Here is a 144,179-nt window from a genome sequence, read left to right on the forward strand (position 1 = left end):
TACTAAAATTAATTGTTTCATGCTCATATCTCTCCCACTGTACTGAAAGCTCCTGTGAGGGCAAGAATGGTATCATATTCATCTCCCTGTGATAAGCAGTGTGGACTCACTCATTAGGCTCCGTAGGCAGACTGGTTAGGGCCCAAAATACTTTTAGAAGCCCATAAAAATGTTTTAATATCTTTTAAAACAAGGGAAAAAAAATGAAGACAACCTAGCCTGATGAGATTTGTCTTTATAGTAATGCAGTTGTAAAAATATCATTATTGGCCGGGTGCAGTGGCTCACGCCTGTAATCCCAGCACTTTGGGAGATGGAGGCGGGTGGATTATCTGAGGTTGGGAGTTCGAGATCAGCCTGGCTAACATGGAGATACCCCATCTCTACTAAATATACGAAATTAGCTGGGTGTGGTGGTGCTCGCCTGTAATCCCAGCTACTCTGGAGGCTGAGGCTGGAGAATCGCTTGAACCTGGGAGGCAGAGTTTGCAGTGAACCAGGATCGTGCCACTGCATTCCAACCTGGCTGACAGTGAGACTCCGTCTCAAAAAATAAAAATTAAATTAAATTAAAATTAAAATATCATTATTATTATTATTATTTTAATGGAGGATGTCAGGCCTCTGAGCCCAAGCCTGCATGTATACATCCAGATGGCCTGAAGTAACTGAAGAATCACAAAAGAAGTGAAATGGCCTGTTCCTGCCCTAACTGATGATACTACCTTGTGAAATTCCTTCTCCTGGCTCATCCTGGCTCAAAAGCTCCCCCACTGAGCACCTTGTGTCCCCCGCCCTGCCCACCAGAGAACAACACTCTTTGACTGTAATTTTCCACTACCTACCCAAATCCTATAAAACTGCCCCACCCCTATCTCCCTGTGCTGAGTCTCTTTTCGGACTCAGCTCACCTGCACCCAGGTGATTAAAAAGCTTTATTGTGGGGGCGCCGGCCTCCGCCCGGCAGGGAGGGGCTCTCTCCAGAGGCTCAGCCTCCTCTGCTCCCCATGGGCAACTGCCAGGCAGGGCACAACCTGCACCTGTGTCTGGCCCACCACCCACCGCTGGTCTGTGCCACTTTGATCCTGCTGTTCCTTGGCCTCTCCGGCCTGGGCCTTGGCAGCTTCCTCCTCACCCACAGGACTGGCCTGCGCAGCCCTGACATCCCCCAGGACTGGGTCTCTTTTTTGAGATCTTTTGGCCAGCTGATCCTGTGTCCCAGGAATGGGACAGTCACAGGGAAGTGGCGAGGGTCTCACGTCGTGAGCTTACTGACCACCTTGAACTTCGGAGACGGTCCAGACAGGAACAAGACCCGGACATTCCAGGCCACGGTCCTGGGTAGTCAGATGGGATTGAAAGGATCTTCTGCAGGACAACTGGTCCTTATCACAGTCAGGGTGACCACAGAAAGGACTACAGGAACCTGCCCGTATTTTAGTGCTGTTCCAGGAATCCTACCCTCCAGCCAGCCACCCATATCCTGCTCAGAGGAGGGGGCCGGAAATGCCACCTAAGCCCTAGAATGGGTGAGGAGTGCATTAGTGTCTGGCGCCACGAAGGCCTTGTGCTGACTGAGCTGCTCACCTCGGAGGAGAGGAGCTGGCTCTGTGTGGCCCCAGGCTGCTGGTCTTGGGCTCCTCCTGCTTCTTTTCTGTGGCCTTCTCTGCTGTGTCACTGCTACGTGCTTCCACCCGTGCCGGGAGTCCCACTGGTCTAGAACCCGGCTCTGAGGGCACCAGCATAGTTCCCGACTTGTTTCTCAGGTGTAAATCAACTTCTTGGGCCTTTGCTCTGAGTTGGAAAAGGTCTTAGAAAAAGCGAAGAGCTGGAATGTGAGGGAAAATAAAAAGCTTTTATGCCCCCGCCCCACAAAAAAAAAGCTTTATTGCTCACACAAAGCCTGCTTGGTGGTCTCTTCACACAGATGCCTGTGAAAGAGGAAGTAACCCACAAAGGCTGAGTGCCTAGGGCTCGTGCAAATCATGAGGCCTTGAGTACAAGGGCCTGGAATGACACAAATCAGGTTGGAATTACAGCTCCTCCACTGAGCTCAGAGTGTGACCGGGAGAATTCTCCTCTTTCTCTTTTCTTTTTTTTTTTTAAAAATGGAGACATGGTCTCGCTATGTTGCCCAGGCTGGTCTCAAACTCTTGGCCTCAAGCAAGCCACCTGCCTCGGCCTCCCGAAGTGCTAGAATTATAGGCGTGACTACCGCACCTGGCTGATTTTCCTATTTTTTCATCTGAAGACAGGGTCGTTGATAAATCTTGCTTTCCAGGCCACGGGGTGCTGCCCGCTTTTGTCTCCTTTGGTATGTATTTATGCATTCAATGGCTGTCTTTCCCCACTAAGCTGTAAGCTCTACGAGGGCAGGGAGCCTGTCTTCCTTATTTCCTACATGTGACATTTACAGCCCTCTTACTGCATGCTATGCATTGTTCTAACTGCTTCAAATGCATGACATCAGCCATGAAGTGTTTTATCCCATTTTACAAATGAAGAAACTAAAGCTACATGGTCCAATGACTTGCCCAAAATCGTACCGTAGGAAACGATAGGGAGATGAGGGTTTGAACCCTAGGACCCACACTCAACCACAGCCTCTGGCTAGGATGCTCAGCCCAGAGCCCGGCAGACCGAAGCGGGAAAGAAGCAGGTCCTGGAGGGGGCGAGTGGCTCAGAGGATGCAGAGTCTGAGACACTGAAATGAAGATTTGTTCCTGGTGGGTCGCTGTGCAACGGAGGAGGCAGCGAGTCAGGAGGAAGAGGTGCTCCTAGCAGACAGGTGTTTTCCATTCATGAAGGAGGAAACGTTCAGGTCAAGAGAATGATCTGACCACATCAAGCACCATAGGGATTCTCCCCTCAGTGAGTCACCCCAGGAAGCTGACCAGGTTTGTTCTTTCTGGGGTAGGGGGACTAACAAGCCCAAAGAGGACCCCTGGTGCTCCAGGGCTCTGCAGCCTCCACCAGAACAGGTCAGGTGCTCCTCCACTGGCTCCTCTCCATGTGCCCACTTCATGCTACTCACACGTCGAGATATTGGTTGGTTGTCTTTCCATTTGAACTTTACTTTTTGTAATGGTTATCTTTTCTGGCTACAAAATCACCCACATAGCTTCATCTTAGAAAAAGCGGGGCTGGGCGAGGTGGCTCAAGCTGTAATCCCAGCGCTTTGGGAGGCCGAGACGGGCGGATCACGAGGTCAGAAGATTGAGACCATCCTGGCTAATACGGTGAAACCCCGTCTCTACTAAAAAAAATACAAAAAACTAGCGGGGCGAGGTGGCGGGCGCCTGTAGCCCCAGCTACTCGGGAGGCTGAGGCAGGAGAATGGTGTGAACCCGGGAGGCAGAGCTTGCAGTGAGCTGAGATCTGGCCACTGCATTCCAGCCTGGGCGACAGAGCAAGACTCGGTCTCAAAAAGAAAAAGCAGAAAATACAAATAAACATGCACACAAAATAAACAAGTGAAAGTCCCTCATAATCTCACCCTACAGGAATAACCTGGTTTAATATTTTGGTATATTTATTTCCAGTCTTTTTGAGAATTCCTGAGAGTCAGGAATTCAGGAGTGACTTACCTGGATGGTTCTGGCTCAACAGTCTCTCAGGAAGCTGTAGTCAATCAACTGACAGGGGCTGTGGACTCTGAAGACTTGACTGAGGCTGGAGCATCTGCATTCAAGGTCACTTATGTGACTGTTGGCAAGGAGTTCCAGTTCTTCGCCACACAAGCTTCTCTGTAGGACGGCTCGAGACATGGCTCTCACAAACTGAGTGACCCAAGAAGAGAGTGACAGCACCCGAGACTGGAGCTGGCCTTTTTATAACTGAATCTTGAAAGTGATATGCCATCCCTTCTTCTGAATTCCATTTGTTCGAAGTGAGCCTCTAGGTATGTACATCTTTATACATGTGTATACATACATGCATGTATGTATATATATGAGTACATTTATAAATATGTTTATATATTATATAATATAAATATATAAATTATATATAAAATATAAATATATGTTACATATATACTGCATAATATACAAGCAAATTTACGTATTTCCACTTATGATCTTTTTTTTTGAGATGGAGTCTCGCTCTGTCACCCAGGCTGGAGTGCAGTGGTGTGATCTTGGCTGATTGCAACCTCCACCTCCTGGGTTCAAGCTGTTCTCCTGTAGTCCCGAGTAGCTGGGACTACAGGCATGCACCACCATGCCCAGCTAATTTTTGTATTTCTGGTAGAGACAGGGTTTCACCATACTGGCCAGGCTGGTCTTGAACTCCTGACCTCAAGTGATTCACCAGCCTCAACCACAGAGTGCTGGGATTACAGGTGTGAGCCACCACACCTGGCCTCACTTATGATTTTTTTATTTTACGAAGTTGCAAAAGTGATATGTATCCATTACACTCCTTGACTTATGGCAGGGTTATATCTATATAAACCCATCATAAATTGAAAATATAACTCAAAAGTTTGACTTAAGATATTTTCAATTTATGATGGGTTTATCATGACATAACCCCATTATAAGTCATGGAGTACTTCTACACACACAAACACACACACACAGACACACATACACACACATACACATTTCTCATTGGTTCCATTCCTCTGGAGAACCCTGACTCATACATCATCACGGAAATGGTTGAACACAGGATGGTTCATATAAACCATGGTTGCTGCAAGGGTTAATTCCAGCAGGCCTGGAATTGACATAGACTGATTTACCGAAATAAAAGCTATTCCTGTACAGCACTGAGCCCTGGTCAGGGCATTAAAGATACCGATTAATAGTGCTGTTTCGTAACCATGAGTCTGAGGGATTTCAATGTGGTTTGTACAGGCTTATCAGCAGCGTTTATTTTTATTTTTACTTTGTTCAGCATTGTGTAATGATAACAATGAGATTGATGGTTTGTTCCTGGTCTTGGTGAGACCCCTGGAGGACTGTGCTTTTGGGACTGGTGACACAGCAAGAAACATGCCTACATGAGCAGCAGGGTATATGACACCCTGGTGGAAACTCCAGCTTGGGCCTCCCAGTTCTGAGGTGTTCTGTGACACACGGGTGACTCTAGAGAGAAGGTATGTCTTGCGTGGCTCTTCCAGAGGTGGACCAATTGGAGCCTGCACCTGACCTCTCTGGATCCCTTGATGTCCACTTAACTGCTGTTGCTGCATTAAATGAATGCTTTTGCTGCAATAAGCAGTAGCTTCGTAAGCATTGTCAACTTGAAGCCTGTGAATCTTCTTTAGCAATCAAACCCTGCCTAATGACCACTGTTAGTGCACGTAGGATGTAAGCAGCCCTGGCTTTCTTTTTTTAAAAATTAGAGACAGGGTTTTACTATGTTGCCCCGGTTTTTAAAAAGGTTTAGATCTACACAAATAGCCTGGGAAAAGGTTTATAATGTAAGTGAAATAAGTAATTTGCAAACTAAGAGGTAAAACATGATTTCATCTTTATTTCTTTCAAATGTGTGATGCCGTGTGTGTGTGTGTGTGTGTGTGTGTGTGTGTCTAGATGTATTTGTAGAAAATTCGGGGAAAAAACAAAGAAGTGTAAAGAAGTGTGCACCCTAAATCATCAATGAGGGTTACCTTGTTGTGGGGTATGTGAAGTGAAGGAATAGAATGGGCTGGAAGGTCTACTGCTCCGGTTTGAATGTCTTTGTCCTCTCGGAAATTCATGTTGAAATTTAATCCCCTATGCAGCAGTATTAAGAAGTGTGGCCTTTAGGAGGTGATTGAGGCATGAGAGCTCTGGCCTCATGAATGGGATTAAATGCTCTCATAGAAGGGTGTGATGGAGGGAGTTTGCCCCCCTTCCACTCACTCTGTCCCTTCCACCATGTGAGGCCAGTGTTTCTCTCTTCTGGTGGACGGAGCAACAAGGCGCCATCTTGGAAGCAGAGACAGGGCCCTCACCAGACCCTGAACCTGCTGCCATCTTGGAAGCAGAGACAGGGCCTCACCAGACACTGAACCTGCCAGCACCTTGATCTTAGATTTTCCAGCCTCCAGAAATGTGCGAAATAAATTTCTGTTATTTATAAATTATGAAGTCTGTCATATTCTGTTACAGAGGTACAAACAGACTAAGAAATTGGTACCAGAGAAGTAGGCCTGTTGCTATAACCAATATCTTGAAATATGGAAGTGGCTTTGGAACTGGTTAAGGGGTAGAGGCTGGAATAGTTTTGAAGCACATGCTGGAAAAAGCCTGTATTGTCATGACCAGAATGTTAAGGGAGATTCCGACGAGAGCTCTGAAGAGGAAAATTGTAGAGACAGCCTCAGTGTTAGGGATTATCTAAATGGTTGTGAACAGAAAGCTGGTATTCTAGAAGAAGCCAATCTGATGAAGTCTTAGATGAAAACGAGGAATATCTTATCAGAAGTTGGAGGAAAGGCTATCCTTGTTCGAAAGCAGCAAAAACATGGCTGAATTGTATCTGTGTGCTACTGCTTGGTGGAAAGCAGAATTTAAGATCAATGAACTAGCATATTTAGCAGAAGAAATACCAAAGCAAAGTGTTCAGGGTGTGGATGGCTTCTCTTAACTACTCATGGTAACATGTGAGAAGAGAAATAATTTAAAGATGGATTTTTTTTTTTTTTTTAAATGGAATCTCCCTCTGTTGCCCAGGCTGGAGTGTAGTGGATCTTGGCTCACTGCAACCTCTGCCTCCTGGGTTCAAGTGATTATTCTGCCTCAGCCTCCTGAGTAGCTGGGACTACATGTGCGCACCACCATGCCCGGCTAAGTTTTGTATTTTTAGTAGAGACGGGGTTTCACCATATTGGCCAGGCTGATCTCAAGCTCCTGACCTTGTGATCTGCCCGCCTGGGCCTCTCAAAGTACTGGGATTATAGGCGTGTGCCCCCGCGCCCAGCTGAGAGACAGAATTTTTAATTAAAAGGGAAACAGAATGATTTGGAAAATTCTCAGCCTGGCCATGTAAAGAATAAAAAAGCATGTTAGGAGAGAAAGCCAATGGTGTGGCCAAATGACCACAGATTAGTAAATCTGTTAATCTGTTGATACACAGGTTAGCATAGATTGAAGGAAGCTGGATGATGCTGTTCACCAAGATGATGGAAGAATAACCCTGAAAGCATTTCTGAGATCTCAGAGACTGCCCCACCCAACACAGTCAGGGCACTGAGGGCAAAATAATATCAAGGGAGGGGCCCAGGCCCCTTGTGAAACTTGGGACCCTGGGAATCCCAGTCCAGGGCGTCCTCAAGTCTCTGCTATCTGTATTCTGGCACGGTGCTCCTTGGTAGCCCCAGCTGTGGCTCAGGTGGGCCCAGGTGTGGCTGAAGCCACCACTCCAGAGGACACAAGTGGCGAACCTTGGTTTACACGTGGTGCTAACTCCACAGGCGTGCTGTGATGAGCTGCAGAGGCAGGGCTACCTCCACCTGGATTTCAAGGGATGCCTCAGAGAGCCTCAGGGCCCAGGCAAAGAAATGACACAGGGAAGGAGCTGCTGTGGAGAGTCCCCACCGGGGCAATGCCTAGTGGAGTCCTGGGAGCAGGGCCACTCTTGAGACCTCAGAACAGTAGGGCCTCAGGAGTGCAGCCCCAGCCCGGAAGCATCAGTGGCAGGCTACTAACCCCCAAGAGGCATACCCACCTTGTTTCATGTGATTAAAAAGAAGAAATGGGATCATAGGCCTTTCCAAAATAATTAGTAGGCTTTATTTATTCATTTATTGAGGCGGAGTCTCACTCTGTCACCCAGGCTAAAGTGCGGTGGCATGATCTCGGCTCACTGCAACCTCCACCTCCCAGATTCAAGTGATTCTCGTGCTTCAGATACCCAAATAGCTGGGACCACAGGCTCCCACCACTGTGCCTAATTTTTGTATGTTTGATAGAGATGGGGTTTTGTCATGTTGACCAGGCTGCTCTCAAACTCCTGACCTCAAGTCATCCACTCTCCTTGGCCTCCCGAGGTGCTGGGATACAGGCTTGAGCCACTGTGTCTGGTCAATAGACTTTAATTTTTAGTTTCACAGAAAAGTTGAGTATAGTTACAGTTTCTATACACTCCCTCTTCTCCACACTGCCTCATCCTGTGTATCACCTCCCTGACAGTTTCCCTTATTATTAAGAACTTACATTAGTGTACTACACTTATTACAGTTGATAAACCAAAATGATACATTGTTATTAACAAAAATCTACAGTTTAAATTAAGGATCATTCTTTGGTTGTATAGTTCTATGGGTTTTGACAGATGCAAATGTCATGTACCTATCATTACAGTATCATATGGAAACGTTTCACCACCCTAATAATCCCCTGTGCTGCACCTGTAACTCCCTCTCTCCTCCCTGCAGCCCTGGCAACCATAGATCTTTTGATGATCTCCCTCCTTTGCCTTCTCCAGAATGTCATATGGTTGGAATCATGCAGTATGTCGCCTTTTCAGACTGGCTTCCTTCACTTAGCAAAATATATTTAAGGTTCCTCCGTGTCTTTTCATGGATTGACAGCTCATTTCCTTTTACTGCTAAATAATATTCCACCATTTGAATATATCATAATTTATCCATTCACCTATTGAAAGACATCTTGGTTTCTTCCAATTTGGGGTGATTATGAAAAAAGCTGCTATCAACTTTTGTGTGAACATAAGTTTTCAATTCATTTGGGTAAATAACGAGACATGTGCTTGATGGATTATGTGGTAAGAGTAGGTTTGGCTTCGTGAGAAATTGCTTAACTGTCTTCCAAAGTGGCTGCACCAGTTTTGCATTTGCACCAGCAGTGAAGGAGAGTTCCTGTTGCTCCACATCCTGCCCATCATTTGGTGTTCTCTGTGTTTTGGATTTCAGCCACTCTAATAGGTGTGTGCAGGTAGTTCATTGTTTTAATTTGTAATTGCCTAATGGCATATGATGTTGAGCATCTTTTCATGTGCTTATCTGTCATTTGCGTATCTTTGAGGTGTCAGTTCAGATCTTCTGCCCATGTTTTAATTGGGTTGTTTGCTTTCTTATTGTTGAGTTGTAAGAGTTCTTTGTATATTTTAGTTATAAGACCTTTATCAGATATGTGTTTTACAAATAGTTTCTTCCAGTCTGTGGCTTTTCTTTCCATTCTCTTGATTATAGGTCATTTTTAAAAACCCTTCTGTGCTTTTCAAGTAAATGTTTAGATTTAGGAAAAGAAGGTAAACAGGAATGACTTCTCTTAGTTTAGCCACCCCTGCCTGGCTAGATTTCTAGCATACATTTCCTAGTAAGGAGGAATTGGCTGCAAAATGAAATCCACACCTCTGTGTTATACTTGTGAACAGCTTTTCTATTTATGTAACTAATTTAGTCAATCTCATTGTTTATCTATCAGTTTATGATGAAAGAAAATCCCGCTTTTGACAAGTCCGAATGAAAGAACCACAGTCTTGTGCGTGGGAGGGGTAGAAACTCTAAGGCCCCACGTGGATCATCTGCTCCTTGTAGAGGAGCCCAGTCAGGGATGGGGGTGGGCTGCAGGGGCCGCCGACCCCTCCACCCACCCGATACAGAGCAGGGTCTGGCCCACTCGACCAGGCATCGACCCGAAAAGCCCTTCCCTAAGAAGCTGAATGTTTCATTCGTGCTTGTTTCATGAGCCCCAGGAACTGTGGCCTTGGACTTCCCTCACAGTTCCCTTCCTTTCTAATGAGGGAAGGGGTGTCTCTGGAGCCTGGGCTAGAGGCTGCTTTAGAAATGCAAAGGTTTCAGCTACTTGAAGGGAATGCATTTGAGGGAAGTCTCTTCTGGTTTCTTCTGTGCCTTCAAAGAGGAACAGAGCTTTTTCAGAAACTCTGCAGAAAGTCAGTGAGTTCAGACGCGCAAGCCCTTGGGCCCCGAGGAGATTCCTTCTCAGGTGGTGTTATGCAAATAGAAGGGTGGACTAAGTCTTTATTTCAAGAAAAGAAAGTCAGAGGAGAATAATTATACCTTTCACATTTGGGCTATAAATACTGCAGTGAATAGGGCTGGAAAGGAAGGATTTGGGGGCTGGGGGGAGCTGAATCTGTAAAGCCTGTGACTAGCTTTTCAGGATTTCTTCTTTCAGAAAGGGTAGTCAGGCTGGGATTGAGTGTAATGGCACCAACTAGAAAAGCCTCCCAGGGGCTGGGCACAGTGGCTCACGCCTGTAATACCAGTACTTTGGGAGCCCGAGGCAGGCAGACCACCTCAGTCAGGAGTTCGAGACAAGCCTGGCCAACATGGCAAAATTCCGTCTCTACTAAAAATACAAAAATTAGCTGGGTGTAGCGGTGAGCACCTGGTGTCCCAGCTACTGGGGAGGTTGAGGCTGAGGCAGGAGAATCGCTTGAAACCAGGAGGCGGAGGTTGCAGTGAGTGGAGATGGCACCACTGCACTCCAGCCTGGGCAATGGACTGAGACTCTGTCTCAAAATAAAAAATAAAAAATAAAAATAAAATTTAAAAAGAGCCTCCCTGAGGATGAGGCCACCACTGCAGTGACGGCCTCTTGGTCACCTGAAAGAGGCAACTGTGAGATGGCCAAGAAGGAAGCGGTTCACGCACTGTTGAGCTGACGACTAGGGTTGGGGTGGGGGAGGCCCGGACTGCCATCAAAAGACGAAAACGTTGACGTGCATGAGAGCGACCCTTGGGGGAACAGAATAAGATGGTCACCAAACCCCAACATACACCCAGCTGGGGTGGGGCTTTATTTCACCTCAGAAGGAAATTTACCCGAGCTTAGGTCGAAGTCTCTTCCTTGTCACCCCAGACCTGCCCCAGGCCAGCAGTGACCACAGGGACCCGTCCTCCTCCCCGAGAGACTGTGCCCTCCCTGAAGGCAGGGATTTTGTTGGGTCTATATTTGCCTTCCAGCCTGGAAGGGGCTCACTTTCAGTTGAGTTAAGTCCAGTGGCACCAGCTGTGTGATGCTGGACAAGTCTCTTATCTAAGCCTCAGTTTCTTCGACAACAAATATTAATATAAGACTCACCTCACGAGAACCCAGCATATGGTTCATACTCAATAAAAACTAGTACCTGTCCCTTAGTTCCCAGGAAAGCCATCCTCTTAGCTGCGATTATGCAGTTTCTTTTTCACACCCAGGTAATATGAGCCTGTAAACCTTTATAGTCATCATCTACCTTTTAGCCTGGAAAACCATGTATCAGGATATTAGAATTAAAGTGTGGCTTTTTTTGTTTGTTTGTTTTTTTGTTTTTTGAGACAGAGTCTCGCTCTGTGGCTCAGGCTGGAGTGCAGTGGCGCTATCTCAGCTCACTGCAACCTCCACCCCCCCCCCCAGGTTCAAGTGATTCTCCTGCCTCAGCCTCAGCCTCCCCAGTAGCTGGGACTATAAGTGCCTGCCACCATGTCCAGCTAGTTTTTGTATTTTTTGTAGAGGCAGGGTTTCACCATGTTGGCCAGGCTGGTTTCAAAATCCTGACCTCAAATGATCCACCCACCTCGGCCTCCCAAAGTGTTGGGATTACAGGTGTGAGTGACAGGGCCTGGCCAAGAATTAAAGTTTTGATGGAGACACCAAGGCTTAGATGTGAAGCCAGATCACCACTTGCAGACTGTACACATTTTAAACAACTTACTACAAAACGATTGGACCCTTCTGCAGTTTGAGGAGATAAGAAGGGCTCCAAGCACAAAGGTAGGGAGGGACATTTGTAGAGCAATTTTTTTGAGAGAGCCCTTGCGATGCTGAGTCCCTGCCTTCCTTCAGGCAGGAGGGAGGGGCTGCTGCCTCCTCTTCTCGAGACCTGTGAGAAGGAGACTTCCATGGAACCTTGTAAAGAAGTGGTTGTGCTGGGCTGTCTGTATATCCTGCATGTCTCTGGGCAAGGGACAGAAAATGGGATGCCAAGGGCTTCCCAAAGCCAGCGCTGGACTGTCTTGGGTTCTGTCTAGTAGTGCCATGTGGAGGATGCTGGGATGTACCAGCAAGATATTAGAAGTGAGAGCAGTCTCCTGGGACATATGGGGAAAAGGTCCCTGAAGATAGAAGCCTCAAAAGAACTCACAAAAGCATCTATGAAATAAAGGATCAGCTTTGAATATATGCCAAGCCCAGTGCACCCAAAGCCAGCTCAGAATCCTAACAGGTCAATGTCATGAGGCCATTCCTGCATCCTTGCCACTGCTCTCACCTCCTGCTCCATCCTTGGGAGGGATCAGAAACTGGCCAGCCAGCTTGGGAGGGAGGAAGGGAAGAAGGGGAAGAGGAGGAGATGGGCAAGGGGAGAAATAGAGAAGAGACAGTCGGTCCTCCCTGCCCCACTGCAGGCCACCAGCCTGCTACAGGCCTGAGCTGGGGATGGGGGGAAGATTTGAACATTAAATAAAACCTGTGATTTTGAGTCTATCTTAGACTGGAGCTTCTAATTAATAAATTATGCTTAGTATGGCAGAGGACTGTCTGCAGAAAAGCAGACAGAGTGAGCAGAAAAGTCGCTGGAACTTTCATCTGGGGGAAGGAAAGGTGATCCTTACTGGGTACATTTCAAAGTGGGAAATGACATATAAAGTTTATTTTAGTTTATCATGAGTTGTGCATTTGAAATAGCCAATCTTATGGACCTACCTCTAGCTCTACTGGGTTTGCTAGGCTACAAGGCATGAGTGGCAGAGCAGTTTGTATGGAAGTCTGGATCTGCAGAGCCCTTCCTTGCTCTAGGCCCCACTCAAAACTGGCAGGTTGGCCAGGCACAGTGGCTCATGCCTGTAACCCCAATACTTTGGGAAGCTGAGAGGGGAGGATCACTGGAGCCCGGGAGTTTAAGACCAGCCTGGGCAACATGGCAAGACCCTGTTCCTACAAAACGTATCAGCCAGGTGTGATGGTGTCCATCTGTGGTTGCAGCTGCTCAGAAGCCTGAGGCAGGAGGATTACTTGAACCCAGGAGGTCGAGGCTGCTGTGAGCCAGGTCCACACCACGGCACTCCAGCCTGGGCAACAGAGTGAGACCCTGTCTGAAAACAAAACAAAACAAAACACTGGCAGCTTTCCAAGGCACTGAAAAATGGGTTAGAGGACTCCTCCTTAGTGTGGTAAATATGCTGCTTCCAAAATCCAAAGAGGTCCGCTGGGCCTGTGCCTCTTTCTTAGTGATAGGGAGTAAAGTGCAATAACCTGCCCTTTATTTTGAATGAGATGCTTCAGAATGCCTCAGACGCTGCACCACTGTAAACATCCTCAGCGTGGCAGGCCCAGAACCCTCATGAGGCCTCCTTGCCCGCATCTCGTGCTCGTGTGCCACTAGGGCCTCTGGAGCGCTTGTAGCTGCTGCCCTGTGGGTCTGATTAGCACAATGCACCACGCAATGGGAGCAGGATTCTGTGGAATGTCAGGGAGATCAAAGCTCCCATGGATTACACAATGTGGGGCAGTAGGAGAGTTACAAATCCTCCACCTGGAGAATAAAAGGGAAAAACATTCATTCACTGTCTCTGCCTCCCGCCTCTCAATGAGTCAAGGGAGACTCTACAGACATTAACTCCCCAAATTTTCAGGTTTCCATATGGGCAAGTGCCAAGGAGGCGGCCATAGAGGACCCCCAGGACAGGAAGTGGGAGGTACAGGGTGTGCACCTGTAGGGAGGCTTTGTCAGATTACACCTGTGTAAAGTTGCTTACCTGCTCGGAGCTGGTCATGCAACAGAGTCAGAGGATTTTAAGTGGAGCAGAACAGGTGACCACCCAGGGGTGTACCCTCCTTCAGAGAGGCAGAGGCTGACACGAACATGTAATTACTTTGTGAATGTTCCAAAGCATTAGTAGTTGCTTCTTTAGGAATCACCCACAGAGTCAGTTTAGGAGCTAAACAAACAAACAAAAAAATCAGTCTCAGGCCAGGCACGGTGGCTCATGCCAGTAATCCCAGCACTTTAGGACGCCAAGGCGGGCAGTTCACCTGAGGTCAGGAGTTCGAGACCAGCCTGGCCAATATGGTGAAACCCCGTCTCTACTAAAAATACAAAAATTAGCCAGGTGTGGTGGCACACGGCTGTAGTCCCAGCTACTCGGGAGGCTAAGGCAGGAGAATCTCTTGAACCCAGGAGGCAGAGGTTGCAGTGAGCCAAGATCGTGCCACGGCACTCCAGCCTGGGCGACAGAGGGAGACTCCATCTAAAAAAAAAAAAAAAAAAATCGCTCACAATATTTAGTTTTTAAAGCCAAAACAGTATGTCCTCCTTACCTAACCTCCTTATTAACCATAAGCTAGCTATTTCCAAAGAACAAAGATATGCTGGTATGATGAACAAGCTCATTTCAGAATTTCAGAACTGTAATATAAAGGAATAGGACCTGCATCAATCTCATTACTTTGCATTTAATGTGTGTCTGCTTGTGTCTGTGAATACACTTATTTGTGTATCTACATGTGTATCTGGTGTGCATGTAACTATGCTTATGTCTGCATCGTATCACATATCTGTGAGTTTGTGTGTAAGTCTGTAGATTGTATTTCTGTGGATAGTGTGTGTTGACCTTCTGCTATGTGCCAACCACTGTGACGAGCACTAGGGATGCACCACACAGGGACTCCATCCTCATGGCACTTACATGGGAAATAGTCTATCTTGCCTAGTAGTGAGAAGGGTCATATTAGGTTGGTGCAAACGTAATTGTGGTTGCCATTAAAAGTAAACATCCTCAGCGTGGCAGGCCCAGAACCCTCATGAGGCCTCCTTGCCCACATCTCGTGCTTGTGTGCCACTAGGGCCTCTGGAGCGCTTGCAGCTGCTGCCCTGTGGGTCTGATTAGCACAAGGCACCATGTAATGGGAGCAGGATTCTGTGGAATGTCAAGGAGATCAAAGCTCCCATGGATTACACAATGTGGAGCAGTAGGAGAGTCACAAATCCTCCACCTGGAGAATTAGGTAAGGCGGACGTGCTGTTTTGGCTTTAAAAACTAATGGCAAAAGTAATTTTGTCATTACTTTTAATGGCAAAAACCGCAATTACGTTTGCACCAACCTAATAGTTAAGAACCTCCAATTCTGAATATCCCACTGTGGCGAGCAGAATAATCTCCTCTCGAAGATGTCCACCTTCTAATCCCTGGAACCTATGAATATGTCACGTGGCCGGGGGAATTAAGGTTGCAGGTGGAATTAGGGTTGCTAATGAGCACACATTAAAATAAGGAGATTATCTGGATTAGCGGGGTGGGCCCAATGTGGTCACAATGGCCCTTAAAAGATGGCATAGGGAAGGCTGGGCACAGTGGCTCATGCTTGTAATCCCAGCACTTTGGGAGGCTGAGGCGGGTGGATTACCTGAGGTCAGGAGTTCGAGATCAGCCTGACCAACATAGTGAAACCCCATCTCTACTAAAAATACAAAGAATTAGCTGTACGTGATGATGGGCGCCTGCAATCCCAGCTACTTGGGAGGCTGAGGCAAGAGAATCCCTTGAACCCCGGAGGTGGAGTTTGCAGTGAGCTGAGATCGTGCCATTGCAGTCCAGCCTGGGCAACAAGAGCAAAACTCTGTCTCAAAACACAAATAAACAAAGAAAGATGGAGGAGGGAGGGAGGAGGGAGGAGGGAGGCAGTGTCATAGCAGGGGGTGAGAAAGATGTGCGGCCATTGCTGGCTTTGAAGGTAGAATGCAGGCAGCCTCCAAAACCTGGAAAAAGCAAGAAAGTAGATTTTCTCCGAGAGCCTCCAAAAAGAATGCAGTCCTGTCGACACCTTGATTCTAGCCCAGTAAGAAGCACTTTGGGCTTTGGACATCCAGAAGTGCAAGACAAAATTTGTGTTGTTTTAAGGGATAAATCTGTGATAGTTTATTATGTCAGCAAGAGAAAATGAATATACCTGTCAAAACTGGGTTCTGTCTTCAAAGGCTTCCCCTTTGCTCACGGTCCAGTCCACAGCTCCACTTACAGGCGCAGTACAGTCGGCTTTCAAGTAGGGCTTGGATTGAAAAGTCAGCAGGTAAGGAAGAAGTCTAGAGTCCAGATAAACCTTGAACACGCCCTAATTGCCTCTCCCATAGAGAGCAGGGACCAGGATCCACTGAGTGCAGAGCAGAGCAACACTCCTTAAGGTGTCCTCACACCCGGGCACCCTCCCCCAGGGCTCAACCAGCTAACCTCTTTCCACCCTTTTAATTGTCTCTCTCTCTCTTCAGGCATATAATTAAATTTGCATAAATTCAAAGAGCATATGCTACAATTCCATTGTAATTTCAGATTTGTTTTTATTTTCTTGAGTTTGCTAAGGAAATAATAAAAACAAAACCTCCTATTTGTATTGTGGCTTGTTCTCTTTTATTGCAAAATATATCAAGCATACAGAGGAGTGTGGAGAAGACAGTCCACATCTGTGCACACATCACCCACCTCTGAAAAATCCTAACGTCATTCTACATTTGATGCGGATTTTTAAAAAACAAATGAAATGTTGTGTGTAGAGTTGAAGTTGAAATCCAGCGTCCTACTTACCCTTGCCACGACATGCCTAGTTCCCTCCTCGCCCCGACCCTCCCAAGATCACTCCCTATGACTGATTGTGATATTGACAGCATTCTTGTGCAGGCTTTTCTACCTCTATTACCCAGATCTGTGTGTAGCCATAAACAACAAAGTACCAACGTATACATTTAGTTAGAAATATGACATAAGTGGTATCCTTGTGCAGTTCACTCCCCTACCCTTCATCTCAACAGTAGGTTTCTGAGATTTATCCATGTTGATACATATAACTCTGGTTCATTCTTTTTACCTGTTGAGTAATATTCAATTTTAGGAAAATACCACAATTTATTTGTTCTTATGTCATTTGGTTGTTGTCAACTTTTTTTTTTTAAATACAAAGCATCAGTGAACAGTCTCGCACATTTCCTTTTGCCCCTGTGCTAGAGTTCCTTCCAAGATTAGGGAGGAAAACTGCTAGGTCAAAGGATGTGTTTAGCTTTAGCGTTACTGGTTATTTCCAAATTGCTTTGCACAGTTTCTCACTGGCAGGATATGTAAATTTCCTTTAATCCTTTTGTGTATATATATATATATATGTGTATATATATATTTTTAGAAGGAGTCTAGCTCTGTCGCCCAGGCTAGAGTGCAGCGGCGCGATCTCGGCTCACTGCAACCTCCACCTCCTGGGTTCAAGTGATTCTCCTGCCTCAGCCTTCCAAGTACCTGGGACTACAGGTGCGTGCCACCACACCCAGCTAATTTTTTGTATTATTAGTAGAGACAGGGTTTCACTGTGTTAGCCAGGGTGGTCTTGATCTCCTGACCCCATGATCCGCCCGCCTCAGCCTCCCAACCTTTACTCCATATTCTTACCAACACATACTTGTTTCTGCCCATCTGATGGCTAAAGTGTCTTGTCTTTCTCAGGCCATGGTTGCATTCATCAACTCAATTGATTCTCATAGGAACCCTGGGCAGAGGTGGCACAGGTCTTATTTATGACCACCTGGCAGGAGGGCACACTGAGTCCCGGGGGGGAATGATGCATCCAGCATGGCTAGTTGTGACCAGTCAGGAGCTGAACAGATCCAGGAGTCTGGGATCTCAGGCATTCATTACACCATAGGGACCACGTACAGGGTCAGAACACAAACTTGGCAGCCTATCTTTAGAGAATAAAACATATTTAAATAACCTGTACTATGTAAATACCAACAACTATCCATGCTAACAGAGGACAAAATAATTACCATTTTAGGGGAGTTTATTTCACAAAACACTTTGTATATCCATTCCTCTTTTGATCCTGATAACTCCATAGAAAGACTTGGATTATTACTGTTCCCACTTCACAGATAAGAAAAATGAAGCCCACAGCTAGTCAATAGAAGATTACATCATGAACCCGTTTGCCTTTAAGGTGTGTTTTCTGTACACACCCTTGGAGATGGTTTGCTTGAGAGCTGGGAATTCTTAGTATGTGCTGTGAGCTCAGGTGGGTCTGCACCGTCTCTCCCGGTTTCCTGCACAAGCTCCCTGGCAACTGAGGTCACACCACAAACACATTTTTCCTCTCATGGAGAGGCTCAGCCTCAGGTTTTATGCACCTGAAGTCAGACTGGCAATAACATCTTGGCTCTGCCATTTAACACCTGTGACCTTGGGCAAATTACCTCTTCTGTGTGCCTCAGTTTTCTCATCTGTAATGTTGGGACGCTAGTACCTACCTCCCAGCCAGGCTGCACAAAGCAGCTGAGGTCACACATGCACAGTGGCAGGTGCCCAGAAGAAACTCAAATGCTGGCTCTTGCAATGAAGCCTATAATTGTGACTTCTGGCCACAGGAGCAGCCAGTGGTCCTGGTGAGGAATGCTCCGCACAGCACAAGTCACTGGTGTGGTGACTTTGAAAGACAGGACCGGGCGCAATGGCTCAAGCCTGTAATCCCAGCACTTTGGGAGGCCGAGACAGGCGGATCACGAGGTCAGGAGATCGAGACCATCCTGGCTAACACGGTGAAACCTCGTCTCTACTAAAAAATACAAAAAACTAGGCGGGCGAGGTGGCGGGCGCCTATGGTCCCAGCTACTCGGGAGGCTGAGGCAGGAGAATGGCGTAAACCCGGCAGGCGGAGCTTGCAGTGAGCTGAGATCCGGCCACTGCACTCCAGCCTGGGCGACAGAGCGAGACTTCATCTCAAAAAAAAAAAAAAAAAAAGAAAGACAGCCCACCTGCTGTGAAATAGGCTAAGGAGGCTGTATTTTGGAGATGCCAGCTCCTGGTGGCCAAGCACAGGACCAGGGGAGCCACAGCCAGTGGCACGTGGCAGTCCTGCAAGAACATCCACTAGGTCACTGGAGGGACCCTGGTAAGTCCACTTCATTTTTCTCATGGCTTGAAAAATATCAAAGGATTACAGCACAAGGGGTTCCTGACGCAGAACTGCCTCACCTGCATCGTCCGGACCAACAGCGTCAAGACCCCCGAGGCAGAAGGCAACCCGCTGCCACAACCCTCTGCCACAGCTGACAGTGAGGGGACCAGGTCCTGTTTCTAGGGCGGGGTGCAGGGGAGTCCACGACAAGTGTGTTGGGTGGAGAGAAACTGAGAGGAGTGAGCGCGGGAGGGACCACAGGTGTGTTAATCACCATTCTCCACTTCTGCCCATCCCAGAAGGCCTCATCCATGATTTGGGAAGCAACCCAGGTTCACTGCTGTTCTTGACACGAGTCATCACCAGCAACTAGTTATCCTAAGTCCAGCGATGGAGGAGAAAGAGCACATGATTAGAATGCAGGAGTCAAGTTTAGTTGGGTAAACTGTAGCCTTTGCAAGCTTCAGTATACAAGGGAGCTAAAAACACCTCTCCCGCCTTCCTCATGCATGACATGCCTTGAGAACTGCTGAGTGCCAGGTACACAGCAGGCACTGAGTGAATGCCACTGAGCTGCTCCGGCTCTGGGTGGCAGGGATTCAGCTGTGGGGGTGAGGGGGGTGGAGAAGCTGTCCACACCCTTCCCCAGGTCAGGCACACATTGACCAGAGTAGCTGGCTCACTCTGTGATCATGGGACAACCTGAAACTCCATCCAGCCTTCCCAGAAACCACGAGGACAATCATAGTGGGTTGGTGACAGGAGGAAAGTCACAGGCCTCTGGAGGTAGAGTTCAAACACCAGCTCTGTCCCTTGCTAGCTGGGTGGCTCTGTCCCTTGCTAGCTGGGTGACCTTGGATAAGTCGCTTGCCTTCCCTGAGCCTCGGTTAAATCATCTGTAAAATGGCAAGAATCATGCCTATTTTGTGCTGTTGTGAGAAGGGAAGAGACTATGTCTGCTTGTCATAAAATAAGTCTTCAACAAATGGTGGCTGCGAGTTTAACATCCCTGGGCTTCTAATTCGCCATCTGTGAACTGGGGACAAGTGTTGCTCCCTGGCAAGGCTGCCATGAAGACGAAATGAGACAATGTATGGAGCAAGCACAGGATTCACTCCTTACCGAAGGCCCCAAGAGGGCAAGACTCAGGTCTGTTTCATCCTCCAGTGAATTCTCAGGGCCTGGCACACAAAACAGGCCCTCAGAAAACACCTGCAGAGTGAGTGAACACACGGACTGCTCTCAAAATAGTAACTGCCGGTGGCTTAATGTCTCTGAGCCTTAGCTTCCTCATCTGTGAAATAGGACAGCTGTCGTGAAAGCAAAAGGGCCTATAGCAGAGGTGCCAAACAGTCTCCGACTCTGAGAGGGCCTTGCACCCATTCCCCAGGCAGACACCACGCAAGGCGGCTGTGTAAGTAAGAGCAATGTTTACTGAGCGATACAGGACTGAGTACTATGAAGGGTTTACAAGGATGGAAATGCACCCCGCCCCCGCCCTGGCCACCCCCGACACCCAAAGACTACAGTACTTAGGAGTTACACACAACGGCCGTAACTGGTGGCTATCTGTTCATAACAAACAAACCATAGCATATTTATACTGTATCACATCGAGTGATTATAGAAATCCATATATATATTGCTTGTATAAAATCTTTTTTTTGTAAAAAATATTAAAAAAAAAAAAAGGAAAGTATAAAAAACATGTGCAGTTGAAAGCCCTGCCAGGACAGCCAGTCTGTAAACATTCGGTGAGTATGTGCTTTGGAAGGGCGCCCGCGCCTCAGTGCCCACAGCAAACTCCAGCAGGGCTGGCGAGGGTGCGCCCGGCTGCCGCCTCCTGGGCAGGGCCGCGCTGGACCGAGGTGGGTGGGGGCATCAGGGCCCTGCAGCACGCCCCTCTCCAGCTTCGCATCAGGGTGAGGGGCAGGGCTGGGGGCAGGTGGGTTGCAGTTTCATTCTGAGTTCTGTCCTCAGCCTCATTTTGGTTGCAACTCATGGCTTTTCCTGGCTGTTCGGAGGTTCCTCGGGTGGGTGCCCTGGTGAAGAGGCCGGAGGAGGGCCCAGGGCTGCCTCGTTGGGTGTCTCCCTGGCCTCACGCCTCTGTCCTGCCTCCTTCAAGTGGGGCCCCAGGCAGGACAGCCCTACCCGAGGGTCAACTTTGGTCTCAGCGCTTGGTCCCTCTGGGTTTCCTCAGCCCGCTCTTCCCCCTGGGTGGCTGATCTGAGTTTCACAAAAAAGCTCGGCTGATGCTGGCTGTGCTGAACCTCATTGTACAGTTTTTCATGCACCAAAGGAAGGGCCATCTGGGGCCCCCCTTCTCCTCCCTCTTCGTCACTTGTCCTCCTCCTCTTCCTCCTCCTCCACCTCCTCCCAGCCCATGGTCACTTCTTCTCGAGCTGCTCGAGCAGCGGGTTGCCTTCTGACTCAGGGGTCTTGACACTGTCGGTCCGGACGATGCAGGTGGGGCGGTGCCGGTTCAGCATCAGGATGAGCTGCTGCCGCTCCTGCTTCAGCTCCTCGATCTGGGTCTTCAGCTCTGCGTTCATGAGTTCCAGCCGCTCTGATTCCTGTGTGCAAACACAGGAGCATGCTGAGTTTCATGGGGACTGGCTCTGGGGAGAGGCTCTGCCTGTGGTTAGGCACAGGGCATGCTGGGCCGGCATTGGCCTGTTTTCTGCAGGAGGAAGCACAGACCCTGCTACTGAGCCCCTGGCTAACTGACTTTCTGCAGGCAGTGCCCGCCACAGCAGTGACACTGGCGTTACGTTCAGGTTATATTCTAGGGCCAGCCAGGCTCACGTCCCACCTCTCTTCCCTCCCTCAATCCACCCCAGCTTCAGTGACCGCCTTGCTGTTGCTCAAATATGCCAAATACTCTGTTGCCTCAGGGCCTTTGCACAAGAAAGAAAGGGTGGGCAAAGAAAGGAGGCCAGGTGGACTTAGAGCAGGTCTATGGAGCAAGCATGGGGGTCCCTGAAGGCGGACACAGATGGCGGTGTAATGGCAATGTGCTTTGATGTGTGACAGACACATGTGGGAGATATCTTGGCCGGTGGGATGAGTGAGTGCAGTGTGGTCATGTTATTCCTCCTAAAACATGTGCTTCCTAGCTATTAGTCTATAATTATTTCAATAGCCTCTTCCTTATCCCTATAATCTGGAAGCTTTCCCCACAGACAGGGAATCAGCAGTTATCCTGCTGGATCCCAAATGAGGTTTCCAATAGACCTCGAGTGAGATTTCCAGGGAACTTCCAGCTCAGCTGGATAGGTTCCAGGGGAAGAAAGGAATGTTGACGATTTGCTTTGGGAGGTGGCGAGGATTACATGTCCATAGTGTAGATGGGAGATGGGCATATCCATTCAGGGCTTGGGGAGTTGAACAGTAAAACAGCATCTGAATAATTGTTCTTGGATTATGTCTGAAAACTTTGAGAGTTGACATTTATTCGAGGACCAGCAAAGTTTCAGACTAGTGGTTCTCAACTAGGACTGATTTTTGCTTCCTGGGAGACATTTGGCAATGTCTGCAGACGTTTTTGATTATCACAACTCAGGGGGAGCTGTGCTACCAGCATCTAGCAGGTAGATGCCAGGGATGCTCTAAACACCCTTCAATGCACAGGCCAGACCCTGAAGTATTTAGTCCAAAATGGCGACAGTGCAGAGATTGAGCAACCTGTATCAAAGAGCAAGCAGTAGTTGCAACTGCGTATGTGACAACCAGAGGGCCTGTGAGCCCATAAGCCTGCCGGTCCTCCTGGCAGGGCACAGGTGGAGCGGCCTCCCCAGGGGGTCCCCAGAACCCTCAGTGGGCCCAACCCTCTCCTTCCAGGGGTGCCATCTTCCTCCCACAGCCGGTCTGACCGAACTGTTCCTTGTGCTCATCTCCGAGGCGGCAGCATGAGTGCCCGGGAACTCAGAACTGCTGAGACGGGCAGGCCTCGTGACCAGACGCTGAGAGAAAACAGACTCACTAAAGGAAAAAAAAATGCTCGGGGAAAATATTCAAAACCAGCTCTGGTGGTTTTTGGTTCCACAGGCTGGGACGTGACTGGGAAGCTGGCCTGGTCCTCTGTTCTGAGAATTCCCAGAGAGGCGCATCTCGGAGGGCCAGGAGAGACCCCGCGTGAATCCATGGAAGCCTGTGAGCCCTCAGGCTGGGGCAGTTAGGTGCCAATGTCAGCCCCCTGCTCACTGGTGACTCTCTGGTGACCTTGGGAACTTCTTACAAACCCTCTGACTATCATGGTCTCCCCAGCCCAAGGACATAGCTCCATCTTCAAACTCTCCTGAGCCCCCGATTCAAGGAGTGTCAGGGTAACCCACCCATCCGTGAGTGTTTGCTGAGGCCCTGCTATGTACAGTGAATGCCCCGGGGAATCCAAGGGCCATGAGCCCCCAACTGGCTCTTGTGGCCTTTCCACTCTAAGCGGAAGAAGCAACCTGTGCAACAAGGCAGAGCTTGCTGTGTGACCATCAGCCACCCAGGGTTCAGAAGACCTTAGAGAGGGCTAAAGAGCGGGTCTGACCTTGCGCATGAAAGATGAGTTGACTCAGGCTGGGTTGAGAAGGAAAAGGAGGGACTTGCGGGTGGAGAACCCTGAGTGAACAAAGACCCAGGCGTGGGAAAGCTTAGGATGGGTTTAGAAGGGAAAACTATTCCACTGTGAGCATAGCTCGCTTTAGGACATAGTAGGGTAGAAAGCTGAGAAGGTGGGTTGAGAGCCAGCCCGTAGCTCTGGAAAGCTTGTGGGTTGAGAATCTGAGTCTAGAAGCAAGTTTCTTAACTTCTCTGAGCCTCAGTTATTTCTTCTGTAGCCAGGTGAGGCTCTTGGGGATTAGATGAACTCACAGGGAAAAGCACTTTGTAAACCAAACAGAGAGGCTTACTGTAACTTATAAGCAAGAGAATAGCATAAAGAAGAAAGAGAGGAAAAGAAGGAAGACGTCTCAAATAGAAATCAGCAGATCTTGGTGACTGGCAGGATTTGGAGAAGGAAGGAGGTAGGGCAGAGAGCTGACTATGAACCCGATGGAGGGTCCGAGGAATGGAGCCTGAGAGGGGAGCTGTTCTGGAAAGGGGCGGGAAGGAAAAGGAGGAGTTTGTTTTGGGTACAGTGAGTTTGAAGTTAAAACTGGACATGCAAGGGGAAGCGTCTGACAGGCAGAATTCAATAGCACTGCACACATAGATCTGCCTCCTAGAAATTACCACATGTCAAACCAACTCTATGTGGGAGCGTCTGTATCACACAAAAAGATCAATGCAGTGTAGGGTAACCTGCTTCACTCATGCAGCTATCACACAAAGAACATTATATTCTGTGGGTTTTAAATGCTAGGGTACATCATGGAATATCTCAAGTTCTGACTGGCTGTCAGAATGTAACCAACTGCTTTTTTTTCTTTTGAGATGGAGTCTGGCTCTGTCACCCAGGCTGGAGTGCAGTGGCACAATCTTGGCTCACTGCAACCTCTGCCTCCAAGGTTCAAGCAATTCTCGTGCCTCAGCCACCCAAGTAGCTAGGATTACAGGCATGTGCCATCACGCCCGGCTAATTTTTATATATTTAGTAGAGACAGGGTTTCACTGTGTTAGCCAGGCTGGTCTCGAACTCCTGGCTTCAAGTGATCTGCCTGCCTCAGCCTCCCAAAGTGCTGGGATTACAGGCATGAGCCACTGCGCCCGGCCAGAATGTAACTAACTGCCTTTAGTTCTACTGCCTTCCATACTCAAAGAGTTATTAGTTGGCTCTACATATTTATTTATTGCGTAAGTATAAGTTGAGTTCAGAAGAATCTTTTTTTAAAAACCATGATTGTAGAAGTGGTTTGTGACTTTATAACAGCAATTACCTAATTTGTTTTCCTAATTAATGAAGGAACTGAGCAAAGATCTTTCTCGCATTAATTATGAAGCATGTACCTCTGGCTGCATTTTTGTTGATTGTTTTGCCTTCTGTTAGATATTTATTGCCCCAGAGAAAATGAAACCATTTGTTATTTTAGAATAGAATTAGTACATGTTAAGGTTCTGCCTCCTACACTGTGGTCAGCAAAGGCAGTAGAAAGAATACAAGGCGAAGGGCTGTGTGTCCTGGCTTTTAATCCTGGCTGTGTGACCTTGGCAACGTCACTTCCTCTCTCTGGGCCTCAGTTTCCTCCCAGAAAATAGGATGATTGGCCCAGGGGACTTTAAGCATTAAGATTGTTTAAATTGGCAGGGCATGGTGGCTCACGCCTGCAATCCCAGCACTTTGGGAGGCCGAGGTGGGAGGATCACTTGTGTCCAGGAGTTCAAGACCAGCCTAGGCAACACACGGAAACCTCATCTCTACAAAAAACAGAAAATTAGCCAGGCGTGGTGGTGTGCCTGTAGTACCAGCTACTCAGGAGGCTGAGGTGGGGGATCACTTGAGCCTGGGAGTACAAGGCTGCGGTGAGCTATGACTGTGCCACCGCACTCCAGCCTGGGTGACAAAGTGAGACTCTCTCAAAAACAGCAACAGCAACAACAAAAGATCGTCTGAATCTACATTTTTAAAAAGCTATTCTAAGGCACATAAAATACAATTCCACTAACTTGTTATAAGAGCTGAGAAGCAGCCTGATATGCCCTTTGAGCCTGAAAGACCTGTCTGGATTAAAATCCTGACTCTGCTACTTGCTAGCTATGCTTCCGCGAACGAGTTTCCTAATTTCTTTTGAGTCTGGGCAACCTGCATATTGTGTGGGGCACAGAGGAAGCCCCAGGTTCTCATCCTGACTCGGCCACTGTGTGATCTTGAACTTCATCAATGGATGAGACTCCATTTCCTCCTCCCAGGGCCACTGTGACCATCAAGGAGAGAGTGGCTGTGAAGACCAGAGGGCACCAGGGGAATGTGAGATAGCATTATTGCTACTAACATCTAAAGAACCTGGGTTAGGACAGCATTGTGAGAGAAGCTGCCAGCATTATATAAGGCAGAAACTCAGGGCTACTGCTCCTGACTGCAGACGGAGGAGGTACTGAGGTAGCCCCAGGGCCTGTGGGGTGTGGCCCTGACCCCTCCCAAGGCCTGCCCCTTCCCCCGGGTTCAGGGCTCGGCTAGTCTAGGCAGGCAAACTCTGAGATGCAGTAAGAATCTTGCAAGCGTAGATCTGGGTGTCCAGGGGTCAAGGGTGGGATGGTGGTTTTTTACCTATGATATATATACAGTTGTCTCTCAGTAGCCATGGGCAATTGGTCCCAGGACTCCCCAAGGATACCAAAATCCGAGGATGCTCAAGTTCCTTATATAAAATGGAGCGTTATTTGGATATTACCTATACATATCTCCCATATACTTTAAATCATCTCTAGGTTACTTATAATGACTAATACGATGTAAATGCTATGTAAATAGCTGCTATGCTGTGTTGTTTAGGTAATAATGACAAGGAAAAAAGTCTGCATGTGTTCACTACAGATGCTTTTTTTCTGAATATTTTTGATCTGCTGTTTGTCAAATCACAGATGCAGAATGCTTGGCTATGAAAGGCCGCCTGTAGATATATGTCCCAACTGTATATATACCCTTACTTAATAATTAATATTCATGAAAAATTAATACATGTATCTCTGAGCCTTGTATTTTATCTATTAAAAATAAACTACAAGAGAATCCCCCAGGTCTGCAGGCACTGACTGTCAAGACAGCCGCCTGCATTCACGCCTTAAACTTCACACCCAACCTCTGCTTCCAAGGCTGGGGAGGAGGAGGAGAACACAGGGGTGAGGGGAGGACTGGGCTTGGGCCCAGACAATGCTGCCCAAATCTCCTCCCAGACCCCAAGGCCACACGCTTCTCTCTCACTGGAACAACATGACACTTCCAAAACTGATCCTTCTACCCCAATCTGTGCCCCACGTTGCCGCCAGAGGGATCTTTTGAAGGTATGCGTCTCCCTTCCTGCAGCCCTTCAGTGGCTCTCCATGACCATATAATTCATCATCCTAGTTCAGCACTTGTACGAGTGAAAGAAGGGGCTACTAATTATTAGGCCAGGACAACAGACACAGACTGGGCATGCCTCAGGCAACCCAGCATCTAGCATCACCCTATTATGAGGGATCTGGGCCCTGCCTGCCTCTCCACCCCACCGCTTGGTACTCTAAACTCCAGCTGGTATCCTTTTCAATGCCTTAAACACATCCTTAAACAGCACCTTTTGCCTTTGCTTGAGCCCTTCCATTCCTCATAACCCCCTAGGGCCTCCATCTCACTGCTCCTACTCCTCTTTTATGTCTGAATGGAAGCAGCCTTTCCTTAGCCTAGACCAGGACAGGGCCCTTGCTGTGTGTTCTCACAGCTCACTGGGCTTGCCCGACATGACGCTCGGCACACGTCACTATTCCTTGTTTCCTGCCTCCCATCCCACTGCCGACACCGCCTGCCTGCCCTCTGTGTCCCAGGCACTCACTAAACACCTACTAAATGGATGAGTGGATCAGCAAAGGATGAATAAATCCAAGCCCACCACTCGCTAGCAGTGTGACCTTAGCCAAGTGACTTGACCTCTCTGAGCTGCAGGTCAGTCTCTAAAATTGGGATAAATAAATTATCTCACTGAAATGTTACAAGGATTAAATAAAACATGGGAAATGCCTGGCACACCATAGGTGCTCAGCTAGTGCTATTGGACTGTGAAGGGCAGTGAGTGCCGTTCCTTGGGCACCAACTCTATTGCACTGGTGTATCACTAACATGCTGTCCGCTCAGCCGTATCTCGCCTGGCAATTGGCTGACAAGCTCTTGAAGGCAGGGATCTCACGCGAAGCTTCTCTAGTCCCTGCTGTTTCTCATCCAGCTCTGCTCATGGCAGGCACTCGGTGCTGGAAATGAGGTATGTGACACTTCATCCATCTTGAAGGCTCGTGTCTTAGAAACTTCCTGAAGATTCTCAGCCCAATGTTGTAGCACCCTCTCTTCCAACGGGCTCCCAGATCCAGGAGTCTAACTCCTGTCTACAGTAACCATTCCCTGCCCTGGACACTCACAGCCTGGAGGTAGATACATGGCCCCATGCTGTCTACACCCATGATCACAGAATAGCTCTCTGCTTGTTGCAAGTATGAGAAGATGCCCACAGACCCTCCAGAGTCCAAGAACACCAGGCCAATCTAGCCTTGTCTCTCCAGCTCCCACAGGAGGGCTGTGTCTGCTCCTTCCTGTGTGCCCCCAATGTACCCAACACAGGAATGCACATTTAGTACATGCTTAAAAATACCTGTTGAATCAATTAATGAACAAAAGAGCAAATGAATGAATGAATGAATGAATGCCAATATAGCAGAGATGTGGACAAATTACTTAGCCCCCACACTTCCTTAGTTTCCTTATCTGTAGAAAGAAAATAATGAAGGTACCCACTTCATATGGTTATTATCCCAATAAAATGAGATGATGTACATACAGCATTTAGCACAGCACCCAACTTTACAAATAGTGGCAACTATTGTTAATTACTGTGTATTTACAGAATAGGACCTGCCCCACTCTGTTATTATTATACATTATCGTTATTATTATTTAGCAGTGAAACAATGATTAGGGGTGGAAAGACCAGAGACTCCTGGCCTGGACTGATTAGCTTTCTGGTCATGTTCCCTCACTGCCAGCCACCATTTCTGAGATGCAGGGAAGCTCTAAGAGGCAGGACTCGGGAGAAAAAGAACAAACATCCTGCTTGGCACATTCCAAATGAAAGGGCAGGTAGGCCAGGAGGAAAAGCAACCCCTGGCTGACCTCTGCATGTAGAGCTGACCTCTGATTCCCAGAGGCAGCATCAAAGAGCTTGGAGGTCACCTTCAGTGGAGCTGAGGGGCTGGCCAGATGGCATGCAGGGCTGGATAAGCCACCTGCAGCTAAGGGAAGGAGCTTTTCTCTGTGCATAGGTAGCCAGGCCAGAAGCTGTGTCCAGTGCCTACATGCAGGATGTTACTACCTAGCTTCACTGGCACCCACCCTAGACAACTTTGGTAGCCACTAGGGAACCAAAATAGAGAGTGGCAGTCCTGGACGATCTGAGTCAATCAGCACCAAGGGTCTATCCTCAGTGGAGGGGAACTTGGCTCCTCCTTCCTTCTTGGGCTTCCAGGGGTTGTGTGGGCAGGAACAGCTGAAGGCTGCCCTTGGTTGTCTTAGTTCAGAGATAGGAGAGGAAACAGGAGGTAGCAAAGAGCAGAGGGGTCAAGGCTGCTTTGGCAGCTGCCAGCAGATGCTCATTGACTACAGAGACATCTGATGGCCTGTACCGGTCCAGAGTACACAAGCTCACTCCAAGGAATGGCAGGCCTCCCCACCCACCCAGTCAGCTCACCCGCTGCAGAAACTCCGTGCGCTCCTTCTTCTTGTTCCGGCATCGGGCTGCTGCAACTTTGTTCTTCTCCCGGCGCCTTTTCCTTCGCTCCTCTTCCTCATCTAGCTGTGAGGGCACAGAGCCACTGATTAGACATTGAGGCAGGCTTGGAATACAGCTTCTCTCCTGACACACAGACAGAGGGACAACTTCGCCTTTCTAACTCATGTCTCGGCAGTGAACAAGTGATCACTTCTGCCAGCCCACTGCCTGGAGAGTTGGAAATATCTCCCAGCCAGTCCAAGGATCCTCTTAGAGCATCCCAGGGAGGAGTCAGAAGCCAAAAAGGGCAGGGATTCTGCTATGGTTTGAATGTGTCTCCCAAACTTCAAGTGTTAGAAACTTAATCCCCAATGCAACAGTGTTGAGAGGTGACACCTTTAAGAGGTGATTAGTAACAATATTAATGAATGGATTAATGTTGTTATTAGAAAAGGGGGTTTGTTATAAAAGGAAATTTGGTCCTTTCTTGCTCTCTTGTACTCTCTTGCTTTCCCACCTTCTGCCCTAGGATGATACAGCAAGAAGGCCCTCACAAGACACCAGCACCTTGCTGTTGGAATTCACAACCTCTAGAACTGTGAGAAATAAATTTCTTTTCTTTATAAATTACTCAGTTGGTGGTATTCTGTAATAGCAACACAAAATGGACTAAGACAGATATCTGGGTTCAGATGTCCTGAGGGAGAAGCAAGCCCAGAGACTTAGGAGGCCCCTTGCTTCTGTCCCCAGGGTCCCTCAGCTCTCCCACAGGTGGGCATCCTAGGGGAAGAATATGCAAAAGCCGAGAAAAGGATTAAAGCCAGATGAGGAGTTCAGGAGGCCAGGAGCCTGGCAAGTCTACTCACATAGAGGTGGCACCCAACGGGCGGTGACGGCCTTTTCTTTTGCCCAGCCCAAGCCCTCTGGGTACAATTTTCCAGGCCAGTCATTCCCAGGCACTTCCTTTAAAAATGCCTTGGGCGGGCCGGGCGCGGTGGCTCAAGCCTGTAATCCCAGCACTTTGGGAGGCTGAGACGGGCAGATCACGAGGTCAGGAGATCGAGACCATCCTGGCTAACATGGTGAAACCCCGTCTCTACTAAAAAATACAAAAAACTAGCCGGGCGAGGTGGCGGGTGCCTGTAGTCCCAGCTACTTGGGAGGCTGAGGCAGGAGAATGGCGTGAACCCGGGAGGCGGAGCTTGCAGTGAGCTGAGATCCAGCCACTGCACTCCAGCCCGGTGACAGAGTGAGACTCCGTCTCAAAAAAAAAAAAAAAAATGCCTTGGGCATGGACACAGGTTCTACATTCCACTGCCACCCCTTCCCACCTCCTTGACTATCTTTGTCCTCTCCACTTACCTTCTGTTGGGATTTAAGATCTTCCCTGCCCCTCCATACCCAATATTCCTTTCTTGGTCCTTCCAAATGCTGGGATCCATTTCCTCTTGTCACTAACAGTCTCCCCAGCCTAGGATGCCCACCTGTGGGAGAGCTGAAGGACCCTGGGGCACAAGCAAGGGGCCTCCTGAGTCTCCGGGCTTGCTTCTTCCTCAGGACATGTTAAGAAATTCACTATGCATGAAACGGGACCCCTTGAATGGGGAGAAGGAGACTCACTGCCCACTAGCACAGACTTCAAATAAAAGTTGCTGTTGTTATTGTTCCATTAGTAATAATAACAAAAGGTGCCATTTGTTGCCTACGTTGCTAAATGCTTTAAACACATATCATTTAATCCTCACTATCAAAGTCTTATGAGGAAGTTACTATTACTGTACCATTTTACAGATGGTGAGACTGAGGCTCAATAGTTCAATTTGCCCAAGGCCATACAACTAGAAAATAGCAGAGTCAGGATTCAAACTTAGATTTCTGTGGTTTCAACCATCCTGCTCCTGACCACTAGCCCTTACGGCCCTAGCCCATCAGGAGCACGTTGATGTGGCACTTCTTGCTGTCCATTACCTACCAGGAAAATCTGAAGGACACCCAGGACCAGCTGGGCTGGGGACAGCCCAGAGTCATAGGCCATTAGAGAAGCCGTTGGATTGCCCTGGGCTTGCCAACTCTCTCACTTCTCCAGCCAGGGAGAAGGGTGCGGGGGGTGACTCTGGCAGCCCAAGGCCTGGAACGAGGTCTCAGCCCAAAGGGCTATAGGCCAGGAAAATAAACAGCCTCTCTCTGCACACTCCCAGCATGCTCTGGGGGCTCAGGACAGAGTGTCTGGGCCCGAGACCAGCACCATGGCCATCAGCACAGGCCTTGGCAGGGCAGCCCCCTTTCTGCCTCCTCACCACCTCTGAGCTTCTCCCTGCCCGACTCCCACCCCACCTGGGAGTCAGCTGCAGAGGCACCTCGTCAATACCGCCACACCCAAGCACCTCCCAGTCCCTTGGCCTTCTTTGAAACTGAACCAGAAGTGACAGCTCCTCTGGCTGACCTGTATCTGGGAAAATAGAAACCTGGCTGAAATTGATTCCGCCCAACCTTAACCTCACCCCCAACAAGGCCAAGGTAACCGTGACGACAGGCAGAGGGAAGGAACTGGAGGAAGTGGCTGGCGGTGCAATCTCCCTTCGACCAGGAGGGTTTGCCCACAAACTGCCAAGGTGATGTGTGCAGACTGGGTACTGCAGGACCTTGTGTCCTCCCCTGAGCAACCAACCTCTGTCCTCCAAGGCTTCACTCCCTACCCCATCCTGCACATGGCCTTATTCCACAGAAAGTCAGAAGCAGACGGAAGCTGCTTTAGCAGCAATGCAAAAAGATTCAGAGCTGGAATAAAGTTTAAGAGATCAACTGGGCCAGGCTGAGGCCCAGGTCAGGGGTCGCTCCTCCTCCCCTCTCCAGTCACATTCATTCCCTCCTGCATCACCCTCTACTCCAAATGTCTCACCCTTCTCCAAGCCAGCCAGGCCCTCTCAGCCTTGAGTGAGATATCCTTCCTTTCCCACTTGGTTAAACTCTTACTCAACCTCGAGAGTAAACATCACCTCCTCCAGGAAGGGTCCTTTGACTCCCCAGATAGAATCAGCTGCTTTTAGCTAAAAACAGAACTATCATTCAACCCAGCAATCCCATTCCTGAGTATATACCCAAAGGAATAGAAGTCGTTCTACCATAAAGACATATGCATGTGTATGTTCATTGCAGCACTATTCACAATAGCAAAGACACGGAATCAACCTGAATGCTCAATGCCAGACTGGATAAAGAAAATGTGGTACATATATACCATGGAATATTATGCAGCCATAAAAAGGAACAGGATCATGTCTTTCGTGGGAATATGTATGGAGCTCAGGTTATTAGCAAACTACCACAGGAACAGAAAACCAAATACTGCATGTTCTCACTGATAAGTGGGAGCTAAATGATGACAACACATGGACACAAAGGGGGAACAACACACACTGGGGCCTATTTGAGGGTGGAAGTTGGGAGGAGGGAGAGGATCAGAAAAAATAACTATTGGCTACTAGGCTTAGAACCTGGGTGATGAAATAATCTGTACAACAAACCCTTGTGACACGAATGTACCTATATAACATATCTGCACATGTACCCCTGCACCTAAAATAAAAGTTAAAAAAGAAAAAGAATCCGCTGCTTCTTTGGCGCTGCTACAGCACTGTAGGAGTCTCCATCGCATCCTACCACAAGCCTTGGTTTGTGTGGGTGCCTGTTTTCCCTGCTAGCCTGGAGGACGGGACCTGAGCATTCCTGGCACCTGGTACAGCGCATGGCACTCAGGAGGGGCTCAACAAATGTCACTCAGATGAGTGACTGGAATTCAGGATTCCGGAGAGAGATGCTACAGGCTTGGGTTCTTTCATTACAAAGTGATTTATTACCCATGTTTGAATCTACATGGCCTTTTCCCCAGCACTCACGGGAGCTTTCTCTGCTGGGGTAGCCTCTTCTCTCTGTTTACAGTAGGCCAGCAAAGCTTGGAGACTGGAGCCTGCCTTCCCTAGAAGCAGAGTTTAGATTTGGGGGCACAGGCCCCTGATAGCTATGGCAAGTCTGCATGAGTCCTAAGCAGGCCAGGAAAAAATTCAGGGTATGTGCTGAGGCCTAGAGCCCCCAGTTCCACAGCCACCACCAGCTTCCAAGCCCAGCCCCAGGCCTTTCCTGCACCCATTCCCCCAACCTTGGCTGGTATCTCCCAATGAGGCAAGATGTTCCCAAACTCCCATCCTCACACCTTCCCCATTGAAACTGTGCTGCATCACCCCTAAATCCTCAAGCTGCTATTTAAGAGCTGCCCAGAGATGTAGAAAACAGCTGTTAAGGTCCTACCAGAAATGAGATAGGCATTTGGCAGAGCCCCTCTGCCTTCATGCCTCACAGCTAACTTGGAGACTCTCCCCAGCCCTCCCTGGGACTCCTTCGTCCCCAGAGTCAGGGCTGCTGCCTCCTTCTTCCTGGTGCTTCTTGAATTCTCTAAAGCATTTGCCCATGTGTGGGAGAAAGACGGTAGAGAGTATTTGTACCACACGCGGTTCTGACATCTGAAACCGGAACCCCAAACTGGCTGACAATGATTTGTTTCTGCAGATACAGCTGGAAGAACCAGGATGTTTGAGGAGGAGGCAGCTCAATACATTTAAAGAACCATGAGCCGGGCGCAGTGGCTCAAGCCTGTAATCCCAGCACTTTGGGAGGCCGAGACGGGCGGATCACGAGGTCAGGAGATGGAGACCATCCTGGCTAACAGGGTGAAACCCCGTCTCTACTAAAAAAATACAAAAAACTAGCCGGGCGAGGTAGCGGGCGCCTGTAGTCCCAGCTACTCGGGAGGCTGAGGCAGGAGAATGGCGTGAACCCGGGAGGCGGAGCTTGCAGTGAGCTGAGATCTGGCCACTGCACCCCAGCCTGGGCGACAGAGCGAGACTTCGTCTCAAAAAAAAAAAAAACAACAACAACAACAACAACAAAAAAAGAACCATGAGATGCGGGCTGCGGGTGGGAGGGGAGCATGCTTTTCCCTGTTCGCAAACTTAGCATTGGCTCTGTTTTACTGCAGTTTCCCAGGAAGGCCCAAGGGCAAGGTCATCTGGATCCTGGCAGTGAGGGGTGCTGCTGCGCCACACTTCACATTGGATGGAGAGACCTGGGGACTTAGGACCATGAGGGTCCTCTTGTGGAGCAGCCCCGCCTCACCCAGACCCGTCCTCAGACAGCCTGCTCTCAAGCCCCTGCCACAGCTGACCGGACGAGGCATGAGCAGCTGAGCTGAGCTGTACTCACCGTCCTGGAATTTTAAATTGGTCTGGGAGATCCTGAGTGCTGGACTGAGGGGTCATGCAGGGCCGGGCAACCAACTTCAGTCACAGGCCCGGAGAGGCAGGAACATCGGGCTGTGAAGTTTAGGGTGAGCAGAGACCACAGACCACGTGGCAAGAGAGAAACAGCCACGCAGCTCCAAGAGGGGGTCAGGGAGACAAAGAAACAGGCAAAGAGAGGGAAAGGGGGATGGAGCCTCTTAATGGCCAAGTTCAACCAGAAGCCAGAGTGGAAGGACTCCTGAGTAATGTCGTCCATTGATATGGGCCACCTGGGGCACAGAGCAGGGTAAAACGGGAATGGACCTGCTGGGCAAAGGGGACTATTCCGTGTATGAATCTATCTCTGTGATTGACATAAGTCCACCCACAGTCCTGGCCCCAGTCAGGGCCTGCAGGCAGGAGTCAATGACAACAGCAGTTGGGAGATTCCTACAGGGCCCGTGGTCATCCCCACAGCGAGCACTTCCTGGATGTTTGCCAGGAGTCAGGCACTGTGGAGTGCGGCTGACTGACAGCACAATCAGCCTCACCTGAGCACTTGTTAGAAATGCAGTCTTGAAGGCCACCCGGACCTACTGAATCAGGGTCTGCATGCAGTACGTGCACACGCAGATTTGTGTGCCTAGAGAAGTTTGCCCTGGAGCCAGTTAAGGACTCACACAGGCCATTTAGCAGGTTGTAATGATTCCACCTGCAAAATACATCTCTAAGGTGTCCACCACATTCTCCATCCCTGCTGCCTCCAGCCTGGTCCAAGCCCTTGTCGCCTCTGCCCTGTACGACTGCAATGGCTCCTAAGGGCTCTCCCTGGCTAAAACAGAAGTCAGCTCCTCTGCTTGCAACCCTCCAACAGCTTCTATCACACGTGACCCACAGAACCGAGAAAACTGGCCCCTCCTGCCTCTCTAACCTTCCACTACATCGCCCTCCTCTACCCCTCAACTCCAACAACGGGCCTCCTTCCTATCCCTCAAAATGACAAGTTCTTCCCTGTCCCCTGGGTTTGCACTTGCTGCTCCTTCTGCTGCCACTTCTTGACTTCTTTACTGACCACCCTAAACTAAAAGCCCTGTCCTGTTACCATCTCCCTGTGTATTTCCTTCAAGGTGCGTTCACTAATAGCACTTACCTTTTTCACATACATGTTTGCCTGCCCACTGTCAGTTTCCCATGAAAACCTTAGTTAATCTATATAAATACCTCAGTCTATCATCACCTTCACCACTATCACTCAGCCACCAGAGCTGAGCATGGCACAGAATGGGTGTTTATTAACTAAATTAACTACATTTAATTTGCCGTCCCAAGTAAGTTACCCAGCACGGCTCTATCAGCTTCCCTGCTTTTGCAGATGAGGAAACTACGAATATCAAGGCTGCATAGATGCTCAGTGACAGCTCAGGATTCGAATCCAGGTCTTTGGGCCCCAGGGCCCGAGCACATCCCGCTCTTCAAGGGGTGGGTGGTCTGAGCGTGGTCACTGCCCTTAGAGTTAGAAGTTTTTAACATGTTTTAAAAAACGTTATTGCACAGTTTACATGAAGGTGTAACATTCAAGCTCCACGGTTTAAAGGAGGGGATGTCACCAGCTCCTCTCCGGCCTAACCCTCACCCATTTCTGTGTTTCTCATGCCTGGTCTGCAGGTGGCGCGGCATTTCCACAGTGACAAACAGCAGCCCAGATGTGATTTTGAATTCTGACTTTTCATAAGCGTTTTCAAAAATATAGCTTGTAGGACCCACAAAGAGACAGAATGAGAAAGAGAAATGACATTCTCAACCCAGGGCACTGAAAATACAGAAACTCTCACATGGACAAAGAAAGGAAGTAATAAGTGAAAATAGATAAAAAAGAAAACCCAAAAAACCCTAGCACTAACCAGAGTAGCATAGGTCTGAAGGGCTCTGTCTCATACTAAGAATTGTTGCCTGGGCAGAGAGAACCAGGCTAATCTGAGACTTGAGGCATCAGAGTTGACAGTGTGAGCTTTGGTTGGTGGGACTGGGGGGTGGTCTTTAAGACCTGAGTTCCTCCAGAAGCTCTGCTGTAGACCAGCTGTGTGCTCCTGCGCAAGTTACTTGGCCTCTCTGAGCCTCCGTTCCTCACTGGTACAGGAAGGTACTGAGCCCTGCCGCACATGGTAGTAATGAGGACTGGGTTCCAGCCCAGAGCCAGGAGCACAGGAAGAGTTCCGTGATGCCAGCTTCCCTGCCTGCCTTCCCCGGCAAGGCGGAGGCGGTGCTATTGCAGCAGCGGCACACTGGCCTGCCTCCGGGCAGAACGCGGCACAGAAAGACCTGCGGAGAGGGAGGAGCAGGGTGGGGGGTTCTGGGCATGCTGAGCTGTCAGTGAGCAGGCCTGGAGTAACAGCCCCGCAGCCTCCAAATCTAGCCTCGAGCCTCACACAGCCAGCCGGGCCCACCAGGGCCCCCCTGCATGGAAGAGCCACATTTCAACACCAGGGACCCATGAGCACCCTGGGAAGTAAACACCCAAATACCAAACATACCAGACATTCCCCCACATAAACAGGGCTGCACTGAGCCAGGGGCTGCGGTCCTTCCCCACTTCCCCACCCCCCATCAACAAAGTAGGGCAGTTCAGGGACAAGACCTTGGCCTGCCCAGCCAGCTAGGCCCACAGCCTCCTCCCACCCCAGGAGGGAGGAATGAGGAAACCCCAGGGGCTCTCAGCCAACTCCCTTGCTGACCCCCTGCAGCCTGCAGAGGCCAGGCCCTCCCAGCATCCCCCATGGGGTTGAGCTGTTGGAAACTCTCTGCCCTCCTGTCTCTCCCATCATCTCTTGCCAGGCCTTCTTACTCAGTGGCCAAGGTCTGGACCTCAGCTGTGAAATACTGAGCTGTTTCAGTGAACAGCGGGCAGGGCTTTAGGAGAAAATTCAAGACAAATGGTCAGTCTAAGGCTGGGGTTGCAAACTCACATCACCTCAGGGGTCAAGCAAGTAACTCACCATTAGTGAAGGAGGAGGGCTGGATGGGGCGGTGTCCACCCCTCCTGCCATGGGAGGGGACACTAGCCCCAGTGGGATGCAGGCTCAGTGCTGCTAATTCTTCCAAGTTTTCAAAAAAATATAAATTTTTAAAATAAAATCTCCCAATTTTGAATGTCAGCAACAAATTCCGTTTTGAAAGGAACACCGCATGAGCCAAACAAAGCACATGTGTGGGCTGCACTGGCCCACGGCTGCTGGTTCATGACCTCCGGCAGGCAGCTGACCCTAGCGCGCTTGTCCTCAGGAGCCTGGGCTCTGGTCACCACAGTGCCCTACTCTGTGACCTCGAGTCAATCAGGTCAGCTCTCAGATCCTGGGGCTCATCTTTAATAAGCACAAGTAGCTCCCAGTTCTCACTAACCTTCAAACACACCTGCAAGGTGGGTCTCAGTGGCCTTATTTTACAAGTGAGAAAACTGAGGCTCAGCGAGGTGGAGTGTCTGCCCGAGGCTGCCGAGCTGGGAAAAGACAGGGATTGACTCCATTCCATCAGGCTACCTTCCACATGGTGGGCTGGACTAAAATCTCCGCAAAGTCCTTTCCAGCTCTGACTTCTCTGGGTTTTTATTCATCCAGCCTTCGAGGGCAGCGTAGGCCTGCTTGAGGGTAGAAGGGGTGGGATATAGGAAGGGTGCCCCTAACTTCTTATAAGAAGTTTCTTAGCTGGGCGCAGTGGTGTACACCGGTAGTCCCAGCCACTCAGGAGGCTGAGGCTGGAGGATTGCTGGAGCCCAGGATGTTGAGACCGCAGTGAGCCGTGATTGTGCCACTGCACTCCAGCCCGGGCAACAGAGCAAGACTCTGTCTCAAGAAAAAGAAAAAAGAAGTTTCTGCTTTTACAGACTCTCAGTGCCAGGGGCTCTTGGAAGCAGCAAGGCTAATCCCTAGATTTTACAGATGAGGAAACTGAGTCCCAGAGAAGCAGCAAGGCTAATCCCTAGATTTTACAGATGAGGAAACTGAGTCCCAGAGAAGCAGCAAGGCTAGTCCCTAGATTTTACAGATGAGGAAACTGAGTCCCAGAGAAGGAAATGGCTTGCTCTTGAAGACAGGGATTGGATCTTCACAGACCAGCCCAGAGGACACTGCTCAGTCCATCCTCCTGGGAGGCTCTGCCTGACTGTGCATCATCCCTTTTTCCTGAATTTTTCCATGCCCTGGACCCGCTCCCCCACACCTGCCCATCCTCTGACCTTGCCTTTCCAGTCTCCTGCTTCTTCCCATCCCTTCGGGGCTGTTTTCCAGGTCCCATCCTTGGCCTGCTACTCTCCTCACTCGATATGCATGGCCTGTGGGTCTCCGTTTTCATTTACCCAAAGGTTTCAGCCACCACCCATACACTAATGCCAACCAAATCTGAATGTGCAGACCCAAATATCCAAGTGCCCGCTGGGCCAGACGCTCAATGTGGATGTCCCTGAGGGCTCACTACCCGCCTCCCCATACCCCCATCCCTCTTGTTATCCCCAATTTTGATCACACCAGCCATCCAATTCTAGATTTTAAATCTTCCTCAGATTTGCTCCCCCCATCCACCCCCACTGTCACTTTCCAGGCCCACTCTCTCTCCTGGACTACTGCCCCAGGCCCCCAGGAGGCCTCCAGATCCTGCACAACCATCCTCCACCCTAGCCATCAGAAGGAATCTTTCTAAAATGCAAATTTGACCCAGTTACTGTCCACCTTACCCTCAGGATGAGGCCCAAGCTCCTATGTCAAATGAGGTTGCTGAGACTTGGCCCCACCTGCTGTGTTCTTACCACCTGTCGATCCCAGGGTTCCGTTCTATGCTCTTGAAACACTGAGGTGCTACATACCGTACGCTTCCCTGGCCTGCATGCCTTTGTCCTGCTGTCCCCTTAGCTTACTTCTCATGTCTCCTGTACATGCAGCTGGAGCATCACTTCCCACAGGAAGCCCTCCCTGATTTCATGCCCTGTAGGCTGAGGAGGTGTCCCTCTGCTCTGAGCGTATCCTGGCTCTACTGTATTATATTCTATTCTCTGTTTCTGACTCCTCCAATAAACTGGGAGTTCCACAAGGGCAAAGTCTGCATCTTACTGACTTTTTGTGTGCTTAGCACCTTGCATGGTTAGGGAGGAAGGGAGGCCTTATCCACAGAGCTGGTGACCTGGGCAAGAACCCAGAACTCCTGACTCCAAGTCCAGGGCTCTTTCTACTTCACTGCAGCTGCCCCCAACACCAGGATGTAATCAAGCACATTCACCTGTGAACAAACCCACACACTGGACCCTGGGCTCACTCAAATCAGCTCAGCCAACCACCAGGTGAAGGCTCTGAACAAGAGCTGGCAGAGGCAATGGCTCCACCTGCCAAGATGAGTCACTCGGCTCCCATGGCTGGGGGCGCGGGTGGATAAGTCATTGCTCCGTGTGCACAGCATCTACAGGAAACGGTGGGGAGCAGGGCTGCATACTAAGCTCCAGCCTTAGATTCTGCAACTGAGAAGACCCAGAGACCCTGGATCCTGGCTGCAACCTCAGGCCAGGAACTCAAGGTCAGAGAAGGGGAATGAGTGTGCCCAGGTCCTGGGTCAGACAGTGACAGGACCAACTGAAAGGCTACTGCTTTCTGGGAAGAGGCAGGGGACACCCTCTGTACGAACTGAAAGCCTGACACCCTACAATCTTTGTGGGGCATCAGAGCCCACAGGTGGATCCTTCCAAACTGACTCCTCGGTCTCCTCACATCTCAGCAATCTGCAGCATGTTTCTGATCATGGCCCTCCCAACTCCCCTTGTCCATAGTAAAAACCTTCTTCTGCATTAAGAGATCCCCAAAAACAATAGGCCGCTGAGGTGTGAGGCTGGTTTATATGAACAGAATAGGAAAAGGCCATTCTCTCAAAAACCAGTGGAGAACAGTCCCATTTCCACAGCTAAGAAAAGACAGCATTGTGTTTGGAACAAAGCCTGAGAAAGCCAGCTAGGCAGGGTGACACCCATTTACAGCCGGTTTTGCTAAGGAAAGAGCAAACACTGTTACTACAAAAGTGAGAACGAGTCCAGGAGACGCAGGAAAAATCACCTTGGCACAGACAGAAAACCTAACACTGAAGAGAAAAAGAGATGATGATTGCTAGGAAATCCTTTTGCTGGAGAAGAGCTATTTGGGGAAGGATGTCTTTTGCTGAAATATGTCTATTTCAGGCCCATTTCATATTTATGATTTAGTGGGGTCTCGTTTCCCACTAGGCAATCAATCTGTTTTCTTGTCCAATTGACAGTCACTTCAAAAGATGAGAAAAGGAGAGAAATGGTGGCCCCCACAAGACCCTCACCACCCCCAAAAAGACTGGTGAGAAGAAGCAGAATGCATCTGGTAGGGAAAAATCTGTCTTCTTCTCAAAGAGTTAATAATACAGCTGAAACTGACTCTTTAACAACAACAAATGGTGTAATATGCCTTGATTACACTGGGTCAAAAATGGAGACAAGAGCTCCTGCAAAATGACTCTATCTACAATTAAATGAAAATGCAGTCGTTGCACAGAATATTTATGAACGAGGCTGTTCTGAAAGTCCCGAGCTGGCCAAAGTAGGAGAACATTTCAAGTGCCATCTTATTAAAGCCTTTGAAAGTCATTTGTCTTTCATCATGAAGGTGAAAAACAAGGTCCTTGGCTTAATTATTCTCTACCAAGGCAGTTCCATTTAATCTGTATGCAGGGTGTGTGGCTAAAACGTGCATTTCAGCCAATTTTTTCAAGCACAAGGCACAGATAACAGACAAATCTCCCAGCAAAGGCAAACTCTCCATCAAGAATACTGAACACCAGCTAATATAAACCCCACCGAGGTGAGAGGGCCACACAGTTCACAACCACGAGTATCTGGCCCAGAGGATGGAAGAGGGGTTTTACCAAGAGTGATTTATTTAAGGAGATGGATGTAATTTAGGTGCAGAGAGGAGGTATGGAAGGGCTTTGCCATACTGAGGCAGATGGAGTGGGACACAGAGCTCCCCATTGCCAGGGCTATGGAGTGGATCCTCAGTTATCAGACCAGAACTGCTGAGAACTCTGGGTCAGCAGCAGCAAATGAGGGCTCCTTTGGCATGAGAACAGCTTCTCTGATTCTCTCTTCTAAAACAATGAAGGAACCAGCCTATTGACAAGCTTGGCAGCTTAATTAATTGGGAAGTCCCTTAGGGCACGGACACGGCAATGTTGAGCATCTCAAGACATGGAAATAACTGGTTTGGAAACGCTAAGGTGTTTGCTGACTCAGAAGGCAACCCCTGCCTTACACAGATTCAGGGGACCATAAGCATTAATGAGTATCCAATGGCAGGTGCATCCATCTAGGAAGCTTGAGATAGGTGTTGAGAAAAATGTGGTTTTAGATCCTTTATTCTCAGAATCTCTGCCAGTCAGAGCTGGAAGGGGCGACCATGTAGACATGCTCTGCATGTGCAGAGAGCATCAGAATGCCCTGGGGGGCTTATTGCATCATGGATTTCTGGGCCCCACCCTTTAGAGAGTGTGCTTCAGTATGTTTAGGTTAAGACCCAAGAATTTGCATTTCTAACAAGCTCCCAGATGCGGACCCCACTTTAAGTAGCATCCATTGGTTTCAGCAACAGAAACATCTTGTTCAAATGATACCACAAAATACTCAACAGGTTAAGGCGGTATATATTTTACTTATGGGCTTACTTAAGGGCTTACAATTGCATCATATCCTTATTATAGTCATTTAATGAGAACAAAAAGATATGTTTTGGCTGGTGCAAAACCTTTAACTCAGAGGTTATCTGGGATGTTTGCAGGTTTCTGATAATCTTGTATCCAAATTATTCCTGTCTTTTGTTTTTCTTGCACAGATTAGTAGTTAGTTACAGATGGTAGGTAGGTAATAGCTAGCTAGCTAGCTAGATAGATAGGCTGGGCGTGGTGGCTCACGCCTGTAATCCCAGCACTTTGGGAGGCCAAGGCAGGCGGATCACTCTGAGCTCAGGTGTTCGAGACCAGCCTGGGCAACATGGCAAAACCCCATCTCTACTAAAAATACAAAAATTAGTGAGGCATGGTGGTGCACACCTGTATTCCCAGCTATTCAGGAGGCTGAGGCAGGAGAATCACTTGAACCCCAGAGGCGGAGGTTGCAGTGAGCCGAGATCACACCACTGCACTCCAGCCTGGGTGACAGTGAGACTCTATCTCAAAAAACAAACAAAAAAAAGATAGATAGATAATGCCTCATCAGCTTGCTTTCCACTCTCAAAATGCTCATCAGTTAATGCGAAGTAGCAGGAAGAGCTTTGTTCGGAAGTCTATGTAAAATAGATTAACCTGGCACCAGCTGTCACCTTGGCAGTGCTCTCCAAGGTGTTAGATCTGATAACTAATAGGTATGAGCATGTGTGTGGATCTTGTCTTTTTAAAATAATAGATAAAATTATGCTTTAAAAATGAGACCCTGGCAAGTGATTTAATCTTCTGAGCCTCAGCTCCCTAACAACTCATGCTACGAATAACACTAACTCATAGGGTTGTTGGAACAGATCAGAGATGATGTCTACAAAAGAAGTTTGCAACTATAAAGTGCATTGCTTGTGTATGACTTCTGACCTGAACACAGATGTCCTTGCTTCTTCAAAGACCTGGGCTGGTTTCTCACCTGAATTACCAGGGTTTTCAGCTAATGGCTACAGGTTAGAACACCTGCCAGCCCCACTCAGACCAACTGAATCAGGATCAATATTTTTGAAAGACTTTCCGGGGAATTCTAATCAGTAGTCAGAGTTAGAAACTGCTGTTCTATACCATATATCCTCCCTAGTTCTATATTAAATCCTATCAGATTGTTCTCCTTGCTCCTGGATAGATACTAGCAATAAAAAGGAAAAGAGGCTTCTTCACTGCCGCTGGTCTAAAAGGGGATTTTAATAACCCTAGCAACTAATTCTGGAACATTGCTACACACTGGAGGATTTGCATACATTATTCCTTTTCAGCCTCCCCACAACCCTGTAAGGCAGATATTCTTCTTCTCCATTTTTAAAAGAGTTTATTGGGATCAAACTCACACATGCCATACAATTTGTCCATTAAAGTGTACAATTCACCGACTTGTATTATATCCAGAGTTGTGCAACCATCACGACAATCAATTTGAGAACATTTTCATCACCCCCAAAAGAAACCTCATATCCCTTGGCCATCACTCCCCACTCCTCTCATCTCCCCACCCCTAGGCAACTGGCTCTACTTCCTGTCTCTATGAATTTGCCTGTTCTGGACGTTTCGTCTAAATGGAACCACACAATATGTGGTCTCTTGTGGCTGGCTTCTTTTACACAGCATACTATTTTCAAGGTTCATCCATATTACAGCATGTATCAGTTCTTCATTCCTTTCTATGGCTAAATAATAATCCATTGTATAGATAGACCATGTTTTATTTATTCATGTACCAAATGATGGACATTTGAGCTGCTTCCACTTTGGAGCTATTGTGAATAATGCCGCTATAAACGCTCAGGTACGTTTTTGTGTGGACATGTTTTCCTTCCTGTTGGGTATATATGTAGGAGTGAAATTGCTGGATCGCATGGGAACTCTGTTTAGCCCTTTGAGGAACCGCCAGACTGTTTTCCAAAGTGGCTGCATCATTTTACATTCCCACAATCAATTCATGACGACAGCTTCTCCACATTCTCACCAATATCTGTTATTATCTCTCTTTTTCCATTATAGTCATCCCAGTGGGTGCAAAATAGTATCTCATCATGGTTTTGACTTGTATTTCCTTGATGGCTATGATGTTGAGCATTTTTTCATGTGCTTATTCACCATTTATATATTTTCTTTGGAGAAATGAGTATTGAGATCCTTTGCCCATTTTTCTACTGGGTTATTTGTCTTATTATTGAGATGTAATCATTATTTATATATTCTAGATACAAGTCCCTTATTAGAGCTATGATTTGCAAACATTTTCTATCATTCTGTGGATTGTCTTTTTACTTTGTGTCCTTTGAAGTACCAAAGTTTTTAATTTTGATGATGTCCAATTTATTTTTTATTTTGTTGCTTTTATTTTTGGCGTAAAATCTAAGAAACCACTACCTAATCCAAGGTCATAAAGATTTATGGCTGTTTTCTTCTAAGAGTATTCTAGTTTTCACTCTTAAATTTAGTTCGTTGATCCATTTTGAGATAATTTATGTATATGGTACTAGGTACTAGGTAGGGGTCTGTTCCCCTAATTTTACAAGGGATGAAGTTGAATTTCAAATATCTAGTGAAGTCTCCAGAGCCAAACCATTCCAGTGCAGCAGTCCTGCTTTGCTACATTGCCTCCAAAAAGGCAAGGGTTTTTATTTGCGGGGGTTGGGTAGTTGGTAGGGTGTAGGGAGGACTACAGAGGCAAACCACAGAGAAGTTTGTCAGAGCATACACATGCACTATGCTCAGTGAAAGGGGACCCTGCAGTCACAGAGCAGAGCACAATCAATGAGCCCCAGCATATGGCAGGTTGTACACAACCTCGAGGGGTGGCTAAACCCAGAGGAGGCCCAGGCCCTCACTCCCAGCACTTTCACATCCTGCCTGAATCCACCTGAATCCATCCGTAAGTGCTTCTAGACCTCCATGCTGCAACCTCAGGCCAGGTTGCCTTGTGCCTTTTGGGCACAGTAGAAGGAAGAAAGACTTAAATGGCTTCACAGTTGTTCAGTCAGATGAGCCTCCCCCAGGAGAGGACTCAGTTTCCCAACGCTGAGTCCATGTTGCCAGTGGACCTGGAAACATCAAAGTAAGATGGCAGGATTGACAGAAGGGTTGACAGCCCATCTTAAGGCTGCTAAAAAAAACTGATGGTTGATGGGAATCCAACGATGACATTAACACCACAGGAAACAAGATAAGGGGTCACAGAAGGCAGCTTAGGGGAAAACAGAGGCTTGAAGAGCCTTCTCATTTATAGTTTGTGATGATAACTAAAACTCCAGCTGCATCTAAACTGTATAAACAACCAGAAACTGGAAAGTCTGCTTGCTTCCCTGAAACCCAGGTCATAGGCTAACACTTTAGAAAGCTCAGTGCTGTCAGAATAGGTAGTTCACTACACATGGAATCAGTCTCTAACAAAGGTAATTTATGGACATACTGCACTACAGTCAAGGTCATCTTTCGCACAGCACCTCACTTAATCTTCATGGTGAAGCTCTATCATGAGGACGTGGATCCAGTCGCCATGTGGCGTATGTGCAGGAAGCTGCACTACTTTGGAAAGGGCAGTTTGGATTTCCTCCTGTTACAGATGAGGAAACGAGCTAACTTTTCCAAGGTTATGCTAGGAATGCATGAGAGCCAGACTTCGAACCCAGAACTTGCACCCAAGCCCAGGGCTCTTCCCAGGCCCCAGAAGCAGCCCCTCTGGTTAGGAAGCCTGGATGTGCCCTGCTCCCACAACACCTCAGACCACCCACCATTTCCGAGGGCAAAATACCCTCAGGTCAATACAAGCCCAAGAAACAGGCTTTTGATTCAATTATAAAAACTACCTTGCATGATCAACACATTTGAAAAGTGAGTCACAAGCCTACCTTACATCTGGGTCTTAGTAAGTGCCAGGCATCATGTGAAACCTTTAGCAGCATTAGTTCATTTCATTATCATAGCAACAGCAGGGCTTGGTGACTCACACCTGTAATCCCAGCACTTTGGGAGGCCGAGATGGGAGGATCGCTTGAGCCCAGGAGTCCACAAACAGCCTGGGCAACATGGCGAAACCCCCATCTCTACAAAAAATACAAAAATTAGCCAGGCCTGGTGACATGTGCCTGTAGTCCCAGCTACTCAGGGGGCTGAGGTGGGAGGATTGCTGGAGCTCAGGAGGTCAAGGCTGCAGTGAGTCAAGATCGTGCCACTGCACTCCAGCCTGGGCAACAGAGTGAGAATCTGTCTTAAAAAAAAAAAAAAAAAAAAATCATAACAACACTAAGTGGTAGGTATTATTATTATCCTCACTTTAAGATATTAATAGAAAACCTAAGAAGCTGTAAGGCTTCCTGAGCTTTTCAGAGGCGTCTGATTTCTGCTAAGGACATAGAGATCCAGCCACATCCTCACCACCACCTCTCCAAGGGACCCTGTGCTAGGATAACAGTGGGTGTGACCGACTTCTGATTTTAAATAAAAGCCTCAGAACCCTTGTGAATGCTCTGGATATGGTATCAAATAGGACTCAACACCATAGAGGCCAATGTTAAACATACTCATAGCTGCCTTTAACTATCACTCATTCTCCCTCAAATTTAAATTTTTTTTTAAGCTAACAGCTTTCGAAAATGTGCTAACAAAGTAACGGAACTAAAGTGGAAATTACAGATTTCAAAGATGAGTTGGGAGATTCTGTTCCAAGAGAGGACAGATTGGACCTCTCTGCCAAACAAGTATGGGACAAAAAAAGCATCTGAGTCAGGGGGAAGAAGGCCAATGCTATTCCAAAAGCCACAATTAAAAACCAATTATGCAAAGCTTGCTAAAAAATGTCAGTGGGCTGCCTTTACGTTTCAAATCACCAAAAACACAAGCGTGCTTAGGCCAACATTTACCCAGCACATCAGCTGGTTTGGGGCAACTTTTTCTGCTCAGGCTAAACATGGATGCACGTCTTGGTCTCTGTTATGAACAAAGTCTGGGAAGACCACCTGGGGCTGAGTGAACATGGCTTCCAAGGCCGCTCTATGGTCCATGGATTCCTATTCACACTTCATTCAAAGGGGAAAACACTCTCAATGTTCTCCAGGGGCCCTGGAGAAGATGGGAAGTCACCAATGTAAAATCCACAGACAGTTAAGTCTCCTCTTCATCTCTGAAAAGGATGACATCGGACACGGATCCAGTCACTGTGTGGAATACACACAGGAAACTGCCCTGTGCTGGAAAGGGCAGTCCATGATGATACATACACACCGATTCCTCAGGGTGACACCCTCAGAAAGCTCCCTAATAAGGATCAGAAGAGCCTGAGGACAGGAAGAAACCACTTAGAGTCACATTCCCAAAAGTAGCTGAGTCATCTCTGAGCCTACTAGCTATACAGCTTCCCAGGACTCTACCCTTTGAGATTCCGATTCCATGGGCCTGGGGTGGGGTCTGGAAATTTATATTTTTTAAGAAATTTCCCAAAGTGTTTTGATGACCAGTCACATTTTGGAATGATTGGTTTGATTTTTGTTGTATTTTATTTTTTTCTGCCTGAAGTCAACGAAATTCGGAAATAGCAAAATCTAATGAACAATGGCTGGAGATAAGAATTGGGAAGTAGAGCGATCAAGGAATAGAAACTTTAAGTGACTTGCCAAGTTGACACAGCTCATAATGTTCAAACCAACAAGCAAGGTCCGTGGGACATAAATATGGGACACAGACTCAAAATCAGGTTGGCAACACAGAGCGTGTGAAGTGGGCTGGGGGTAAGACATCAGTGAGTAGTGGGGACTGCGGTGAACTCAAGGCTGTACACAAATACAGCAGGCATCTGCTCCTCAGCTCCAACCTCTTGTTGCATCTAAGGGTGTGGCCTTAAGTGGCTAGATATTCTGGTTTTTTAAAAGAAGCCAGAAAGTCCACATTTCCTGGCTTTTAAATATGGCAATTCATTCAATTTTTTAAAAAAGAAAACCACACTGTGATTTTGTTAAAGAAAGAAAAAGCAAACCACCCTGTGAACAAGATTCATCTGCAGGCCGACGCCTGCCCCTGGAATGACAGTGTGCAGTCTGTTTCCTGAAAGGTCATCCAGTTTAGCCTTCCTTGAACTCTTGAGTCACCTCTAGAGCACTGAGAGGTGGCCAGAGGGTGAGGGGTCCTGTCTAGCAGGTTGATTAGAAAGTGTCTGCTGTGTGTATGTGTGTGTGCAAGGGTGGGGCTTCGAGCCTCCCTCCCCTCCCAACTGAAAATGCATTCCAGACCCAGAGGCAGGGTGTGACCACCACAGCCACAGCTCCCTGGGAGATGACCTGGGAAGGGCCAAGATCTTCGGGCCAATAGGGACTGGTTGGTGGAGGAGTCCAGCTGTGAGGGGCTACAGAGGAAAAGTCAAGGAAGGAAAGCTCTAGAGAAAGCCAGAGAGCAAAGCTGTCCTGAAAGGGAATACTAGAAAAGAAAGGAGAAAGAAGCAACAGCTTTAAAAATCCCACAACCCAGGAAATGACGTTCCCAGAGTCCCTGGCCAATCATCAAAATGAGCAGTCTTGCCACTGCCACGTCCTTGGTCTGCTTAATTTTTCTTCATGGTGCTGACCACGAACTCACCTTATATATTGTGTATTAATTTGCTTACTTTTGGATGCCCTCACTGCAATATACAGCACCGAGAGATGCAAGGCTTTGTCTGCTTTATCTGCAGCTCGGTTCCCATCGCCTGGTGCAGTGCTCAGCACATAGTAGATGCTTAACAAATATGGCTTGAACAAACGGACTGCAGGCAAGCAGTTGGCACCAAAACAGTTTAACATCATGTGTTGACCATGTAATAATAACGACATCAGCACAAAGCACTTTATAATTCACAAAACCTGTCATTGAACTTAATTCCTCCCATTTTCTTTTACTGAATTGCTCCGTTCGTTTGGATACAGCCCAGGAGACTGCTGGCCTCTGCAAGGCGAACAGCCCAAGAACCAGCTCTGACAGAGCTGCCTGCACGGCGGCTCAGCTGGCTCTTTCTCTCTCTCTCTCTCTCTCTCTCTCTCTCTCGGGACTAGGAGACAATGAGGCTGCAGAACTGCAGGGCTCAGCACTCACCGGGCAATGTCATCAAACTGATAGAACATTCTGGGGCCAGGTTCATCCAACCTCCCCAGCTCAACAGAGCTCTGGTTAGAAGCCTGAAAGGGGTATAGAGGCATGGGAGGCTGCACAGCATGTGGTTAAAGCTTGGGCTCAAGACAGACTGCCTGAGCTCATTTCCCAGCTACTGACCTTGGACTTGCCTCAGCCTTGTTGACTTCATCTGTAATGTGGGTATAACAACAACAATAACAACACTAATTACTTCAGAGGGTACTTGTGGAGAGTAAATGAGGTACTTTACAGAGAGACCTAGTACCATGCCTAGGACTTAGCCCAGCACAAGTGACACCTGGCTGTAATGGCGGCATTGACCACCACACCGGGCCCCAGTACTATCACTTCCCAGCAGTGTGACCCTGAATGACTGAACCCCCTCCCTAGACCTCAAACTCTTCTCTAATATGGGGGTAACCTGGACTCCAGGACTAAATAAGGAATGAATGAAGTCATGCATGTTAAGTACTTTGTGCAGGTCCTGGGGCATATTAAATGCTTAATGAGCTAGTATCTGATTATTATTCAAGAAACTTTTACTAGTCTAAAATGCTGATATGAAAATCCACTCAAGGCAGTTTGCCATATGCAAATAAATCTTTAGACCATAGATTCTTCAGTTGCAAGTTTCTTTCCCCACCCCACTTTAGGTTTTAGTTACTCCAAGAATTAGCTCTCCCAGCCCCTGGGGATCTGACCTAGGAGGCCTTTGGAGGTGGGTTCACAGTGCAGGGCTGGCATCCCTCTACATCGGTACAATCTCGCAGCTCCATCTGCCTCTTCGCCCCCACAACACTGCAGTCTGACAGCGAGGGAGAGGACATGCAAATATGCCCTAAAAACGGCTTGTTATTTTCACGGCCTGGATGGTGCACGTCTGTGGGTGCCTGTGAGGACAGCATGTCACTGTTGGGTACAGGGCAGATGCCACCAATTTGGGGGTGGCTGTAAAATGTAAAAATACCCAACCCAAATAAAAGTGGCTTTTCCAAAAAAGAAAAAAGGGAAGAGTTCCTCCAGTGCCTTTTGCAGAGGAGAGAGGTGGTAATTCAGCCCCCCAGGCGAACCTCAGCTTGGTCACCTCTGCCCAAGACACCTGGCTCCTCATCAACCCCATGCACAGCCTTAGTGCCTCCAAGAAACTGCTCAGCTACTGGCTCCAAATGGCAATTTTACTGTGGAATGACCCAGAAACAGATGCTCTTAAGTTACAGACCTGGGAAGGTGAGGAGCAGAGGGCCAAAAGACAAGGACCCTGCATCATGAAGACAGAACACTAAATAAGCTGGGAAGTGCTCAAACAACACATTGGCTTTCAAGATCAATTCAGAAGAATATAATCACAGTCAACTCACATCTTGCAATCCACAGTCTTTAGATGGCACCTATGATGGACCTCATCCACATGTCTTAAGCACAAATGGCTAACAGGGTCCAGGCAGTAGAGGTAAATGAAGACAGATGGTAGTAGCAAAAGCAAAACCAACAATATAAGCAGGATCAAGAATAACAGGGAGGTGCAGGGGCCTGTGGCCTACTGGAAAGAGGAAACAGTAAAGTACCTCTGTCCACCCCCACTTAGCCATTGCCATGCCAGAACAGGGCAGTGTATAACGAGATCTTCCAATTTTTTAATCAAAATTTTCAAGTGAAATGTGGGTTCGCGTTTCTTTTAAAACACTGAGCTGGCCAAACAAAATACATCTGAGAGCCAGGTCCAGCCTGCAAACGGCCAGTTTGCCACCACGGCCAAGCCCCCAACAGTCCTCTGCAGTTTTTAGGTACCTGTCAGGAGAAGGGGAGCTGAGAAATAGTTGCCTAATATCCCCAGCTCTCCCCTGCGGTTACCCAGACACCCTTCTCCATGCAGAAAGCCCTCTTTCTAGCACTTCCAGCACTTCAGCCCTCCGAGCTCGCCCCAGGCTCACCTTTGCCTGTGAACCCTCCCTCCAAGCAGAGCTGCTATTCCCAGCTGCTCAGCCGCTTCCTGTGCCCTCCCCATCACAGCCTCTTCTCCACCTCCCACCACAGGCTCCTCCTTTCCAGGGGGCAGCTACTCTGGCAGGCCTCTGAAGAAACAGCACTGCTGGGAACCTTGCTGGGGCAGGCCTTCAGACAAACGGCCAGCCCTGGGCAAGTGGCCGGGGGCATGCCCTGCATAGATCCTCGGCCATGCCGGGGACGGCTGCTGCTCACCAGTGCCCTGAGAAAAGGGCTCATGAGAGCTGCAGGTACAATGGACCTAAGGAGGGGTCCCTTGCAAATGCCACATGTGGGTGCTCCACGTGTGGGTCCTGTGCAAGTGCCATCTAAGGTGGACACTGCTGGCTGACTGAGGCCATGCCCAGCTCTGGCAGCTGCTTGGGAAGGGAGGCCACACTACTCTTCCTCCAAGTTCCCTGGTTCAGCTTCAGAAAGGGCCAAGAGGGGTGGGGGTCATGATGTGACTAATGATAATTTTCAAAGATAACCTAATATTGGCATTCTCTTGTCTACTTTTCAAAACATGTACACATTCACATTCCCATTATCTCCCCTGATCCACCCACCACCCCAGAGAGATGGCCGAGATATTGCTGTTCATTACTGTTATTATTATCATTCGTCCCCGGCCCCTCGGAGAACCAGAGACAGGTTAAATATCCTCCCCTGGCTCAGTGCTTCTCCAGTGTTAACATGTCCACAAATCCCTGGGGGATCTTGTTAAGATGCGGATTCTGATTCAGAAGGCCTGGAGCGAGGCCTGGGATTCTGCATTTCTCATAACCCCAGGGTGGTATGGATGCTACTGGTCCTCAGACTCCACTTTGAATAGCAAGGTTAAGGTCCCATGGTGGGTTTAGGGCCAGACCTGGAATCTGCCAGGGGTAAAAGACTCGCTTACCTCACTTTTCACGGGCTGGGGCCTCTTGCCCAGTTTCACCTCCAGGAAGTGCAAGGGTGCAATCATGGCCCCGAGGTTGCGGATGTCAGCGTATTTCAGCTCCTCCACAGTCAGGGCCGAGCTGGGGAGTCCGGTCAGGGGGCCAAGCCCTGGCAGGGAGCCTGCGGTCACCGAAGGGTCCGGGATCTGCCCAGGCATCATAGCAGGAGGAGCGGCAGGCCAGCCTGGAGTGGGCAGGAAAAGAGCAGGACAGTCAGCCAGATTAGGGGCTCCAGGAGGGCTCAAGTCCCTCGTCTTGCCAGGACTGTCACTTCTTTCACCACTGTTCCCCTGAATCCCTTTCCCACCCAGCTGCTCTTCCTGCCGTAAAGTCCTTCCTGTTACAGAGGAAAAGTTGCTCAATTAACTCACACCAAGGTCACCCTTGGCACTGCCAGGAGTGTCTGCCTTTTTTATTTTGAAGGCAATGCTTGACCCAGTCATAGGTAACATGTATTTAGCCTTTGCTATGTGCCAGGCCCCACAGTAATCCTGTAGTCAGTCCCATTAGGCTGGATCAGAGGTCATTACACAGAGGAAGTAGCCAAACTTAGAATGATAATTTGCTCAAGGTTGTACACAGTTAAAACTGGTGGAGCTGGGATTTCAATGGCAGCATACAGTCTCTGAAGAGAGTGAATTATAACGGCGGAACCTCAAGCACCTTCACACCTGTTTCAGAGGAAGCTATTTTTGGTCTGGCATAGTGCCTCCCCTCCAATCACACATCCTATTCTGCATACTTGTTAAGACACCGTGACACTGTGAATAGGAGATGAAGCAAATCTAAGTTAAAGGTGAGTGTGTGTGATATCTATGAGGAAGGGACTGAGGCAAGGCAGGTGAAATTAATTAGCATGTGCTTTCCGTGTGAAACCCAGTACCAGAAAACTCCTCCATGCCCTCATGCCCTCTCTCTCTCTCTTTTTTTTTCCCCCAGGCTGGAGTACAGTGGTGCGATCTCGGCTCACTGCAACCTCCACTTCCCGGGTTCAAGCAATTCTCCTGCCTCAGCCTCGCGAGTAGCTGGAATTACAGGCGCGTGCCACTACACCGAGCTAATTTTTGTATTTTTAGTAGAAACAGGATTTCATCATGTTAGCCAGCCTGGTCTTGAACTCCTGGCCTCAAGTGATCTGCCCACCTCAGCCTCCCAAAGTGCTGGGATCATAGGCATGAGCCACCACGCCCGGCTACCTCCATGGTCTCTTCATTCTCAGAGCAAACACATATTCCAGCTGTGCCAGACCAAAAAAGTGTACAAGGGAAGACAGATTCAGACATGGAAGAAGGATGTAAATTAGGTCAACACCAAGGGAATTCTTCCCTTTACTGGGGGAAGCTCATGGGGAAGAAATGGTCATTTCAAGGCACAGATGGCAGTGAAGAAAGCTGGTCTGCCAATAAAGCCAGTCCCTTAAAAGGCTCCTCCCACCCACCCATCCGTCCAGTTACTGACCACCTACTATGAGCCAGCAGGCCCTAGGAATATGGAGGTCAGATGTACAGTCTTAGCTTTGGAGCAGCCTTATAAGTAGCATGTTAGTACAAAACTGCTCTTAGATTCTAGTCCTGGAAAGGAAATCATTTCTCCCTCTTCTCACCTTTCTGCCCAGGGCCATAAAATCAAAATCCTCACTGGCTTAGCACTCCTGAGGGAAAACCTTTGGCCTATCCTTCCATCTTTACCTGTCTCTTCCCATGGAGAGAGATGTATTTGGCAGAAGAGGGAAGATCCGATGTCCATTGGACAATGCTTCTCTGTTGGGCAGTTAATGTACTCAGATGGCCACATGGTTCTTGGGCTCTCTGTCTCCTGCAGGAGTGGCCTTGGAGGGTGACCCTTGACAACCACCTGTCCCCATTCCACTTCCCATGTCTAGATCATTCCAGAGAGGGGCATTCATGAACCTGTTTTGGCCACAAGTGCAAGTCATATTCTCCATCTCCATTTCACTTTTGAAGGTGAAATTTGGTTCCCTGTCCAAGTCCAGAGTCTGTTTCCCAATAAGTTCTATTTCGCTAAGAGGAAAAGTATGTGAGTAATTTGTATCCTCAAGCACAAAGGTTTCCACTGGCCATCACTTTGTCTAAAGTAAGGTGTCTAAAGCAAGGTGCCTGGGAATGGGAAGTGGACCTGCCATTTCATCCTCAGTATGCCTGCTGCATCTGTCACAAAGCCTCTGCCCATAGCTCCCTGGCTTGCCCCAGAGTTTTTATTTGGTGTCCTCAGGCTCCTCCATCTGTGCTCTATCTACTGTACCTCCCACATCTGGTCCTCTTAGCACCCCTTCCCACTCACATCCATTCTCTACTTCCTTCACCCAGTGTCCCCGGGCCATCGGAAAAAGGTGTGAGACTCAATCACATTGAATTACAGTCTTAGAGCTGAAGGAGGCCCTGTGCTCATCTAAACCACATCCTCATTTTGACAGGAGGAAACTAAAGCTCAGAGAGGCTATATGGCCTCCCCAAGGTCACACAGCTGCAGAGGATTGGAGCCACGGCTCGACTCCTGGTCCCAGGGTTTTAGACCAAAGCTTTCTCACTCTGCCTTTTTTGTTTCCCTTCCTGGGGTCCAATAGGTAATGATGCCTTCAGCATAAGGAATGACTTTCTCATGATGGGCTTTCAGACACCAGCCCATAGTAGAGGGTCATTGTCTTGCACAGAGGACCCTCCACCCACCATGGAGATCCAGGTTTAGGAAGTTCCCTGAATAACTCCGTGGTAGCCTGTGTGGGAGCCCAGACATAGAAACAGCCCCTGAGACCTCTCGCATGTGGATGTTCAATGTCCTCTGATCCCCCAAACTCTGAACTGGACTGGACCCTAGTGGCAGTAAGAGAGCCCCCTCTCAGCCCTCTGGAATGGAACCTGCAATGCAGAGAGGGCCGCAGCCTGCCACGTAGGAGGCTGCTCCAGGGCACTGTAGATGAGCTGCATGTCTCCCCTGGCCTCCTCTAAGGAGAACGGAAGGAGCCAGCAGGAAGACCTATTCCTTGTAGCAAAACTGTGCCGGGAACAAATCATGTGGCCATGTGGCCAGCAGCGTGGTGATTCCAAGTGGTAAGCAGCAGTCATGGCTGATTGTTGCCCAGGTGACCCCAGTGCTTAGCATCATTTCTGGCACAGAAAAGGTCATCAATAATACTTGTTGAAGTAAGAACTAAGTAAATAAATGAATGAACAAATGACAGCAAATTCACAGCAGAGCAAAATTCAGCAAATGGGGTAAGAATCCGTCTCTGGAATCTTAGATGCTCATTATCAGGCTGTAATTTCACCTCCAAGTTATTCATTCCCACAGTAGACCCCAAGAAAAACACTCCAGAGGCTTCTGTGTATTTCCCTGCCTAAACCTTCCATCTCTGGGAGATGGAAGCCAGACCCCATTCTGTTCCGGGAATGATAGGCTGTTTGCAGCTTCTGTTTATTCTCACACAGATGGTAGAAATGAGACACTAACATGATCCCAAAATACAATGAATTTTCTGCTACTGTGGAACCCTCTGAAGGGGCGGCCACCCTCTGGGAGCAGGGGCCCCTAAATTTTGCCATTCCTGCTCCCCTGTGAATCCATCCCAGTGACAAGCCTCACCCAGGAGACGAGGTACTAGTCTTTCCTTTGTAGAAGCAAAAGCCCCCCTCTCTTTCCTCCCCCTACAAAAGAGCCCCCAACCGCTCAGATACAAACCACAAAGCCCTCAGCCATGCCATTCCCAGGAGATAACCACAGCAGCTGACATTCACCAGCCAGAAGTCATCCTAAACATCTCTGGTGGGGGAGCACAGAAGATGGAGGAGCTGAGCAGCTGCCTTTCATAATTGGATCCTCATTAACTGCAAAGAGCTGGCTGACGATCTAAGGCAGAAAGGCAACTTTAGTGATTTGAAAAATAAAACAATTTGATGTGATTTAAGGATCTATAAAAAGGGGGAGGGGGGCGGTGGAGGTGGCAGCGGCAAGGAACCAATAACATCCAGAAGGAACTTACCCACTGCAAGGAAGACTTAGGAAAGATGACAAGAGGTGAAATCATCTCCCACACTGGTTGTTCCATACGGAAACAATTTAGTAGGAAAAGAAGAACTACGCACTAAAAGCTTCAGGAGAAGAACCCAGAGTTTTTTCCCTTCAGGGCCCAGGAGGTCTGAAAGGCAGATAAACATCCTCAGTGTCTCCATGAGTAACTAGGGGGTATAAATAAGGAGCAAGCTCTATATATTGGCAGAACACCAACATTGGGAAATGGGGCTTGTGCCTCAAAATATAGGCCTGGAATCCAAGAAGACTTTGGCAATGCGGGACACTGACCAGGAATAAGTTGGAAGTCAGCCAATGAAGGAAAGCTGGGTGAAGCACACATCCAAGATGGCGACTAGCAAGGCATGAATCAGATAGATGAGGTTCAGAAGGTCAGAGTAGACCCTAAGCTGTTGTTGGTCCTAAGATTATGATGCAGCTCCCTGAAAGCCAGCTTGAAGAAAATGGGGACAAGATGGATCTAAGAGGAAAGAACTTGGAAAAAAAAAAGGTCTGATAGCTGTACTCTCTACTCTTCCTCAGTGGCCTGTGGGCACACAGTTAGGGCACTGCATTGTACAAGCAGAAGAAAAGCCACAAAACATTTCAAGTCTAGAAAATAGAGCCTCCTGGGAGATACTAACATGAAGTATCATTTCAGCCAAAAGAAAAGCTAAAGGTAACTTATTAAGCTTTTTCCTCTGGTTTTCTTCTCTCATTTTTTTGTATGTAAATCTGTAAGATACTAGGTTCGTGCAAAAGTAATCACGGTTTTTGCCATTGAGCGTAATGGCAAAAATCGCGATTACTTTTGCATGAACCTAACGCCTTAAATCTTTTTTTTTTTTTTTTTTGAGACGGAGTTTCATTCTTGTTGCCCAGGCTGGAGTGCAATGGCATGATCTCGGCTCATCACAACCTCCTCCTCTCGGGTTCAAGTGATTCTCCTGCCTCAGCCTCAAGTAGCTGGGATTACAGGCTTGCACCACCATGCCTGGCTAATTTTTTAGTAGAGACAGAGTTTCTCCATGTTGGTCAGGCTGGTCTTGAACTCCCAACCTCAGGTGATCTGCCCGCCTCAGCCTCCCAAAGTGCTGGGATTACAGGTGTGAGGCACCATGCCCGGTCCTTAAATCTTTTTTAATGGAAGTGTCTATAAATAAATAACAGTCTTATTGTATGAGTCAAATTTATAAGGGCCATTCTTGTTAGAAAGTGCCCAAAAATCAGCATTTTCATCCAGAATGGCAAAGACAGGTAAATAAAAAGAGGTTAAGAGAAACTTAGCATCTGCATCATGAACTTTCTGTCCATAGAAACAAAGGTCTCAAGGAGGCTATAAAACCCCTGGGCCTCTTTGAGAAGGTAAGCTCCCCTCCAGGCCACCAGCTGGCTTGGGCTGCCATGAGGAATAAAAATGGGTGTGCACGTGGGTGCAGATGGCCTAAGGCTCAAGGCTTGGTGCTAAGAGAACGTGGAGGTGAGAGTGACAAGTCAAGGAGGGAGGGAGTTTACAGTTGAGGGCAGGGCATGGGCAATGGCGATTGAGACTCAACAAGAGAAGTGGGAGATCTTGGGAGCCAAAACCTGGGAAGATTCCCAGAAGAGAACAGAATGCAGAGGGCAGGAGTCCACAGAGAAAGTCAGAAAGGTGGCCGGGCGCGGTGGCTCAGCCTGTAATCCCAGCACTTGGGAGGCCGAGACGGGCGGATCACGAGGTCAGGAGATCGAGACCATCCTGGCTACCGGTGAAACCCCGTCTCTACTAAAAAAAATACAAAAATGAGCCGGCAGTGGCGGGCGCCTGTAGTCCCAGCTACTCGGGGGTGAGGCAGGAGAATGGCGGGAACCCGGAGGCGGAGCTTGCAGTGAGCTGAGATCCGGCCACTGCACTCCAGCCTGGGCGACAGAGCGAGACTCCGTCTCAAAAAAAAAAAAAAAAAAAAAAAAAAAAAAAAAAAAAAAAAAAAAAGAAAGTCAGAAAGGTGCCAGGCCAGTGGTCATGGCGCATAGTACCTGCTACCATTAATCTTGGAGAAGCAACCACAAAGCCTCTTCTTGGAGCTAAGGAGTCACCCAGGATGACCTCTCTCTTGGAATCTGAATGACGTAGGTCACGCAGCTTCCAAAAGTCGAGGAGATCCAGAAGGCGAGAAGCAAGATGATGGGGGGAGGGCTCCAAGACTGAGAGTGCAGGTGAGCAGCAAAAGGCTCTCTTCAGATGGCTGTCCCCAGCTCTGCAGACCAAGAGGAAGGTGGGGTTAAGAGTGGTGGTTTTGGAGCCAGATCACCTGAGTGTGAATCCTAGATCTGTCCCTTACTGGCTGTGTGCCCTTGGGCAAGTTCTCTAACCTCTCTGTGCCTCTCTTTCCTCAGCTGTAAAGTAAGAATAACAATGTTATTTGCCCTGTATAACTGTCAAGAGGATTAAATTAGTTAATACTTGGAAAGTACCTGGAACAGTGCCTGCACATAGTAAGTGTGAAGTCAGTGTGGCCACCAGGGCCTTCCTTCCTGGAGGGGCACTAGTGCCAGATGACCCCTCAAGGTCCCTTCTGGACTAGTCTTTCTTTCCTGCAGCCATGAAGAGGATTCTCCCCAGAGGATTCTCTGCTCTCCCACTTTCCAGCTCTAAATCCCAAGGGGGCAGGACCATCTTGCATCCTGGCAGCTGACTGAAGAACAGAAACAAAGGGTGCCAGGTCAGGGCTGGGTAGAAGGTGCAGAAATGGGGCCCAGCACCTGCCCTTGGCCTCGGTTTCCTCTAAGGTCTCCTCCACCCTGCAGGCCAGAACACGGCTGCACAGACACTGGTAACAAGGTGCCATCAAGAACTAGGTTTCCATTCCTGCCCCAAGGCAGACAGCCAGCATCTCCTGTGCCGTTTTATCTACTCCATCCCTGCACTGCTTCCTAAGAAGACAATGAGGGGTAGCTGGGTTCAAGAGAAGCCACTGAACACTGGCAGCCGTGATCCCTGCACAGCCATCCCAGCCATAGGAGAACCTGGAACCAACCCCCAGGAAACTCCTGGTATTCCCTGGAGACCAGAGAAATGCTTCCAGGGCCTTGCCTATAACACAGCTTTGTGCTCTGCCTAATGTAGGTGCTCAGTAAATACATATGAAGTTATCTCGGCCAGGAATCTTTAACCCAGGCAGCAAGAGGAAGCTGGGAGCATACAGCTACTGGACGAGCTTTCTATTCCCCCTTCGGCTTCACGCCAGTTCTGGTCCTTGGTGGCTGGCAGGGGTTAACAGTACCACACCTAATACAGACACACACACAAGGTGTGATAACCGCCCTGGTGTTTTTTTAAAAAATGCCATGGGCCAGCTGAAGCTTTGCAAATGGAGCTCCGCAACAAAATCCCGTGGGCTGCAGCAAGAAAATAGACTAAAAAACAACAACAACTAAGAACGGTGGGCTCTGGCCAGGCCTCCCACAGCCAGCAATAAGTAAAGAAACACAGGCTGAAAATTCCAAGACTGGGTCACTAAGGCATTTGTCTCTGCTGAGTTCCGAGAGGCCAAACCACACACACACACACACACAAGAACGCGTGTGCACACACATGCACACGCACACACACATACACAGGCACATGGAGCTTGGCAGTCCCTAAGTTCCAGAGTTGGTAATACAAGCCACGGAACCGACTGCCAAGACAAGCAACAGAACGAGCCAGGCCCGGTTTCATTGGCCACCATACACTGCATATGGCCCGGGATGCAGCCAAAACAGTGTTCTCACCCTCCTCAAAGGCATAGGAGACCCTCTGTTTTCAAACACACCTCCACAGAGCCTTAATTAAAGGAAAATGGAAAAATAATGTGCCTGCTGCCCTCCCCTGCCTATATAGGTATGCACACACACATACCCATACACACTCACTCCATTTTTCTCTTCCTCCCATTTCGGTTTCGAACATAATTCATTCGCATGAAAAAAAAGCAAACTGCATCCTGCAGCAGAAAGGCAGAAAAGAATGTTGCTTGCCCTCAACCCTGGCTCCGATTGCTCAAGTTGAGCTGGGGCTGAATGAATACTGAGCAGGCCAGCCTAGAGTCGGCACTGGCCCCTTTCTTTCCAGAGGGGAGATGGAAGCAGACACTCGAGAGAGACAGCCCATTGCAACACCAGTAGCCCCACTACAAATGAGGCCCAGAGAGCCTATTCCTGCCAGGGATTCTGCAGGTTGGAAAAGATGCCCACACATCCTGCAAACAGGTAGGGAGATGACAACAAACCCAGGGAGTCAGTAGGAGCATTCCCTGGTAATAGCTGCAAAAGTTAGGCAGTGGGTGAGTGGGGAGACCCTTATCCAAACCGTTTCTATGGGGCATTGTCACCACTTTGCAACACATCTCCTTGAAGGTGACTGCAGCCAACCTAGGAGAAAAGCTAGAGGTCTACACACCCATGACTCCCTGCAGCCCTTCAAATCGCACAGCACCCAGCTCTTCAGGAAGATTCTGGAGCTGCCTGCAGCTCTGAACCAAAGCCACAGTAGAAGGGAACAGAAGAGTCTTTGAGAAATCCATCCTCCCTGCTCTAAACAAGGCAAAACCTTAACCACCCAGAGGTATGAGAATAGATTTTGCTTCTCTTCCTGGATCCTCAGGTTTATATAAAATCAGAGCCGTGCTCACACCTGATACCTGGTTAAACTCTCCCCCAGAAACCTGCAAAGGAAGATAAGCCATCCACCCAAGCTGCAGCCAGATTTGCTGGAAAGGTAAAAGCAATGGGAAGTGTTTTTTAAAAACCCTCAGGGAAGGAAGGTTGGGGGGAAGGGAGATATGTGAATGCAGCTCCTATCAAGGGCTTAAAGGACGTTTGGGTACAAATGTACCCAAACATGGTTCAAAGCTTCCCAATTCCTGATGCTCCTCAAATTAAGACCCTAGGGAGAGACCACCAAGATTTAAGCCTGGGTACACACGCCTAAGCAGGCTGCAAGCCCTTTCTGAGATACAGACCTGAGCACATTTGCCCTAAGCACACGTGGTCGGGCCATAGCCCCATGCCCTGGATTCCAATAGGGAGGGCAGCACCCTGGGCAAGGGCCAGGCCATCTTGCAACTGGAGATGACCCAAGGGGGTCGGTTGATTTCTCCTTCCACCAGCCTCTCCATCCCTGCAAAAGAGCCAGGACCTCCCCATCTTCCCCAGCCTCCTCATCTTCCCTGCTCCTCCCACTGACCCAGGCAAAGCCTGGCTCTGCCATCCCAAGGTCCAGGGGTCCAGGTGGAAGGCCCACTCCACCCCCACACTCTCCCACCCCCAACTGCACCCCTACCCCTCGACAACCTCCTTTGAGGGGAGGAGCAGAGGAGAGCCTTCTAAGCTGGGCTGGGCAAGGGAGAGGCTGGTTACCTACAGGAGCCTGCTTGCCTCCTTATATAACCTGGTGTGGGAGACAGGAGAGCCCAAAGGGGACCCCGGCCACCCCCAGATCCTCTCCCAGCCCAGAGCTCCAAAGCAATGACCATGAGAGAAGCTGCCTTCATTGGATGGAAATCCAGAGCCCTTCTCAATACTCTCCTCCGGGTCCGGGTCCTCCGGGAGTCACGCTTCCTCCCTGCCAGCAGGTCCTTGTCATCCCTCCACAGTCGAACCCCCACCCCAACCCCGCACCTCCCTGGCCCTTCACCCTCCATCTACACCCGCACAGCCCGTCTCCGCGGGCAGTTTTCTCCCCACTCACCCCGCCTTCCCCGCCGCCCGAGGAGAGCACCTCCCTGCAAACGGACAGGGGAGGAGAGCGCGGGAGGGAGAAAGAGGGAGCGCCCCAGCTGCCCAGGGAGCGGACGGAGCCTCCCGTCCCGGGGCAGGAACCAAAAGGAAGCCTGGGGCTGCCGGGCGCCTCGCGGGAGGGGCCCGGCTGCAGCGCCCGGCGTGGGGAAAGATCGGGGTCCCTGGGCTGCGGGAGCCTCCCCGCGGGGCTGGGCTGCGGCTCCTCGCGCCCCGCCCGCGCGGGGGCGGCCGTCCCAGGTGCCCGCGCAGCGCCCCGCCCCGCCCCTCCCGGCCCGGCCCTGCCCGGCCCGGCCAGGCGCCCCCCAGCGCGCGCCCTCGCACCCACCGTGCAGAAGCTGCGGGCGGAGGCGGCGCCCCCGGGGCCAGGGCCCGGCTGCAGGCGCCGTGCCCGCTCCGCGCCGCTGCCGCCCGGCCGCGGAGCTCCGCCCGGTGCCCAGGCCTGTCCCGGCCCGGGAGCCGCCGCGGCGCCAGCCCCGCCGCCGCTGCAGCGTCCGCCGCCGCCAGCGCCCCCCGTCGCGGCCGCCGAGCGTCCCTCCCGCAGGCTGTGGCGGGCGGCGGGACGGGTTGCATCAGCCCCGGCTATATAGCGGCCCCTGGGCGGCGGGGAGGGGTCGGGAATGCGGAACCGGCCGAGCTGCCAGCTCCAGACGTCAGAGGGGGACGGAGAGGAAGGGAAGGAGGGGACCCGGGAGGAGGGGGTGTGGAGCCGGCGCTTCACACCCACTGACCTTAACCTCCCCCGCCGCCTTGGGCGCCCTCCTCCCGCGGCCGCTTGCGCTCCTCTCCCCGCGGGGGCGGACCGGGTTCCATCCAGTCCCCCGGCTCCGCCACCCCATGGTGCAGGAGCGCGCGAGAAAGCAGGACGCGGCGAGCGGTTATGTAAGCGCACCCCCCGCGCACCGCCGCCCGGCTTGTGCCCGCCAGGCAGCCGCCGCAGCCCTGGGAGAAAGAAGCGAGAGGCCGGGGCCGTGGGACAAGTCAAAAGTCCCTTCACGCACAGCCTGTGTTAACCATGTACCTCAGTCCCGGCGCTTCCACCCCAAACTGAGAGAGACAGGGACAATTTCAGCACAATTTCATCCTTGGACACTTCAGGACTGAGCGGGTGAGGAGGCGATCTCGCCAGCCTGCTTTATTTTTCGGTGGAGAAGGATGGGCTGAGATGAAGGTATCTGGGGACTCCTACCCCTACCCACCGGCCCCCGCCGGCGCCCTTAGGCCCCGAGGCGGCTCGCTGCACCAGCCTGCCCTCCGCTAGGGCTGCAGCCTGAGACCGCGGCTTGCTCTGCTGCTGGCACAGTTTGACCCTTGGGCTTGTGCCCTGCTCCACGGGCTTCTCCTTTCCACTCCGGACACAGCAGTGAGCAGATCCAGCCCTGAGCAGACCCCAAGTGGCCTTCTTCCCCCTTACAGCTTCAATAGCCAACCCCACTCCCACCTTCCATCCTCCTAGAGAGGAAATGGTGAAGGGGACTCCAGAAGGAAGGTGACATCCATGGTGCCCTGCAGTCTACAAAGGCAGAGACACAGAGCCCTCAGGTAGAACGGGGTTCCCTAGGTGGCATCTCCTACCTCCAGAGCTCCTGGGTACCCATCGAGCCCCCTACCTTCTGCCTAAGCCAGATAAGAGTGATGAGTTTTATACTCAGCGACTTTCGGCCTCCTTCTGAGAGTGATGTCAGGTCATCACCCATAGAAGAAAGGAAGTGAAAGAAAAAAGTTCATGCCTTCTTGGAGTGCAGATGCTCAGAGTGAAAGAAACAACAAGACTTGAGACAGATGCGTGCAATTGATCAAACCCGAACATGCATGTCTCTCCCATGTGAGTGAGTGCATGAGTCTTTATTCTCCTTATTTCCCCAGTGCAGTGAAATCTTTCTGGATAAAAGAATTGGGCTAATAGAAGGAGAGACAGACCAAGTCCCAATGACATTGCCTGACCATTTTCACCTTCGCCATTAGCAATCTCCCTCACAGCATTGGTGTGGGCAGGTAAGCAGAAAGCAAGACCCTGAAAGACTGTACATTGGAAAATGAGCAGTAATTTGATACTCTTGTGGAAGAGCATGACTCTCCACCCTAGAAAGGCCAGTGACACCTTTACTACAGCGTAAAGATCAAAGCCAGGGACTGTGAAACTGCCTCATGATGTTTCTCCTGTGAGACCTGTGTCTGGATGTTTATATGGAACAAAACATAGAACAGAGGCAATACTACTTGATGTGTCTTCGTCTGGGGCTTTGGATAAAATAGACTGATCTATATGCAGGGACTAATAATTAGGGTGTGTGGTTAGAGCTCATCCTCTCTAGGGCCTGTTTTGGACTATGGCTGGGCCACCAGCAGTCCTACTGGGCCTTTGCTTCCCCCACAAATTAAATATGTTACAGGAGTGACACCAAGGGGTGACTTGGGAGGTCTTTAGTCCCCTCTACCTCCCTATAATCTCCATTAGGTCTTCTCTGTTATTTGATATGGAGTTTTTCAATTTCATATAGGATGCTATAAGAACACAGCTCCAAGGCCTCCCTTCTGGTCACATACTCCCTACTAGGCCCCTCTACATAGTCACTGCCTCTGGGAGTGGCTAGAGGGAGAGGCATAAACTGGGTCCTTTATGCAGACATTGGATGCTGGATGGAGCTGATCTACCGCTGGCTCTTAGGGACAGACAAGTGACTCAGCCTAAGGCAGTTTGAATTTAAATTTCCTATCAGAAGTAGAAAAGTCCTGATTAACACACCCAGCCCTAGCCAATGGGCTGATTGAGAGATCCTCACGCATCCCAAGTAAATCTCATGAGACTGGGAATTTTGTGGATCTGCTGGAAAGAGAAGCTGCTAGAAGCCACCACATGAAAGTGATCTACTGAGAGTGAAGCTAATGGGAGGAAGAGTAGAGCCAAGCCACGGAGGGAAGGACAGATCAAGTTCCAATGACATTGCCTGAGTTCCTGAATTCAGTCACGCCTGACATTATCCTGACCTCTGCAGGTTTTAGCTATAGGAATCAGTAAATTATGTCTTACCCAAGGCAGTTTGAATTTGGGTTTCCTATTACTTGCAATTAGAAAAGTCCTAATTAATACCGGGGGTTTTGCATCTGTGACTTATGTGGACTATTTCATTTTAAAGTTTAATGGACACTGATGAATCCCAAGCTCTTTGCAAAGAGGGGAAAACTGAAATGGTGAGGTAAAATAGTGAATTCTCCAGACCTGCTCCTCCAAAATCAAAGCAGAAAGTGATAGTTCTGAGTAATCAGCCAGTCAGCTAGTCTTTATCCTAGTATTTACTGAAAATCTGTGCACCCTCAAGGTACACAAACTTTAAGACATGATTTCTCACCTGTTCCTATGTCCCATCTAATTAGGAAAAATGATTTACAAGCTAATCAATAGCAAGACCAAGAGTAGCTAAGAGCTAATGATGCAACACAGGCTATAAGCACTGTAGGAGTCCACACAGGATTGCTGCTCCGGTCTCTACTCAAATTCTATAGACCAAAATTGCAAACCCGTAGCTGGCAGGGCTGAAAATCTGGCTTTTCTGGCTTCAACCTTAAATTCGTTTTTTTAAAAGACAGGCATGGTGGTGCTCACTTGTAGTACCAGCTACTCAGGAGACTGAAGCAGAAGGATCATTTGAGCCCAGGAGTTCAAGTCTAGCCTAGGCAACATAGCAAGACCCCCATCTCAAAAAAATAATTGTAGAAAAAAATGTTTTAATATAGCAAAGATTTCATATAAAAATCTAGATTTCAAACTTCTCTTTTAAAAATATCAAAGTCAGGCAACATTGGGCATATGTAATAGTCAGGATAAGCTAGGTTTTGCTGCAGTAACAAATATCCCCCCAAACTCATTGGCTTAACAAAAGAAAGACTACTTCCCACTCACACAAGACAACTGTGGATTGAAGTGATTCTCCAGGGCAGCTGTCTTATAGATGATGCCTCAGTATTGATACCTTCATATCAACAAGTGCATTCATGGCCACCAGGGCAGAGAAAAAGAAGTAGAGAGGGCCGAGCACTAGCAGTGAAATTTTTCCTCCTGGAGTGACATACATCATTTTAGCTTACATTTCATTGGCCAAAGCAAGTCACATGGCCATTCTTAATTTCAAAGATGCAAGGAAGCTCAGTCCTCCCATGGACCACAGAGGAGAAAGGAACCAGAAAATAGTAAACAATTAATATCTTCCATGGCATGCACTTCCTTATGGCAACAATAGGCTGGAGTCCACTAGAAGCTGCCCCTTGAAATGGGACTTAAACACCCAGTTTGACACAGTCTCCACCCAACCTGCCTAGCCCTTGGGGGCATTTGATTTTGCAAGTCCTGGTATAGATAAAGTAAATCTCAATATCAGTTTTTCAGATGTCCCTGGTGATCCATGGAGTTATCACACAGTTTTCAAAAGCAAATGTTTTGCTCTGCTTGAAACAAAAACTTATGCCGTGCAGAATTCTTACAATGAAAAGCAGGATGATATCATGAAATCAAACATGAAGTTGAAACTAGCTGTTATTGTAGCCTGCAAATTACATAAACCTGTTTATGGTGATTTCTTCCTGTTGCTCTTCCCTCGATCAATCAAACACCCACCAGGAGAAACAAGCCTCCCAAGCTCTTCCCTGGAGTGGTAGTGACTTGGGAAGGGGGGCGGGGGGTGTCTAATTTAACATTTTGAAACATTTATATATATATGAATATACATACATATAGATATGTCTATATAAATATTCAAGGCTAAAATATTTGAGAAGAAAACTTGTGAGCTAGGAATGGGAAGGCTTCTCTTCCAATGACCACCAATAAGAATGTTATAAAATATGTCTAAAGATTTAAGAATAAATCAGCATCCATACAAATGCAGCCATCTCTTGGAAAAGCCTAGTGTCTTCTCTTTAATCTTCTAACACAATACAGTTTTGGGAGGATGAAGAAATGGTAACTTCTCTGGTTAAAATGCTGGAGCAGGCTGAGTGTGGTGCTTCATACTTGTATCTAGCACTTTAGCTGGCCAAGGTAGGAAGCCACCTTAGGAAACATAGCAACACCCTGTCTCTCCAAAAAAAAAAAAAAAAAAAAAAAGTATTAAAAAACAACAACAACAACGGGGCATGGTGACATGTGCCCATAGTCCAATTATTTGGGAAGCTGAGGCAGGAGGATGGCTTGAGCCCAGGAGTCTGAAGGTCTGAAGTTACAGTGAGCTGTGACCACTCCACAGCACTCCAACCTAGGTGACAGTGAGACCACCCTGTCTCCAAAAAACAAACAAAAAAAGGCCAGGTATGGTGTCTTATACCTGTAACCCTAGCACTTTGGGAGGCTGGGGCAGGAGGATTGTTTGAGTTCAGGAGTTCAAAAGCAACCCAGGCAATACAGTGAGACCCCCATCTCTATCTAAAAAAAAAAAAAAAATGCTGGGGCAGGTGGATTTAGGGAGGGGAGGAGTATAGTGGATGTATGTTGTTCTCAGCATTCCTTTCTTTGGAGAACCACTTCTCTCCCTCTTCCCTGTGGCCCTGGAGGGGCCTCATTGCCCCCATCCAGATGTGAGGGGTGCAACCTGAATTGGCCAATTAGAGTAGTCCACATCCAAAACCATTGGTTCAGGGATGAGCACATGATTCAAACAGGGCCAATTAGAGTGTTCCTTGAGATTTGACATCTAAATACCAAAGAAGAGAGGGGTTCCTTTCCTTTAAAACACCAGTGTATGAAGGTAGTTTGTGGCTGTGGACGGCCATATTTTTCTGTCATGTGACAAAATCTGCCTGAGAAAGAAACCAACACAGAGAGTAAAAGAGAACCTGGCCGGGCGCGGTGGCTCACGCCTATATTACCAGCACTCTGGGAGGCCGAGGTGGGCGGATCAGGGGGTCAGGAGATGGAGACCATCCTGGCTAAGACAGTGAAACCCCATCTCTACTAAAAAATACAAAAAATTAGCCGGGCATAGTGGCGGGCACCTGTAGTCCCAGCTACTCGGGAGGCTGAGGCAGGAGAATGGCATGAACCTGGGAGGCGGAGCTTGCAGTGAGCCGAGATGGTGCCACTGCACTCCAGCACTCCAGCCTGGACGACAGAGCAAGAATCCATCTCAAAAAAAAAAAAAAAAAAAAAAGAGCCAAGACATGGAAAAAGAGAAATAGGCATGAGATTATCATTTGAGTTCCTGAATCTCTAATATGCCATGAAAATATGCTGAATTGGTCTTTGAACTTCACACTATTGGAGTTAATATAGCCCCTTTCTCTTTCTTGCTATGGTGGTTTGAGTCAGGTTTTCTGACAATGCTCAATAAAAGAATGCTGAAGAATACATGAATAAAATGACCCAAAGTCAAGCTTATAAAGGAGTGCTGAACCGACACCGTGGAATTTTATTGGTTCGCTATTCTTGCCTCATCTATCACATGCCACCCAACCTCTGCGAGACTAAATACAGAACTGTACTGAATGCCTTCTCACCGCTCAGAATTCAGTTAGTCATTTAAATGACTTAGTCAGACAATCTTGTTTGAAGTTTGCTATGAGCCATGCACCACGTGCCACCCTATTTGAGGAGGCCAAGCAGAAACGAAGAGATCATCCCTGCCCATAAAGGATGACAGACTAGAGGCCCAAGAAGATGAATAATATTCATTTAAAAATGGGGAAATGAGGACATGAGTGATTTAGGGAAAACCTGATGCATATGCATTCTGCTTCCAGAATATTATGTTTTAAAATATGTCCTGAAAACACATGGAGAGAGGATAAAAGACTCAGGTTGAGGATGTCATTGTGCAGGTCATCCATATATAGGGGGTTGCTGAAGTTGACACCAGGATAGTAAATCCTGATCAAACTTTTTCAGATGAAAGATGATGTTTTAGTCATATTGAATTTTAAATCATAGGTGATTAACATAGAAGTCTTGAGTTAATAAATGAATGAATGAGTGAGGCCAGTGGGTCATGCCTGTAACCCCAGCACTTTGAGAGGCCACAGTGGGAGAATCACTTGAGGCCAGGAAATTGAGGCATACCTGGGCAAGATAGGGAGATTCCATTTCTACAAAAATAAAAATAAAATAGCCCATCGTGGCTGGGAGCGCTGGTTCACGCCTGTAATTCCAGCACTTTGGGAGGCCTAGGCAAGTGGATCACCTGAAGTCAGGAGTGTGAGACTAGCTTGGCCAACATGGTGAAACCCTGGCTCTACCAAAAAATACAAAAATTAGCTGGGCATGGTGCCGCACACCTGTAGTCCCAGCTTCTGGGGAGGCTGAGGTGGGTGAATCACTTGAACCCAGGAGGCAGAGGTTGCAGTGAACCAAGATTGTATCACTGCACTACAGACTGGATGACAGAGTGAGACCCTGTCTCAAAAAAAAAAAAAAAAAAGCCAGGTGTGGTGGCACACACCTGTAGTTGCAGCGACTTGGGAAGCTGAGACAGGAGGATCGTCTGAGCCCAGAAGTTTGAGGCTGCAGTGAGCTATGATTGCACCACTGCACTCCAGCCTGGGCTACAAAGCAAGACTTTGTCCTTTAAATAAATAAACAAACAAACAAACAAACAGAAGCTAGTCTAGAACTCAGTCTTAGGAGATAAAGGAGTTAGGAGACAAAAGATGTCCCAGAAGATCAAAGAAAGACACAATCGCAAGATCCGCAAGTCTCAAATCCCCTCTCCTTTAACACAGGCTTCCTTCCCAACTATCATGAAAGTCAAACCAGGTTGTCAGAGATAAGATCTGAGATGAGTTTGTGGTATTTGCTCAGATCTGAAAGAGTACATTATAGCTATAAAAATGTACAGTCTAAAGAGGCCTCAAGTTCTTTTTAAGAGAGGGTTTAATCTGAAAATATAGGCATTAGATATTATACTACAAAGATATTTTCACTTAGCACTCACACAGTGCTGCTTCTAGGAAAACCAAAGACCCTTCTCCACTTTTTTCTTTCTTCTTCATCCCCGCCTCCCACTCCCGGAAGGTGTATAGGTTGGTTAGATTCTTCCATAAAATGTTTGGGGCTGGGTGTGGTGGCTCATACCTGTAATCCCAGAACTTTTGGAGGCCGGGGTGGGTGGATCACCTGAGGTCAGGAATTTGAGACCTGCCTGACCAACATGCTGAAACCCCATCTCTACTAAAAATACCAAAAAAATTAGCCAGACATGGTGGTGGGCACCTGTAATCCCAGGTACTTGGGAGGCTGAGGCGGGAGAATAGCTTGAATCCAGGAGGCGAAGGTTTCAGTGAGACAAGATCGCGCCATTGCACTCCAGCCTGGGCAATAAGAGCAAAACTCCATCTCAAAAAAAAAAAAAGTTTGGGCCTCAGTTTCCTCAACAGTTAAATGAAGACAATAATGGTGCCTACATTAGAGGGTCTATATGAAGATTAATTATGATCTTATGAAGCACCATATCAATATCTGCCACAAACCCAATACATTTGGCGGTGTTCATCACCACCACCACCATCACCATCATAACCATCAACATTATGGTTCAGTCAACTCAAGCCCCCTACTATGACACCTTCTCAGATGGGTCATACCCACAGTGATTTCTCCCTCTTCCGACCTTAACTAGCATTTCCCTTCTAACATCTAATCATATGCCATTAAAAATTTTTCTCCTTATTTCACATAGGCATTATCATTCCAACATGCTTGAAGTTATCAGTAGGGACAGTATCTTAAAAAATTTTAAACTCCTATAGCACCTACCACGTGCTGAGCTTATGTTTGGCACTCGATGTGCCAAATATGTGATTGCATTTATTTAAATAAAAATGTAAGGAAATAATTTCTTTTGTAGCCCTGATAATGTTGAAAGCGGTCTGGGCTCTTGGCACTTAAAGAATACTTGTTGAACAGATGCTTGTTGAGCAGAGATGTAATTATCAGTTACACCTTATGCAGCACAAACTTGTAGAATATTAAAGCGAGGAAGAGGCCATATTTTACAGGTGAGGAAACTGAGGTCCCCACTGATGACACAGATCTCACTGAACAAAAGTTATGGTGGAAATAATTCTGAGGACTCTTTTTCTGCTATGCATTTTAAAACAACCACCAATAAAAAGTTATTTCAGCAAATGTTTATTGAAGGGGAAAAAAAGTCCCCTTAGGTTTTCTGCGGGAGGTAGCGTTTCCTCTTACACTCAACAATTTGGTGGTGTGGTAGAGAGAGGTGTGGGGAGGAGCTAAGGGGGCCCCTATGACTGGGCTGTTGTGTAAGCCTAGGCGGGGGAAGGGTGGGATTTTCACTTCTTGGAAGGCTCTTCCAGCTGCAGGCAATCCGGGCCAGGTTTTGACACCTGCATGTCTCAGCACACTGCCCTAAGTCAGCCAAAGTGTACCTTCTAGAGAGCAGCCCTGCCCGCTCACTCCCTAGGCTCCTGGAAACTCAGCCCTAGAGACCAGAATAGGTCCCCATAGACCAGAAAAGGCCCCCACACTCGGAACTGGAGAAATCGGCTCTCCTTGAAAAACGACGATACGATTTTGCAATTAGAATGCACTCCTGTAAGAGGAGACACCTCTGCGCTGGCCTCAGGGGTGTTTGGGGGTGGGAGGTGGGCGCTGAGGGAGGTCAGAAGGCCTTTGGAGGGGGACCTTGGGACAAGGGCTTCTTTGGTAGCCCTGGCCAGGTTCACAGGCTTCCTTTCAGGTTTTGTGCCCACAATTCCCCCACCCGCCTCCTCCCGCCAGCATTTCTCTATCTCTTAAATACACCTCCCTAATCCTCTCCTTCCTCCTTTTTAAAGCCTGCCTTTCCTTTCAAATACTTCCTCAAATGCCAGCTTGTTGTGTTTGTGCCCTCCCCTGTACGATCCTTCCCCAAGAGCTCTTAGAGTATATTTCAGACCACAGAGTTGGATTTTTATTCATTCCTTCCTTCAATCATTCATTCATTCATTCAATAAATATTTGATTATTTCTATGTGCAAGGCTCACAGCATCATGAAATGATGAGGAAGACTAGCCCAGTCCTTAGGTGGATGAATAACTAGCGAATTAACTCAGTAATTATGAGCATAAAAGGGAGTTTTGAGGGTTGTTAAGAGACAGGTAGAAAAACCATTAGATTGCTGGAAACTTGAAAAGACAAATTAAAAAATAATAGTTAAAAATAAATAAATAAAAACCATTGGAACCAGCCTTCCTCCTTTTGTTAGAAAATTTTAATCAAATCAGCTTGGTGCCCTGGGACTATCCCACTCCACTGGCACAGGGACAGGTACCCTTTTAAAAGCTCTTCCTACATGGCCTGGCACAGTGGCTCACACCTGTAACTCCAGCACTTTGGGAAGTCCAGGTGGGAGGATCAGGAGTTGGAGGCTGACCTAGGCAACATAGCAAGATTCTGTCTCCACAAAAAATAAACTTTAAAAAGTTAGTAACTTGTTTTGGGGCAAAGAAATTTGTTCTACCTTTCTTTCTTCCCACAGGTCAGAGTTTCAGAGCTAGAGGGGATCTCTTCAGACTCCACTGCCCAACCCTAATTCTTCCAGACCCATTGGCCCTGTTGGTGTCTCAGGCCATTTACACGGTTTTCACATGTCTGGACTTTTAAGACTAATGTATCATACAAGGCAGTAGAATACAGTGGTAAGGAGTATAGACTCTGGGACTAGAATACCTCTGTATGCATCCTGTCTCCGAAGCTTACTAGCTGTGTGGCCTTGGGCAAGTTACTTAACCCCTCCATACTCAATTTCATCATCATTAAAATGGAGTGTGCATGATAATACCCAATCCATAGGAGTGTCATGAAGGTTTAATGAGTTCCTGCCCACTTGGAACAGTGCTTACCACATAGTAAGGGCTCAGGAAGGCAGCTCTTGGATGCTATGGTTTGGCCCTCCCCCAGCAAGATGTCCAACTATGGCTCCTAAAACCCAGCTTGGCTCAGAGTCTCAGGCTGCTGCTTGCCTAGGAGGAGAGGCTGAAACTTTTTTCAAGGGACAAGTGCTGGCAGTAAGACTGCCTGGATGCTAAATAAACAAAGACATTGAAGGATGTGTTGTCTCTAATACCAGGAGCCTCCCCAACTGTCCATTGCTCAATGAGAAGGGAGCCCAGAGACCTGGTTTTAACCCGTTTATGCCCAAAGTTGCCATTTTTTGTGTGTGAAAAATTAGACCTTGGCGATGACCTTGAGCAGTAGAATAGGAATAACTCCCATAAGCTTAGTGTTCCAATAATGGAACACTAGGTATAAATAGGCTAAGCAGGACTCACCTACACCTGACTTCTTCTGTGACTCTGTAAACAAAGATCATTTCTATGCTTCAATTCCATTTTTTTAATGGCAGAGAACAATATTTGTAGAATCATGGAGTTTGAATGAACATTGGCCTTAGACATTCCATATTCCAACACCCTAATTTTCTTTCTTTTTTTTTTTTTTCACTGTGCTGACCAGGACCCTTAATTTTCCATCTAGGAAAATGAGACTCATAAAAGTCATATGACATAGGCAGCCTGGGGTGGTGGAAAGAATGCTAGATTTAAATCCCAGGGCCACTGCTTCTTCTCTGAGACTCATTATCCCCTTTGGTAAAGGGAAGGTAGTGGTTCCTACTGCGTAGGGTCACTGTCAGGACTAAATGAAATCAAACATGGATGCGCCTAACCCCAGGGCTGCATGTGGTTGGGTAGGGACTGAATAAAGGCATTTCCCAGTGTTACTTAACTGGTTGGTAATCCCTTCCTTACCTTTTTCACAGGGTTTCCAAAAGAATAAAGCAAAGCAAAGAAGAAAGACTTCTTCTTTGAGGTCCACGTGTAAAAACTTAGTTTCTGGTTCTTGGAGGTTTCTCCTTTGGGACTAGGCCTGTCCAAGAAGAAAGGGTTACTATTATCAGTGGAAAGTGAGATGATACCACTAGACCTTCTATCAGAGGAAGTCTTTGCAATTGCCTTTTGGGGACATCCATTCCTTGGGGTTTTGTTGTTTTGTTTTGTTTTGAGACAGGATCTCACTCTGGTGTCCAGGCTGGAGTGCAGTAGCATGATCTCGGCTCACAGCAACCTCCACCTCCCAGGTTTAAGGGGTTCTCCCACCTCAGCCTCCCGAGTAGCTGGGACTACAGTCACACGCCACCATGCTCAGCTAAGTTTTGTACTTCTTGGTAGAGATGGGTTTCACCATGTTGGCCAAGCTGGTCTTGAACACCTGACCTCAGGTGATCCAACCACCTCGGCCTCCCAAAGGGTTGAGATTACAAGTGTAAGCTGCCGTGCCCGGCATTCCTTGGGTTTTTATAGGCTGTGGCCAAATGAATCTTAGTTCAAGGATGACTTCTTGATCTTTTGGGTCAAGGTTGACTGTAATACCTGCTCTTAATTACATTAACACCTGGTTCTTTCTTTATCTGAAAACAGCATATCTCAATTTAGGTTCTTGAGGCCTAGAAAGTATGTGTCCTTTAAAAAGAAATCCTAAATCACCATGCAAACTACTTGTATTGATATGCATATGTATGAATCCCAAACACAATTATGGCATTAGAGCTATTTGGGAAAATGTTCCATCAATATTAGATGTATTTAAAGTAAGCAACAGAAGATCAGAGTTCATCAAGGGTTCTCAACTAATTCTCGGAGGCAGTGCTGCCCCTGGGAAGGTGACTCCCTGATGATATGATCCCCTGAAGACTGAACACCCATTTTGGCCTAATCTAGCACTGAGCTTTCTTCCCCAGAGTGACATCAGAAGTGACACAATGCTTGACTGGTTAAGAGAAGAAGGGCAATTGGGTTCTCTACCAAGGCACTCAGTCAAATAAGACATGGGTATATCACTGTTTTTCCTGCCTAGTCTGTTGTCAGAGGCCCATCAAAAGGTATTTTCTCTGAGCCTCAGAACATGGGTAGACTTGAAAGTTCTGACTCTGAAAAAGGTCTTCCACCCCAACACAGCAGAGAAAATTAGTCCTGTCTGGTGTCTGACTGTCCATCCTGAGTGCAAGGGATTGCTCTGTCCAAAAGGTAGCGACAGTCAATCAATTGAAATCAGCTCTTAGAAAGGTTCACTTGTTAAATAGTAGCTAATACTGGTTGACCACTTAGCACTATGCTACATGCTTTAGATTTATTAATTCACTTAATCCTCATAGAAACTTGCAGTGCAGGCACTATTATTATACCTATTTTACAGATGAGGAAAGTGAGGCACAGAATGTTTAGCTAACTTGTTGATGGTCACAGCTAGATGGAAGTCAGAACCAGGACTCAAACCCAGAAAGTGTAGCCCCAAAGCCTGTGCTCTTGATTGAACGTAATACAGCATTTTTTTGTTGCTTGTTTGTTGTATTTTAAATTGATGCTGTTTCTTAGAGCAATTTTAAAGCAAAATTGAGTGGAAGGTACAGAGATTTCCCACATACCCCTGACTCCCCATTACCAACATCCCCCACCACAGTGGTGCATTTGTTCCAACAGATGAACCCACATGAACACATCATCACTCAAAGCTCACAGTTTCATTAGGGTTCATTATGGGTTTAGGCAAATGTATGATAACATGTATCCACCACTGTAGCATCATACAGAATAGTTTCATTGCCAAAAAACAATCTTCTGTTCTCTGCCAGTTCATCCCTTCCTTTCTTCTAACGGTGGCAACCACTGATCTTTTTACTTCTCCTTTTACTGCCTTTTCTAGAATGTCACGCAGTTGGAATTATACAGTTTGTAGCCTTTACAAACTGGCTTTTGTCACTTAGTAATATGCATTTACAGCTCCTCTATGTCTTTTTTTTTTTTTTTTTTTGAGACGGAGTCTCACTCTGTCACCCTGGCTGGAGTGCAGTGGCATGATCTCGGCTCACTGCAAACTCCGTCTCCTGGGTTCACGCCATTCTCCTACCTCAGCCTCCCAAGTAACTGGGACTACAGGTGCCCACTACCATGCCCAGCTAATTTTTTGTATTTTTAGTAGAGATGGGGTTTCACCCTGTTAGCCAGGATGTTCTCGGTTTCCTAACCTCGTGATCTGCCTGCCTTGGCCTCCCCTCTATGTCTTTTCATGGCTTGATACCTCATTTATTTCTTAGCACTAAAGAATGCTATTTCTTAGCACTAAAGAACTGTGGTTCATGGTCTGGATGTACCACGGTTTGTTTATGTACTCACCTACTAAAGGACATCTTGGTTGCTTGTGAGTTTTTGATAATTGTAAAGAAAGCTGCTATAAGCATCTGTGTGCAGGTTTTTGTGTGGATCTAAGTTTTCCGTTCCTTTGGGTAAATACCAAGGAGCACAATTGCTGTATCATAGGTTTAATTTTGCAAAAACTTGCCAAATCATCTTCCAAAGTAAGTGACTATATCATCTCGCATTCCCACCAGCAATGAATGGTGAGTTCGTGTTGCTCCATGTCCTTACCAGCATTTGATGCTGTCTGTGTTCTGTATTTTGACCATTCTAATAGGTGTGTAGTGGTATCTCAATGTTATTTTAATTATCATTTCCCTGATGGCATATGATGTTGAGCATCTTTTTATATGCTTATTTGCCATCTATATACCTTCTTTGGTGAGGTTCAGGCCTTTTGCCCATTTTTTAACTGAGTTGTTCATTTTCTGATCATTGAGTTTTACAGTACAGTGTTTTTAGGGGCATGCTTATGGAAGTCATAGAATATCATGGATGAGAGGACTGCAGAACAATCCAATCCATTTCTCTCATTTTACATATGTGAAAAATAAGCCTCAGAAACACAGAGGTAAAGCTGATGCCAACGCCCAGGAGTTCTGTGGCCTTTCAGCACAGTGCATGTGATGGGGCCATTTCCTTGGTGAGCAGTGAGTGCCTGGGTACAGAAGTCACACCTGGCCATCTGTCTGTCCTTCCCCCACACAGTGCCTGGCACACATTCAGTGAGCGAGCGTGTGGGGGAGGAAGGAAGGAAGGAATGACCTTCCTCTGCCATCTATGTTCCCTTTCCAAACTTCTGGCCCTTCTGACCTCTGCTCTAACCAGTGAGAGGAGAGAAGAGAATTAACATTCTAGATGTTCCACAGTGCGATGGTGGGGGCAGGGGCCAGGTCAGTGTAATCTGGTTTTGTGTTGTTGTTGTTGTTGTTGTTGTTGTTTGAGACTGAATCTCACTCTATCGCCCAGGCTGGAGTGTTGTGGCATGATCTTGGCTCGCTGCAACCTCCACCTTCTGGGTTCAAGTGATTCTCATGCCTCAGCCTCCCAAGTAGCTGGGATTATAGGCACCCACCACCACACCTGGCTAATTTATGTGTTTTTAGTAGAGACAGGGTCTCACCATATTGGCCAGGCTGGTCTTGAATGGCTGACCTCAAGTGATCTGCCCACCTCGGCCTCCCAAAGTGCTGGGATTACACGCATGCACCACTGCACCCAGACTAGTGTAATTCTTAACCTTGCTGTGCACCAGCATCACCTATGGACCTTGTTAAAAACTGGATACCAGAGTCTGTCTCTAGGCATTCTGATTCCATATATCATTTTCATGCTTGCTGCATCCCAGGTCCTGAGCTAAGCCTTTTACACATGTCATCCTAGTTAATCCCTTCTCATGCAATTCTTTGATATGACCTTGTGATCACCCTCACTCTGCAAATGAGGAAACTGGAGTTCAGAAAGGTTAAGGAACTCATCCAGGGTTACACACCCAGTTTCTGTTGGAGCCAAGATACAAATAAAAACAATCCAACCACTGTTAGAGTTGCTGGCCGGCCTCTCTCCTGCACATGCACACACACTGAGATCTTTACACTCAACCCTGTGCACACCCTACATCGTGAACCCCTGAGCGACAAATGGCAGGGAGCACCAGATCATTCTACAGGGACCCTGAGAACTCGACATGAGGGCCAGGATCAGTGCCCATCTGCTCCACCAAAAAGCAGAGATCAGGAACACCAGCCCCTGCATTCTAATTTGCAACCATTCAGAGAAAGCCCTCATTCTTTTATTTTTTTAAATATTTAAGTCAATTTTCAAATTGAAGTATAATATACAAACCAAAAAGCATACAAATATCAAATGTACAGCTCAATGAATTTTCACAAAGTGGACACACCTGGTATGTTAGTCGGTTTGGGCTACCATAACAGAATATGATGGACTCAGTGGCTTATTAACAACAGAAATGTATTTCTCATCATTCTGGAGGCTGGGAAGTCCAAGATCAAGGTGCCAGCAGATTTGGTGTCCAGTGAGAGCCCACTTCCTGGCTCATAGTTGGCCATCTTCTCCCTGTGTCCTCACACGGTGGAAGAAGGAGAGAGCTCTCCATCCAGGGTCTCTCTCTCTCTCTCTCTCTCTTTTTATTTTTTTGAGATAAAGTCTCTCTCTGTCGCCCAGGCTGGAGTGCAGTGGCCCAATCTTGTCTCACTGCAACCTCCGCCATATTGGCCAGGCTGGTCTTGGACTCCTGACCTCAAGTGATCTGCCCACCTTGACCTCCCAAAGTGCTGGGATTATATGCGTGAGCCACCGTGCCCGGGCTGGGGTCTCTTTTAAAAGGGCATTATTCCCATTCATAAGGACGGAGCCTTCATGAGCCAGTCACCTATCAAAGGCCCCACTTCCTAATACCATCACTTTGGGGATTAGGATTTCAACATGTGAATTTGGGGTAACGAACATTCAGTCTCTAGCACCTGGTAACCCACGCCACTTATTTTTGGTACGATGTTATCACTGTGATTGGGAGGCATCTCCAGCTATCTTAAGGGGTTTCATTGAAGACTTTAAAGCAAACACTTTTTAAATTGAATTTGTATCATGGATGACTGTCCTTTTACAGAAAAGATATTACAAAAACAAAATAAAAAGCAAGCAGCAATAACAACAAAAGCAACAGAGCATTGCAAGTCTAAAAAGACTGGAAATCACTACATTCCTCTTTTAAATAAAATGTGAACTTTTTAGGTGTCAGGTTGATATTCATTCCCATACTCAGACCAGGCTAAGTGGCTCACACCTAAAATCCCAGCACTTTGGGAGGCCAAGGCAGGAGAATCACTTGAACCCAGATCAAGACCAGCAACACAGGAAGACTTCATCTCTACAAATAACTTTTTAAAAGTTAGCCGGGTGTGGCAGCATGTGCCTTGGTCCCAGATAGTTGGGAGGCTGAGTCAGGAGGATCACTTCAGCCAGGGAGGTTGAGGATGCAGTGGACCACAATCATGCAACTGCACTCCAGCCTGAGCAACAGAGCAAGACCCTGCCTCCAAATTAATTAATTAATTAAAATTTAAAAATATATTCCAAATACTTAAATTATGGAAGGGGTGCCTCTTCACATTTAAACAAATTGGTTTTCTTCCCAGGTCATTCAATGCAGAAGTGGCAGTGAAGGGGAAGACCCCACCACCCGGAGCCTTGTTTAAATTTCCTATGTCTAAGTTTGTCCATCTCAACGTGTACGAGTGGCTCTGCTTGCACAGCCAGAAAGGCAGAATGCTCATGGTTCCAGCCCAGGCTCAACAATCAGACAAGCCGGGCTCAAGTCCAGGTTCTACCACAGCCCAGCTCAGTGACCCTGGGCAAGCCACTTCACTTCCATGAGCATCAGTGCCCTCGTGTGTGAAATGAGTCCTTGTGTATACCTTCTGTGATTGTAGTGAGGATAAATGAGGCATGTCGAGTGTTTATTACAATGCCTGGCAGGTTGATGTACTACTCCCTAGTTGTTATTATGATTCCTGCATCGTATATCATGGAAAATATGCAGGAAAAGAGGGTAGTCCATGTGGATTCAGCATCAAGGCAGGGTGGAAGAGAGACAGTGAAGGGAAATTCATGGAATAAATTCCTACACACAGAGGATGTTTGTTACTTGCCTTCAGGCCCTGAGTCAGGTATCTCTGATGCTTGGGAAATATCGAAGGGACAAGTTTATTACTGCAGGTCAGCAAAGAGGCTTCCGTGTCGAGTCAGAAATAAAAATGTTGATTCCTGGGGTTGAATCCTGGAAGCCTACAGTGTCAAAGCCAGTCATGGGGTGGTCCCTCAATCTAGAGGGTCTCTCAACCCAGTCTAAATCAACACTGTCAGCCTGGAAGTTACAGCTTGTCTTCAAAAACACTCAGATCAACATGGGATTGGCTCAAGGAGGGGTTGCCATGACAACCAGGGGTCAGTTCTGCTGGTAGAATTTGAACCTCCCTTCCCTGACACACACACGCACACATACACACACACACCCCCCACTACCCAGGCCTATCTTGCCAAGTCCCTGGCTTTCAGAGCCACAGAAGCTGGGGTCCTGTGGGTAGAAGAGAGCATGTGGCCCTGCCCATTCTTCCACTCTGCACAGCACTTGAAGCTCACAGCTCCCCAGGAGCCTTATTAAACTGTACTTGACGGAGCTGAAGGCACTCTCAGGATAATCGCTTTCTCAAAATAGCTCGCTGGAAATGATCAGCCGTGGGGCCCCCGGGAATCAGGTGGGAAGCTAAACTTGGGCTCATCAAAGCACCAGGGAGAAGGGGTCCTCAGTGAATCAAACACCTTCATTCTACCCGTCTGTCCTGTCCCCTCAATGTCCTCCCGTCGAACTGGCCTACTAAACTCTCACCACTCTGGTGTTAGAAAATAAAAGTTTAGGGGATTCTATTTCCCAGGGGCTTTTGCATTCTAATGGTTCTTGAAGATTAAAATACTTTCAGCCTCAAGGAAGAAATCTCTTAATAGGGGAATTTCAGACTCCTTGGAAATGGTGGTAGACAGGGGTGGGAGTTGGAAGCAGGTGGGGAATGATTCGGGGACACGGTGAGAAGCCCCTTTACCCAGCAGACTATAGTTCAGGTTTAAAGTCCAGCAGGTCTGGGTTTGAGTCTTTCCTATGTGACTTTGACTAGGAACCTCAGTTCTCACGTCTATAAAGTGGGGCCATAACACTTAACTCGTATGGCTGTTAGTACGAAATCTGTCACAGTATCTCAAGGCCTCAAGGTAGGACCAGCCAAGAATGCTATTGTGGACCCCCAGCCAAGGACCAGGGTTGGTTCTGACAGTCGGGGCCCGGGCCGGGGTGTTCATCAGAACTATGTTCCGCTACAGGAGTAGACAGTGGTGGAGAGAGGGGCCTGAAAGAGGAGCAAATTGAATAGCCAATGCAGGGATGCAATTATAAGTTGTTGGTGCTTCTTTCTCCCAATGGAGGAGGCTGAGAAAACTTGAGAGCACTGAACACTCAGAGTAGAAAGAACGAGAGGAGGCGCCAAAGAGGGCAGAGACAGGGAAGAGGGAGGACAGCTGCCCAGTCAGTCACTCCCTGGCCTGGGACTCCCAAGACAGAAGCACTGCCGAGTAAAATGGGTCAAGGGAAGAGAAGGCAGCTGATAAAGGACTTGCTGTCTCAGCAGGATGTCTCAGGCATGGCAGTGGCCAGTTTTAATATGAATGATATATGGCCGCCCATACCACAAAGCTATTGACTGCTGCTCTAGCTAAAATGGGTTGACTCTTATAAAACCAGTGTAGCTGCTAGTCACAGGGGATGCTGAGCTAGGAAGAAGAATCCTAGTCAATTTGGGGGAGATCTAGATTTGAGACCAGCCCCCTAGGCCCTCCGACCCCACCACTTGGTAGGGCCATTAAATCATGATCTGCTAATCCCTTCCCAGGGAGGAGTCAAGGCACCAGCAGCCTCTTTAACACAGAGGTTGCAGGAGAAGCAGAAAGGCCTGGAGCACTATGGGGTCACTGTCATGGACAAACTCAGCTACCTCCCAGCAGGGAGAGGAGAGACCCCAGGCCCCACAGGCCAGGCCCTGCAGCCAGATGGGGTCCCTGCCTTCCATAATTGCTTGTGGGAGGCTTTTGCACCCTCTGCCTAGATTTCTCTTCCTCTGAGTCTTCACTGTTCACCCCATCCCCTTTAGTCTGGCTAACTCCTCACCCTTCAGATTTCAGTTCTGGAGGCACTTCCTCAGGGAGACCTTTTCTGACTACCACCCACCCGGACATTCGTCAACTCATGGACACTCTGTACACCAGGGATCTCCACTCTGTGGCTGTTACCACAGTTGGAATTCTTTGTGTAGATTTTTTTTTTTTTTTTGAGTCAGAGTCTCACTCTGTCACCCAGGCTGGGGTGCAGTGGCGCGATCTCAGCTCACTGCAAACTCTGCCTCCCGGGTTCACGCGGTTCTCCTGCCTCAGCCTCCCGAGTAGCTGGGACTACAGGCGCCCGCCACCACACCTGGCTAATTTTTTGTATTTTTATTAGAGACAGGGTTTCACCGTGTTGGCCAGGATGGTTTCAGTCTCCTGACCTCATGATCTGCCCGCCTTGGCCTCCCAAAGTGCTGGGATTAGAGGCGTGAGCCACCACGCCCGGCTAGATTTTTTTTTTTAAATTATTGACTGTCTCCCATGGTAAACGGTGAGCTCCTTGAGAGCACGAGCCTAGGCTTTTTTTTGCCCCCTGCCCCATCTCCAGTACCTAGCTTTGTGCCTCACACATAATGGGAGCTTGACAAATCATAAGAGCTAGACCATGTCAAACTGACAATATTCAGCTGTTTTTGACCTATAAAATGGCCATTTCATAGGATTCATCCTAACATTAATTGAATGAATGAATCAACCAATCCATTAGATTTTTCCTGAGCACCATCCCCTGCAGCACGGATCTCAGTACGAGGAGGGTCCACTTTGGGCCTGTTCAAAAGGGCAGTTTTCCTAAAATTATAAAGAACTAAGTGTCTGCAAGCAGCCAACAACATATGAAGAAATGCTTATCACTAATCATCAGAGAAATGCAAATTAAAGTCACAATGAGACACCATCTCACACCAGTCAAATGGCCATTATTCATTATTTTTAAAAGCCAAAAAACAACAGATATTGGCAAAGGTGCAGAGAAAGGGGGATGCTTTTATGCTGTTGGTGATAGTGTAAATTAGTACCACCTCTATGGAAAAAGTATGGAGATTTCTGAAAGAACTAAAAATAGAACTACCATTTAGTCCAGCAATCCCACTACTGGGTATATATACAAAGGAAAAAACTAAAAAAGGCATTACATAAAAAAGACACCTATACTCATATGTTCATTGCAGCACTATTCACAATAGCAAAGACATGGAATCATTCTAAGTGTCCATCAGTGGAGGAGGATTGGATAAAGGAAATGTATCTGTACATGGTATTCCATGGAGTACTATTCAGCCATAAAAAATAAATAAAATCATGTCTTTTGCAGCAACATGGATGAAACTAGAGGCCATTATCTTAAGTGAAATAACCCGGAAACAAAAAGCCAAATACCATATGTTCTCACGTGTAAGTGGGAGCTAAATAATGTGTACAAATTGATATAGAAAGTAGAATAATAGACACCAGAGACTTGGCAAGATGGGAGGGTGACAGGAGGGCAAGAGATGAGAAATTACCTAATGGGTACAATGTACACTGTTTGGGTGATGGTTACACTAAAAGCCCAGATTTCACCACTGTACAATATATCAATATAATAAAACTGCACTTGTACTTCCTAAATCTAATTTAAAAGGAAAAAGAACTGAGTATCTGGTCCCTAGTCATAGTCTAGTCTTAAGCAATGCTTCTCACACTTCAGTGTGCATTCAGAGTACGCTACGGTTTGAATGTTTGTCCCCTCCAAAACTCCCCTATATGGCAATATTGAAAGGTGGGACCTTTAAGAGGTGATTGGGTAATGAGGGCTCTGCCCTCATGAATGTATTAATTTATTCATAACTTAATGGATAATGGGTTAATAGATTAGTAGGTTATCATGAGAATGGGACTGGTGGCTTTATAAGAGAAGGAAAAAGCAGGCACAGTGGCAAGCATCTGTAAACCTAGCTACTTGGGAGGCTGAGGTGGGAGAATTGCTTCAGGCAAGGAATTCAAGACCAGCCTGGGGAACATAATGAGATCCTGTCTTAAAAAAGAGAGAGAGAAGAGGAAGAAAGGCCTGAGTAGCATACTCAGCCCCCTTGCCATGTGATGCCTTGTGCTGCCTTAGGACTCTGCAGAGAGTCCCCAACAGCAAGAAGGTCCTCACCAGATACAGCCCCTTGACCTTAGACTTCTCAGCCTTCATACCTGTAAAACAAATGTCTTTTCTTCATAAATTAACAAGTTTCAGGTATTCTGTTATAAGCAACATTAAAGGGGCTAAGACAGAGCCCCCAGGGATCTTATTAATGTGCAGATTCTGATTCAGCAGATCCAGGGTAGGGCCTGAGAATCTGCATTTCAAACCAGCTCTCAGGTGACTCCAATGGGGAAGCAGCCAGAGGGAGGGAGGCCAAAGTGCAGACTTGGAGCTGGCTGGTGAAGGTCCTCAGTGTCATACCATGGAGTTCCATAAGGGCTCCTCTCTCTTTTTTTCAGAATTTGGAAATTTGTTTGAAAAGAGATGAGACTCCAGGTTCTGGTATCTCCACTGTATGAGAAATCAGCTGAGACACAGTCACATTTAAATAAACTTTCCAGGAACTGAAACTTAGCCCTCCAAGTGCCAAAATGGTTTTTCTGATTATTTGCCTTCTTTTTTTTTTTTTTTTTTTTTGAGGAGGAGTCTCGCTCTGTCGCCCAGACTGGAGTGCAGTGGCGCAATCTCGGCTCACTGCAAGCTCCGCCTCCCGGATTCACGCCATTCTCCTGCCTCAGCCTCCCAAGTAGCTGGGACTACAGGCACCCGCCACCTCGCCCGGCTAGTTTTTTGTATTTTTAGTAGAGACAGGGTTTCACCATGTTAGCCAGGATGGTCTCGATCTCCTGACCTCGTGATCCGCCCGTCTCGGCCTCCCAAAGTGCTGGGATTACAGGCTTGAGCCACTGCGCCCGGCCTATTTTGCCTTCTTAAATGGAGTACATTAAACAGAACCTGATTCTTGGTTTTTTTCTCCTTCTTTTAAAAAAAAAGTTGGTGAAATATATCTCATACATGAATAAAACATGGATGTACAGTATAAATAATGTAAATAAAATACCAACAGACCCATGCTCCAGTGAAGAAAAAGAATATCACAATAGTACCCGATAGGCCTCCTCCTTCTCTATTAGAAGTAACCACACTCCAGCAAACTATACATTATGTCCTTGCTTCTCTTTACCACACATGAATGTAGCCCCAAACAATGTAATTTGTTTTGCCTGTTCTTGAATTTTATGTAAATCAAATGCTATTTTTGTATTTTCTTGTGATTAGTTCCTTTTGCTGAACATTGTGTTTTTAATTTTCTTTTATTTATTTATTTTTTCGAGACAGGATCTTACTCTGTCACCCAGGCTGGAGTGCAGTGGCACAATAACAGCTCACTGCAGCCCTGACTTCCTGGGTTCAGGTGATCTTCCTGCCTCAGATTCCCAAGTAGCTGGAACCACAGGCTCACACCGCCATGCTCAGCTAACTCTTTCTTAAATTATTTGTAGAGACAGGGTCTTATCATGTTGCTCAGGCTCATCTCCAACTCCTGGGCTCAAACAATCCTCCTGCTTCTGCCTCCCGAAGTCCTGGGATTACAGGCATGAGCCACCACGCCCGGCCAAATGTTATGTTTCTAGATTCACCCATGTTTGTGTGTGTAGCTTTAGTGTGTTCATTTTTCCTGCTGTATTATATCCCATTGTAGAGCATACCACAACGCATCCATTTGTTCTCCTGTTTGGTGGATAGCTGAGGGTTTGAGTACTGTTACAAACAGTGCTGCCATGAATTTTCTGGTACATGTCTCCTGTGACCATTGCACGAGTTTCTCTCTGCACACATTTAGGAATGAAACTCCAGATCAAGGACTCCCCACATGCTCAGCTCTCCAAAGTGCTGCCAAACCAGTTTCTCAAGTGGTTATTCTTCTACCAGTGATTGGGGAACTGCTCATTGCTCCGCATGCTCACCAGCACTGGATAATGTCCTGTCGTTTACTTTTTCTAACTTTTCATGATGCCCAGGATTTTCATGACCCCCTTCCCTATTCATGTATTGGGCTAAAACACAGACTCAATACTGTTACACCCAATTGGTTCTGACGCTAGGCTCTCCTGACTGCTTTGTTTCTGAGTTTGAAACAAGCTGACACCCATCTTCTAATTCCTGGTAGACTGTCAGTCCACGGCAGCCTTTCCCCTCTCCCCTCCACATTCAAATCTGCTATGGAATGGGACGTTCCTCATCCAAATTGTTCCTCGAACTTTGTCTATGCAAAGAGTAAACAGGCTCTGAAGGAGGATCAAGATGGCTCACCTGTGAATCAATACATAAAATCTAGGGAGAGAATCCTGTTGCATTTATTTTGGCTGTGAATAGTGTTTTTTGTTTTGTTTTGCTTTGAGAGTCGTTGTTTGTCTGTTCATTGGTTTTGGGGGTTGTATTGATTTTTGCTCATTTTCTAGTTCCTGGCAGTGTTCCAAATAGCTGGGGTTGCCATATAAATCACCTCTGAACAAGTGAAGTGCTGTACCCTTTGAATGTGCTTCTAATTTAATTTTGTATTCATTTAATTAAATTTGTATTTAATTTTGGTTGTTGGTATTCCCCCAAAAATATCATGGATTCGACTCATATATGGCACATAGCCCTATGCCAAGAGACACTGCATGTTCCAAAGAACCCAATTTTGCCCCCATCAACAGCATCCTCAGAAAATGGAATTCATGCCTCACGTTGAGTTTGAGATTATTCCATGGACTAATCTAATGGCAAAACCAACTATCTTGGTAAAATCTTATTGTTAAAAAGTCTTTTGACAGGGGCTAAGACTGGGTTACTGACCAACTCTGGCAGATGTAAGCAGAATGGGAATTTATTAACAGGATGTTGGATAATTCACAAAATCATCAGGTGGACTGGAGGACCAGGGTTGAGGCCATGCAGCCAAAATCAGTACCCAAAATCACAAAATCACATGGCAGAACTAGCTCAGTAAGGAGCCACCACTGCCACCAAGCACTGGGCACCTCATCTTGCCTCACACACATCCCTGGTACTGAACACCAGGTGCAACCACTGCTGCCCAGGTCTCGAGCCTACTGCTGAGGCTGCCTGGACCAGAGAGCCTGCCCTTCGTGGAGCCTGGTTACAGGCTATGACCTAGCTACAAGACAGTCTGAGAAGACAAAAGTATTATTCAGGCTTGAGTTCTATCTATTTTGATAGAAAACTCAAAATAATTATGGCTTAAACAACATAGAAATTTATTTTTTGGCCAGGCATGGCAGCTCACGTCTGTAATCCCAGCACCCTGGGAGGCCAAGGCAGGTGGATCACTTGAGCCCAGGCACTTGAGATCAGCCTGGGCAACATGGCAAGACCCCATCTTTACAAAAAATACAAAAATTAGCCAGGTGTGGTGGTCAGCATGCCTGTAGTCCCAGCTACTCAAGAGGCTGGGGTGGGAGGATCACCTGAGCCTGGGAGATCAAGGCTGCCGTGACTCATGATAATGCCACTGCACTCCAGCCTGGACAACAAAGCAAGACCCCTTTCTCAAAAAAAAAAAAAGATAAAGAAAGAGTTTCTTTTTTTTCCTCTCTATGTAAAAAGTTTGAAGGCAAACAAAGCTGAAGCGCGACCACCCTGGAGCTCCTTCTGAACTGCCTTTGCACACTGCCTTATGGACTAATATGGCTGCTTGAGAGCCTGCCGTCAAGTCCACATTCCAGACATCAGGAAGGAAAAAAGGGTAAGAAGCAGATCCCCTCCCTCCCTTTACAACCACTTCCTGGAAATCGCCCATATCACTTCTGTCTCAGTGATTGAAACTTGGTCGCCTGGCGACATCTGGCAGAAAAGAGTCTGGGAAATGTAGTCTTTGTCCCAGACAGCCATGTGCCCAGCTAAACATCGAGGGTTCCCTTACTAAAGGAGAAGAGGAGAGTGGACATCCAGGGAAGCCACTGGTGGTGTTGGCCAAGACAAGTTCTTAGCAATGTTTGCTTTGGGTTCTGGGATGTGAGCTCTGTTCCCTACCATGGCTCAGAAAAGTGTGTGTGTGAGAGTGGGATACTCCCCAAACACAGAAAGGGGGTTCAGAAGCTAGACTACCTACATATATATGTAAATAAATTAAGAACACAAAATGGCCACTATACCATTTCTTCTGCTCTGTGGTAGGCTGATTTATGGACTCACGCAGGATGAAAGTTTTCGAATGAAGGTATTTGGCAGAGAAAGACTGGAACACGGAGCAGAGGAGATTTGGAAATAGAGTCATTTCCATCACACAAATCTTTATTTTATCACAGGTTTGTGGGACCAGGGCAAGAATTCAAGCAACAATTCACATACTATGTATCTAAATATTTAAAAGCTATGAGTCAAGATAACAAATTATTCAATAAAACACATCTTCTCCTGCCTTCACAAATGAACCTTCATAACATTCTGGAAGGCAGGTATGACTTTAGAATCCTCAGACTCTTCAGACCAGAATGCAGCAGACCCGGAACCTGAAAGTGGGCTTGGGTCATTCAGGCAGAGATTCTGGGGTCCTAAGTATGGGCATGGTCTGGATGGGGTAGGTGTGGGCATAGACTCTGTCTGGGCGTCACCCTCAGCCCTGAGGACCCCTTGCCCCAGGGACAAAGGGAGGCCTGGGGGGAGGGGATCTCCAAAGGGCAGGGCTTACCTGGTCTCAGAGTGGTACTGGGTCACTTTGTCACACTGACTGGGCAAGCTTGTCCATAAAGTGAATTGAGAATAACTGGTAGCTCTTTTTTGAGAGTTTTCCCTATTCCATCTGGGATCTAAAGATTGCCCCTGGATTACTGACGGTGAGAGAGGGATTTATTTAGCCATGACTCTATATTGGGGGAGATTCAGCACTAAGTACATTTCTCTTTACCTCTGGAAAAAAATCCAAACTATAAAACCAAAACCAAAATAGAACAACGAAAAACAAATCCCTCTTCCTTCCCTTGACACACTCAGCCCATTTCTGTCAGTTTCCTTCGGCTCTGACACCCTCCAATCAGGCTCTCTCCCATCGTTCTTCTGCCTTTCTGTGCTCACTCTCCTCCCCCCGCCCATCTTCCCTGGCTCCTGTCTTAATCCCTGCCATAGCGACAGGGAAAAAAACAACATAACACTGGGGCAGATGAGAGCTGAGTTTCAGAGCCCCACTGAGAAGCGCAGGCTAGCGGGGAACCAGGAGTTTCCATAACGAAACTGACCAGAGGAAAACCTTGATATCTTGGAACAGTAATGAGGAAAACCTTGGGGTTAGAGAAAGAAGAGAACTTCCCAAAGCCCAGAGGTGGCCGAGATAAAAAGAACAAGGAGGGGCCGGTTGAAGTGGCTCATGCCTGTAATCCCAGCACTTTGGGAGGCCGAGGCGGGTGTATCATGAGGTCAGGAGTTCAAGACCAGCCTGGCCAACATGGCGAAACCCCAACTCTACTAAAAATACAAAAAATTACCTGGGCGTGGTGGCATGTGCCTGTAGTCCCAGCTACTCAGGAGGCTGAGGCAGGAGAATCACTTGAACCCGGGAGGCAGAGGTTGCAGTGAGCTGAGATTGTGCTGCTGCACTCCAGCCTGGGCGACAGAGTGAGACTCTGTCTCAAAAAAACAAAAACAAAAACAAAAAAGAACAAGGAGGAAGGACTTTGGAAAGTTGGTAAAAGGTTAATCTATTTGCCCCCAGTGCCACATATCCCCTGACCATCCCAAAACACAGAAGTCAGCATCCTTGGGATGAATTATAAGCAGAGGGAGAAATTCCAGGGCAGGGGAGCAGACATCGGGAAAGCTGAGATACTTCTGAAAGGACATAAAAGGTTAATATTTTTGTAAATTGGAACCCAAACATTTCAGTCCTGGTGGGATGATAAGGGGTTAAAGCTTCCACAGAGCAAACCTAAAGTAGCTTGGAAGGGTGTGACACCCAGTTTGATTTATTTTAGAAGTATGGAAAGCCAATGAATGTGCTTCTGGCCACAAGATAGGACAGGTGAGAAAAAAGAAAGGAAGGAGGCCTGGTTTGTGTTTCCTGGAAAGGGAGTGTCATTACAGCTCTCCTGGGGAGCACACACACGCCTCTCATAAATGTATATGAGTCCTGATTACTTGGCTCCTGCTCACCACCCTAGCGTGTTCCCAGTGGCTGGCTCCGGGTGTTCTGGCACTCAGGGCTGCCAACACCTGCCAACAACAAGGAAGCTGGGTATTGGGGCTGCAGCTTTTGGAAGCTGCTTATGAAACAGATGACTAAGCCCTGGGGGCAGGGGGAGGGTGCAGCTCATGCCTAGCTCAGCGAGAACTCAATCCAAGTCAGCCTTGACCTGGTGCCAACCGTGTGCCAGGCTAGTCCCTGGGGATGTGAAGATGACGAGGCATGGTCCCTGCTCCAAAGGACCAGGCATGCCCATAAAGAATTGTAATCAGAGGCATGAATCTACAAAAGAGGAGAATACAGGGTTTGGCAGTGGAGATGGTTTCCCAGGGGGACAGTGATAGAGGCAGAAGAAGGGGGAAGGGGAGTTTCTCCATTTGTGCAGTCAGGCTAAGAGTTTTAGTCTCTTCCCAAAGCACACACCCTCTTCCTCATGCCCTCTTATCCAGTTAGTCTGGCTTCTGTCACCCAGGTGGCTCTCAGACTCTTTCCTCTTCTCCTGTCTTGGCTCAGGTCCTCATTTCTGGCTTTGGTCCAGGTTCTTTGCACTCAGCACTGCAGACAACTTCCTACAATTCAGGTCCAATGGGCTCACTTCCCTACTTGAAGCTGTCTATGGTTTACCATTGCCCCAGAATAAAAGTTAAGCCCCAAGGTCCTTCACATTGCAGCCCCAAACTGTCTAAAACCGAGGGGTCAAGGAGGCTTCAGTGTAGATTTGACTCAGTAGCACCACAATGTCATCAGAACCCCTTCTTCTTCCTGGTGTTGTCCTCTCTGTCCTCCATGGTGTTGTCTTCATGCTCAGGCAGGCTTTTCTCATGGTGACAAAATGGCTGCCACAATTCCTGTTCTCACACCTATGCTCCATGCTGTATACAAGGAGAAAGGGAGAGAGCTTCTTTCCCTGAAGCTGCCAGCAAAGTCTTCTCCGGTCTCTCAGGTCAGAATTGGGTCATTTGCCCATCTGCAGGCAAAAAGGGATTTTGCTGATTAGTCTATACTGGGGTTATTTACCCCAACACTAGGCCAGGGTGGAGTCAACTTCCTCCGAAAAATATGGGAAGTGTGGGGAGGGTGGATACCCCAAGGAAAATGGGGTAGTTACTGAGAGAAAATGGATGCTCAAGAGGCCACCCTTCCAGCATCTCCTCAAGCCCCACCCAGCTACTTTCTGTTCCCAAACATATCACGTTCTTTGATGTCTCCCAAGCCTTTGCACATGCCTTCCCTTCACATGGGATGGTTTTTCATTCCTCTTGCTCAGTGAATGCCTACTTACTTCTCAAATGCTTGCCCATCATCACTTTCCCTATTCTTTAGATATTGCAGTCAACTTAAGGACAGGTTCTTATTTACTCCCAGCATAATTCAATACCTGGCAAAAAGTAGGTGCTCAATAAGTGTTTATCAAGTTAATGACCACTGCTGATGGACAATAGCAAATCCCAAGTTCACAACAAAGAGCTAGTGTGCCTTCAAAATCTCTTCCCAACGTCTAAAATGTAACAAATATAAGCAGAATTGTAATGTATAAAGCTACGATGAGTTCAGGTAAAGAAATGTTGAGGGGCCAGAAGTTTGTCCAAGCATCTCTAGCATCATCCCAGAAAAAGGGCTCCCTCCCAGGCTGGCAGGAATGTTTTTGTTCTCCTGGCAGATTTGTAGGTCCTGAAATGGAAACGGATCCATCAGGCTATCATGGTCTGACCCATTAATCTTCTAACCATTTAGACTAGCCTACTGGGAAGAGATTGAAATGGTCAGCCAACCCAGGCACTTTCACCTGGCTGACAATTATATTCTTACTGTTCTTGAATAACTTGGCCTTCTGGTTTACCAGTGAATCTGCATTTCATTAGCATGGCTTGGTCTCTGAGACTAACACTATCAGTTGATTCCTCGCTGTTTTCTTCCTTAAGTCACAGAATCCCTGAATTTTCGCCAGCCACTTGGTCACCTAGAACATTGAATACATTTCTCAGCCTCCCTTGTAGCTAGATAGGGCCACGTGACTAAATCCTGACCAATGGATGTAAACAAAAGTAATATGTGTGTAACTTTTTGGAAGTGTCATGAAAAGGTGGTAGTATGTCCTTCTTCCCGTTTCCTTTTCTGCAGGCTGGAAGGTGGTTGCACTGGCTGGAGCTGGAGCAGTCATCTTGGACTGTTGAGGAATTTGGAAACAAAGTCCATGCATGGTGGACCAACAAGATAAAAGGAACCTGCGTTAAATATTGCACAAACAGCCATATCAGCAACCCTCAAGGCCTACCTAAGCATTTACATAAGATAAATGCATTTCTATCTCTCTCTCTTTTTTTTTTTAAGAGATGAGGTCTTGCTCATCTCTTAAAAGTTGGGCAGCATAACAAGATTCCATTTCTAAAAGAAAAAAAATTAGCTGGGCATGGTGATGTGTACCGGTAGTCCAAGATACTTGGGAGACTGAGGTGGGAGGATCACCTGAAGCCAGGAGGTTAAGGCTGCAATGAGCTGTGATCACACCACTGCACTCCAACCTGGGCAACAGAGCAAGACTCTGTCTCTCTTAAAAAAAAAATTATGTTGATTATATGTTGAAATAATAACAGTTTAGCCATATTGGGTTAACATATTCTTTTTACTTTTTAAAATGTTACTACCAGAAAATTTTAAGTTACATTTATGGCTCACACTACATTTCTACTGGACAGTGCTTCCCTGGGCCTGTCCCATCTCTCTGAACTGATAATATCAGATTATTGAGCCACGTAAAGCTGAGAGACGGTTAGAAACTGAGCTCACACTCACCCACCAGGGTCCAGACTCTAACTCTGCCTCTGGCTCTGTCTGTCTGTCTGTCTTACCTTATCTGCAACCAGAATAGGTATAAAGCTCAGCACAGAGCATGAGTCAGCCTAGAAGGAATGAGAACAGGAAGCAGGAGGTGCTCAGGAAGTCTGAAAGGCTTGTCTCTGGGATCCAGGCTGCAGTACCTAGCTAAGGCACTAGACCACCCACAGGTACGTGATCACTTTTATCAGCAGCAGAGAACCACATTTCAGCCATACCAAGCCTTCTCGAAAGGCTCAGAGAGGGGTTTTGTATTTGAACCTCCAGGAGAAATACAACAATACATACACTTTCACATTGTCCATTGATCTGAAGGAGAAAAAGGAGAATGTCCACCTGCTTGGGGTGCAGTTCTCCCTGAAGATTTTCAGATAGGGCTGTGTTAACACACGTCTTAGTCAGCAGCAGCCATCTTGAACTTGTTCAGGCAATACAAAAGAAAGCTTCATGGAAGAATCCTGGGATGTCCATGGAAGCCAGGGCCAGCAGGGTTTCTCCAAGAATAGAAGCCCAAGAACTGGAAAGCCACTGGGAACCAGGCAGTATCTCTGCATTTTGAATCTGTAGGACTGTTTCGTTCTCCTCTCTGCAAACCAAGCTGCTTAGCTTCTCAGTCCCCCAACCTCATCCCGCCTACACACTCATACACGCACTTTCTTTCTTTCTTTTTTTTTTATTTTTTAGACAGAGTCTCGCTCTGTCGCCCAGGCTGGAGTGGGGAGTGCAGTGGCGCTATCTTGGCTGACTGCAACCTCTGCCTCCTGGGTTCAAGCAATTCTCAAGCCTCAGCCTCCCAAGGAGCTGGGACTACAGGCATGCACCACCATGCCCAGCTAATTTTTTTGTGTTTTTAGTAGAGACGGGGTTTTGCCATATTGGCCAGGCTGATCTCGAACTCCTGGGCTCAAGTGATCCACCTACCTCGGCCTCCCAAAGTGCTGGGATTACAGGCATGAGCCATCGTGCCTGGCCCAACACTTCCTTTGTATCTCTTCCATTCAGGGCACCATGTCAAACCAACTGGCTATCTCTTGGTCATCAAAATTCTGATAATCTGATTGACCAAGGCTTGGGCAAGTGTTCACCTTGGTTTACGGAAAAACCAGGAGGCGAGGTCACATACTTGACACAGGCTGTCAGAGACTCACCCTTTGGGTGACTTCCCCGTGCTACCTGTGAGCTGGGTGGGGAGCAGAAGTATCCATCAACAACATGGGAGCAGTCACTGATGTGCCTTATGCTGAAGGACATGGCCAGCATCGCCATCATCCCCATCATCTGTCCTAATCACAGCCAACACATTACTTCATTCAGTCCTCTCAACAGTCCTATTTTACAGATGTAAAATTGTGATTGTTCCTATTTTACAGATTTAGAAATTGAGGCATCACATGACCAAGCTCACACAGTTAGTTAAGGGCACAGCTAGGAATCAACTGCAGGAGATCTGCCTCCAGTCTGGGCTTGTAACCACTGGATTCTACTCCCTGGAAGTACCCAGATGCTCTACTGTCCCCAGGGAAGCCCAGGAAGGGTAACATCACCTTCCCCCTCCGAGGCATGAGCTCTGTTCCTCCCTGCCCTCCGTCCCTGCCACTCAGGCTCACGCACAGCCCTCGGCCACACACACACGTGACATCTGCTTTGCAACATTCCTTCTGCCTTTCCTTATGCTGTTCCTCTGCCCAGAACCCTTTTCTCCCCACTCCCCCTTCGTGTAACTGGCTCCTTCATGTCTCAGCTTAAATGTCACAGCCTCAGGGAGGCCTCGTGACACCTCAAGCCCCAGCCAGACCCTTCTTTTGTGATCTCACCACTCCTTGACTCTATCCTTTGGACCACGTTTCACCATTTGTGATCAGACACCTTTTGTGTGTTGTCTGTTTCACATCTGTCTCCTGACCGGACTGTAAGCCCCAGCAGCATGAAACCCAGGTCTGGCTGGTTTACTTTCTTATCCTGAGCCCCATCTGAGTGGGGGCTCGATAAATATTTGTTGAATGAATTAATGAAATGGAAAGGTACCAGGAAACTAACAATATGAAATGAAAGAGAACCAACCCTGAAAGCAAAGGGAGAAGGGTGCACAGAAATGTGCAATAATAGCAGACAGAACATAGGATGCTCAGGAACATGGGGAAAGGGCGCTGGGACCAGAACTCCCCCTGGCCATTCTAGAATGTTCACAGCCCCAGTGGTCTCCGCTGAGAGGATACTGACCAGAGATCCGGGTGGATTATAGCACTCAGGGGGACCAACTCCATACTCCCGTGCAGAAGCCCTGTTCCCAGTCTTGCTTGGAAAAAGATGCTACACAAAGGAGCCCTTCTCTTGCTTACATGGAAACTCCTGTCTGGAATAGTTCTAGTCGCAGCCTTCATTGCTGGGTCCCAGCTTCTCTATCTATAAAATTATAGCTGAGCAAAATCAGATTTTTGTTGAAAATGAACATTTTAATCCCGAGGTGCTGACTCAGCATTCGGGAAGTTTCGAGAGTCCAACACAGTATGACAGAAAGAGCAAGGAGACAAAGGGCTTCACTTCGCCTCACTGGGCTTCCAGTTCCTCTTCTGCAGAAATCAGAGAGCTAGATTCTTAACTCTGGGACCCTCTCCTCTGCCCAAACTCTATAATTCCTTGAATAAATATTTTAGAAATTGAAGCTGCCTTTTAGGGCCCTAAAGTAATGGTAAAATATAATAGTAAACCATACTAACTGACTCTTACAAAGTAATTCTTATGTTTCAAGCCCCATGCCTAGCTCTCTTCACAAATTACTTCATTTACATTGGTGGACCCAAGACCCAGAAATGGTAAGTAATTTACCCAGGGTCACACAGCTAGTAGATAGTGGACTTCGAATCTGAGCCCAGGCTGAACATATATGTTTAATTAGTACCATCTTCTGCCTAACCCAGTGGCTCAAACAGCTGGGGATTCATTTAGACACTCAGGTACCTGAGGCAACTTTATGAATCAAAAGTAATAATACCGACCTGTTTTGCTGAGGGATAGTGAAAGACGGGCTGCTGACTTCCCGCAGGAGAACTCAGTATAAAACAAGCAAGAGGTGAAAAATCAAATAAGGCTGGGCACGGTGGCTCACATCTGTAATCCCAGCACTTTGGGAGGCTGAGGTGGGAGGACTGCTTGAGCTCAGGAGTTGCAGACCAGCCTGGGTAATATGGCCGAACCCCATCTCTACAAAAACTACAAAAATTAGCCAGGCATGGTGGTGCATGCCTGTAGCTCAGCTGCCTGAAGATCACTTGAGCCTGGGAGATCAAGGCTGCACTGAGTGCCACTGCACTCCAGTTTGGGTGACAGAGTGAGACTCTGTCTCAAAAAATAAAATAAGCAACAACAGGCTACCCCAGGTATATAAAGCCTCAGTCAGTGATCTGGAGAGATTCTGATTCTGTCAACAGCATGTCGTTCTCACAGCATGGTGGCGAGAAAAGATGGGGAGGGAAGGATTTGCTCATCACTGCACCACAGAACATGGGAATCAGGTTCACCCTGCGCTCTGTTTAAATACTCCCCTGGGGCAGCCTGAGTGGACCCAGAGTGCAGGCCGCATTGTCAGCTGCCTGAGGGACACCCTCAACTCTCCCAACCTCCCATCCGCAGCACCTGCTGGTTATAAGCCCTTTAGTGTAGGGATCATGAACTCAGGTGTGATGAGAGGCAGGCAGATAGCAGAACTGGGCAGAAGGGGAGGCTGGGTATGACAGTTGATTGTTGTCTTGCCCTGTTATCAGACACTCCGCTTTAAGATAATAGATAACTTAGACTTTATCCCACCTTTATGTGAAATGTGTTGATTTTTAAACACTAGAAAATTACTTTTAAAAATGTCTTAAAACCATGGCAAGGCGAACAATACGCAAGAATGGGCCAGATACAACCCGGGGACTCCTTTGCCATCCTGTTTTCTGTGTCACGGAGGGGAGGTTTTTCATTAGTAGACTAAATATGAGAATGCCACATGGCTTTCTTCTCTAATACTGCAACCACCGCTCCTGCAGAGGATGCTAAATCGTGAATATTCCAGTTAGTTCTCAACCCATCTGCTGTGCCCAAGCCATCTCAGGGCGCATTTGGTCTCCTCTGTGAGATACGCGGCAGGGCTCTTACAGACGACTCCATGGGGACAGGGCAGGGAGACCCGGAGGGAAGCTCTGAAAGAGGGGTCCACCAGGGGTTTTTGAGGATCCTGGCTACCCTTGGGGGTGTGAGGGGATCTGCTTCTACAAGGGGACCCTGGTCAGAGCACCAGACTCTAGTTGAGTAAGCCGAGCAGAAGGGAGGAGGTACCCCTCCCCACACCCTCTGCGGAGGCTTCAATGTCAACTCACTGGCTCCGAACCCCTAGCCTACCAGTTTCAGGCCTCCAGGAAGAGCAAACTGCTAAAGCCAGCCATGCATCAGGAGGAAGCTGGCTCTCTCTAGGCCTAAGACTGAATAAGGTTCTTCTCTCTTCTCCAAGGAGAGCCCTGGAGTTGCCAATGCCTCACAGGGTGAAGGGGAAATCAAGCTCCTTCCTCCCTATCCCAAGCAGTTCTCCAATCTCTGTGTTTCTAAGACCAAAGCAAAAACAAAACAGGCCCTAACCCCCCAAAAACTGCACGCAGATATTCGAAAGAATGTCACTTTGTTTCAGACTCTTTAGTTCTTTTAAAAGCAAATGGATGCACCTCACCTGTATGAAACTCGGCCACGTGGCAACTTTCCAGGTCTCCATGACCTGAGCTGCTCAATTATCCTCTCCCAATGTCACTGCCTCCATCTAGAAAATGAGGATTAAAATGCCTGCCCTGCCTACCAGACAGAATTGCTGTGAGGTGCCAATGAAATCATGTATGAGACAAGAAATGCTTTATAAATATAAATTGTGACTATTTTAAGTGTTTACATAGCTGAGAATAAAGACTTAAACCGCAAAAGTCCTATGAAAGACAAATGTTGTCATTTGTTAATGACATGTGTTAATGTACATCATTTATAGGTGAACACTTCAGGCCCTCACTTTGTGTCTATTTATTCTTGTTTTACACACAATTTGAACAAACTTGATTTCTAGATAGGCAGATTGATTACAAAGTGGGGAGGAGCTACCTGAAGTACCCAGACAGCAGTCTGAAAACAAATTATCCAATAATTATATACATCTATATGTATATAGTTATGTATATATACAAGTAGATAGTTGTATATATAGTTTTATAACTATGTATGATTGTCATATGTATATTAACTTAACTAAAATCCATACTTTACTCAGATTTTCTTAGTTTTCTTTTTCATTTTATTTTTTGTTTTGTTTTTAGTACAGAGATGAGGTCTCGCTTTGTTGCCCAGGCTGGTCTCAAACTCCTGGGCTCAAGCGATCCTCCCAGCTCGGTGTTCCAAAGTGCTGGGATTACAGGCGTGAGCCACCACGCCCTGCCCAGTTTCCTTAGTTTTTACCTACTATCTCTTTTCGGTTCTGGGCTCCCAACCTGGATGCCACATCACATTTAATTGTCATGTCTCCCCAGGCTCCCTCTCTCCAGACAATACTCTTCTGAGGAAAGTCACTATGCTCAGCCCACCCTTAAACAATGAGGAGCTTTGCTCCACCTCCTTGAGGACAGAGAATCTGCATAAGTGATTTGCAATTCTTCTGCATGGGAGATTTCTCTCTTTTCTATTTATTGACTTAATTGTCTACTTATATCAGTATAGACTCCTGGATATTTATTTTGTACTTTGGATTATAATCCAATACTATTGTGTGTATTTTGTTGTTCAAATTGTTCCAGTTTTGGTCGCCGGGAACTCTTTTCGTTGGTTTCTGTGATCTTTTGACAGACTTCCACGAATGTGGAGGGTTTTCTTAAAGTACTTTCTTACTTTTTGGCACTACAAAATCATTCCGGCTCACTGCATATATTTTCTGCCCTGGTCCTAGAAGCAGCCATTTCTTAAAGGGACCCTGATTCCTTTTATTAGAGAATAGTTAGAAACTAAGATCTGGGTACTAGGTGTTATCATTGCTACCGGGGTGTCATGGCTTCTAGGGCCTCTCAGCTGGCAAAGCAAGGAAATATATGTGTGCATACTAACCTGTAGACAAACAGAGATCTATAATATTTTTCTTTTTTGGGGGGGGGAGGGGGACAAGGTCTTATTCCCGTTACCCACGCTGGAGTGCAGTGGCATGATCGTGGCTCACTGCACTGCAGCCTTGACTTCCTGGGCTCAGGTGATCCTCCCACCTCAGCTTCCAAAGTAGCTGGGACGACAGATGCACACTACCACACCTGGCTAATTTTTTTTTTTTTTTTTTTTTTTTTTTGGTAGAGATGAGGTTTCACCATTTTGCCCAGGCTGATCTCAAACTCCTGGGCTAAAGCTATCCACCCACTTCAGCCTCCCAAAGTACTGGAATTACAGGTGTGAGCCACTAGGCCTGGTCTATAAATATTTCTATATTTAACAATCTGCATCTGTATGAACGGTTTAGGCATGACTACTGGGATTGCAGGTGTGAGCCACCATGCCTGGCCAATAAATATTTCCATATGTAACAATCTGCATCTATGTGAATGGTTTAGGTTCTTCAACTCTAATCTATTACCACATGGATCATTCTAGCCTCATCCCTGGCTTATCTGCAAACTTGCATTCCAACAGTGAGAAACCTAGCTTCCATCATCTGCCATCAATTTACTTAATTGTTCAATTCATGTGTATTTGTATAGTAGTGTTAGAATTGTAAACACGTGCCTCCTTTGTAAACGACTTTCTCAGCTATAGCACAGTACTTACATGCAGTTCCCTTTGCTTTTAGTCTCACTTAAGTCCACTAATTTCCTAAATTACTTAGGTAAGCACCTTTTTCTCCCACTCCCTTCACTTAGATTGTTTCATGAATTCATAACATAGTTAGATTCCCTTGTCACAATCTGCATTTCATGCTGCAGATGATGAATGATGATGTCTGGCCTCCTACATGATTTTTTTTAAGTTTGCACACATTAATGTTCACTCTTCATGCTGTAAAGTTCTATGGGGTTTGACAAATGTGTAATGTCATGTATCCACCATTACAGTATCATACAGCATGGTTCCACCACCCTAAAAAAATCACCTGTACTTCACCGATTCAACCCTCTCCCCTCTATCCAAATCCCTGGCAACCACTGATCTTTTTACTGTCTCTATAGTTTTGCCTTTTCCAGAATGTCATATAATTGGAATAATATACCATGTAGCCTTTCCACACCGGCTTTTTCCACTTAGCAATGTGCACGTAAGTTTCCTTCATGAGGAGCTTTGCTCCACCTTCATTACTTGATAGTTCATTTCTTTTCATTGCTGGATCATATTCCGTTGTATCGATATGTCACAGTTTGTTTATCCATTCACCACTGAAGGACATCTTGGTTCCTTCCAATATTTAGTGACTATGAATAAAGCTGCTATAAACGTTCACATGGAAGCTTTTGTATGGACATATGTTTTCAGTTCATTCAGCTAAATACCTATGAGTACAGCTGCTGGATCGTATGGTAATACTATGTTTAGCTTCGTAGGAAGCTGCTAAACTGTCTCCCAAAGTAGCTGTACCTCTTTGCCATTTCCACCAGCAGTGATGAGAGCTCTTGTTGCTCCACGCCTTTGTCAGCATTTGGTATTGTCAGGTTTTTGTTTTGCTTTGAGGTTTTGTTTTTTGCCATTTCAATAAGTTATCTAATAACTATGTAGTTGTATCCCATTGTTATTTTAATTTGCAATTCCCTAATGATAAATAATGTTACACATCTTTTCATATGCTTATTTGCCATTTGTATATCTTCTTTGGTGAAATGTCTATGCATATCTTTAGCCCTTTTATTAATTTTCTGTTTTCTTCTTTTATTGCCAAACCCAACATCACCTAGATTTTCTTGTGTTTTCTTCTTCTAATCCATGAGCATAGAATAGCTCTCTAGAAGTGTTATAGTTTTCCATTTCATGTTTAGGTCTGTGATCCATTTTGAGCTAATTTTTGCGAAAGGTATATGTTCTGTATCTGGATTCATTTTTTGCCTATGGACATCCAATTGTTTCAGTGCCGTTTGTTGAAAATACTATCAGTTCTCCATTGCTTTGCCTTTGCTCCTTTGCCAAAGACAATTTGACTATATTCGTGTGACTGTTTTCTAATAGAGCTTTTTATTCTATCCCATTGATCTATGTGTCTATTCTTTCATTGATACCACAGCCCTGATTACTATAGCTTTATAGTAAGTCTTGAAATCAGATATTGTGAGTATTAGCCAATGCAATACTGAAGAAGAATAACAAAGTGGTTGCCAGGAATTTGGGTGGGTCTTTTGCCTTTACATATACATTTTAGGATCAATTTGTTGATATCCACAAAATAGCTCCCTAGGATTATGTCAAATCTAGCGATCAAGTTAGAATAATTGACATTTTAATAATATTGAGTCCTCTGATCCATGAACATAGAATAGCTCTCCATTTTTTACATCTTCTTTGATTTCTTTCAGTTTCCACATATTGATTCTGTGCATATGTTACTAGACTTATACCCAAGTGTTTCATTTTTTCTATGCTATTGTAAATGATATATTTTTAAATTTTCAACTGTTCATTGCTGGTATATAGAAAAACAGTTGGCATCTGTATTAGGTTGGTGCAAAAGTAATTGCAGTTTTTACCACTAAAAGTAATGTATTGACCTTGTAGACTGCAACCTTACTATACTTACTAAGTAATTCCAAGTTTCTCATGGGCTTATTTTTTGGTTTTGCTTTTGCTATTGTTTTTGTCAATTCTTTGCATTTTTTCTACACTATCAAGTCATCTATGAACAAAAACAGTTTTAGTTCTTCCTTCCCAAGCTATATATATTTTACCTCATTTTCTTTTCTTTTTTAGTTATAATACTAGCTAGGACTCCCTGTACAGTGCTCAATAAGAGGGGTGATGGGGACATACTTGCCTTATTCCAGTCATAGGAAGAAAGCATCCAGTTTCTAACTGTTAAGTGTGATGTTAGTTGGAGGCCTTTTATAGATGTTCTTTATTAAGTTGAGGAAGCATCCTCTATTCCCAAGTTGTTGAGAGTTTTTATAATGAATGGTGATGGATTTTGTCAAATGCTTTTTTAGAATCAGTTGATGTAATTATGCGATTTTTCTTCTTTATCTTGTTGATGTGAATTACATTGATTGATTTTTGAATGTCGAAACAGTCTTGCATTCCTGGAATAAATCCCACTTGGTCATTCTCTGTAATTATTTGCATACATTATTTGATTTGTTAATTTTTTTTTAGGATTTTTGAATTTATGTACATGAAAAATAATAGTCTTTACTTTTCCTTTCTTGTAATATCTTTTCTGATTTTGGTTTTAGGGTAATGTTGGCCTCACAGAATGAGTTAGGAAATGTTCTTTGTGCTTCTATTTTCTGAAATAAATGTTCCTTAAATGTCTGGTAAAACTCACCAGTGACATCATCTGGGCCTCGTGCTTTCTTTCTTGGAAGATTATGAATTATTGATCCAATGTCTTTGATAGATATGAACTATTCAGACTATCTCTTTCTCCTTGTGTGAGTTTTAGTAGTTTGTGCCTTTTGAGGAACTGATCCATTCATCATAGTTATCAAATTTGTGGGCATAAAGTTGTTCATAGTATTCTTTTATTATCCTTTTAGTGTCCCTGTGATCAGTAGTGATAGCCTCTATTTCATCTCTGATATTGGTAATTTGTGTCTTCCCTTTTTCTTGATTAGCATGTGTAGAGGTTTATCAATTTCATTGATCTTTTCAAGGAACCAGTTTTTGGTTTTGTTGATTTTCTCTATTGTTCTCCTGTTTTCAAATTTGTTGGTTACTTCTATAATTATTATTATATATTATTATATTATATATTATATATATTATTATAATAATAATATAATTATTATTTTCTGCTGCTTGCTTTAAACTTAAATTGGTCTTCTTACTCTAGTTTCCAAGGTGAAAGCTTAGACTGTTGATTTTTGATATGTCCTCTTTTCTAATATATGACTTCAATGCTATAGATTGGCCTCAAATTTCTACTTTCACTGCATCCTACATACATTGATAAGTTGTATTTTCATTTTCATTTAATTTAAATATTTTTAAATTTCTCTTGAGAACTTTTTGGCCCTTGTGTTATTTAAATGCATGTTGTTAAATCTCTAAATATTTTTGGATTTTCCAGTCACCTTTCTGTTACTGATCTTTAGTTTAATTCCATTGTGGTCTGAGAACATACGCTGTATGATTTCTATTCTGTTAAGTGTGTTAAGGTGTGTTTTATGGCTCAGAATGTGGTCTGTCTTGGTGAATGTTCCATGTGAGTTTGGGAAGAATGTATACTCTGCTCTTGCTGCTTTGAGTATTCTATAAATGTCAGTGAAATCAAGTTGATTGGTAATTCTGATCAGGTCAACTCTATCCTTACTGATTTTTTCTCTGCTTGATCTATCAATCACTGAAAGAGAGGTGTTGAAGCCTCCAACTATAGTAGTGCCCTTGTGTAACTCTCCTATCAGCTCTGTCAATTTTTTTTTTTTTTCAAAGATGGAATATTACTTGTTGCCTAGGCTGGAGTGCAGTGGCATGTTCTCATTTCACTTCCACCTCTGCCACCTGGGTTCAAGTAATTCTCCTGCCTCAGCCTCCTGAGTAGCTGGGATTACAGGCACCCGCCACGACCCCCGCTAATTTGTGTATTTTTAGTAGAAATGGGGTTTCACCATGTTGGCCAGGCTAGTCTCCAACTCCTGACCTCAGGTGATCCACCCCCATCAGCCTCCCAATGTGCTGGGATTACAAACATGAGCCATCGCGCCCATCCCGTTCTGCCAATTTTTGCATCACACATTTTGATGCTCTGTTGTTAGCTGCATACCCATTATGGATTGTTATGTCCTTTTGGACAATTGGCCCTTTTATCAATGTGTGATTCCTCTGTTTAGTCCTGAGAATTTTCATTTTCTAAAGTCAGCTTTGTCTGAAGTGAATGGAACTACTCCAGCTTTGTCTTCTTAGTGTTAGCATGGTGTATCTTTCTCCATTCATTTACTTTTAACTTATCTGAATCATGATATTTAAGATGGGTTTCTTATAAGCAAAATATAGCTGGGTCTTGTGTTATTTAGCCACTCTGATAATCTCTGTCTTTTAATTTGTATACTTAGACCATTCACATTTAAAGTGATTATTGTTATAGTTGGGTTAAATCTATCATGTTTGTCACTGTTTTGTATTCATTGTACTTATTCTCTGTTTCTTTTTCTTTCTTCCCTGTTTTTCTTGCCTTCTCTGAGCATTATTTAGTTGAGCATTTTATATGATTCCATTTTATTTTATCTGTTAGCATATCAATTATATTTCCTTTAAACTTTCTTTTAGTAGTTAGCCTAGAATTTGCAATATACAATTACAACTAATTTAAGTTACTTCAAATAAAACTATACTAATTCACATGTATTGTAGGTACCTTATAACAGAATTTCCAGTTCCTCCTCTTGTCCCTTATGACACTGCTGTCATTCATTTCACTTATTCGTATACTATAATCTACCCAAAAACGTATTATTTTGCTTTAAACAGTTATCTTTTAGATCAATTAAGAATAAAAATAATTTTTGTTTGAGATGGAGTCTCGCTGTGTTGCCCAGGCTAGAGTACAGTGGCACAATCTCGGCTTACTGCAACCTCCACCTCCCGGGTTCAAGCAATTCTCCTGCCTCAGTCTCCTGAGTATCTGGGATTACAGGTGCACGCCACCATGCCCAGCTGATTTTTGTATTTTTAGTAGACATGGGGTTTCACCATGTTGGTCAGGCTGGTCTTGAAATCCTGACCTCATGATCCACTCACCTCAGCCTCCCAAAGTACTGGGATTACAGGCGTGAGCCACCACACCCAGCAAAAAAAATAAAATTTTATTTTACCTCCATTAATTTCTTCTCCAGTGTTCTTTCCTTCTTTATGTGAATCTGATCTTGTATCACTAACCTTCTCCCTGGATTACTTTTATAAAAATTTCTTTCAGGGCCAATCTGCTGGCAATGATATCTTGTTTTTGTTTGAAAAGTCTTTATTTCTTCTTTATTTTTGAAAGATAATTTCACTGGATATAGAATTCTAGGTTGGTGGGGGGTTCTTTCTCCAACATGTTAATATTTTACTACACTCTCATCTTGCTTGCATGGTTTTTGACAAAAGATTCTCTGTAGTTATTATCCTTATCTGTCTATAGGAAAAGGGCTTTCCCCTCCGGGTTCTTTTAGGATTTTTCTCTTTGTCTTTGGTTTTCTGAAATTTGAATACAATTTTCCTAAGTGTAGATATGTTTTATATTTATCCTGCTAAGTGTAGATATTTTTGATATCTATCCTGCTTGATGTTCTCTGAGCTCCCTGGATCTGAGGTTTGGTGTCTGTCATTAATTTGGACAATTCTTGACCATTATTACTTCAAATATTTCTTCTGCTCTGTGATCTCCTTTAATTTCTAGCATTCCAATTATGTGTATGTTACACCTCTTGAAGTTATCCCACAGTTCTTGGATTTCTATTTTGTTTTGTTTGTTTCTCTTTCTTCCCTCTTCACATTTCAGTTTGAGAAATTTCTATTAACCTGTCTTCAAGTTTGCTGATTCTTCCTTCAGCCAATTCATTCTACCAGTGAGCCCAGCAAAGGCATTCTTCATTTCTGTTGCAGTGTTTCTGATTTCTAGCTTTTCCTTTTAATTCTTTCTTAGAGTTTCTTAGAGTTTTCAGCTCTCTGCTTACATTACCATCTGCTCTACCATGTCGTATGATTTTTCCAGTAAAGTTCCTAACATATCAGCTATTTTAAATCCACTGTATGATAAATCCAAAATCTGTGTCATATCTGAATCTGGTTCTGCTGCTTACTTTGTCTTTTCAGGCTGTACTTTTATTATCTTTAACATGCCTTATAATTTTTTATTGAAAGCCTGCAACAAAGGCAACCAAAGCAAAACTGGACAAATGGGATCACATCAAATTAAAAAGCTTCTGCACAGCAAAAGAAACAGTCAACAAAGTGAAGAGACAATGCACAGAATGGGAGAAAATATGTACAATATTTTAAAGAAAATATATAAACAGCTCAAACAACTCAATAAGAAAAAATCTAATAATCTAATTTAAAAATAAGCAAAAGATCTGAATAGGCATTTCTCAAAATAAGACATACAAATGGTCAACAGGTATATGAAAAAATGCTCAACATCACTAATCATCAAGAAATGCAAATCAAAACCACAGTGAGATATCATCTCACCCCAGTTAGAATGGCTTCTATCCAAAAGATAGACAATAATGAATGCTGACAAGGATGTGGAGAAAGAGGAACCCTTATATGCTGTTGATGAGAATGTAAATTAGTATAGCCATGATGGGGAACAATATGAAGCTTCCTCAAAAAACTAAAAATAGAGCTACCATATGATCCAGCAATCCCACAGCAATCCCTAATATACTTTTGGGTATATACCCAAAAGAAAATAAATCAGTATATCAAAGAGGTATCTGCATTCCCATGTTTATTGCAGCACTATTCACGGTGCCAAGATTTGGAATCAACCTAAGTCTCCATCAACAGACGGATAAAGAAAATGTGGTGCATATACACAATGAAACATTATTCAGCTATAAAAAAGAATGAAATCCTGCCATTTCCAACAATGCAGATGGAACTGGAGGACATTCCATTAAGTGAAATAAGTCAGGTACAGAAAGACAAGTTGCACATGTTCTCATTCATACGTGGGAGCTAAAAATGGAAACAATCGAACTCATGAAAATAGGGTAGAATGACGGTTACCAGAGGATGAGAAAAGCAGAAGCAGGGAGTGAGGAAAGTGAGGATGGTTAATGGGTGCAAAAACATAGTTAAATAGAATGAATAAGATCTAGTATTTGATAGCACAACAGGGTGACTATAGTCAACAATAATTATGTATGTTAGAATAACTAAAGGAGTAGAGTTGGAATGTTCCTCACACAAAGAAATTATAAATGCTCGAGGTGATGGATACTCCAGTTGCCCTGATGTGGTTATTACACACTGTATGCCTGTATCAAAATATCACATGTGTTCTATACATATATACACCTACTATGTACCTATAAAAATTAAAAAATTTAAAAACCAAAAACTGGCCATGATGTATAGGGTAATAGCAATTGAGTTAGAAAGTGTTTAGTATGACAGGGTGTGGTGGCACACACCTGTAATCCCAGCACTTTGGGAGGCTAAGGCAGGAGGATCACTTGAGGCCAGGAGTCCAAGTTTACAGTGAGCTATGATCATGCCACTGCACTGCAGCCTGAGTGACAGAGTGAGATCCTGACTCTAAAAAAAAAATTGCATATATATATAATTTTTTATATATAATATAATTATATATATATAATTTTTTATATATAATATAATTATATATATATAATTTTTTATATATAATATAATTATATATATATATATATACAGGCCAGGCGCCGTGGCTCACATCTGTAATCCTAACACTTTAGGAGGCCGAGACAGGTGAATTACTTGAGATCAGGAGTTTGAGACCAGCCTGGCCAACATGGTGAAACCCCGTCTCTACTAAAAATACAAAAATTAGCCAGGGATAGTGGCAGGCGCCTGTAGTCCCAGCTACTCGGGAGGCTGAGGCAGGAGAATCGCTTGAATCCGAGAGGTGGAGGTTGCAGTGAGCCGAGATGGTACTACTGTACTCTGGCCTGGGTGACAGAGCAAGACTCTGTCTCAAAAACATAACAAAAACAACAAAAAAGTTATTTAGCATGAAGCTTTATGTTAATCTGGCTAAGAGCTGGGCCATATTTAATGTTTTGCCCTAACTGTGGGTGCCAGAGGCTTCAAATGTATCTGATGTCCTTGTTTTTGTCTTCTCCATTGTCTTTGGGCTTCCCTAAGAGCTCCTCCTTTAATAGAGGCTGCTGCTTGTGGCTTTTTGAGCTGTAATCTGCTCTTATTATACTGGAGCCTTGTTGATGTGGTGGTATAATGTGAGGAGGGAAAAATGTTATATAATCATAGGATTTAATCTCAGTCCTTTTGTGGGCCTTTGTCCTGGGCTGGGATCTTTACAACTGTTTCTTAGCTTCCCTCATCCCTTTAGGTGAGACAGGAAGACTAAAGAGAGCTGGAGTTGGGTAACTACCCTTCCCCCGGGGGGCTAAGGCTCTGGGAAAGTTTTCTCTCCTGAAGAGTAGGTCTTTGTTATAGAGAACATTCTGGGTAGATTTTTAAATGGTTGCTTTTCCTCTACCCCTGCTAGAGCCACAGGGAGCTCTCTCTGCTCTCATTGTGAGAACTGATGGAGTTCCTGGAGGTAAAGCCCTCAAGAGTGTGGGTGGTACCTAGGGTTGTGGCCCTCCTAGACTTTTTCATTCTCCTGGTGGTCTACACTCAACCTCCAGCGATTCGTCAAATTAGCATTTAAGCATTCCTACCAATTTATGGCTCCAGCAGCTTCTGCTCTGGATAAGCTCATCTGAGCGGTGTTTTTCTGTATTTGTCTGTCTCTCCATATTGCAAGGTAATGATTTGTCCCGAAACTTCAATTCTTTGATGGGTCCAAGAAAAGTCACTGATTTTCAGTTGTCCATTTTTTTTCTTGTTATAAGGACAGAAATGACAACTTCCAAGCTCTTTACATGCTAGAGTTGAATCCAGAAGTCTATTGTTTTGTTTTGTGTTTCAGTAAAATTATACAAAATTCAAAATACACAGCCGTCTGGACCCACGTAGTGTGAGGTCAAGGCATCCTAGATACAAGATTATAAGGGCAACAGAATGCTATCGTAGGCACCCTAACTCATCAGGAAAAGGCTAAATCACGTTTCAAACACTCTACTAAACAAAGCAAAGAAGTATGTATACATTTTCTAAAGCTGATCAAAATGATTTAACTTTAAGTTTGAGCGCCCAAGGATTAAACCTTTTAATCCTTTGGCACAACTCATCCTTTTGGAGTTCCAAAAAGCTCAAGTTTTACCACACAGGCTCAAAATAGCTGAGTAAAGATATTCTAAATCAGGCTGTAGTCGTCTTTTCTTTTCTCAGTTATTACTTAAGAAAACAGTGACACTTTAGAAATTTATAGATAAATCAGCCTCCACGTCAATGGACTCTGGGCCAGATTCCTTCTGGTGTCATGAGGTCAGGGCCACAGTACATTCCCAAAGGGAGAGGTACTCAGCGCTGCTGTGACCTGGAAATCTCCACTTGGCTCCTTCTGTCTCTAGCAAGAAAAGCTGGACTCTCAGAATACCCCCAGCTACCCTGAGAGCTGGGATGGCTGAAATAAAGGTGCCATACCTCATGTGCTAATGAATTAATGAAGCTGCCTAGTGGGATGAGGTCTTAGGGAGTACTGAAAAAGCTTCTTTCTCTCCTCTCTTAAAAAAGTTGGTCTTTCTTTTTGTGAGTGGGTGTACGCGCGCACACACACACACACACGCACACGCACCAGGCCTCTAACCTAAAAAAAACTCTTTACTTCCCAACTGTCTCAAGTTACTCAAGATAATATTCCCTTCTCTGAGATCTCAGAATATTCAGGTTCTATCTTGATTTCTGCTCTTTGCCTTCTGGAATCCAACCCCCTTTCTCAAAGCCCAGGTTCCTCATGGGTCTCACTTGTGTGGCATTCCTCACTTTGGGCATGTCACAATTTGTCCTAGCCTGTTGTGTGCTGCTGTAACAGAATACCACAGACTAGGCAATTTATAAGAAACACAGGCTTATATTTTACAGTTCTGGAGTCTGGGAAGTCCAAGATCAAGGGGCCTATGTCTGGCAAGGTGTATGGTGGACGCACCTGAGAGCAATAATGTCACTTAAGCATCACCTGAAGACAACCTGTGGTCTGAGAAGAATGTGTGTTCAGAGTTCTGAGCTGAAGAATCCAGGAGTGGCCAATGCAGAGATTTGCTCCTTATCTGAGGAGGACATCTCAATTTCTGGCCCATCCCTTGGAACATAGGCCATACAGGGGATTGAGGCCCTGTGCTTTGGGTCAGATGGAGGTTGCTAGGTGGAGGCTGCTAAGTGAAAATGCCATATAAACTGCATGCTTTCTACAAACTGTAGCAGCCTTCCTGTCCAGCCTGCCACCACTGGATTGCCCCATATGTAAGTCCCCCCTGACCTCCCCGCCAATAAACCCTCATTTGCTGGCTCCAGGACTTTTTTCTTTCTTTTTTTTTTTTTTTTTTTTTTTGGCGTCTCAGACAAAGTGTCATCCCTATTGGAATCAATAGGGGTCCAGCACTACACAAAGGAGCTTCATGAAGCATCACCCCGTGGCAGAAGGCAGAAGGGCAAAAGAGCACATATGCGAGAGAGAGAGAGAGAGAGAGAGAGAAATGGGAGAAACTCATACTTTTATCAGAAATCCATTCCTGAAATAACGAACCCACTCTCAACGATAACTGTGTTAATCCATTAGTGAGGGCAGAGTCCTGCAGGCTGGAGCTGTATGCCAGTGGCCCTAGAGTTCTGGGATCTCAGGGCCTGCCCACTCTGTAGTTCCACTGAGCATTGCCCTGATGTCCCCAGCAGCCTTGCTCCTAAGGATTCACTGAGCATTGCCCTAATGGGGGGCTCTGTGGTGGCTCCGCCCTGCAATGAGTCCCTGCCTGGGCCCTCATACTGCCCAAAACATCCTTTGAAGTCTAGATGGAGACTGCTATGGGCCCATACCTCTTGCATTCTGCACACCTGCAGAATCAGCTGCCACCAAGGTTTACAGTTTGTACCTTTTGGAGCAGTGGTTGAGCCACATCTGGGACCATCACTTGATTCACAGCTGGAGCAGCTGAGCACTGCACCAGAGTATGGGAAGCAGAGATGCAAGGTGGTACAGGGTAGCAAATGCTTTGGAAAACTTGCCCTCGAGGTTGTACCTTGCTCTCTCTCACCCCCTCTTCACCCTTCTGCCATGGGACGATGCAGTGAGAAGGCCCTCACCAGATACCAGCCCCTCAGTTTCAGACTTCTCAGCCTCAGGAACAATGAGCCAGTAAGTTCCTCTTTATTATAAATTACCCAGTCTTAGGTATAGCTGTACAATATATATTAAGACAGAAAACTAGTACTGAGAAGCAGGGTGTTGCTATAACAAATACCTAAAAATATAGAAGCAGCTTTAGAAGAAGCCCCAGATGTGGCTCAACCACTGCTCTGAAATGCCTTCAGGGTCATTCTCCCACTGTCTCGATGAATAGAACCTGGCTTCCTTCTACCCATATTAATCTCCTTAGAAAAGGCCTGTTGGCCATATCCTTAGTATTCTCTCCCAGACACACCTTTTAATTCTTTACATGGCCAGTTTGACAGTTTCCCAAATCTTTCCATTCTGTTGCCCTTTTAATTATGCATTCTGTCTAAAGCATTTCTCCCCTCTCTCATTTTATTGTAAGCAGCCAAAAGAAGCCCTGCAGCACCCTGGACACTTTGCTGTTTGGGTATTTCTTCTGCCAGGTATCCTAGTTCATTGCTCTTAATTTCTGCCTTCCACAAAGTCCTAGGACATTGACACAATTCAGTCAAGTTTTTTGTTTGTTTTTTTTTCAACTGTATAGCAAGAATGGCCTTTACTCCAGTTTCCAACACCTTGTCCCTCATTTCCATCGGAGATCCCGTCAGGATGGCCTTTATTGTCCATACTTCTACCAACATTCTGATGACAACCACTTAAGTAAAATCCCTAAGAATATCTAGGCTCTCCCTGCAGCTCTTCTCTTCTGAGCCTTCATGAGAATCACCCTTAAAGCTCCATTCTTGGCAATCTAGGCTTTTTCTAGACCACCCCTTCCAATTATTTCAGCCTCTACTCATTACGCACTTCTAAAGCTGCTTCTACATTTTTAGGTGTTTGTTATAGCAACACCCTGCTTCTCAGTACTAGTTTTCTGTCTTAATATATATTGTACAGCTATACCTGAGACTGGGTAACTTATAAAAAGAGGAACTTATTGGCTCATTGTTCCTGAGGCTGAGAAGTCCAAGACTGAGGAGCTGGCATCTGGTGAGAGCCTTCTCACTGCATTGTCCCATGGCAGAAGGGCAAAGAGGGAGTGAGAGAGAGCAAGAGATTGAACTCACAGTCTCAAGCCCTTTTATGATCAGTATTAACACATTTATGAAGGCAAAGTCCTCATGACTTAATCACCTCTTAAAGGTTTCACATCTCGACACTGTTGCATTGGGGATTAGGTTTCCAACACATAAACTCTGGGGGACATGTTCAAACCATAGCAGTATTTTCTGTCTTCTGCACTAAAGGACCTTAAGAGCAGGGCCCATGTCTTATTCCTCTTAACTCTTGTATCTCCCAAGATCCTGATATGTATGATGCCTCACCCAAACACACTTGGCAAATGCTTATTGTTTTCACTTATGTTCTAATAAGAATAAACAGATAACACATATTGCATTCTTACCATGTGACAGGCACTCTTCTAGGTACTTCACGTGTATTAATTCATTTAATCCTCCTAATGTCCTTAATATTGTCCCCATTTTACAGACAAGGAAACTGGTATACAAGTTGGTAACTTTCTCCAGGTCACAAAGCCAATACATCATGGCAGAGCTAATATTTGAATCTGGGTCTGTATCTGGTTCCATTGACTATCTTCTAAATCATTTGGCTGTATTGCTTTCCCGATGCACGTAAGACCCTGAAATGATTTGTCAACTTAGTCCAAGCAAAGCTATCCTTTGGTGTCTTAGCAACAGAATATTGGCTGTGATATAAGACAGTTTTCACTTTCCAACAGGTTTTTGTTTGTAACTACAACTGCATTAAAAACGAGTTCCATAGTTTTTGTTCCCACCCAAGCAGTCCTTGCACTATCTTTGTAGTTGCACTCAGGCACGTGTGGAAGAGAAAACAGAGGTAGGGAGCTTCAGTTGACTCCTTTTCAAATTTGAGATCCAGAGGGAATAGTGTAGACTTATGACACTGGTGAGAAGCAAAAACATTATGTTAGTCTGTTGGCATTGCCATAAACAAATACCTCAGGCTGGGTAATTTATAAAGAAAAGAGGCCAGGCGCAGTGGCTCACACCTGTAATCCTTAGCACTTTGGAAGGCCAAGGCAGGTAGATCACCCAAGGTCAGGAGTTTGAGACCAGCCTGACCAACATGATAAAACCTCATCTCTACTAAAAATACAAAAATTAGCTTGGCATGGTGGCATGCACCTGTAATCCCAGCTACTTGGGAAGCGGAGGCATGAGAATTGTTTGAACCTGGGAGGCGGAGGTTGCAGTCAGCCGAGATCTCGCCACTGCCTTCCAGCCTGGGTGACAGAGTGAGACTCCATCTCAAAAGAGAGAAAGAAGGAAAAGAAGGAAGGGAGGAAGGAAGGAAGGAAGGAAGGAAGGAAGGAGGGAGGGAGGGAAAAGAAAGAAAGAGAGAAAGAGAAAGAAAGAAGGAAAAAAGAAAAAGAAAGAAAGAGAGAAAGAGAAAGAAAGAAAAAGAAAGAAAGAAAGAAAGAAAGAAAGAAAGAGAAAGAAGAAAGAAAGAAGTAAGTTTTACTTGGCTCATGGTTCTGCAGGCTACACAGGCAAATGCCAGCATTTGCTTGGCTTCTCATGAGACCTCAGGGGGCTTACAATCATGGTGGAAGGTGAAGAGGGAGCTGGCATATCACATGATGAGAGGGAGTGCAAGAGAGAGAGGGAGAAGTTGCCAGGCTCTTTCAAACAACCAGCTCTCGCATGCAGCACCAGTATCATGGGGGTGGTCCCAGGCCATTCATAAGGGGTCCATGCCCATGACCCAAACACCTCCACCAGGCCTACCTCCAACATTACAGGTTACATTTCAACATGAGATTTGGAGGGAACACACATCCAAACCATATCAAACATCATCCTAACCTCTGACTCAGAACGCTTCTCATCTCACTTTCTAGCTGTCAAGACATGGGTCCCATGGCGTTTTCTCTTTGTGTGGGCCTCTGAGTCCTAATCTATCCAAAGGGCCTGAAAGTCACTATCTGGAGCACAGCCAGGGCAAACAAGCGGCACTAGAGGAGCCTCTAGCTTACCACTGTCACCTCTAGGAGTCCTGTAGTTTTCCAAAGCCTCCTCTAGAGTGGTGCTTCTCAGACTTTAACATGCCTGTGAACTACTTGGGTATCTTGTTAAAATGGAAATTATGTAGGTCTGGGGTAATGAGTAAGATTCTACCTTTCTAACAAGCTCCCAGAGGATGCTAATGCTACTGGTCCATGAACCACACTTTGAGCAACAAGAGCCTGGATTATCTGAATCTGTTCTAGCCACTTAACACTTTAATAAGCGTGTTAAGGCTTCAGGTGTAGAAAGAGTCTCAAGTTTTAGCTTTGATGGTGTTAGCAGCAATAGTGATAATGGGGGATTTGGGGGAGAAAATTCTGTCTCAGGCACCTCGTTGCTCCACTCCTCATCCACTCGGGCATTGGCAATGGCAGTGGTGGTGGTGGCATAGTGATGATAATGGTGCTGATGATGGTGGAGATGGTAGTTATGGTATAGGTGTCGATGGTGGTGGTGGTGATGATGGTGATGGTGGTAGTAATGGCTGTGATGGTGATAGTGATGGTGTCTGTGGCAATGGCAGTGCTGGAGGTAGAAGCAGTGGTGGTAATAATTCGTATGTTATTTCATGTATGGCCTTAAAGTTATCAAAGCATTTTTCCACATTTTTTTCATGGTGAAAAGAAAAAGAACAGAATTCAGAGTCAGAAGACATGAGTTTGAGATGTAGCTCTACTACCTTCTGGTTGTGTGATCTTTGGCAAATAACATTATCTCTCTGCATTTCCCTTATCTATAAAGTCGAGTAATATCTCCCAGCATTGTTCTTGGGCTTACACGAGCTAGCTCTTAGCAAGAGTTTCTATACCACAAATATGCAGGGTTTCCAGATTCTGATCTGGATTCTAGATTCTGATCTGGATTCTGATCTTGGCCTGGCTAAGGAGAAAGGGGCTCTCAGGGGCAAGACAGCATGACATGCAAGCAAATCCTGTAGTGGAAGGTGGGCAGAACCAGGTGTATTAGTCAGAGTTCTCTAGAGGGACAGAACTAATAGGAAAGATGTATATATGAAGAGGAATTTATTAAGGGGTATTGACTCACATAATCATAAGACCCACAATAGGCCATCTGCAAGCTGAAGAGCAAAAAAGTCAGTCCAAGTTCCAAGCCTGTGAGCTCCTGGCAAACCACTGGTGTAAGTCCCAAAGTCCAAGAGCTAAAGAACTTAGAGTCTGATGTTTGATGGCAGAAAGTATCCAGTGTGGGAGAAAGATGAAGGCCAAAAGACTCTGCAAGTCTGCTCTTTTCTTGTGCCTACTTTGTTCTAGCCATGCTGGCAGCTGATTAGATGGTGCCCACCCAGACTGAGGGTGGGTCTGCCTCTCCCAGTCCACTGACTCAACTGTTAACCTCCTTTGGCAACACTCTCACAGACACACTGGAAACAATACTTTGCAACCTTCAATCCAATCAAGTTGACACTCAATATTAGCCATCACACCAGGAGGGCCCCTGGCCTACAGGCTGATTACTTTGTTTTAAGCTGCACCATCATCAGCTGGCTCTGTGGAGCTAATTGCTGCCTTCCTTTTGTCCTTTTATTGAAGCATGCACATTTCCAGAAAGAAAAGTCATGCCTGGTATAAGGAAAAGGATCTCTGGATGTGGAGGGGGAAGTCTGGAGCCTAGCTTCAGTGCAGCCACTGTCTCTGTAGATAACAGAGGCCAATATCCTCCCCCTTCCTCCTCCCCACCCCCACGCCAGTGAAATAAAAGGGTTGGACCAGCTGTCTCTGATGACCCTTCCATTGCCAAAACTTGTGGGGGTGAGTGGGCTCCCTGGACAGCACAAAAGTCTAATTAGAAGGTAGGGGTCCAAGACCCCATAGCCTGCCTTGATTTACTCCAGAGCTGTCTCTGGCCAGGGATAAAGAGAACCTAGTCTGTGGGCACTGCCAAGCTTCAGGCAATACCCACAGCCCCTCAGCCTCACAGTGTCGCATTGGCAGTACTTGATTTTGAAAAGGTCCAAGGAGAAATTTATTGATAGAGGCTGGAAGTTGGTTGGCCACATTAAGAACTCAGCTTCCCCTTCACTTCATCCTACTAGCTACAAAAGGAGCTTTGTCTGCCATGGGGCAGCCAGTCCAGGATGTGACCACCAGACGGAACTCAGTCTTTAATAGGCAGCAATGTCTGCACAGAAACACAAGACTGCAAGCACTGCACCCCCGGTGCTGGAAGCCCTCTGCATCCATCCAGGTCTAGGTGGCTGGGGCTGGCTTGGCTCTGAAGAGCCAGGGGCCTGGGATGAGCACAAGCGTAGGCCACCCTTCTTTTCCCATGACTACTATGTTCATCCTGAAAATGAACAGAAATTGCTAGGAATGCATCTAGGTGAGCTAAGGGATTTTCCTTTCCCTGTGGTTCCCTCTCAGATAATGTTCAAGGAGCTGTCCAGGTTCTTACCTGGGTTAGGGGAGAATATGGCTAAGAATATTGTCCTTTCAGTGATGGGGCAGAACCCTGGATTCAGAGCCTGAATCATCTCCCCTTTTTCCCTCTTCCCAACTTCCTGCCTAGCCTGGTGGCTGACCAGGCTCCATCATACTTGAGGGCTAAACTGTGAGGCAGAGAAAATTCTGTCTCAGGCACCTCACTGCTCCGTGGGCCCTTTTCAACCAGACTTCCAGGACCATGTCAATCTCCTCCTACACCATTCCCACCTACACACCCAGCTGCTCACTCTTTCTAGCCGCAGAGGCACCTGCCTCCTGCTCTCAGCAGGACCTCACGGTTGAAAAGCGATCTGTATGCCAATATAAGCTAGTTGTGATTTCCTCATGGGCAGGGATTATGTCTTTCCTCTCTGTATCCCCAAGCCCTCCACAGTGCCTGGCACCCCAGAGTCATGTAATATGTTTGTAGAATCACTGATAGAATGGATGAATAAACACCTGAGTGAGCGAGTGAATGAATGCTAGTGTTAAAAATAAGTTATATGGGCCGGGTGTGGAGGCTCATGCCTGTAATCCCAGCACTTAGGGAGCCCAAGGCAGGTTGATCACCTGAGGTCAGGAGTTCGAGACCAGCCTGGCCAACATAGCAAAACGCCATTTCTATTAAAAATACAAAAATTAGCCGGGCATGGTGGCGCACATCTGTAGTCCTAACTACTCCAGAGGCTGAGGCAGGAGAATTGCTTGAACTGGGGAGGCAGAGGCCACAGTGAGCAGAGATCGTGCTACTGCACTCCAGCCTTCCAGCCTGGGTGACAGAGCGAGACTCTGTCTCAAAAAAGAAAAAAAAAAGTTATAAAGAGTAGGAGAGGCAGAACGAAAAAGAAAAAATCATACTTAACGAGATACCTCTACCAGCAGTATGTGCAATTTGTTCCTTTAACTTAATCCCAGTGGCAGAGCATTTTCCCAGTGGTTGTAAGAGCTCACCAAGTAGGTGACTTCCCTAAAAGTAAAGTTTACCTTTACTTCCCTGTGTGGGGTAAGGGTGGGGGGCTGTTTCTGGGAGAGGAAAGCTGCACAGGCAAGAGAAGAAGGAAGCAGTAGTTTTCTGGCCCTCTGAAAACGTTGCCTAAAGGCATCTTGGATTCAGCCCAGCCTGCAAAAAGAGAATCATTCAACACTGTGGCTGCCCCAGCTGCAGAGAAGCATTGAAAGAGTTTGGTCCATCCACAGGCAAGCAGCCAGGTCTGTGGCCGCAGCAACTGAAATACTCAGTAGAGAGGATAAAAGTCAGAGGAGAGATGGAAAGTGCTCATAGCTGGAGATCAGAGAAGGGTGTACTGTGGAGGGAGCAGGTGAGAAGGGAAATAGAGTTTGGGTACACAGATATTATGAGAAAACTTTTCCAGGCATGAGAAACAGAGAGAATCAAGGCCTGGATAACCAGATACAGATGTGCTGGGCGAAAAGCTTGGCAGGGCACTAGGTACCTGAAGTAATAGGAAACAAATTGGGAAAGGTCAATCGGGATCCAATTATGGAGGGCTTTGGGCCATGCCAAAGAATTTGGACTTTATTCCACAGGCAATGGGAGCATTCTTTTTTATTTTTTATTATTATTATTACTATTATTATTATTAGACCAGGTCTTGCTGTGTTGCCCAGGCTGGGATGCAGTGGCACGATCTTGGCTCACTGCAACTTCCACCTCTCAGGTTCAAGCGATTCTCCTGCCTCAGCCTCCCGAGTAGCTGGGATTACATGCACACACCACCACACCTGGCTAATTTTTGTGTTTTTGGTAGAGATGGGGTTTTGCCACATTGCCCAGGCTGCAAGGGGAGCATTCTAAGATCTCTTAGGAGAAGAGTGGCTTAATTAGGGAAATAAATCAAAACTTACTCAGTACCAAGGGCTAGGCACTCTACAAATGCTATCAGATATAATCTTCACAGTGCCCCATGAGCCAGGTGACATCATTCCCATTTTTCAGTGGAGGAAGTTGAAGAGTAAAGAGATTAGGAACTTGCCCAAGTCACAAAGCTGGTAAGTCCTCTTGTAAGTATGCAATAGCTATGTCTTGCGCATGCTTCGTGGAGAAGCTGAACAAGAACACACTCCAGCAAAAGTGGAGTGAGCATCAAAGGAACAAAAGGGTGATGTGAGAATACATGAAATGGTAGAATTAACCCAAGATTCCAGTGAAAAGAAATTTCAGGGTGACAACTGTTTAGTGAGCCTCAAAATAAATTGGTGTTCAATAAAACGGCAGTGGGTCTCAAGGAGAGTATCTTCTAGAAGAATAGAATGGATTCCAAGCAACACAAGAAATGAGTAAGAAGCTAAACAATAATTGGGGCATCATGGAAAAGACCTAGTTTTCTTTACCCAAGCAGAAAAAAAGAAAGTAATCAAAAACCCTGGGAAAAACAAACCATTAAACAAGAAAGTCACAGTACAAAAACAAAGCAATGTAAGAGGTAAGATGTATTTGAGCAAATGGGGGCACATAAAACAAGAAAGTCTATTTGATCCAGTGGCTAAGAATATCATCCTTTGAGTGACAGAGGCATCTGCCCTTGGCATATGTTTGTATGGGAGAGCAGGGAAGGATATATAATCACAGCCCATTACCAGAAATTGTGCTCATTTATCCACATAAAATACTCTACTTGAAGTGCCGTTTGATAGTTTTCAACTTTTAGAAAGGACCACAGACAATGAAGAGAAGAACTCACTATGGTTTTGGGACAGGATGTAATGTTACCACACTTGACAATGTAAAAATCAATAGCTGATAGAAGAGATGAGACAGGAGGAGGAGAGGAAAGGACAAGGGTGTTGATTCTAATATCTTACCATACAGAGTAAGGAGCCAAGTACTACTTGGAGCTGATGAAACAAAGCTACTGATAGAGGAACTAGAAATAATGACTGTATCAGTGAGGATTCAAGAAAAAGGGAACTATTATAAGGATTAGACTTTATGCAGTTATGGGACCTGGCTAAACAGTCTACATGAGTATTGCCTTTGCATCTGGTGTTGGGCTTGAGGTCAGCAGAACTGAGAGCTGGGAAGAAAGACGGGAGTGGGGAAGGAAAAGGACAACCTGAAACCCACAAGGACCTGAAACCAACAAGGACAAACAAATCTGCATCTTCCTTGCTCTGCCTTCACTCTCCAGGTATAGGTGATCTTCTGGATAAGCTGGTGTTCCCATCACAGAACTACAGATGCATCTGGCCCAGGACACAGAGGAGCTGAAGGAGAATGGGAACAGCTGGAGGAGCCGTAAGCAGCATGACAGCAAGGTGACACTCATGCTAACTACAACAGCACCTGGCCTACACCAACCTTCAGACAGTAAAAATGGCTGTTGCTTCACTTCTGCCTTCCAAATTTGCATGAACTTCCCTCGTGGCTAACCCTAAGTTAGAACCACACAGAGGAGGTAATTTGGGGAAATGTAGTCCCTGTTTAGTTAATTGGACACAATACAAATTAATATATTCTGAAAATTTTGAAGAGGGACAAAGGTGGTTGTTGCAGGTTGGGTTCCTTGGGAGCAGGTACTGAGAGTTTGGCAAACATGATGTGTATTAGGATCAGCAACTGTGAAAAGAAGGGGAAGGAGGAAGGTTGGGCAGATGGAGAAGTCAAATTGTGATGCAGACCCAACAAAACCTTCACCAACCCTGCCCCGAGCACTGAAGTGAATATTGACCCTTAAAGTGTCCAAGTTTGAACTAAAATAACCTGGCCTTTCTACCCTCACCTTGCTCAGTCACTGGATATGGGCTGCCCCAGGAAGAGAATGACCTTGGGCAAGGCGGCTCTGTGCAGCGGAAGAATCAGCAGCTGATGGCCATCTGCTGACCACACTCCCCGCTGCTGGGCAGCAAGCCCATTTTTGAAGAGGGGTCTGTGTAGTGCATCTCTGTGTCTACCAGAGTATATGGATGACTTAAATCCTGCTTGCTATGGGTTTAATGTCCCTTCCAAAACTCATGTTAACATTTAATTGCCATTGTAACAATATAGAGAGGCAGAACCTTTAAGAGGTGATTAGCAGCCTGGGTGCAGTGGCTCATGCCTTTAATCTCAGCACTTTGGGAGGCTGACATAGGCAGATCACAAGGTCAGGAGTTCGAGACCAGCGTGGCCAACATAGTGAAACCCTGTCTCTACTAAAAATACAAAAATTAGCCAGGTGTGGTGGTGCATGCCTATAATGCCAGCAACTTGGGAGGCTGAGGCAGAAGAATTGCTTGAACCCGGGAGGCAGAGGTTGCCGTGAGCCAAAATTGTACCACTGCACTATAGCTTGGGTGACAAAGAAAGACTTGATCTCAAAAAAAAAAAAAAAAGATTATGATTATATCATGGGGGCTCTGCTCTCATGAATGCATTAATGCCATTAGCGTGGGAGTGGGTTCCTGATTAAAAAAAAAAAAAAGAATGAATTCAACCCATTTTTTCTCTCTGTTACCCTCTCTTGCCATGTGATGCCTTCTACCATGTTATGACACAGCAAGAAGATGCAACCCCTCAATCTTGGACTTCCTAGCCTTCGGAATCATGAGCCAAACTGAGCCTTTATCAATTACATAGTCTGTGATATTCTGCTATAGCAGCAGAAAACAGACTAAGACACGGAGACAATAGATAATGTCCCCAACTGACCTACTGGAACAGAGAAGAATTATCATATTACTTAGAGATACGAAGGCAAACTGGCATAACCAGAAATTGAGATAGTTAAAAGCTACTGCCTCCAGGAGGCAAGATTGAATCCAAGGAGTGGGATGGAGGCCTATTTTTAACTGTAAGTCCTTCTGTGCCATTTATTTTTCTAACTATGTGCATGTAGATCTTCAATTAAATGTTTATAAATTTTTAAAAAATTCAGATCTGTCTGATTCCAAAGCTGCATCCTAGAGTTATGCCCCAGGCAGGCTAATCGGAAATTCATGGACAAGTCTGTTTGGAGTAGGCAGACAGAACTGTTGCTTACTTCATGGGAATCAAGCACAGCTGTGAGTGTCTTAGCCTTGGTCTGGCAGCAGTGCCTGGTGCATCCATTCCTAAGGTAAGAAGCTGGCCAAGCCCTTCATCTCATACCCCAAATAGATGGACATGCAGATTCTGAGAGTCAGGGGAAATAGCAGTCCCCATACTGTGTTGGATTGGAGGCCTCTCCATTTCCACCAGATTGCTGTTGAACTTGCCATCACCAAGAACAGGATTCACTTTTGACTTTCTGGGCCCCTCCTAAACTTTATTACTATGATTGAGACTCTCAGCAGCAGGGACCTGCTACCTGGAGAATGTCAGCAATTGGGTTGGCACAGAGAAGGGGCTTCTCCATTGTGAAGTTCTTCTCAAAGGCTACTGTGGCAGGGTCGTTAATATGGGAGGGTCAGTTGGTTGAATAATGTTCCTCCTTATTTAAGAAAAAACAACAACACCACATTTTTTTAGACTTATGAATGCAACATGACTACAGTACTGAACGTTTGGGAAATTCAGAAAAGTTACCCCATACCCCCACCACCCTAACACAATCAATCATTACTTTTTGCCCTAGTTTCTAACTTCATTCTCCTCTGCATCTGTTTTTTTCAGTCTGTCATCACAGTGTACACAAATTTGACCCTTGTATCTTCTGCTAAATTTATATCATAAGCATTTTCCATGTTGTTGTGTAAGCTTCATAACTATCATTTTAAATAGTGCATAAGATGAAGTCCAGGATTTTGTCCCTGAACCTAGGAACACTGGATCCCGGTGTACAGTAGACAATACACATTTTTAAATGAATGGAATGAGTAATTGGGCCATAATTTATTATTCTTCTACTGTGGGATATTTAAGAAATTTGTTCCCAATCTTCCAACACATTGTCTCTTTCTTTCCCGAACACCCTTCCTTTTTTTCCTTCTTCATTCAATTTCCCCAAGACATTCTCAAACTGCTCTTTGCCCCTCTTTCCCAGATCCCACTGGCTCTATCCTTCATGTATCAGAAATCAACCAGGTGTGTGTTAAGCACAGGACAGGGTTGCATAAGAAAAGCCAAATCCTGTTCATGGTGGCTTAGCCGAGTGGGAAAAATCCACAAGCCACGTGCAGATCCTGCCTGAGCTGGGACCCCACCATGTCCTTCAGAGTCAATGTGTTCTGTCAACACTGCTGACACCATCAGGTACCCTTCTGCCTAAAATAGTGGCCCAGACCCTGCCAGTTATTGCGTCTCATTGCTTACATTTTTCATGTGAGTTTAAACGTTCAAACATCACGAACATGAAACATGAAGACTCAACCTGCAGTGGCATTTTAATGAGGTTCAACTGGGTTCAGCACATTCCATTACTTACAATTGTGTAAAAGCTTTTCGACCCGGATCACTTCCTTAGTTCTGGCCCATTACAGCCAAGACAAACTTTGTGCTTTCTGAGCACTTGAAAGGCTGGGGAGAATTGTGTCTGGGCAGATGGTGAACCACCACGGGGCCCACCTTGGCTCTCATTAGCTGGACCAGACATTTAACTGAGCTACTCAAAAGCCCCTGAAGAGGAAATGGCTGAGTGATAAACTGTGATGGGAGATTATCACTCACTCACCCTGAAAACGCTCCCCACACACTTTACCTTGCTTTCTACACTTTGCAAATCATAGTCACATCTGCAGCTCCTAGAAGTTTCCCATGGAAAGAGTAAAGAGTTATTAATATTCCCATCTGACAGACGTGGCAACTGAGGCCTGGAAAAATAGGGTGCCTTTGTGAGACTGCAGGACAAAGCACTGGTCATCTAAGTTTCCTTCTACTAAACAGATTTTGGTACAGACTAAGCTGTAAGAAAGAGGCTTAAAATACACCAGCCAGCTGGCATGGTGGCTCACGCCTGTAATCCCAGCACTTTGGGAGGCCAAGACAGGAGGATCACTCGAGGCCAGGAATTTGAGACCAGCCTGGTCACTAAAGAGAGACCCCCATCTCTACAAAAAAAATTGTTTTAAAAAAAGAAATACACCAGCCCACAGGTAGGTGGTCCAGGCTATTAGGGTGGCTCTACCATCTTCAACTCAGGGCTTCCATTGCTGCATCCAAGGTGGCTTCCCCAGTGGTCCTCATCCCCCTAGTAAGAAGGGGGAACGGGAAGAGAAGCAGCCATACACTCTTTTTTTGGGCCACACTCCAAAGTGTATTTCTTCTGATCACTCAGTGGCTGGGACATTGCCACATGGACAGACCCAATAGCAAAGGAGGTTGGGTGGCCTTGTGTCCAGCTCCCACTCTGGAGTTCTGTTATCAAATGAAGGGGGAAATGGATATCAGTGGACAACCAGCCCACTCCAGCACATAAGTCATGACAGCTCCACAGCTGGTCGATGAGGAAGCCCAAGGTGCTTGGTTTCAGCAGCCTCTGAGTGTCCCAGCATCTGCTCCTAGTCACTCAGTAGAACTTGCAGCTGTGATCTCCCTTTGATACAGCTGGACCACAGCAGTGCAGGGAACCCGCTTCAGATCCATGTTGTACTGGGCTCAGAACAAAAAAAAAAAAAAAAGCATGGAAACTAGCCTTGCCCACTAGGAGCTTACATCTTAAAAAGCAACAGGCTTCTTGTAGAACAAAGCATGAAACCAACAGACGACTGGATAGCAAAATACAGACACCTACACCAGGAAAAGATTTCCCTTCCAAGGGACTAGGGCATCAAAAGATAAAGTGAAAACCACTTGACTGATTTTTAAGCTTAGCCTCCTTCCCACCACCTCCCCTGTGCGCCAACTCTCCCCACTCCAAACAGCTCTCCTTTCACGATCTAAGACCATGAACACACTTACATTTCTCCTTTGCTCTGCTAATCTAGCTCAGATAACACCTCTTTCTCAAGAGTGCCCCGTGTTTCCCAAACAAAAAGTAGTCGTTCTGTCTCCCTAATCCCCAAACACTTTTTTATATGCAGATCAAATCACTATCACCTTGTATTAGGATCCATTGGGCATAAATCTGGGTCATCCCATACATCCTAGAATAAGAATTTCACCCAATCTTGTATGCCCAGTGCTTAACACAGTAAGTACCTGGGAAATAAATGAGGCTTAATGAATGAGTTGCCCTTAGAACGGAAGAAATTGTGTCTTTCTTATCTCCATATCCCTGGAGCATAGCACAATGCCTGGCATGTAGTTGGTGTTCAAAAAGTGGAGTTTGATTGACTTGAATTTAATTAAAATGCAAATAGTACATCTACCCAGAGAAGCAGAATCAGATACAGCAAAGACAGGACCCACAAAGTAGGGCATATCTGGTGCCAACCCAGTTCAGTTGCACTGACCAGAGAGTTTCAGTCTATAGATCCTATATGGCCAGCTTGGTCTGCCCAGCAGATGCCGAGGCTGGCAGTGCATTTGGCAAAGGTCCTCTAAAGCTTGGGCCAACCACGCCGCATTTTGGGCTCCTCCTCATTTTCTCTCCCCACACTCACCCTCCAAGGCTCAGTCCTTGCCTACAGCTCTGGTCCCCACACCCCACACCTGCTTGGCACTAAGGTAGAGCAGTGAACTAGACAGATAAGGTCCCTGTCCACATGGCACTTAAAGCCTATCCAGGGACCACATTCAGCTAAATGACCCCAAAGTGACATGCTCCGTTGTGCTTGTTACCTTGAGAGTAGCACCTGCCTTGAGGACACCAGGTATTAAAGGCTCAGCATGTCTTCTCTCCTGTACCTGGATTCAGAGAACATGACTGTGAGTCCATCTGAGTCCCAGACCTGCTACCTACGAGCCATGAGCCCATCTTTTATCCTCTCCAAACCTATCCCCTCATCTGTAAAATGAGGTCAGTAACAACCTCTGTTCTGCCTATGTTCCAGATTGGATGAGGATTAAATAAGGTATGTGAAAGGGCTTTGTAAGCTGTAAAGTAATACATGTTGCTTATGACTGTTGTTATGATTAGTATTATTATCACTAAGTAACCATTCCTCCTATCTCCTCCCTCTGATCATCAGTGGTGCCAACATTCTCCTAGTCCCCCAGCCTAGAGGAATCTGTTGTTTCTGTCTTTCCAGAACCCTTTCTCCCCTTCATCAGATACCAAAGCTCCTTTTCCCATTGGGGAGCACATTCCACGTGGCACATGCCGCTTCCCCGGCCCAGAGTCCTCCATGCACCTGGCCATGGTGATTCTCAGAGATGGGCACATGACCTAAGCCAGCCAATCGGAGTCTTTCCTGGAATTTTCTTTTTTTTTTTTCTTTTTTTTTTTTTTTCTCAGCCAGCTGTGCTTTATTGACAACGCGCCACTCAGGCCTTGACCGCGTACTTCCGCAGCGGGTACAGCCGCTCCTTCCGCTGCTGCTTCTTGGTCTTCAGGTTCTCCTCGTGCTTGTTGAGCCGGCGGCGCATGGCGCGTGTCTTCTTAGGCCGCAGGTCCAGGGGCTTGTACTTCTTGCCCTTGTAGAATTTCCTGAGGTTTTCTTTCTGAGTCTGGTTAATGACTGTGAGAACACGGGCAATGGATTTCCGGACGACTCGGATCTTAGAGAGCTTGGAGGCCGCACCGCCTGTCACTTTGGCGACGCGCAGCTGGGACAGCTCCACCTTCAGGTCATCCAGCTGTTTCAGCAGCTCCTCCTTCTTCTTCCCGCGAAGATCTCGAGCCTTGATCTTGGCCATTGGTGCACAGGCCGCCGATGCCGCCGCCGCCACCCGCTCCCTCCTGGAATTTTCTCACCAAAGTTTTGCGGGAAAAAACAGGCTGCTTTCTGCTGGGAGGTGAGAGTCTGGGGCTGCCAGCAACCAATGATCCCATGATGTAGAGAAAGCCTGTCTGAAGAATGAAATCAAGCAGAAAGAGAAAGACTGTGCTCTGGATCCAGCTGTTCCTAAAGTCAGCTGCAACCCTGAACTTCCCAGGTACACATATAAAGACAAGCTCTCTTTTACTTGAGCTGAATTGAGTTGGGTTCTGTCACTTAAAAATGAAAGACTCTAGAGTAATAAAAGATTCAAAACTCAGGTGACATGTTCTGTTTGTCTCTTTCCTTTAACCCTAATGTTTAATCTGTTGAAACTCACATTTGTCCCTTCTGCTGCTACATGTTACTGGCCAGATTCTCTTTGTCTCATACTTGGCGGCGGCCCGGTGGGGAGAACTGTAGGATTCAATCCAGACAGAGCTGGGTGAATCCCAGTGCTACTACTTAGCCATTGATCATGTGAACGCGGACTTCTCTGGCACTCAGTAACTTCATTTGTAAAGTGGGACGAATAACCCCTGCCACGCAGAGCTGCTGTGAGTGTGAAATGAGATGTCTGTAAGGGCCCAGTGGGGACTCAATAAGAGGCAGCTATTATTAGTATTTTTACAGCGGCCCCTTTTGCTCCATCCGTAGGAGAAGGTGATGCATCAATCCTGTTTTCAGTAGAGGGCATTAATCATATTCTCTGAGCGCAAACATAAAAATAGGATCATGGTCCAACTGAGAAAACCAGGCCCGGGCAGCTGTGGATGGTTGGGAGCCATTGGGTAGAACAAGAGGTGATGAAACCACTGGAGGAACGAGGCTTGGGCGGGGTGGTCTCCTGGCACCAAGGAGAGGTGCCCTGGATAACACAGCCCCAGTCTCCACAGCAGCCAATCAGAGGCAAATGCACAGGTAGGCTAAGGCAGCCATCTCTGGAGAGGCCAGGCCAGTCCCAGAAGGAAAGCTTTCTTCCAGGTGAGGCTGAGAGTGTGGTCGTTGTTCAGAGACTTAGCAGACTTATGGTTTGCTGTGGGTGTATAGTTGTAGGTGCTCTACAAAATACTGAAACTGGAATCTATTGTTTCTTTTTCTTGACCACTAGCTTGGCTTGTTATTTCTGAAGAAAGAGAACAGGGCCAGGAGTCTGACATCTGAGGCTTCAACCCCATTTGCAACTGATAAGCTATATGACCTTGAGAAACTGGTCTCCCCTCTCTGGGCCTTGGTCCCCTCACCTGTGAAAGGGGTCAGTAAGGGGTGGCAGATATTCTCTAGGGGCCCTTCCGATGCTAACACTCTCAGTCTGGTCCATCTCAGGCCTTGAGGAAGCTAATCAGGCTGGGCCTAGCCTCCCACGACCCCAGACTGCTCCAAGGGTTTTGTTTTCAAGGCAGCCGGGCATAGTGGCTCACCCCTGCAATCCCAGCCCTTTGGGAAGCCAAGGCAGGTGGATGGCTTGAGTCCGGGAGTTTGAAACCAGCCTGGACAACGTAGCAAAACCCTGTCTCTACAAAAAATACAAAAATTAGCCAGATGGGTGGCACACACGTGTTGTCCCAGCTACTGGTGAGGCTAAGGTGGGAGGATCACCTGAGCCAGGGAGGTCAAGGCTGCAGTGAGCCAAGATTGTGCCACTGCACTCCAGCCTGAGTGACACAGCAAGACCCTGTCTCCAAAAAAAAAAAAAAAAAAAAGAGTCCAAGGCAGGACGTGGGGACCCATAGCTATTTATCCTGGGAGTGTGCATGGAGGTGGGGAGCCCAGAGGACACTCTCCCCACTGGATAGTGCCACCTCTGTGGCAGGAGCTCCCCTTGGAGAAAGGTGAACCAGGAGCTAGGGGTGAGCAACCCTGTTTAACAGCCTTCCATTTGTTTACCAAAAAAATATTGTTTCATCATAAAAATTCCCAAAATAGTTCCTTCCCTGGTCAGACTGACTGGCGGGCGCCCAGCTTGGGAGCCCAGCCGTGTTGGAGACACACTCTCAGGAAGGCGAAATTAGCTGGCAAGGTCGGGAGCCGCAGTTTAGGGACCACCAGCCCCACACATCCTGTGGGGTGGGTGCAGAGGGTTAGAGCTACAAAATCACCTTTCTAGGGGTCTTTCTCTGGGCAGTGGCAGGATTTCCCCCAGAGGCTCAACAAACTTATTTTTAGCTAAGAAGGGCTTCCTCTGCTCTTGGCGAGGGAGGGGGTCATGTCTCCTCAGCTGGAAGTGAAATAAATATTTTCCCCTTTGAGGGAACGCGCCCTCCCACACTCACTCTGGCTAACACCCTCTCATCCCACAGCCCCTCAATGGCAGCTCTTCAGAGAGCCCTTCTCTTAAAGCCCTCTCCCCAAAATGGCCCAAATTAGGACCTTGGTTATAAAGTCTCATAGAATGCTACCTTTTACTCTTGGAGAACTTACCACTGTTTGTACTTAGAAGTATGAAGGTTGGTCATAGAACATTACTCAATACGTATCCCCAGCGCCTCACACATAATAGGTTCTCAATAAGTCTGTGTTGAGTGGTAGGGTGAATACTACCTCTGTCTGGGACCCCAGGCACCTCTCAGGGACATGCCAGTCTTACAGGGACCTGTGTGTATTTGAGGATGAGAGAGTGTGTATTTGAGGAAGAGGGATAAATAAAAACATTTCCACTCCATCCCTGCAACTAATCTCTTCTCCTGCCACTCACCCCAACCTAGCCAGAGCAGGACCCCACAGAGGAAAATGATCCATAGTTAAGCAACAGAATCATCCTCACAGATGAGCCTTGCTACAGCAGCCCAGAGCCTCCAGGCTGCATTGCCAAGCAAATGTGGCAGGTACTCACATGGCCTCCTGAAAGGCCGACCAACCCCATCCCTACCACCTCATGCCTGAAGTCTTCCTTAGTCTTAGTGAAGTGGGAATAAATTCACCCTTAGAATACATTGCTAATTTTTACTGATCTGCAACATGCAATGTAAGTTAAAACATTGCCTAGGGCCCGGCATGGGGGCTCAGGCCTATAATCCCAGCACTGTGGGAGGCCGAAGTGGGTGCATCGCTTGAGGTCAGGAGTTCGAGACCAGCCTGGCCAACATAATGAAACCCCATCTCTACTAAGAATACAAAAACTAGTCAGGCGTGGTGGGGCACACCTGTAATCCAAGCTACTGGGGAGGCTGAGGCTAGGGAGGCAGAGGCTGCAGTGAGCCAAGATCGTGGCACTGCACTCCAGCCTGAGCAACAAAGCAAGACTCCATCTCCAAAAAAAAACAAAAGCAAAAGCAAAAAAAAAAAAAAAACCATTGCCTGGCTTTGCAACCCAGCATTAAGACGAGTCTCGGCTGGGCGCGGTGGCTCAAGCCTGTAATCCCAGCACTTTGGGAGGCCGAGACGGGCGGATCACGAGGTCAGGAGATCAAGACCATCCTGGCTAACATGGTGAAACCCCGTCTCTACTAAAAAATACAAAAAACTAGCCGGGCGAGGTGGCGGGCGCCTGTAGTCCCAGCTACTCCGGTGGCTGAGGCAGGAGAATGGCGTGAACCCAGGAGGCGGAGCTTGCAGTGAGCTGAGATCTGGCCACTGCACTACTCCAGCCTGGGCGACAGAGCAAGACTCCGTCTCAAAAAAAAAAAAAAAAAAAAAAAAGACAAGTCTCCACCCTACATCCTGGAAAAAGAGAGAGAAAGAGAGAGAGAAAATGATATGAAGAGTGAAGACGTTTCCTTGGGCCATTCCACTCTGTGAATATGGGCTCCACAGTAAGACCGAGGAAAAAAGATGGCAGATGCTTCCCCAATTGGTCTTATTTACCACAAACTTTGGCACCTTATGGCACCTTTAAATGGGGTCTAATGTATAAAATGTGTATTTTTCCTATATCTCGACCCCTAAATGCAAGGCAACTACTTTGTGACACATAAAGCCATGTATATGCTATGTTAGTAGAGAAGTTATCTTCAAAAGTAATTTTACTGGATATGATTTTCTTCTTTACACACTGACTTTAGAATGTGGCTCCCATTTAGCATCCAACTGTATTGTTATTTGCATCTATTGAGAAAAAAGCAGACCATAGAGCCAAACAAGAGAAACAAAAAACAATCCTCTGGGATTCCACCACTCAGGGAGAACCACTGTGCATTTCTGAGGGGCTATTTTTTAAGGCAAGTGTGTACAAATGTGTATTAATTCTATCAATATCTCATACAGGGAAAACCAGACAGATTTTCTTTTGAAGGTTACAAGTTGTTTTTTGTTTTATTTCCCCCCCAAAGTCTTTTCTTTATGAATGCAGTAGGATTTTCAAACTCCTCTTCATATCCTGGGCTGATTTTCTGCACCGTTAAAATGTGTGCCAGAAAATCTTGACATCCTTGAGTCTAAGCAGGTGAGAGTCAGGATTCATTGGAAAAGATGGTTGAAGGTGCTGGACATGGTGGCTCACGCTTATAATCCCAGCACTGTGGGAGGCTGAGGCAGGTGGATCACTTGAGGTCAGGAGTTTGAGACTAGCCTTGCCAACATGGTGAAACTCCGTCTCTACTAAAAATACAAAAATTAGCCGTGCGTGATGGCGCATGCCGATAGTCCCAGCTGCTCTGGAGGCTGAGGCAGGAAAATCGCTTGAACCAAGGAGGCAGAGGTTGCAATAAGCTGAGGTCACGCCATTGCACTCCAGCCTGGGCAACAGAATGAGAATGAGACTCCATCTAAAAAAATAAAATAAAATAAAATAAAAGAATGGCTGAAGGAACCAGAACCAATCTTTTTCTCTTCTCCCTCTTCCCAATTTGGCCTCCAGCTGGTCCAGTGGGGAAGCAGCTCCAGGAAAACCCTGGATCATGTCCTATGCTCCGAATCCCACCTATGCTCTACCCACCCCAGAGCGCTGAGCTTTACCCCACACTTGTAACATCTGCAAAAAGGTAGGCTCATCACCATGCAGCCATTCCCTCTTGAGACCAGATGACAGAGGGAGAAATGGAAAGAACATTTAGACTGAGAGAGGTAATTCAGAAAATAAACACCCTTCTTTGACCCATTCAAGCCATTTCTAACCTTTGATTGTTTCTCTTCCCAGTTAAGAAGAAAGGGATAATTTGAAGAGCAACAGGGTTCAGCATTGAGTACTAACTAGGAGAAAAAAAAAGTTTGATACACCATGTGTTTTGTAAGGGTCTGGTTTGATTTCATTTTGCTTTCTTCAGTACTTGGTGGTTGCAAATCTAGTCCAAGACTGGCTGAGCATTTGCAAAATCAGTGGTTTTGATCAAGTATTTGGACTTTGATCTTTGAATGGGTACATACGTGGAATTAACCTTAAAAAGAAAACAGCTCTGCTTAGATGAAAGAAATTGCCAGCCACTTGTTCCCCTGAGCATAGGGGTACTTCTATACCTTGGCCAAATGGACTACTAAGGAATTTAATAATTACCTTTCCAGTGAGAATGGCACATATTCACCACTCAGATTCAAGAATGTGTTTAAAAATGCAACTATAAATAGTGCAGGTACTTCCAGAGTTTCTAACATCGGTCCTGCAAATTTCCTGTACTTATGAATAGCCTGTTGTTCAAAGCCACCCAACCACACTCAGCAACTGGGTTTGTGTGAGCCAGTGCCCCATTGCCACCTTTGTATTTATTTATTTAACCACCTTGTTCCCCGAATAATTTAAGATGGCTTTTTAAAATACATGAAATATAGGCTGGGCGTGGTGGCTCACGCCTGCAATCCCAGCACTTTGGGAGGCCGAGGCAGAAGGATCAGTTGAGCCCAGGAGTTCAAGACCAGCCTGGGCAACACAGTGAGTCCATCTCTCAGTTAAAAAAAAAAATAAAGAGTAGAAAAAGAAAATATATATGTATATATGTATATGAAATATAATGAAATCAAAACAATAAGTAAATGAAATAAAGGAAAAAGAGGAGCAAGAAAGAAAAAATAAAATGAAAATGCTAAGGGTGACATTTTGGCTCTGCAGGTTCTGAGGGGCCGTACATTTGCTCAAGATGTAACTTCAGATTTAAATATGAGCTTCCTAGTGGGTAGACCGAAAAAGAAAAAAAAAGGAGGCATGGTCAGTTGTATGGTTTATAGTGTCCATAAACTAAAAGCCAGGTGTTTAGGAGAAGCATAACTATTCCTGGAACGAAGAAAGAGAAACTTCTTCCATTGATCCCCATAAAGAAAACAGCACTCTGGCTGGGCGCGGAGGCTCAAGCCTGTAATCCCAGCACTTTGGGAGGCCGAGACGGGCGGATCACGAGGTCAGGAGATCGAGACCATCCTGGCTAACATGGTGAAACCCCGTCTCTACTAAAAAATACAAAAAACTAGCCGGGCGCGGTGGCGGGCGCCTGTAGTCCCAGCTACTCGGGAGGCTGAGGCAGGAGAATGGCGTGAACCCGGGAGGCGGAGCTTCCAGTGAGCTGAGATCCGGCCACTGCACTCCAGCCTGGGCGATAGAGCGAGACTCTGCCTCAAAAAAAAAAAAAAAAGAAAAAAAAAGAAAACAGCACTCTAACTATAAACATGACAGGAAGTCCCATAATTTTGTCTCTTAAAACATCTCTTGGCAGGTGCAGTGGCTCATGCCTGTAATTCCAGCACTTTGGGAAGCCAAGGTGGGAGGATCACTTGAGGTCAGGAGTTCAAGACCAGCCTCGGCAACATGGCGAAACCCCATCTCTACAAAAATTATAAAAATTAGCTGGGCGTGGAGGCGCACACCTGTGGTCTCAGCTACGTGGGTGGGGGTGAGATGGGAGAATCACCTGAGCTCAGGTAGGTTGAAGCTGCAGCGAGCTGTGATTGCACCACTGCACTCCAGCCTGGGCAACAGAGTGAGACCTTGTCTCAATTAAAAAAAAAAAAAAAAAAAAAAAAACACGACCTGGTGCGGTGGCTCATGATCCCAGCACTTTGGGAGGCCAGGGTGGATGGATCACCTGAGCTCAGGAGTTGGAGACCAGTCTGAGCAATATAGAGAGACCCTTGTCTCTATTTAAAAGTATATATGTGTGTGTGTGTGTGTGTGTGTATGTGTGTATTTACACATACACACATAGCTGATTAAAAGCATCTCCACAGAAGACTGAAACCACATGGTTCTGAACTACAGCTGATGTGATTCAATGATAAATTTTAAGAACTAAGGGGCTGGATAGACTGTATAAACCCCCAGACAATTTTCATCAAACTTTAATTCCCTAAACCAGGTATTTATAAGCATCACGAACACAATGAATGAGTTTGTGGTTGTTTCCTCCCTACTGTTTGCTCCATAAACAGCATTTGTGATGCCAGTTGCCTACCACTCCATTTGCTTTAACTTTAGCTAAGCCAGGGTAGGGTCAATGTCACTGGCGGGTGGTACAGGGAGGTGATCACGCCTCTTCTCCACCATCCCCTTTCTTCTCTTACAGGGAACACTTGTAATGTCAAGTTCTTTCCTGTTCTCCTTCTCAAGGCCTAGTGGGCCCATCTAAGAACAGCTCTCTGTCACCCAGTACTGCCTTCAGGTAAGTGGAGCAGATCAGGCCTCACTCAAAATTTCTAAGTCCCTCCCTTCCTACCCACTCCCCCAGGTGCCCTGAAGGATTCTGGGATTCGTTTCCATGGAGTTGTTCTGGGGCCCGGCTGGGTCCAGGTTCCGGGAAAATGTCAGGGCAGTTGGATCTTTCCTTCTGGCTGGCAGGATATTTCTTCCATGGGATGGCATGGGATTGGGCTGATGGAATGGTATTGACATGCTGATTCAAGGTGACTCTCGCTTTCATCAGACACAGGGAGTGTGCAGGGCTCTGCACTATTAGTGACCCCACAGACCACTGGGCATAAGCTGCCTGTGTGGGCCTGTGTATCAGCTCTCTCCCGCTTCCTTTCTCCTCCCCGCAAGAAATAATCTCACCCTAGGGCATCCCTGAGTCCATACCCAGGCAGTTTCTTTGTCTGCTCTATTCCAACTCACACCTAGTGATCTCAAGAGGAAAAATGCTTCCCTTTTTCTTCCTTCAATCTATTCCATTGGTGAGCAAAATCCCAAACCCTAATCACATCTGATTATCAGTGGAGCTAATGAAGCCTAAGAGAAGGAAGAGAAAGCCAAAGCATAAAAGTCAAATGAACCACGCTCAAGATCTGGGACCATCCCCATCCAAAGCCCTTAGAATATCTCATCTCATCCTCGCAAGGTCACCACCTACCTTCACTTCTAATAAAAGCTGCTCACCCCTACCACCCGCATTCATGATCATTACAATGTCTTATTTAGTTCTATAGTTTTCCCATTTAAGCACTGATGGTGAAAAAGACGGTTTCACACTTGCATGAAGTCCAAATGGGCAATATTTCAACTACATATGGAGTTAAACAAGTTTCAAGGATTAACTAAATCACGCTGCCATCATGTATAATCGCATTATTTTTATGAGAAAATGTTTCCCAGTTCCAATAACCACTTTATTATTGAGCTTCTGGTACAGAAAGCTAGGCTCTTCCTATCCAGCATCACCTATACATGCAAACCAGCAAGAACGGGGAACACTGACCACCACTGACAATGCTTAATGCCTGGACTTCTAAAGAGGGGTAGCTTCTTCCAAAAATGGCGACTTTTTTTTTTTTTTTTTTGAGAGGGAGTCTCGGTCTGTGGCCCAGGCTGGAGTGTAGTGGCACAATATCAGCTCACTACAAGCTCCGCCTCCCAGGTTAAAGTGATTCTCCTGCCTCAGCCTCCCGAGTAGCTGGTGCTACAGGCGCCCACCACCACGCCCAGCTAAGTTTTTATATTTTTAGTAGAGACGGGGTGTCACCGTGTTGGCCAGGATGGTCTTGATCTCCTGAACTTGTGATCTGCCCGCCTCAGCCTCCCAAAGTGCTGGGATTACAGGCATGAGCCACTGCGCCGGTCCCAAAAATGGTCACTTCTGTATTCATTTGAAATATTGGTGCAACAAGTATTATTACAACAAAAATGCCTCTATGTGCAAACACCACACACAAAGATGTATACACACGCCCTGCAAAGAACTCCAAAGTGTGAGAGTTGGTTCAAGTATTAAAGTACTGTTCGGTAGGACAGGGTCAGGGTTTGTATGCTGGGATTTGTACTCAGGAGCATCGGACTGTAAGATCACTCTGGAGACATGATACAGGCATTGGAAAAAGTTATATTCTTTTCTTTGTAGATTATTTAGGATATTTAAGCCTTTTATTAAAAATATTGCTTGTACTTTTGATCATGAAAATGTAGACATGTATTTGTATAAAATCAAAATTACTATTGATGGGTTAAATAGAAAATGAGGATAGAAATGCAGTGAGTTGGCCAGGTATGGTGGCTCACACCTGTAATCTCAGCACTTTGATAGGCCTGGACTGGAGGATCGCTTGAGGCCAGGAGTTCAAGACCAGCGTGGACAGCACAGCAAGACCCCATCTCTATGATAAAGTAAAATAATAAAATAAAATAAAAATACAGTGAATTAAGACACAGGCATCCTCAGTTCCAGACCAGCTCTTCCACTGACTGTGTGGCCGAGGGTAAGTTACTTCACCTTGCTGAACCTCATAATACTCTGTGGAAGGGAAGGATCAGGCCAGATTTATATTAAAGGGCCCTTGCAGGCTGAATGTCCAGGATTTCATCCCTCAACCAGTCCTGAGTCACTCTACACTGTCATCTTGTCCACGCAGGCCCTAGAGCACCAGTCCTAGGGCTGGGAACCTCCTACCTGTTTCCTAGGTGAGAGAATAATCCACTTCCCGCGGAGGCAGATGTCTGCACACTCTCACCTCCCTCTTCTATTTCCAAACATTTGGTGGCCTCCTGTATACACAAGCTCACGGGCTTCATGATGCTGAGTATAAACAGAGTGAGGTCCAGACCCCGAAACTATGAGGAAATAGACGATGGTATCATAACAAAAAGCAGAAAACTCGGGGAGTGTGTCCAAACCACACAGCAAATCTACAGAGTAGTGTTCACTCCCTGCAGGAGGAGCTGGGGGGTCACAGGCTGGTCATTCTCTCTGTCCCTGCCTGCCCACTCTGTACCCCTGGAGGTCCAGATAGCAGGCCTGGCGTGAGAGTGAGGATGGATTTGTCCTCAGCGTCCACCCACTTAAAGCAGAGAGTGCTGGGCAGTCCCTGAGAATGTTTGCTGGTGGCAGTTCTTGGCCACACAACAGTTAGAAAAAAGCCCCTCCTAAGTACTGGTATTCATAGCATAGAAATGCAATCTCCAGGATAAAATAGGAAGGGAGGAGAGTTGTGTGGGGTGCTATGGATGGGGAGGAGGGCCTCCGGATGGTTGTTACATTTTTATAATTCTAACAAGTTGTGGATGTGTTTCTGCCACATACATCTAGAGGTTAAACCAGGATACACCAAGAACACAGCACTAGGTCTGCATTGTGGGCTTGGGAAATGATTCTGCCCCTAGATTATCAGCTCCGAAAGGGCAGGGGCTTCGCTGGCCTGACCCACTGTTGTGGGCATGGCTGTACACCCAGGAGGTCTTCAATACATATTTGTTGTAGGCTTGTTAATCAACTGAAAAGCAAGTAGACTTTGAGTGAGAGGAAGTTTATTTTAAATGAGTAGTGAATTGGAAGATCAAGCAAGGGAAAAGAAAATTGCAGTAGGGCCAGGCACAGTGTCTCACGTCTATAATCCCAGCATTTTGGGAGGCCAAGGCGGGTGGATCGCCTGAGCTCAGGAGTTCAAGACCAGCCTGGCCAATAGGGTGAAACCCCATCTCTACCTAAAAGACAAAAAATTAACTAGGCATGGTGGTACGTGCCTGTGGTCCCAGCTACTTGTGGAGGCTGAAGTAGGAGGATCACTTGAGCCTGGAAGGCGGGGTTGCGGTGAACTGAGATCGCACCACTGCACTCCAACCTGGGTGACAGTGAGACCCCATCACAAAAAAAAAAAAAGGAAACTACAGACAAAATTGGGAAGGAGAGGTGGGAAGTGGGGCTGCATTCCATAGCAGGTCAATGTTGCTGCCTTTCCAGAACCACAGAAATTCATCCCGGAAATCATGTTAGCCACTCGAGGCTACTGTTTGCCCCTAAAGTTTTAAATATATCATATGTATCACCATTATATATGATATATTTAAAACTTTATAATTTTATATTAGCTACATTAGGCTATATTAGCTCTTGGGGTGGGACATGGTGAAATGTTCTTCTTGTCATCTAAAACGGCCAAGGAAAGGAGCCTCTCGTTCACTGAGAGCTGGGCATAGCACCCTAGTTCTCCCCAAGGCAACTTCTGGCCAGGTCGAAGCCCTCATTCCCTCTGAATCGGAGGCAGTAGAGGCCAGGAGCAAGCATGGAGGAGGAGAGGAAAGGAGGCCAAAAAGGCCCTCTCCCCACACCCACTGCCCTCAAATCCCCTACCCCAATGTCCCTCCAGATCCTCCACGGATGTTTCTCTCCTCTGGCGTGTTGCTAATTTCTGAAAAGAAGGTCCTGGGAGCTGTGATTGTCCTGTACCCCCAAAGAGGTACACACTAAGGAAGGTGTGAACCTGCCGCAGTCAGATGGTGCCCTTAACAACAGCCAGGGTGAAACCCCCTGAACACCTGGCTTTGTGAATTTCACAGCCTGTTAACCCTGGTGGGTCTTTCCTTAGGAATTCTTACATCTGCTAGGAGAATGGGGGCAGGCGGGGAGCTCAGGCCTCCACTCTACCCCCGGAAATTGGTTCTAGGACCCAGTGTGGACAAACCACAGGCCTTTGAGGATTCAGTGAGATAATGTATAGGCAAAAATTGCACAGTGCCTGGGAAACAGGTATGCATTTTTTTTTTTGAGATGGAATATTGCTGTCGCCCAGGCTGGAGTGCATTGGTGCGATCTCGGCTCACTGCAACCTCCACCTCCCTGGTTCAAGCAATTCCCCTGCCTCAGCCTCCTGAGCTAAGCAGGGTCGGGCCTGGTTAGTACTTGGATGGGAAATAGGCATGCATTCTGCAAATATTTACTGGTATTTACTATGTACCAAGTACTGTTCCAGGCACTAGGGATACTACTCTGAACAAAGTGAAATTCTGTTCTTCCGGAGCTTCCATTCCACTGAGAGAGGCAGATTACACACAAACAATATATGTCAGATGCTAAGGGAAAATAATCAAGGAGGGCGAGGGGATGAGAGGGCACCGTCTAGGCCGGAGAGCCAGGTAAGGCCTCCCTGAAGGAGGCCACGGAGCAATGGCCACCAGCCCCTCCAGAGGTGAGAGGGCTCATTTGAGTAGGAGGTTCACTGGGAAGCCTGGCTGTGTCTTAACACAGAGCAGGAGGTGATGGGGAAGGGAGGAGAGGGTGGGTTGCCATTATCCATCTCCACCTTAAAGAGAGTTGGTGTGGTTCGAATGAATTTCCCAGAAGCCCCTCCCTCGCCCTCTGAGAAGGAGTCACTGGTTGTCCTGAGGGCTGCTTATCAAAGATGGTTTCCAGCTGCCTCAGACCAACAGCAGTCCCCGACATGTGTGCTTCCGAGGGGCTCCTTTCCCAACAGCCAGTGCTGCCTCAGTTCCCCCTGGGTTGTCAGTCTTTGGAAGTCTAAAAATTAAATGATTCAGATCAAATTCTTGATCTGGCACTTACTGGCATGTGTCTTTGAATGGGAAAGTTTCTTAACCTATGCCTGGGGCACAGAGGTTCTTGCCTGTAATCTCAGCACTTTGGGAGGCTGAGGCGAGAGGATCGCTTGAAGGCAGGAGCTCAAGACCAGCCTGGGCAACATGGTAAAATCTCGTCTCTACAAACAAAAAAATTCTTAACCTCTGTGAGTGTGCCTCAGTTTTCTCTCCTGCAATGCGGAAATTAGTGCCAATGCCTACCTTGGCATTGGCCATGAGGATAATAAAATGGGCTCATCCAGAAAAGCACTAAACACAGAGCCAGGCACACATAATTGCCTCAAAAAATGTTTGTGACAGACTGCAGGTCACATCCTTTATCCCTCTGTATACTAGACCCTTGTCCTTTTACACTCTCTGATGTCAAGGCAGCTGCAGCTGTGAGATTTTCCACCCCTTACCCAAAGCTGAGATCTAAAGACTGTTCATGGTACATTTCTGTACTAGAGGAACTGGAAAGCATATGATTGGAGAACCTGATGGAGACCCCATCCTTCTGGACAAGCATTGACACTCAGGAATATCTGCTGTTGTTGCTACCCAGCTTCCATTCATGCTATCTCCAGGAATGATTCCCTGATTTCCCCTAAAGAACATGGTATCCCACTCCCATTCCCAAAGCTTCAGATGGAGGCCTCTCCTGGCTCCAGAGTGAAGCACAAACCTGGGACCCAACCAATCAACACACTCCATTCTCCTCACCGCAGCGATTAGTTTGAGGATAGAATCACAGTCCATATGAATCAATGACAACCAGGCCTGAACTTTGGTCTGCGGGGAAAGAGATGCTCTTTTTCCTACTGAATTGGATCTTAGAAGACTTTACTTGGAGCCGCTATGAATGTCTTCATTTTTAAAATCAGCATGCCCCCATTACTGCGTGAATTTTAAGAAAGGATGAAAGCTCAGAGCCAAAGGATTATTTGATATAACATATGTGAAAGCTTTTTGTACAAGCAAAATTCTATGCAAAATGTCAGAGCTCCTAAAGTCAAGCTATAAAATAAGACTGAGCTGGCCGGGCGCGGTGGCTCAAGCCTGTAATCCCAGCACTTTGGGAGGCCGAGACGGGCGGATCATGAGGTCAGGAGATCGAGACCATCCTGTCTAACACGGTGAAACCCCGTCTCTACTAAAAATACAAAAAATTAGCCGGGCGAGGTGGCGGGCACCTGTAGTCCCAGCTACTCGGGAGGCTGAGGCAGGAGAATGGCCTAAACCCGGGAGGCGGAGCTTGCAGTGAGCTGAGATCCGGCCACAGCACTCCAGCCTGGGCAACAGAGCGAGACTCCGTCTCAAAAAAAAAATTTAAAAAATAAATAAATAAATAAATAAAAAAATAAGACTGAGCTACCTTCACCGAGTCTTTTACTCTGCACCAGGTGTTTCATATGCACTATTGAATGTTACTGAATTGAATACTACCAATGGTCCTTTGAGGTAGGAATTATTTAAGGCCCATTTTACAGATAAAGTACAGCTTAGTAAAACTAAGTATACCCAAACCCACATGGGGGGTCTCTGGTAGAACAGCCTGCCTATGTTTTATACCCATACGACCAAAGGAACTGCGGAGTTTAACTTGTGTAACCTCACCAGATTCTGCATACAAGATGAAGTCACATTCACTGTTATACCCAAATTTAGCTAAGTCATGCAATTATACCCAAGTTCAGCTGAGTCCTGGCCCCTTTCTGCTCACAGGGATCTCATGCAACCCCTCCTTTGCTCTTCTCTCTCCCCTATTGCAGGCCCCAGACACTAGAATACCAAAGCAACTCCCCTATTCCCCACCCCCTGGTGCAAATCACTCAAAGCAATGCCTGGAGAGCTCAATTTCCAGCCATAGCAAAGAAAGATCACCCAGCTACAATGATACAATCACCTGCCAATCACAAGGCAGCAGCTCTATCGTGTTGTAGAAAAGGTTGGTTTCTCCTCTTATCTCCTCCCTATTTCCACCCTCACCTGGCCTTTTCTCTCCATTCATCTTGGTCCTTGGAGAAGGAAGGTCCTTTCTGAGTCTCTTCAATATCCGAAGTCTAATCTCTTCTGTATGTGATCCCCACCTCCTACTGGAATCTTCTTCCACCCTTGGCTGATGTGTCTCTACAGGCATCTCCTCCTACTGTTCAGATGACACCTTCACCAGCTCCTCCTCCCCCTCCTGCCATCTTCTAACTCTGGAAAGTCACCAGGATTCTGTCCTGGATGCCACACTATTTTCCCTTCATAAGCTCTTCCTCAAGTATGCCATTTCTCTTATGGCTTCAGTGACCACTTCTGTGAGGACAAATTCTAACCAAATCTCAGGTCTGGCCCACAGAATATCCACTTGGATATATCCCTGTCACCTTAAAACCTTCAAGCTTAGAAGTGTCCCAAGAATTCCCTGACAATTGGTTCTCTCTCTCCTAGCTTATCTGTGCCTGTGAGCACGTCTGTTTTTTTTTTTTTTTTTACCTTAGGGGAGGAAAATTGCAGCCAAGCCTCTGCCATAACTAGCAATACTTAGCTCTACTCTCTGCCTCCCCACATTAAAATGAGTCGTCCTATAGTGGGGTAGTTAATGACTACTCTGTGACAACGAAAAATCTCAGTGGCTTAACACAATACAGGTTAATTTCTCACTTCTGTCACAGACTGATAAGAAACCAAAGGTGAGGAATTCTGCTCCATATAGTCATTCAGGGACCCAAGCCCTTTCCCTGGTGGCTCTGTCATCTCCTAAGGCCTGGAATCCCCCACTGCATCCTCAGTGTACAGCCAGCGGATGAAAGACCAGAGTGATGGATCACAGGGGACACTTCTAGGAACCAGGACTAGAGGTGGTGTATGGCACTTTCACCTGCATCCCACTGGTCAGAACTGAGTCACATGCCCCCACCAAACTACAGGAGAGGCTGGGAAATGTAACCTAGCCATGTGCCCAAAAGGAAAAGGAAATAGAGGTTGGTGAACACATAGCAATCACCTCGCAGCCTGGAGTGCTCAGTCTGCGACCTAACCCCTCAGTAAGTCCCATATCTTAAAGCATTTCAGCCATCTCTCAACCAACCAGCCCAACCACAACTGCTCAACCTGCCCCTAAGTATCAGCTTAATGACATTGACTCTCACACAATTGCTAGTCTTCATTCATCCAATAAACAGTTACTGAGTACTTATCATCATCCACCACTTATTATGCTATACACCAGAGATGCAAAGGCAAGTAAAAAAGTGGTCCCTGCCCTCAAGAAGATCCCATCTTGTATGACCTCATTCAAACCTAAGGAAAACATTTACTTTATTATTATTTCACCATTTAAAATCCTTTTCTTATCTGGATGTGGTCACTTATGCCTGTAATCCCAGCAGTTTGGGAGGCCAAGGTGGGCAGATCATTTGAGGTCAGAATTTGAGACTAGCCTGGCCAACATGGTAAAACTCCGTCTCTACTAAAAATACAAAACTTAGCCAGGCATGGTGGTGGGCACCTATAATCTTAGTTACTCAGGAGGCTGAGGCAGGAGAATCGCTTGAACCCAGGAGATGGAGGTTGCAGTGAGCTGAGATAGTACCACTGCATTCTAGCCTGAGAGACAGAGACTCTGTCTCAAAAAAAAAACCCAAAAAACAAAAAACCTTTTCTTTGTCAAATATACAGGAAGGTGCCTTAAAAATAAGAACCTCACACAAATGTTAATTGCTTGTTATTGGGGAAAAGGGAGTATCACCCAGGGCATGGTCTCAGCTCCCCAGTATAAGTAATCATGCCTCTTCCTTTGCCAGTTAACTCCTGGAATTATCCTCTGCCATGCTCCTCCCAGACTGACATGTGGGGAAGGCTGGCATCTCCATGTTTCTAGCCTCTCTTCTGGTTACCTGGTAAAGTATCTGGCTGTGGATCCACTCCAGCCCCACACCAGCCCCAGGGCAGCTACCAAGAGGCCCAGGCAGCAGGTGCTTATCTCCAGAACCATCAGGTATTTCATAGTGAGGTCTGAGGATTTTTAATGGTGGTGCCTGGTTTCCTCACTCTCCAACCAGGCACCATGAATAAAGAAGTGGGTAGGTTCTGCTGTCTGTACAACATCAAACATGCCCCAGATGCTCTTCAGAGGATAAATCCATCAGGAGTTTTTGATTGTCCAGGATTAACTCCCTTAATCATGTGGGACAACTCCCCATTGTGCGGTATGGGAGAAATGCAGTCCCTCCCCATCTCCAACCACCTCCAGAAATGGAAGGGAAGTGAGGAGGTTCTCTTTTTGACCTCTGCCATGCTGAGCAGGCCTGGGCACGTGACCTAGGCTCAGCTAATCGGTCCCTCCTACCAGGGATTTTGAGGCTGGAATGAGTGACCGAAGCAAAGGGCCAGCTCAGGGGCATTTGAGGAAGAGGTAGTATGTCTGATGGCAGTGGGGACAGTGCTCTGGAAGCCAGGAGCAGGGGCAGCAATTTGGGGTCAGGCTGACCCAGATAAAAGACCTTTGTGCTTTGTGCCTCACTCCTGGCCACTTTCCAAGCCTGCTTTTCTAACCCCCATCAACTCCATGAACCCCTGATGGCCTTCCTATAATTTCTCTTTTTCCCTTATAGCCAAAGCCTCTGACTGATATGATGCCAAACCACCTCCGAGTCAAGGCCACATGGGATGGAGCACACAGACAGACCAAAATCGCCTACGCCACCCCACCACCACACCTGGCCTAAATAAATCCATCTACCTCCTGCCCAAGCAGAGCTCTGAGAGGTCATCTCCAGGCATCACAAGAGCTGAAAAGAGGATGCTGCTGTCAGGGATCAGGGTCAACTCCAGGAGTGGAGTTGAGGTGATGCTGCTGTTCATCTGTGAAAGTCTCTAAAAACAATTGCAACAAGATCCCGCAGAATTTCAGAGGACTTCAGGCTCCTCAGAGGATGGACTCTTCAGAAACAGAACAGTTGAAACTCACCTGGTTAAACTCAGTTCCAGCAATGAAGAGGGCACCTTGGGTACTGGGGGCTAGTTTAGGGAAATTTTGAAACTCCTTTTTACATCTCCCAAAGAATGCAGAAACCCACTTTGGATCCTTTAATGCCATCTGACAGGTAATATGTCTTAGTCCACTTTCTGATGTTATAACAGAATATCACAGACTGGGTAATGTATAAACAATAGAAGCTTATGTGGTTATGGTTCTGGAGGTTGGGAAGTCCATGAGCATGATGCCGGCATCTTGCA

The 144,179-nt window shown here is 46.5% G+C and overlaps 2 protein-coding genes and 1 pseudogene across 8 annotated transcripts; 1 reads left to right on the forward strand and 2 right to left on the reverse strand.

Moving 5' to 3' along the window:
• The first annotated feature begins 946 nt into the window (after positions 1-946).
• Positions 947-1,864, forward strand: LOC117069310 (annotated as a pseudogene). Its single transcript, XR_004431498.1, has one exon. The product of XR_004431498.1 is annotated as an insulin-like growth factor-binding protein 3 receptor (transcript).
• Positions 1,865-20,240: 18,376 nt separating this feature from the next.
• On the reverse strand, positions 20,241-63,671 carry JDP2 (Jun dimerization protein 2). Of its 6 annotated transcripts, none has more exons than XM_033187382.1 (5): positions 58,737-59,388; positions 58,299-58,519; positions 52,217-52,440; positions 29,180-29,284; positions 20,241-21,400 (listed from the first exon to the last, which is right to left on the reverse strand). In XM_033187382.1, the coding sequence occupies exons 1-5, from the start codon at positions 58,754-58,756 to the stop codon at positions 21,215-21,217; spliced, it is 756 nt and encodes a 251-aa protein (XP_033043273.1). In that variant the 5' UTR covers positions 58,757-59,388; the 3' UTR covers positions 20,241-21,214. The 6 variants fall into 6 exon arrangements, with proteins under 6 accessions (XP_033043273.1, XP_033043275.1, XP_033043276.1 ...); XM_033187384.1 differs by lacking the exons at positions 58,299-58,519; positions 58,737-59,388 and adding exons at positions 55,953-56,120; positions 56,254-56,402; XM_033187385.1 differs by lacking the exons at positions 58,299-58,519; positions 58,737-59,388 and adding an exon at positions 63,650-63,671.
• A 62,165-nt stretch (positions 63,672-125,836) lies between these two features.
• LOC117069313 (60S ribosomal protein L35) lies at positions 125,837-126,304 on the reverse strand. Its single transcript, XM_033187388.1, has one exon. It carries the CDS (start codon positions 126,255-126,257, stop codon positions 125,886-125,888), a length of 372 nt encoding a protein of 123 aa, XP_033043279.1. The 5' UTR covers positions 126,258-126,304; the 3' UTR covers positions 125,837-125,885.
• Positions 126,305-144,179: the final 17,875 nt, after the last annotated feature.

The sequence above is a fragment of the Trachypithecus francoisi genome, unplaced genomic scaffold, assembly GCF_009764315.1.
Source record: "Trachypithecus francoisi isolate TF-2019V2 unplaced genomic scaffold, Tfra_2.0 Lachesis_group3, whole genome shotgun sequence".
NCBI lineage: Eukaryota > Metazoa > Chordata > Mammalia > Primates > Cercopithecidae > Trachypithecus > Trachypithecus francoisi.

Bases quoted from the DNA above. Each gene is read 5' to 3' on its own strand.
- JDP2 (XM_033187382.1), bottom strand. From the start codon at position 58,756: ATGTGCAGGCACTGTTCCAG. The intron at 29,285-52,216 runs GTAAGCGAGTCT...GTGCCCTCACAG, and splicing joins CCCAGCCCGTGAAAAGTGAG to CTAGATGAGGAAGAGGAGCG. The intron at 21,401-29,179 runs GTGAGCTGACTG...GTTTGCACACAG, and splicing joins GCACGGAGTTTCTGCAGCGG to GAATCAGAGCGGCTGGAACT.
- LOC117069313 (XM_033187388.1), bottom strand. From the start codon at position 126,257: ATGGCCAAGATCAAGGCTCGAGATCTTCGCGGGAAGAAGAAGGAGGAG.